Below are 144,179 nucleotides of genomic sequence, written 5' to 3'. Positions count from 1 at the left end.
AAATTTCTATAAGCATCAGATACACTAAGAGTCTGCCAAATTTCAGATTCTACTTCACTGTGAACACCCTAGCTTTAATAATTACCATGCTGCAAGATATCTTTTCCTGTTATAGATTCTGCTTATATGTAACCTGCTGTATTAGCCTAGCAAAGGCAAATAAACACACATGCAATTTACACGTTCTTGTATGCTATAGATGTGGAAAAAAAACAACAATAGATTTCAAATATCTATCTATAACCATAGTAATCTCAGTGTTCTAAAACAAACTCAATAGTCAAACAGATTATACTTTATAATAAAGTAATATTACCTATATTAATACTAACAATTAGATTACCATTGAAAAAGGAAAATCATACCCTATGGTCCTAGAAGCATGAACGTGATTCGAGTTCCTGAGAAGTATGCCATACATCTCACATAGTGTAGTTTCTTAACTTCCATTTGTACCAGGATCAAAACATGTCTTTTTATGTGGATATTTTTACAAACACTGATTTTGTAAATTGTTTTAGATATCTACAAAAAGTACCTCACCATATTTTTTTTCCACCTACCTCTTATGACAATATAAACTATTACATTGCTACTATATTAGTACTCTAGGTTTTTTTTTGCCACGTATACATTAACAATTGCCATCTAATATGTTCAAGAGCACAAAATATATAATAAGAGCCGTTCATTTTTCATAAAATAAAATTAGATTTCATAGTACTTATACCTTAACTTCTTTTGCTAATTACAATAGATATTCCAAAAAAAAACCAATTACTAACCCCTAACCTTAATTCCAATACTTCTAAAAATGCACTTAAACTGAATGTTTAAAGATCAAGCAAGCCCGTGATTCACACTAGCATTCCTACAGCAAAAACTCAAAAACCCTCTTAAATTACAAACATAATACACTTAGTCATGTATTTTCATAGCAAACATCGACGAATCTTCACTTGTTTCTTGATTAGCTTCATGATAATTGCCTGTGCCAGAGTCCAATCCGCTGTCATCATCATCGTCAGCAGAAGCAGCATCATCATTATTGTCCTCACTTATCGAATCAAATAACCCATTTGCCTTGACAGCACGTTCTTCTTCGGTTTCAGTTTCAGAATCAGAATTCGTACCGCTTTCCCTATCTTCATCAGTCTCTTCGTCTTCCTCAGACTCTTCCTTTTTTTTGCTACTCTGTATTTCCTTTTCTACTTCACCTCCTTTTTTATTAGTTTGATTTTCCCCTCTATCGCTGTCTGATTCAATTACAATAACTGGCCATTCTCCACACCCATCAACCTCAGCTTCTCTTTTCCTTTTATTGCCCTTTTCTTTTATCGTCTCAGCCTTCAATGACTCTTTTTGTAATAATTCCAGATGTTTGTTCATCTGGTCTGTAACATTTTTAGCGTAGAGCCGAAAGCTAGCGATATTTTCTGCCACTGATTTCGTTTTATTTGACCGCCAGGTTGATGGTGTAAATGATTTCCCAGAGGTAGCTGTGCTATCGGTACTCGCCATTGTTTCAAGCGGAAATTTAAGAACTCAACCTCACACAAAATTCAGCTTTGAATATATTAAAAATAGAAAACAGAAAATGCAAGGCACAACAAATCTACAAGAATAAAAACAGAACAATACACTACTCAAGAACACAATGACCACTTAGAAACGCATAAAGCAATTATGACAAACTCTTGAAAAAATAAACACCCAATGACTTTCCACATACAGATGCCACTTAAACTTTAAAATAGTCCAAATATTGAACACATCATTTTATAAATTTTCTTATATATACGATATGTATTAACTATCATTATATGGTGTTATTGTATATCATTTGCCTAATTGCACTTCGACAAGAAATCTAGGGTGTACAATTCTGAAGCGCAGTTTGTATATTTTATATTTTAGGTCGTTACTTTGTCAAAAAAAGACCACATTTCATTGACACCGATATTTACCTAGAAAAAAAAAACAAATAAAAAGACTAAATATATAGCTCATAATTAAACTATATATTATAAGATGCTCTTAATTTAGAGCCTACACATAAACTCGTATATAGCCCCAACAACAATTCGACGAGCTTTGCTTAGCTTACCGTCGGAGGGGCACGCGCAACGCGCGTGCTCCAACGACTAGTTTTATAAATATCCTAACCTATTTTTTATAGGGTTTAGTATTATGTGTCTATGTGGATGCTTGACGTGTGACAGTGTAAGTTATGACGAAGTGGGGATTTGAAAATAAAGTTGTTGATCTGATATTGTAATTGATACGGAGTAACATTGTTTTATAAAAATATCACAATGTAAAGTAGTGATGAAGTGGGATGATCTTCAAAACAGAGTTGTTGACATTATAATTGATAACATTGCTTTATAAAATCTTGACTTGATGATGAAGTTTGTTTTTCTTTTTAATGGGATAAGAATGTTTAACCCGTCTTGATTTGAATGATTGATAGTTTTGTTGGCTAAATGAAGTTGGGATAATCAACTTGTTGGACTGAACTTCATAGGAAAAAATTAAAAGAAGTTATTTCCTATTACTATAAAGTAATCTACTTCCATGTCAGTATAGATCTGGTTTTTGAAAGTAAGAAAGAGGGGACTTTCACGATTAAAATTGACTTTTTATTGTTATTGTAGTAAAATTATTTGCACTAGAAATAGAATGGTAAGGTATTGGACTTCATGATTAACGTTTGACATATTAGGTTTTTGTAACAAAATTTGAGATAGTGATTGTGGTCATGGGACATTAACAAATTCTAAATTACTCTAACCAATAAATTTAAATGGTTATTGGTTGACACTTCACGCATCTTATGGCTTTGTCACTACTGAACGAATACAACTTCAATACGTCTTCGATTGAACTTCTATCCATACACATTTTAACTATTAACTAGAAGTCTTTAGAGTATTAAATTAAGGGCCAGGTTAGGTGTTTCATATTTGGAAACTTTATAGACGTTTTTAATATCTATATTACAATTCGATATATGTTGGTTCCAGGTTCTATAAATAAAAACAACCAACAGGCTACAAATTATAAAAGTTTATTTTCAAATAAGGTATTGTCCTATTTATTAAGATCATATTTACCTATAATAAGTCATAGGTTTAAATTCCCTCAAAAAAAGTAAGTCATAGGTTTAAATCCCCCTTATTCTCATATAGTAAATTAATTTAATTTGAATGATTAACCTAGAGAAAATATTCCAATTGTAGAAAAAAAAAATGGTTCGAAATATTAATGAGGAATGAAAATTCAACATTTTCAATGTTTTTCAATAAATAAAAATATTGTATTGTACTCTTACTACCATAAGATCAATGTACTTATAAAATACTTGTAATTCTTAACCACAGATACATGGGAGATGTGTCTAACGGTGTAACCAATCTCCAATCTCTATCCAACGTTAAAGTGGGACCCGCCCATGATCTTGTGAAGGTTGTGATTGGGATCTAGACAGATTAGCATAATATTGTATGTTTATTGTTTAGTACTCCGTACTTAGGAAGTAGTATAAAACTATAAACGATCATTTGTCTAATATTAGGTGTAGTACAGTGATGGGCGAACATGAAAAATATGAGACGGTGAGTAATGTACGGAATCTCATATAGGGGTGTCAATTTGGATGATCGGATCGGATCTGATATGGTCGGGTCGGATCGAGTACATTTTTAAAGTTGAGTCATACTTAATTATTATATCCACGCAAGTCCAAATATGAATCGGAAATTTTCGGATCGGGTTAGATCCGGTTTGCTTTTGATACCTCTAATCTCATACATGTAATACATCACAATTCAAAATCTTTTTTTTTTTTTTCTTTTGTGAGTAGTTGAAAACTAGTACATACGTAGTACTTGAGTTGCTCAACTTTTGGATGGATTAAATGACAAAATAGATGAAATGACGTGGTACATATTACGGAGTATTAATAATGTATTACATAGTTTATTAATTAAGTGCTGTAATTTATTAGAGGGGCAGAGATGCTAGAAAAACTCATTTCCTAGAGTCCCAATTACTTTTGTGCTAGTCCCGGCTCCTTAAGGTCGGGACTTATTCTTTATAGAGTTTAGTACCGTACTTTGTGGATGTTCGACGTGTGACAGTGTAAGTACTTTGTGGATGTTCGACGTGTGACAGTGTAAGTTATGGTAAAGTAGGAATTTGAAATGGAGTTGTTGATATTGTAATTGATATGGAGCAATATTGTTTTATAAAAGTTTCACAATGTCAATATTAGCCTTTGTAAATGTGTAGTCTAGCCTATGTGACTTCTCATTGCTTAGCATAGTACAATATACTATCCCCGTTTCATATTATTTGTAATGATGTGACATAAAGTAGAGATGAAAAATGTCAAATCGTTGCAAATAATATAAAATGGAGGTAGTATACAAATTAAAGTACCCAGAGAATGATAGTGCAATCATAGTAAATACAGCTACACATTTACATAGGCTAGACTTAGACTACACATTTACATAGGTTAAATAGTCAAGTTGTGATGAAGTGGGATGATCTTGAAAATGGAGTTGTCGATATTGTAATTGATAACATTGCTTTATAGAATCTTGACCTAATAATGAAGTTTGTGTTTTTCTTTTTAATTGGATAAGAATGTTTAACCCATCATCTTGATTTGAATGATTGATAGCTTTGTAACCTGAATGAATTTAGGATCAACATGTTGTATTGAACTTCATAGAAAAAAAAAAAAACATTTACTATTACTATATAGTTTTCGAAAGTAAGAAAGAGGGGATTTTAACGATCAAAATTTGCTTTTTTGATATTATAGTACAATAATAAAATTATTTACGCTAGATATAAAAGGGTTAGGTATTGGATTTCATGATTAACATTTGACATTAGAGTTTTTAGCTTAGGTTTTTGTATCAAAATTTGAGATAGTGACTGAGGTCATGGGACATCAACGAATTCTAAATTACTCTAAACAATATATTTAAATGGTTATTGGTCGACACTTTATGCATCTTATATTCTTATGGCTTTGCCACTACTAAACGAATACAAATTCAATATGTCTTCAATTGAACTCCTATCCATACACATTTTAACTACTAGAAGTTTTTATTATTGAATTAAGGAGCAAGTTAGGTGTTTCATTTTTGGAAACTTTATAGACAATTTTAATATCTATTACAATTCGATATATGTTGCATGGTTTCAGGTTCTATAAATAAAACAAACAACAAACTGCAAATTACATGAAATAATTTTTATCATGGAGGCAGATGCACCATACTCCGTGCATCCGGTTTTCCTTAAAAAAGGCGGAATGAACATATAGTTTTTCAGTAAAGAACATATAGTTGTTTTGTAAAGAACATATAGTTATTTTATAAAGAACATCACATATGGTTGTTTTGTAATAAATATATAGTTGTTTTGTAAAGAACATATAACTATTTTGTTAAAAAACATCCAGCTTTATGTTCTTTGTATATATTTAAAGAACATCCTACTATTAATAAAAACCATGATAATATAATGTAATGAATATTATTTTTACTCAACAAAAAAAAAAAAAAAAAAAAAAGAAAGAACGTAATAGTATTTTTTTTTTAAAGAACATCTAGCTTTTCAATCTTTAAATGAATTATTTGTTCCATAATTGAAGAGTTTTGGTAATTATTTCCCAATCTCAATTTAGAAATTTGTATATTTCCTCACATTTAATTCACTTGTATGTTTGAATTTTTTAGAGAGAGGGACAAAAATTTTAGAGAGAGAAATAGAAAATTTATAGAGAAAAATAAATTCTTCTAATAGAAGACGATGGCTGAGCATTTAGATCGAGTTTCGTGGTGCTTTAAACAATGTTTAATAATGGAGTGATTTTTAATGAATTGAAGGTGAATATGTGGATTTTGATAGATATTATAGGATTATTATAATATTTGTCGCAGAGTAGGATATATTTGTATATATTTGTGATATAGTTTGTATTCTTATCGTACTAGGTTTCCTAACTAGATTAGGACTAGTATTGTAACACTATATATATTATTCAATGGTACACACTCCAACCCAAGGAGTTTTCCCGAAATCTAACATGGTATCACAGCCTAGATTTTTTAGGGTTCCACAAAATTAATTTTTTTTTTTTTTTCTAAAAAATCCGATCCTTTCTTTGTTTCTTCCACACACTCTAATCCTTTGTGGTATATCTCATCACCTACATTGCTACCGTTTTTTGGTTCACTTTGACTTTGCTGCAACATTAAGTTCCTTTGTTAAATCTTATTTTGGTTTCCAGTAACATACTGTTTCGGCATACTTAGCAATGGCCAAGGATGATGACCCACAACCCACACCTCCTCCTCCTCCACCATCTAACGACTACCACCCTGCTAATTCTATTAGCAATATCAAGAATGAGGTCCCGGAAATTCTTGATCGTGACAAAGGGAATTATGGTAGTTGGGTTGAACTCTTTGAGATTCATTGTCATTCCTGCAATGTTATCGACCATATAGATCCAAAATCACCTCGTCCTACGGACCTCACCTCGGCGCAGTGGAACCGCCTTGACTCAATTGTGAAAAAGTGGATTTATAATACAATTTCTGCAGACTTACGAAGCACGGTGTTGTACAAGAATGCTACGGCACAAGAAAATTGGGATAGACTCGCTAATATTTTTCAAGATAATGGTGAAATTCGTGCTATATACCTTGAAAATCAATTTAACAATCTTTTTGTTGAGAATTTTCCAGACGTGTCTTCTTATTGTCAGAAATTGAAGGAACTCAAAGACCAACTTGCTAATGTTGGTCAACCCGTATCCGAGAGAACTTTGGTTCTTCGTCTTTGTGCAGGTTTAATTGACTCGGACTATGATGGAGTGGCTCAATCCATCACTCAAATTCGCCCTCTTCCCGGATTTGATGAAGCAAGATCAAGAATTTTGTTAGAGGAGTCAAGAAAATCGGCTAAGGAAAATTCCGGGCAAGCCTTTGTAGCGCAACACAACAACACCACCACCACCACCGCGGCAGCCGCCCAACAGCAGCAACCACCGCAGCAACAGGGTAGGGGTGGTGGTGGCGGTGGGCGTGGCAGCAAGGGGAGGGGAGGCAAACCCAAAGGGAAAGGCAGGGGGCGTGGCCAAGGGCAAAACCAACAACCACAAACGGCCCAGGCCCAACATAACCCCCAAAATCAGTCCGCCCCAAGTCAGCAACAGCTCTGGGCTAGTTTTCAGCAGTGGGCCCAGCAAGCTTCTTGGGCCAAACCTCCTACTCCTTTTCCAGTCCAACAGCAGCAATCAATTCTCGGCCAGCCGAGACCCCAACAGGCGTACTCAGCCCAATACGGGCAGCCCATGACACCAACGGAATTGGCATCCTCCTTCTCCACGATGACTCTTCCAAATCCCGACAATCAGTGGTACGTGGATTCAGGTGCAACATCTCACATGACGAATAACGCTGGTAATCTCTTGCCCTTGTTTAATTTAAGCACTAAAAATCATATTTTAGTTGGTAATGGTCATCGCATTCCAGTAACAGGTTATGGTCATGGCACCCTTCCCCATACTAAAACACCTCTTGTCCTCCGTGATGTCCTTCTAGCACCTCAACTCATAAAGAACCTTATTTCAGTCCGTAAATTTACCTCTGATAATTTAGTGTCTATTGAGTTTGATCCTTTTGGTTTTTCTGTGAAGGATCTTCGTACGGGGAACATAATAACGAGATGTGATAGTTCGGGAGACCTATATCCAGTCAGAACCACTCCGTCAGCCTGTCTTGCTACTTCCCTTACTGCTGTCTCACCTTCCACTTGGCATAGTCGTCTAGGACACCCTGGAGCTCAAGTTTTTAGCTATCTTAAGTCTAAAAATCATATTTATTGTAATAAGGAGCATGACTCCACATTTTGCAATTCATGTCAATTAGGAAAACATACTCGACTTCCCTTTGATAACTCTAATAATACTACAGTTTGTGCTTTTGATATTATACATGCCGATTTATGGACATCTCCCATTCGTAGTGCTCAAGGTCACAAATATTATCTAGTTTTATTAGATGATCATACTCACTTTGTGTGGACAATTCCCTTAAAATACAAATCTCAAGCTTTTCAATCATTTATAAATTTCCGAAAATATGTTGAAACCCAATTTGAACGTCAAATTAAATGTTTTCAATGTGATCATGGTAGGGAATTTGATAATGACCCGTTTAAGCAAAAGTGTATTGACCACGGAATGCTTTTCCGCTTCTCTTGTCCACACACATCTTCCCAAAATGGCAAAGCTGAACGTATGATTCGTACCCTTAATAATATTAAGCGTACAATTCTTTTTCATGCGTCTCTTCCCCCATCGTATTGGTTTTATGCTCTTGAAACGGCCACTTATCTTCAAAATATTTTGCCAACCAAAGCCCTTAAAAACAGTACTCCCGCTCTTGCCTTGTTTGGGAAAACTCCTTCGTATGATCATATTCGTGTCTTTGGGTGTCTTTGTTTTCCTAATTTGTCTGCCACAGCTCCACATAAATTAGCTCCTAGATCAACACCATGTGTTTTCTTGGGTTATCCTATTGATCATAGAGGGTATAGGTGCCTTGATCTCACCACCAATAAAATCATCATCTCGCGTCATGTCAATTTTGATGAAACCGTCTTTCCGTTTCGGAATTTAGCACAATTCCGCAACACTGACTACGATTTTTTGGTGGATGATCCTCCATCTCCTGATTTGTTGCATCCCTTTTTACATAGCCCACAACAAACAGCCCAAACTCCCTCTCAAACCCATAATCGTGGCTCACAAACCCCAGCCCATAACCACGGCCCACCCTCTCCATCATCTACAACTCGTGGCTCACAAACCACACCTCAAAACCGAGGCCCATCTCTACCTTTAGTCAGCTCACTTCCAACCACGCCCTCCCCATCTCACCAGTCCACATCGCAGCAAGCCTGCGACAGCCCACCTTCAGCCGCGGCAAGCCCGCGAACTTCCCTGTCCAGCCCAAACACGACCAGCAGCCCAGGTTCACCAACATCAGCTTATACCCCGCCACCATTGCGTGGTGTACCGTCCATACAACCCACTCGGCCACCACCTCCCTCTCCCCGAGTTACTCGTAGCCAACGGGGAATTTTTAAGCCAAACCCGAAATATTGCAACCTCACCGTTCAACCTTCGGGTCCTCATCATCATAAATCACCCCTTCCAAAGTCTTATAAACAAGCTTTAAATGACCATAACTGGAATGCGGCGATGAATGATGAATATAGTGCTTTAATTAAGACAGGGACATGGGAATTGGTGCCTAGGCCTACGGGGGTGAATATTGTTAATTGTATGTGGCTCTTTAAGCATAAATACAAGTCTAATGGTGATCTTGAAAGGCACAAAGCTCGTCTTGTATGTGATGGCAGGTCGCAGGAAATTGGTGTGGATTGTGATGAGACTTTCAGTCCGGTAGTTAAACCGGCCACTATTCGTACTGTTCTCAGTTTAGCTATGGCTAAAAAGTGGTCGATACATCAACTAGATGTCAAAAATGCCTTTTTACATGGTGACTTGCAGGAAACTGTTTACATGCGCCAACCTCCGGGTTTTATTGATCAGAAAGCACCCACTCATGTTTGTCGACTCCGCAGGGCTCTCTATGGTTTGAAACAAGCTCCCAGAGCTTGGTACCAACGCTTTGCAAATTTTCTCATCAAATTGGGTTTTGTCATCTCTCAGAGTGACAACTCTCTGTTTGTTTTTCGAAAGGGTGATGATATGGCATATTTGCTTCTATATGTTGATGATATTATATTAACTACCTCTTCTGACAAGTTGCGTGCAGGGATCATATCTCAGTTACAAACTGAGTTCCCTATGACTGATTTGGGTCCGTTGAGTTATTTTTTAGGGATAGCGGTAACCCGTACTCCCTCTTATTTGCTACTTTCACAGGGAAAGTATGCACAGGAGATTTTAGAGCGTGCAGGTATGGGCTCATGTAAACCTGCAGCTACTCCAGTTGACACTAAGTCAAAACTTAGTGCAGATGCAGGACCACCGTTTCGGGATCCGACTTTGTATCGTAGTTTAGCAGGTGCTCTTCAGTACCTCACATTCACTAGGCCAGATATTGCCTATGCGGTACAACAGGTGTGTCTTTTTATGCATGATCCTCGGGAACCTCACTTTGAGGCATTGAAACGCATTCTGCGTTATGTTCAGGGTACCATTGATCACGGCTTACATTTATATCCGACTGTTTCGCATCGACTTATTACTTACACTGACGCTGACTGGGGAGGTTGTCCCGATACCCGACGTTCCACATCGGGCTATTGTTGTTTCCTTGGGGACAACCTCGTGTCTTGGTCATCTAAGCGTCAGCATACTTTGTCTAAGTCGAGTGCAGAAGCGGAATATCGAGGGGTCGCGAATGTTGTCTCAGAGGCATGTTGGCTTCGTAATCTTTTACTTGAGTTACATTGTCCTCTACGGCAGGCTACTATTGTTTATTGTGATAATGTCAGTGCTATCTACCTTTCTGGCAACCCGGTACAACACCAACGCACCAAACATGTGGAGATGGATATTCATTTTGTTCGAGAAAAGGTTGCTTTGGGACAAGTTCGGGTTTTGCATGTTCCTACTAGATATCAGTTTGCAGACATTTTCACCAAAGGCCTACCACGAGATTTATTTTTGGAATTTAGGTCCAGTCTTAGCGTTCGCCCTCCTCCCGCTACGACTGCGGGGGTGTGATAGATATTATAGGATTATTATAATATTTGTCGCAGAGTAGGATATATTTGTATATATTTGTGATATAGTTTGTATTCTTATCGTACTAGGTTTCCTAACTAGATTAGGACTAGTATTGTAACACTATATATATTATTCAATGGTACACACTCCAACCCAAGGAGTTTTCCCGAAATCTAACAGATTTGTTAATCAAAGATCGAAGGTAATTTTGAATGAAATTTTGTATTTATTTTTCTTTAATTGTGTTACTTTTTTAGATATGAATTAGAATATTTTGTAATCATAAAACTCATTGTTTATTTTCCTTTTTAAAATTTGTTGAATTTGGATATAGATGTTGAATTTGAGAATAATGTGACAAAGGTTGAACATGATGTTCTTTACAAGATAGTGTTATGTTCATTTCTTTAATTTTTACAATTCTATAACATGTTCTTTTCACCTTAACTAAATGTTCTTTTCATATTACTAAATGTTCTTTACATCTCTATACAATGTTCAATCTGCTTTTTTTTTTTTTTTAACGGATGCACCATGCGAATGGTACATCCGTCTCCACAAACCACTAATTGCAAATTACAAATGTTTATTTTCAAATAAGATATTATCCTAGTATTTAAGATCATGTTTGCCTAAATAAGTATAAGTTCAAATCCTCCTTATCCTCATATAGTAAATTAATTTTAATTTGAATGATAAACCTAGAGAAAATATTCCAATTGTACAAAAACGAATAATATTTGGTTAGAAATATTATTGAGGAATGATATTTCAACATTTTCAATGTTTTTCAAAAAAAAAAAAACATTGTATTGTACTCGTACAGTCGTACTACTATAAGATCGATGTACTTATACTCCGTACATAGTATTGATAGTAATAATAATTCTTAACCCACGGACACATGCGAGATGTGCCTAACCAATTTCCAATCTCTATCCAACATTAAAGAGGGACCCACCCATGATCTGGTGAAGTTGTGATTGGGATCTAGACAGATTAGCATAATATTGTATGTTTATTGTTTAGTACTCCGTACTTAGGAAGTAGTATAAACTATAAATGATCATTTGTCTAATATTGGGTTTAGTACAGTGATGGGCAACATGAAAAATATGAGATGGTAACGTACGGAATGTCATACATCATACATGTGATACATCACAGTTCAAAATCCTATTTTTTTTTGTTTTTGTGAGTAGTTGAAAACTAGCACTTGAATTGCTCAACTTTTGGATGGATTAGTGACCTTGGATTTTATAGTACTAGTATTTCAATCACGGCTTCTTAAATGACATCTTAAATGATTTAAAACATTCCTAAAAAAACAAATGATACCGTAGAAAAATTATGAATAATTTATAAAAAAAAAAAAAAAAAATCACTACATTCATTTTTTTTGCGAGAGGAAACCTATTTTCCTATTACCCTCTAATTAACATAACTAGTAATTTTTTATTTTTTAAAAAATAAACATTAATAAAATAATATGGGATTTCAACGAACATTATACATATTGGGTTAATATATATATTGTCTTGATATAGTTAACCGAGATATTATTTCATGGATCAGATATTTTTTCATAAGTGAGAATAGTACTCTTGATGTTGTCTTCCATAAATCTCACACAGATTAAATTTTGGCTAAAAAAGATTTATATCAAAAAAAAAAATACAATTAATGAAAATTAACACTAGATTTTTGGTTTCAAAAAAAAAAAAAAAAATAGATTTCTCATCAATTTTTAGGAGTAGAGGAATAAACGATCAATAATCCTTCAAATCCAAAATTAAAACATTGTCAACAAACTTTAAGAATATACCAACTTTAAGAAGGAAACCTGAGAAGTAGTTAGAATGGTAAATACTAAGGGCCTGTTCACATTTACTTAATTTCAGTTCAGTTCAGTTCAGCTCCTAATTTCCCTCTCTCATAAAATATTCATTTCAACTCAGTTCAGTTCAGCTCCAATCAGTTCAGTTCAGCTCCAATCAGTTCAGTAAATGTGAACAGGCCCTGAGTGGTTCTCACAACCAACTTGCAACTATTGGAATTCCTTGGAATAAAATGAACTAATCATTAGGAATTGAATACGATATTGAAAGAGAAACATAATGAACTTACATAAAACTGATGGGAAGAACCTTAATTGAAGACAAATTTGACTAAATTTCAACTTTAATTTTCATGAGCAAAAAATATAATTTGAAATTAAAATTGGGAGAAAAAATCACTAATTGTAAAGAGGGGGGATTTGAGGAGAAAGAGGGATATGAGTTGTAAAATATAAATATGTTTAGATGAGAGGAAAAAGATTAAAAGAAGATAGGAAAACTGCCCTCATAAAACACATGATAGTATGATACTATGATTGAGAGAACTATTTTTTTAAAGGTAAATTAGAAAAAAAAAATCAAAGGTAAAAAATGAAAAAAAAAAATGGAATGTAAATATGGCCATGTAGCACTCCAATTTATTTGCAAAAGTTCATGTTAGTATTTAGACCCGTACATTACACGGGTAAAACTTGTTAGTTAGATTTTATAGAAAACAACATATTTCATATACGAAATACCACATTGTCAACACCAAACATATTGCAAAATAAAAAGTGCCCCTACTCAATTACTCATCTCCCTTTCACCATTTAATCAAATAAAATGCATCAGACAAATTAAAAATTAGACAATATTGCTCTAATACTCCGTGCATTCGCTTGATGTTGTGAGATATGTATAGGCACACAAAAAATGGCATTATAACAGGTGGTAACCGCGGGCATACAAGGGCAACAACCAGTCAACCAACCATTGATATGGCTCACCTCAACACGGTCACCTGAATCCACCAACTCGCTTAGGAATAGTATATCGGCTACGTACTGTAGCTTAGGAACAGTATCTCGGTTAATGAAGGTCCGATGGCGGCGACAACGGGATCAAGTGTTGGTCCAATATGGAGTGTCTAAGTGTTGTATTTGTGTTTGTTACAGGTACTTTAAGTAAAGTGTAGAGTCGGGGTAGCATATATGTTGTTATTGATCCTAGAACTGGGTGTGCTATTTATGTTATAGTTTTGGTTGTTATTATTTAGTCTAGCTAAAAGCCTAAAACATTAATATAGAGAATGAGACCTTCTTGGAGTTGGAAATAAACTATTGGTATTATGTATGGAATTTTTATGCTGTAGTCCTGCATTCGAATTTTTATCAAAATGGGAGTAAACATTTGATGACAAAAATAGATTTTGAAATTTGAAGAGAAAAATGATGTCAAACAGCTGAGCAAGACCAAGTTTTCTATATGTTTGATGGACTTTAAAAATTGAAATTTCTCAGCTAGGAAATGTATGATGGTCCAGTGCTTCAGTATGATTACATTATCTGTCTTATGCTGAGCTTATATGCTGTAGAGTGCCTTGTATGTAATTGTAAACTACACTCATCTGAATGGTACGTACTTGACATTTTATTAGTTATTTACTTATGTTCATTCTTTTAAATGCGGATATAAGTGAGATGGTTCATCTTTATAGGATTATTCTTCCAAAATAAAATATATGTAATATTCAATATCTTTCTTAATTTTGATTTGATAGCGAAATGTTGCCACTGCTCCCAATGTTAGTGATAGAGTGCCTTTTGTCATAGTTAAAGCTGCCAAAGGTGGCAAGGTAACTGGTTGTCCCTTTGTTGTTTATATAGATTGTAGACCTTTGTTGAGGAGTGATTGTAACGGAGATAAGGTTTCTAGGAAAAGGGGGACTTTGAGAGATCAACATTATAGGATTGTGGAGTGCATAGGTGTGGATGTCGAAGAAAGGTTTCTAGGTTGTTATCAGGTATTCAGATTTGATTGATGTTTTTTCCGGTATGATCTCAAGTATGGCTTCATGATAATTTGTTTATGTGTTAAATTCCTTATATTTTATGTTCAAGTTAGGGATAATAAGTTGACCGAGTTGTTATTTTTTTCATCCTACATCTGCTTAAGTTTTTATTGTCTTTCCACCTTGCTCCTTTTTCGTTACTTTACACCTAGATTTGGGACAAGGCCTTGTTTGGGAGAAAGCTGAAAGCTGAAAGCTGAAAGTTGAAGCTGATTAAGTTAGCTGATTTTGACTAGCTGATTTTATTAACTGATTTGACTAACTTATTGTGTTAGCTGATTGTATAAAAGTGTTTGGTAAATAGCTGATTACTTAAAGCTGTTTGAGTTTGCAAAATGACCAATAAGGACATTAGCATATTTAACTTTGAAGAAGTAGTTATTTCATAAATGATATATGTATTTATTGTTAACAAATTTACATGGTAGATATAATTAGGCATATAATTTTATTAATGACATTATGAGATAATTTTTGTATATAATTCATTTTATGAAGTTGTGAGATCATTTTTTAAATTTTTTTTTTTTTTGGTTTTTCGAAAGAAGATCATTTTTTATATGAACATTGCAAGAATAATTTTATATTAACAATAGTGAATGCACAACATCAATGAAATCGAAAAAAAATATTACAAGCTGAACTTTGTAATGTTACAATGCAAACAACCTTTTGATATTGGAAAATGAGAATGTCTATTAAATTAAAAAAAAATCTATGTCTAAGAAATACGTCGTCGTCTTCTGGATTGTCTATTTGCCATCAAACTAGCAGTAATTTCATTTCAAATTTTTGTCATCTCGTTAGTACTCAAACGCCTAGCCTCTTGCATGGAATGACAATCACCATCCACTAAGCCTTCAGGAGGAATGAAGTTTGGATCTTTATCAATGATCACAAATGCTGGGTCAGGGATTTTGCTTAATCTAATGTAGTTATGCAAGGCACACGAAGCACAAATTATTTTGTTTTGATCTTATGGTGTATATCTTGGCAATTTAGCTAATATTTTCCACCGAGCCTTTAAAATGCCAAATGCCCTTTCAATACAACTTCTCAAAGATGAATGAGCTTGATTAAATATTTCTCGAGCCCCTCTTGGATTTGAACCACGAAATTCAGAATGATGATACCTTGTCTTATGGTAAGGTGTCAAGTACCCTTCTCTTTCAGGATAGCCTTTGTCTGCCAAGTAATATTTACCTAAACAAAATGGTATGCAATGAGTATTATGCTAATAATTTCATGTTAGTAAACTAAACTAATATATATATATATATATAATGAATAAAATTTAATTCTTACTACTGATAATAATTACCTGGAGGAGGCTTTGGAAAATTTAAGCTCGGATTACTTATTGTATCAAGGAAAATTCTGGAATCATGAGCGGATCCCTCCCAACCAGTTAGTACATACGTAAAAAGTAAATCAAAGTCACAAGCTACTAATACATTAAGGGTAGGCGTCCCTTTCCTTCCTCGGTATCGCAATTGGTCTTCCTCAGGAACAATAACATCTATATGAGTACCATCAATAGCTCCAATGCAATCCTAATGTGACCAACATCAGTACTAAATTAGTATAAACTGTAAATTTCATTGATATGAGATAAGAACAACAATATCTAAAAAAATTGTTACCTTAAAGTATGGCATATATCGCGTATCATTAGCAATTTGGTTAGGAATCTCCTTGAATTCGGGATCTCTCGGTCTTAAAATATCCCTTGACAAACCCTGTGTTGCATCTAAAACTTCTTTAAAAACTCTACTTATGGTTTCTCCGGAATGTTGGAATCGTTCTTGAGCTTCTCGATTTGATGCTCCTATACTAAGGACATATAGAAATATACCCAACTTCTCTAGTGTTGACATTCTCTCTGAAGGAAGCAACCCATACTTATTTTCCAAATCAAAGGCTAATTGTCGAAAAGTATTCTTAGTCATTCTAAACATGTTAAAACAACGTTTTTCATGTCCATTTAATATTTCATGAATCCATCTTTCTCCGGTCATATAAGAAGTGAAGCATGGCTCCTTATGTATGTATTTTACATAATAAGAGAAATATAACCCAATGCACAAGCCACCGAGTCCCAAAACAAATTATTTCTACGCCTCTTACGTATTGCATTACGTTTAACATGCGAGTCCATACCTATAAACAACCAAGAAATATATTTGTGATAAATACAACAAAATATGAACACATAAATAACTAACCCATACATATGCTATTTTCCATGTACCATCTAAAATGAGCATAATTTATACAAAAAAAATAAACCAAGCTCATGAACTACTATCCAAAAAATCATGAGACAAGCACATACATACATATGCTATTTTCCATGTACGTAGTATCTTGTACTTAAACTTACATTCCGATAACAAAAGTAGAAAATAAAACTACCTAGTTAATACTAATAATATCCTACATTTCGATAACAAAAGGCTAATACTTACTACCTAGCTATGTTCCATGATGATCACTCTTTCTTTTCACTCTTGTCATATAAGTATTTTAACCATTGGTATCTTGAGTGATCATCCGGCATACCATCAAGAATTATCCTTTTTTGGGGATCCTCAATTAAGGTGCAAGCAAAGCAAAACTCTTGACTACCGGGTATTAAACCAGGCAACGATACTAACTTGGCCAAAGAATCGGCTAGTGAAGAAGAAGAAGAGTCAAGTTTTTGAGATTCAAGGTTCATTAATTCCATGTCCTTCATGTTTCTCTCCGTAACTATCTTCACCATGGCATCTAATTTCTCGAGTAACATTCCAGAGCCCTTTTTTTTATGTTTCAGTCTTACAACTTTTAGAGCTCTTTGAAACATCATTACATTCAAGCACCCTTTTACTTCCTCTCCTAGTGAACTCATCACATGGTGGAGTAGGAGAATGAGAAGTAGGAGAAGGAGATGGAATGGAGGCATTATCATTCCAAACTTCTTGCCATTCCCTCCTAGATTGGATGTTGTTAAATGCTTCATTCTCACTCATCTCATCATCATATTGAAATGGTACATCACCAACATTAACACTCGGAGGGGAAGGAATGTAAACATCTTCTTTTTCAATTTGAACCGGAGTAAACCTATGCACCCCTTGAGCAACTGAAACTCCAAACAGTTGGTCCATCTTTAACTCCAAATCTGGATCAATCCCTTCATCTTGAAATGCCTTATGATGGGCATTTTCCTATGGAAAAAAACAAATAAAATTGTTTTCCTAACATTGGCAGAATAAAAAATTGGTAAAAGGATTGTTTTCCTAACATTGGCAGAATAATAAATAGGTGAAGGGATGTAAGCTACTAACCTCAATCTTGTTTTTCCACCACTCCTCACTAGCACTTATAGTCCCTTTTTCATGATCCCATCCCAATTCGGTTTCTTTTCCTTTCAAAGCTTTCCAAAGGCTCCATCTACTCCTCATATGATCTCACTTGTTTTTTAGTTTGTTCTTTTCATACACTAAGTTAGTCTTTTTTTGAAACTCTACCTCTAACACCTTCCATGGCATTCGTTGTGAGGTTGTGGAACCACGCTTACCCTTACTCCTCTCCGCAAATTTGATACACAAATCGCAGAACACATGTAAAGTTTCTTTAGACCAATTAGCCCGATTCACCCCACCTTCTGTTTCATCATTGACTCTTTTGTTGTTGGGTGCCATCTATTCATTATAAGACGGCAAAATTTTCATTCAATTGATTTCTACATCAATTTCAAAGATGATAAAACATAGACAAACTATAAAATATGAAATACATAAATTATTCTACCAAAGTAAAGCAATCAAAAAAGTTGAATGCAATTTCCCACTTGAATACAGAACATGTTCTAATCTCATCATAAACTACATTCGAACCTTAACATGAAAATGATCCAATTTTTATTTCCCTACTTTCACAATCAATAAAAAGCACATTAATTGTGATAAACTCTTGATCTAAACTGAAAGTAAATCAAATCAAATCACATAACTTACAAATTTTAGCAACAATATAAATAATCCCACTAAATTATCTATGCTAGAGTATAGGAACGAACCTTAATTGGCCCAATAGATAAACTTTGTCAGTAGTCTTCAATACATGATATATCTGACCAAAAAAAAAATCAGATAATTAATAAAATTCCGATGTATAATTTTTTTTTCCTGATATAATGCATATATAATTCAGATTAAAAAAAAAATAAACGTATATATAATTCAAAAGAAAAAAAAAATCACATAATTAAAAGCCAAAACAGTTAATAAGGCACATATATAGTTTAATTAAATTTTTTTAAAAAAAAAACAGAATTGTTCTGGGTAACAACTAACAAGGATTTCGAATTTTTGTTAACATGAGATAATTTTTGGGGAGGAGATAAGGATTGCTAAAATTTGGATTAAAATAGATAATTTCTTTTAACAAAAAAAATGCATGACAAATATAATAAAATAAACTGAAAAACAATAATCAAAACAAAGAAATTAAGGAAGAAAAAATACAAGTTAAGGAAAAGAAATTGATAAAACTAACCTTGATAAGTTGAGAAGCAGGTCTGCTATGGAGTGGTGGACGGCTCAGAGAAGAAGTGAGAATACTAATTTGGCTTTGCTTCATTGTATGTCATAAGGTTTACAAGAGGGTAAAATTGTAATTTCATTTCCCCAAAGCAAATCAACTCTTTGAAAACGTTGGGTTACCCAACGTTTTGGAAAACAGCTTATTGAGGTAAATAAGCTTACTACCAAACACTTGTATTAACTTATTTGACTAGTCAATCAGCTAAAATTGGTCAAATAAGCTAATATAGCCCAATAAGCTAACTACCAAACAAGGCCAATATATTCTTTTGTGCCCTCCTCTAATATACCATGGCTCTCCATATACTCAACTCTTTGAATTTTTTATTAAATAAACCAGTTATTTCTTGAGAAATTAGAATTGAATTGTTACTCAAGGAGAAAACATCTATAAGTATATGATGAACATACAAATAACGGTAAAATAATAACCAAAAGATAATACTGATAAGTTGGGGACTAGATATAATCATACTGTACAATTGAACTTATTTTTGAGGTCAAAAGATATTGACTCTTAAATATGTTTGTGAATCAACAAAATTACAAATCAACATGTTCATACTTGAAAGATTTAGCCATACGCATCCGACATCCCTATAGAATTTGTGAAAAATTATACTTAAGATATATGGTAATTCCTAAAAAGAAAATTTGATTATAATAATCCAACCTTTGCGCGGTCCTATTTTATTAATCATACCTTTCAATTATTCCACAATAATTCAAACTTTTGGGGGTTATATTATATCAGGTTAAAGTAACCTGCAACCGTTCTTCAGGTAATTTTTTTTTTTTTAATTTTCATGTTCAATTTTTAATTCATTTTCAGTTTTTTTAAATATAAAAAAAAAAAATGATTAGAAGTCTTCCCCCATGGATTCCGGCCAACCTCTCCTCCTTCCCCTTTCTTTCCACCGTTCGGCCAGCCCACTCACCAACCACCTCCTTGCCGCCCTCCCCCCAAACACCTCCTTGCTGCCCTTCTCCCCAGCCACAACCACCCTACCCCTTAACCAATCACCACCGTAACCCGTCCCGACACCCGCAAAATTGTTGCGATAACCACTCCAAACACTCGAAAACCCAAAAATCGGCGGTGGGGTAGGGTTTTTCGATGGTTTCGAGCAAGGTTTTTGAGGGAGGTTAGATTAATAGATTTAAATTTTCCTTCCTAAATCGGTGAATGAAAAATAAAAATTCCTAAAATACCAACAATAAATTAAAATTTAGGCAATGAAAAAAAAAATGATTTTTATATACGTTTATAAAATTATTTTTAAAAAAAATACAATATTTTATCAATTAATAAACGTGTGATTTTAGGATATCCATGATTGTAGGATATGATAAAAGAAAACTATAAGAAAACTGATTTTCCAAACTTAACAAACAAAAAACGAGTTTACAACAATTTTGGGCCTGATTTTTATCATATTAGGTCTCCAAGGTCGTCTATATATTTGATCAATGGAAATACAATTAGTTTGAGGAGTTAGTTTTACATAAAATTAAAGCAGAGTGTTTTTTTGGCCATCATAAGTTTGAGACAAAAGGTGCAATAATGGTGTTAGCAGAATTAGGGGGGGTGCATATCTAATGCTCTTCGGAAACTAAATAATTCAAGTGTGATCGATAAGAAGGTACTCGGTAAATGCTTGAATGAGATCACTCATGCTCTTCGCGATGCTGATGTTAACTTCGAGTTTATCAATCGCCACATAAACAATATTAAGAACAATATCAATCTTGATCATCTTTCTGAGGGTCTTAATAAGCGCAAAATTATTGAACAGGTACTATACTTCTCTACTGTATCTCTTTTTAAAATCTTGATTATTATTGTCTATTAATATCAATTACTTATAATATTGCTGGTCAATTTTTAACAGGGAACACATGGAAGACTTTGAGGAGTTCAACACCCAATCATTTGTTTTACGCCTTTTAGGTATATATATACTTCCTCTTTCTTTATTTATTTGTACATGTGTATTCCAATTTCAATTCCTGGTACGTATTATACAATCGATATGATGATTGATTTATTTGGTTGCATTTATAGGTATGAGTAACTTGCCAGGGTTTATGAAAAAGATAAATGGAGTGGTTATTAGCAAAGATGAGAAATCTAAGCAGGCTCCAGATTTATCCAAGGGGAAGTTTACATTTAGAATGATGTATGAGCAGTTGCAGAATATCCTCAACATGGGTCCTATGTCTCCGCTTTTATCAATGCTTCCTGGATTCAAATCTGATTTCATGCCCAGAACTCAAGATAAGGATGCCCAGGCTAAGATTAAGCGCTATATGACCATTTTGGATTCAATGACAAATAAAGGTAACTTGTTCTTGATTCATACCTTAAAAATACCTCCTATGTATACTTCCTATGTTTTATAACCTTGAAAACGAATCTCCTTGTGTTTGATATCCGTAATAACCTTGAGATTAGGCGGACTTACTCCCGGCATGTCTACACGAAGGTAATACCCGATTTCGATCTTCTTCATCTCGTACGCTCCTTTCAGTCCTGGATATTCATTTACTTGCAGCGGGTGTAGCTTTGGGGGTTCTTCAAATCAAGCACAAAATAATGTCACATACACGTTATTATTTTTTCAAGAAATGAAAAAATGTATGAGAAAAATTAAAGAAATGAAGCATTAAACAGAAAATAGATGATTAGAAGTAAGTCAATAATGAAATATGTCACATGCATACACATTATGTTTTGAAGAAATGAAAATATGGATTATGCATGAGAAAAATTAATGAAATGAAGCATTATTAAAGAAGAAAGTGAATGAAATATTATTACTAATGAGAAAATTAAATTGAAGAAATGTATTATTAATTAAAGAGAAGATAAATAATTGAAGAAATGAAATATACCATCAATGTTAACGCAAACAGATTGAACCATTATGATTATTGCAGTGAGCTTGAACGATTTTCTTTACACTAGCTTGGTTGTTTTTTTTTTCTGGTGATAATTAGTTTTGATTTTGTGGGTTTCTGACTTTACTAGGTTTTAGGTATATATAGACACATTATAGCCGACGTTAGCTAGGATTTTACTACCTTTTCTTTATAAAAAAAATAATAACTACTTTGTAACGGAAATGAACTCAGTTACTCCTATTTTATTTAAAGAATAAGAAAAAAAAAATAACGGCCTCCAATTCTGTTATTTCTGTTCGTTGCAAATCTCTTGGTAATTTCTTTAAACCTGGTGTTCTATGTTACACACTCTACCCTTATTTGTTTGGTAGTTTAAAGTTAATTGGTTAAGCAAGACGCATGACAGGAAATTCTAAAGCAACTACTAGTACAAGATTATTATCTAATCTTGATCTACTTGTAGTGCCTTATTTTTTTATTTTTATCTTTTTTTTTTTTAAAAAAAAAAAAAAATTCTTAATGAGATGTATCGACTATGTCAATTATTAAGAAATCGGAGAAAGTATAACAAGAAATTCTAAACCTATAATAGTTAGTATTCTAGTAATATATAACTTTATAAGCTCCATTGGTACTAAGTTAGGTTTAGATGGCACATATGAAGTACTCATATTATTTTATACCAACATATATCTTCATTAGTTAATACTTCTATATACCAATTCATAGATATGTAACTTTTTAAAAAGAAAACATGTTGGGAGAGCGAGTATAAGCGTATTAAATAAACCCGAGATATATATAGATTACTCCTTAAAATGCTTAATTATAAACGCCGAGTCCGTCTCATATATATTGCATTATTAATACTTAATAGGTTTCTTTTCTTTAAATAAGTTAGTTATTTTTTTTTTTTATCTACTTAATACAAACCAGGGCATAAATGAGATATATCATTTTTCAATATGAAAAGCTCATAGCTAACCGGAGATTCAAATATGAATCGAATCATTTATATGTCATGCAAAAACTAATTAATTAATAGCTCAGTTGTAAAACCTAGTTAGCTTTAATTCATCGTGTCTTTAAAACTTAATTACGCAATACCTTTTTACTAGCGAAACTCCTAGAAAATAAAAAGGGTTAGCTTTATTAATTAGCATGCATCTTTTCCTAAATATAGAATTGATTTTTTTTATTAGTATGTAATAAATAGCAACTAACATGATATATCAATTTTAACTAACTTTCTTAAATTAGTTTCCATATTCCAACATATAATTAAATCCATTACATATATCATAATATTTTATGTACGAGGTTGAATCACTACATGTATATTTTGTATCCAACAATTTTTTTGCAGTCCGCCATCTGTTCCTTAGAAGACTCTAATGTTCTGAAGGATGGCAAGGTAATTTTGCTACATTTGTTTCTTCTCACTCAATAATACTTCGTATTTGAAGAATGGGCAAAATATAATTACATATGTTGTCTCTACGTAGTGAGCACATTTTGATTTTTTTGGAGTTAGTGCAATAAGTTAACCAGTGTTCTCTTCACGCGAAATAAAGTGTTTTGGACTGATTTATGTTGTGTTTGTTTTAGCCTAGTTTGAATCACTCCATGTATGATTTGATTTATCTCTTGGTTTTAATTAACTTTGAATGTAATTGTATGTTGATACATATACTTCGTATATAAAATTATTATTGAGGTATTGTTTGATTTGTTTTATTGTGTATTTTCTACAATTTGAATTACTAAATGATTTCAAATAATTGGCAAATATGCAACACAAATAAGAAAAATTTCAAAATTTTTCTGATCGGATTTGATGAGATTTGAATTTTATTAAAAGTAGTTACTCTATAGTATGTAATATAATGTCATTCATAGGTAAGGTGGATGTAACACCTCAGCTATTTTGTAAGTTGTAACCTTATGCTACTTGTTCTAATGTGATGTTACTCTTACTTATAATTAATGAAGAATTACATGTTTCATGTTTGGGCATCATCATTATTATAATTGGTGAACATAGTAATGTAAATCATATGCACTTGACTGATTATGCTTTGTCATATATATCTATACATATTATGGAGTATTATTGCATGTATTGGTATAATCTTTGTAAGAAAATCCACTATTCCCCTTTCTTCTATAGTACTATTTCATCACAATCAATTTACTTGCAAATAAGCACATACATTGGTTCTTGAAACTTGTTGCTAGATTAGGAATGCAAGTATAATAAATGTGAGATAATTACCCATGAGAAGAATTTGGACAAGTAAATATATAGATCCGGGTGTACGGTACACCCAAGTGTGTTTGTTTGCTAATTTGATGATAAAATGAGCAATAACCATCGAAATGAGCAAACAATACCTTTGGGTGCACCGTGCACCATGATGTATATAACAATTTCAATGTGGCCTTGATAAGCTCTAAGGCCTAGAGAGTGCCTTGGGCCGAGGTAGGCTTAAGGACCTCAGTAGTATTCAATTATTCATGGTTTATCATGATCTGTAATTTGATGCACACTTGACAATTAATTATCATTATTTACACATAGTATAAATTTTTCTCCACGTAATAAATGTTTGATGTTCGTATGAGTGATAATATTCATTATTTTTTTCAAGTGCTACTCATATACAAATACTTGAATTTTGTTAATTATTCCCAATTCATAAAGATGTATTTACTTTTTTATTTGAATTTTTAGCATTTACTTTTTGCACACAAATTAAAACAACTAAAATGTGAATGTTAATATCACGAGTATAAAAAAAAATGCGAATAAAGTATAAGAGAGTGACTAGAGAGAGAAAAAAAATATATTTATGTAGTTCTGTCTTAGTTGTAATCATGTAATGTTTTGACTTTCACATTACCCTTTACCCACTGCATAATTTCAATCCTTTATACCTCTAATTAGAATAAATATTAAAATTTAACATCGTGAAAATATAAATTAAATAAATCTAGTAAGATTTTACATGACTTTATTTTGTCCTATATATAATTTAACAAAGGTGATCAAATAAGAAAACATGTTAAGCTAAAAGAGAAGGGAGGAAGAAATATAAACAAAACAATCAATAAAGAAGGATTGAAAAACTTTTATAGAGTGAAATCAAAAAAGAAAAACGTTAAGAACAAACAAGACAATACTTTTTTTTTTTTTTTTTTTTTTATTTGGTGTTAAATGAGAGTAGAGGGCGGGTGAAGAGAATCGATCTCATAATTTTCTAAAACAGGACGAAAGCTTTAACTAAATGATGTATCCATCTCTCAAAGTGTATACAAGTTTATATCATTGTCTCATTGACCCTTGCCAGGGGAGGATCTTTGTTTCGGCGGGCAAGGGCACACCTCCCTAAGTATTTTTGAGTCTTTGATCATAAATTTGTAAATAATATGATGTGTAATAATTGCATATAAAAATTTATTGACATACTACGGGCCTGTTCTCTTCAGATTATTTTCAGTTCAGTTCTTAATTTTCTTCTCTCATAAAATATTCAGTTCAGATCAGTTCAACTCCAATAAATTCAGTTCATTTCAGTCAATCAGAACAAGCCTATATGATTAAATATTACGGAGTTTTTTTTTTTTTTTTTTGAGCAAAAGGTTAGGATCAAATCTTCTTGACCCCAAGTTTTCGGTCCAAACAAAGTTGACAGGCCGTCAGGCAACTCAGGCCCACTAGATATTACCAAATTCAAAAAAAAAAAAAAAAAAAAAAAAAAACCAAATAAGAATAATTTTCTGTCAATCGCATCCCAGAAACACCAGTCGAAAGAGTAATTGAGTCGCGCAAAAATGCCGGGGCTTCTCGCGCCGTCCGATTACTCCAATGAACCATCTCGTCATCCTTCTCTTAAAATTAATTCCAAGGCAATTTTCTCTCTTTTATTATTGATCATGTTGTTAATTTGTTATGTATTCAGCAAGTTTGATTTTAATGATTATTTGTTATTTTACTCTGTTGAATTCTGCTGGAGTTTGAATTAATTCATTGATTTTGCATTTTATAATTTGATTTTATTTTTGTTTGAAAATCATACTGTTCTATCTAAATGCACGAATGAATAAATGATTTTCTGATTGAATTTTTGGAAAACTGTTTAGCTGACGATTTAGTGATATTTTTTATTTGATTTTACTTTGACGCAATTTGATTGATTTTTTTTTTTTTTTTTTTTTTTTTTTTTTTTGGGTGGATTTTTAGTTGTGTGCTATTTTGGGGGATTTTGTTATTGGCAATAAAACATCTAGAATTAATATGGTAATTGATTGTTTTTTTTTTTTTTTTCTTTTTTTGAGAAATGGTAATTGATTGTTAATATAAAAATATTTGTGCTGTGTTAAAAACAAAACTGTGCTATCTTAAGTAAAATTGGAGTAATTTTGGAAATTGTTGGCAATAAAGCATCTAGAATTAATATGGTAATTGATTGTTAATATAAAAATATTTGTGCTATGTTAAAAACAAAACTGTGCTAGCATAAGTAAAATTGGAGTAATTTTGGAAATTGTTTTAAGTTAGAAATATATTTTTGATGAATTAGTGATTTAACTGATCATATCATACTTGTATATAAACTAAATTCAAATGTGGCCTGATGGTAGAACCATTGATAGTACTTCTGTTTTAGCAAAGAGTAAGTTGTCTAAATAGTAGATACCGCTTGATTATGCATGTTTCGGACCAAATTAGAGTCATACGTTGTGTTAACAACCTTAGAAGTTTAGAACTATACTAAATCTTAAAAGTATTCAATGAAAGAAAATGATAGTAAAAGTACTCAGTCTATGAAATGTGGAAAACCCTTTCCTGGATTGACAGTATATTGAAGATTGTTGATTGGCCAAATTCTGGCTAGACTGTTGAAGGAAAGCAGGTTCGAGAAGACTTGTCAATAATCATATTCATATATTAAGTATCAAGGATTATGTCCTTTGGCAATGATTTTATGTAGTAGTACTCTCTACTCTCTAGATTGTTTAATGAAATTACTGTATCAATGACTTACAGAATTTTGAAAAGAATTTGGTAGTTTTGTGTGACTTGCACTTTTGGAGGTAGCTTAACACGTATTCATCTTCAAGGAATTGAGGTTCTTTGTTTTTGCTTTTAAGATGGCCTAAAATAAAGTCAATTGGGAGAGGATTAACATTCAATTTATTCCAGTGTGAAGGCTTTTTGCATGCTGCCATTAGCTCAAGAACCAGGCAATTTATTTTGGCTGTGGATGTAGTAATGTAGTATCATGTAACTAGCCTTGTTTTTATTGGCTAATAAAATTGTAGTCAACATCTTTATTACTGTGCAGGAGCCTTTTAATGCTGAACCGCATCGATCAGGCCTCATATCCTCCTATGTGACTCCAGTGGATTTGTTCTACAAAAGAAATCATGGACCTATACCTATTATTGATGACATCGAAAGGTTATCCTTACTGCTATAATCTTTGCAATACTTGGTGATACTTCTGTACTGATGCAGTTGTATATTGTCTTGTAGGTATCGACTTTCTGCTACAGGCTTGATCAGCGTCCAAAGGGAGCTCTCCATGAGAGATATCCGGTAGGTAGGGGTTTTGCAATATTTTGACTGCATTACTTTATAGAGAATATGTCATACGCGTTATACCTTCAATTTACTTGACTGGTCGCAAATTAGAAATTTTATCTTGTAGTTGAACTGACATATGTGATCTACCTGATGGTTACCCTCTCCCCTCCCCCCTCCAGTTTGTTGTCATGTGCTCACATTGTTTCTTCTGTTTTAGGGACCTGCCCAAGTATACCGTAACAGCTACATTACAGGTTGGTTTTAAAATTTCAGTAATGAGAAATTAAGTGGGCTATTGGTGTTTGCTTTTGTGACGTGCCTTATTCTCCCAGAATAACTGTAACGTTCTTTTGTTCAACAATTAAAGCTGATGAGTATATTGATCTTTCAATGCTACAGTGTGCAGGAAACCGCAGAACAGCTATGAGCAAAACGAAAAAAGTGAGAGGAGTTGGATGGGGCATTGCTGCCTTAGGAAATGGTTTGTGCTTTTCACATTGAATCAAATGAAGTATTATTAATTTCAGTAATATTGGGGCAATTTCTGTTCCTTCATTATATGCTGTAAACTATCCATGCTTTGCTGTAGGACTTCATCAATTTGTAAAATTAGAGAAAGAAGCAAACACGAGTTTGGCTATATTGGATAAGCAGGCTTTCTATAATGCTTATTTTCATGGAGTATAGTTTGCTGAATATAGTCTGCAGACTACTGTCTTTTTTATGCCTGCTGAAGAACTTGGTGTATACTTGTTAGATAATTGCTTGCATAAACTGATGCTTAGAGAGTTTTGCTCAGTCCACCTTCCTAACCTTTTATTATCTTTTAACTTTAATTCAGCTGTATGGGGTGGAGCTAAACTAGCAGATGTGCTTGAACTTCTTGGTGTTCCTAAGCTAGCGAGTTCCACAGCAAGTGGGGGAAAACATGTTGAATTTGTTAGTGTTGACAGGTGCAAGGTAATGCTTCTTTCATTCTCTGTTTTGACTTTTGAGTATACGTTTTTTTCATCATTCTTCAATAATTGGTGGGCTTTTTATTTATTTATTTCTAATTTAAAAATCTCTTGATGGAGAGTTTCACCAGATCTATTTGTTATTGAGTAGGAAGAGAATGGCGGTCCTTATAAGGCATCAATCCGTTGAGCCAGGCAACTAACCCTGAGGCCGATGTATTACTTGCCTATGAAATGAATGGAGAGGTAATTTTTCATCTAAGTTTTTACTGCCTCTTTTCTTCTTCAAAATCTGAATCTCTACCAAGCTTGCATCTAACGCAGGATTTTTCTAACACTAGTGATAGAATTCCAGCTTAATGACTTACTCATCAAAGAGAGTTTGTTGATTTGTTCATTGTATTATTTGTAGACTTTGATTATATTAGAACACAGAGTTAATCTATGTTATATTTTGCTACATATCTACTACGTATAAAGTAAACTGTCCCTGCTAGTTAATCTGCTGCTAATGGAGTCACTCTATGTTGTGCCTTCTAAGGCCCTGTTCTATCTGACTTATTTTTGGCTCAAATAAGTTCACATAAATCTGGATAGTTCAGATCAGTCCCCCCCAATGCAAAAAAGAATTTAGATAAAATAAGTCAAGTTCAAATAAGATTAGTTTAGGCAAGATGATTTGAATAGAATAAAGCTTAAATGTAGAGATGTGGGCATGTTTTGACATAGGATGTTGATCAGGGCTCATTTTATTTTTGCTTTCCCCACTCCCTTGTTCCTGTGTTAAACCAGAGAAGAAAAAGGCTGATCAACTGCAGTTGAAACCTCATAGGTATTGTGTTTGTAAAACTGATTTGAGCCTGATTTTCTTACTGTCTTCTCTTCTGTATGGAGACATCAGGCATTGATAATTTGACTGCCTAGAATTTCCATCATCTTGAGAAAAAAGATAGTGAAAAGATGAGAAAAATGGTTGTGCTATCGATTTTCCAATCAAGCTTCATTCATGATCACAACTGATCTCATGACCAGCATTAAGTGTCTTTGTGTGCAGTACCAATCTAACTTGAGTTTATCTGTTTTTGATATGACCTTAGCCTCTTAACAGGGATCATGGTTATCCATTACGTGTAATTGTCCCGGGTGTTATTGGTGCTCGTTCAGTTAAATGGCTGGATTCTGTCAATGTGATTGCTGAAGAATCTCAGGTTGGCTAATATAGAGTACTTGGTTTTTTATAAGCTGTTACATATTTTCTCTTTAGGGGACTTAGTGGCCTATTTCATGTTGCTATCAACAGGGTTTCTTTACGCAAAAGGATTATAAAATGTTCCCTCCTACAGTTGATTGGGACAATATAAATTGGTCAACGAGGAGGCCTCAAATGGATTTTCCAGTTCAGGTATATGTATTCCTGAAAGCTGATGTCCACCTTACTCTGACATAACTTGTTCAGAAATACATTTGGGCAGAATGTGATTAGATTTCTGAACTTGAATTTGTGGGCATAATGAGAATTAACTGTTGCTTCTTTTTTTGCAGTCCGCCATCTGTTCCTTAGAAGACTCTAATGTTCTGAAGGATGGCAAGGTAATTTTGCTACATTTGTTTCTTCTCACTCAATAATACTTCGTATTTGAAGAATGGGCAAAATATAATTACATATGTGCTTTGTTCAAACTACAATATCAACAATTTAGCACTTAACATTCTGGAGAGTGGAGACCCCATCCAATGGCAAAATATCTCGGAATGTTTGCACTCTTAAGATATATTTATAAATCAAATGCACAAATATAGAAAGGATTTTATGTTCTTATAAAATATCTCCTGAATTCCTCTTTGCTGAATTATGGCTTTCTTGGAATATCTCAAGATTAGCAGTATCTGGTAATGGTATCTAAAACTTCTGATTATCTGGGTTTAGGTAACAGTCAAAGGATATGCACTATCTGGTGGAGGTCGTGGGATTGAAAGAGTAGATATATCCATAGATGGAGGTAAAACATGGGTGGAAGCCTCCAGATACCAGAAACCAGGCGTGCCGTATGTTGCAGATAGTTTCAACTGTGACAAGTGGGCGTGGGTATTCTTTGAGGCCGAAGTTGAGGTACAGCATAGAGCTGAGATAGTGGCAAAAGCGGTAAGGATGTGTTATACTACGTAATTAAATTCCTTTGTCTCTTCTCTTGCAGATACTTTGGTCTTCTACTTTTTTATTTTTTATTTATTTATTTTTAATTTATAAATTTTTATACAAACTGGCTTGATGTATTATGGTCACTGAAATTTTTTTAATGAAAAAACTTTACATGGCTGTCTCATGTGTAACTTTTTGTTTCTGTTTTCTGTCTATGTAGAACACTAGAACAGCAGCTTAACTGCTATTACTTTTGTAATATAAAATCTCTTGATTAAACTCATTTCATGTTCAATTATTGTTGTGAGTTTTCTAATGGCGCTGTTTGTGCTTGATGTTTTCTTTGATTTGTGGCAGGTGGATATTGCTGCAAACGTGCAGCCGGAAAGTGTAGAAAGTATCTGGAATCTGAGAGGAATTTTGAACACATCATGGCATAGAGTTGATGTTAGAATTGGTCACTCAAGTATGTGATATCTCAAAGTCTACCTTATTGTATTTGCGTTGACAAAATTTTAACCATATGTGGCAAGACTTGCAATTCTATTTCTGGACTTGGCGAATAACCTATAAGCTACTATGTATGGTTATTGTATGTACTGTATCAGAGCTAGATTTTATGTTTTATGTGTGTAATGTTACACATTAACTGCACAAGGCTAGTCTCTGGTGAGGCTCTTTTTTCGTGGTTTGAAGCTCTTTTAATCAATCGTTTGATTTGTTTCTGTTCCTTGTCTTGAACCTGTCACATACGGAGTAACATATAAATGCTTCGTACTTAATTGATGAAAAGACATGGTAATAATTACCTTTTTTTTAAAAAAATTGTTTTTAAATTATTACTTGTATTATTTTAGGGAATGGTTTACCTAGGGGTTTCTCATTAATCTTTAAATCATTTCATAGTGAAGTAGGAGCTAGACTTGAGTGTGTTCATAACTAAAATACAGATCTAGAACTATTAAATTTAATTAGTTGGGCATCAATCAATAACATAACTAGTGTGTGCCTCGGGTTTGCTCCAGGCGTTACTTTGAACTATTTTCAATTATTTTTTTAGAAGGCTTGTTGATTTTTTTTATTTTTTTTATTTTTATTGTTAGTAACTATAATATAATGACAACAATAAATTTTTTAAGATACTTTTTGCTTTTATTCTACACTCCAATTTGTATTTATATATTTGTGTGAATTGATAGAGCATGCTTTTCTTCCAGCTAAGATGGTCATAATTCCTAAGTTAGGATTCCATTCAATGTGATTTGGTGTTCAAACCTCTATGAATGCATTTTTAGTTAGTGATGACATGGAATAAAAATTGTTGAATGATGATGTGACGCGATGCTAGTGTAAGAAGGGGCACACGAAGTAAAACATTTTTTACTTGTATAAACATTACTAAAAAAAAAGCCAATCAATATTCAATTAATAACTAATTTTAGCTTTTTTAAAAAATACACCATTCTCTTAAAATGACGAGATACGTCACCTAAGTAGATCTGCCTATATAGTTATTAGAATGAACTAGTGATGTATACAGTGGTTATTCAAGCTGTTTAGCTTTTCATTAGCGCATTAAGATTATCCCTTGTGCTCGTTAAAAAAAAGATTATACGTTGTAAAGAAAAAACTCTTCTATTTTCTCTTTTTCTTATTTATTTTCCATAGTAAAACAAGTATATTAAAAAAAAAATAAAAATAAAAAAATATAGAAACAAAATGGCTTCGCCCAGGTTCGAACTGGGGACCTTCAGTGTGTTAGACTGACGTGATAACCAACTACACCACGAAACCTCTTCTGAACAAAGTGCTCAAAATATATTAATTATTCTTAAAATCAGCAGCCATAAAAAAGAAAATAAGCGGGAAATGTGAAAATAAAATAATACAAGTACTGTAATAAAACCCTCCAAAATCAGGAAAACCTTCACAAAATCCTTCTCTTTCTTTCTCTCTCCTGAAAGTTACAGTAACAAAGGAGGTTGAAAGAGGTGCATCAATGGCGAATCAAGAGGAGAGAGAAGAAAACCAGCAAAATTGGAGGAAAGAAGTCGATAACAACATCAACCGTCTTCAATCTCTACTCTTCGGCGCTGATTTCGCTTTAGAGAATCGCGATTATTCTTCCGCACAACTTCTCAGTCTTCGTCTCCTCGGTTTTCTCGATTCTCGCTCTCAAAACGACGTCGATTCCTCATTTATTCATCCTATTCGCCGTGATGCTTTGTCTAAGCTCGACGCTTCTCGCCGTCAACTTACTCCCGTTTACGACCGGTAACACTCTCTCTCTCTCATGTTCTTCGGACTTCTTTATAATTTCTAGTTTTCCAGGTTTTTTTTTGTTGATTTTGGTGAATTTTTTGTTTGATGATGAATTTTTGATTCGAGTTGATGCTGAATTGCTGAATGATTTCGTTATTCGAAAATTTTGGTGAAAAAATTGTATACATGTGCTTAATTTTGTTCGATTTTGCTGTTCTCGAAATCGATTACTGTATTTTGATATTGAACGGAGCTGCAATTTGAGCTAATTTGCTTTTTCGCCATTTTTCAAAATTATTATTTTGCTTTTGAATTGGAGGAACTCTTTTGGTGTTAGGTTTTGTTTTAGAAGTTGAATCTCTATATTTTGATGATTGCGAACATCGTTTCATTGATTATAAGAGATGAAGCTCTAGTGAATTTCTATATTTAGGCTTTTGGAAGCAGGATTAGGACACATGTGAATTGCAATTTTGTTGATTGGATATTTTAAATTCAGTAACTAAGCCAGAAGAACTTCACAACATTGATTGGAGGAACTCTTTGTTGTTCGGGTTTTGTAAGGAAAACTAAGACATACTTTGTATGTTGTGTTGCGATTTGTTGATTGTAGGAGTTTGTTGGCCAACACATATGATACATAGCAAAATGATTTTTCTCTTAAATTGATTGCAAAGGTTATCTTACTCTTACAACCTCAAAAGAACTTAGACTGAGATATGTCTAGGCATTAGATGCTCCAACAACTAGCTATAAAAAAAAATAAAGCTTACGTCTGCCTTAAATAATTCAACATAACCCTATAGAGATGGATACTTGTGACACGTCATGCCTTGCGCTATTATTGTACTCCATATATAAGTGAAAAATACCTAGAAGGGAGATTGGAGAGTATAATCGTATCCATGAAAATGCTCATTGTATGTGGTCATAAAAGGGAAAGGATTGCATGTGAGGTCATAAAATGTTGTATTCTCTGTTTGCAGCTACAAGAGAGAAGCTATTAGTGTCAAAAAACGAGAAATGAGATTTATTAATGGCTTTCTGAATGACCTAGTCAGAGATCATATGTAGGAAACACTGGTTCCCTTAGAAGCCATTGTGTCCCAACCTACCAAGATGGTGGGGAACATATCTGCATTTCCTCTTTCTTACACATTTTCTGATGCTCTAACTGTTGACAACAGCAACAAGCTAGATGGCAATTATTTCTAATGTCCATAATGCAGACTCTACTCTTAACATATGATCCAATAAAGTGTTACGGAGATATTTCCCTTATACTTGACAATAGTTGTGATTGATATGTAGGTTTAATGCTTTCTTTTCTTGGCAGAATCAATTTCTTTGTAATTTTCTCTGTGCAGCAGTTACCTGTTATCCTGTGGAAGTTTGTGTTTCATCTCTACTGTTTCAATTTTTTATTTTATTTTATTTTATTTTTAAGTTTTACTATGTGCCATTTGTGTAACAGCCAAGCATTTGAAGCAGCAGGCATACCTCCTGGAAAAATTTTCTCCATGAATGCAGATGTTGATGTCAAGATCAAGCAGTCAAAATATTTTCGTGCCCTTATTCAGCAGTCTTCCAAAGTAAATACGAGTGGATTGGTATGTTTGATCTACGGCCTTGAAAATTTCATTTTCTAGTGACTCACATGTTTACATTACTGGTTCATTTCAATTTTCAGATCCTCACATCTTCCGATTATTCATATGAATGTCTACGATACTAATTACACCTTACGTTATCTTCATTTTGGGGAGAAGGGCAATTAATGTAGTATAAGCACTTTGATAGATCTTTAGAATCACAACTGATTGAATTTGACTAGTGCTGTTATGTGTCTTCTAATTGTGCAACTTTCCAAGGTCCCTAGTTAGTTATGTTCATTGTGTGGCTTCCTAGCCAGTAGGGAGCAATACTTTTGATATAAGTGCTCATTGCTATCTACACCTTGTGTAGGGAGGCCAAGGAGACCAATTTGAGAGACTGACTAGGAAGACCTCCAAAACCACTCTTGAGGCTGACTTGTCATTTTGGCATGGGAACAACATGATGGGTAGAAGTAATGTTGGTGTAAAAGGTCCTGTTACATCCAAAAATAATGGATCTGATGACTGCATTATTTTGGGCAAGGCATGTGCATCAAATAATCAAGTCAGAGGGCATTCTTCATTTGCACACGCTGAAGAAGAAGAAAGAATGCTTGGAAACAATTTGGGAGTAAAGCGTCCTCACATGGAATCAAGGAATCCTAGAAATGACATCGGATCAGCTTTGAGCAACAACGAAACTAACAGAGAAGTATCTGGAAATGCGTTTGTGACTGCTAGAACCAAATTGGTATTTTCAATTACGTCTAAATCTTGAAATTAGACTACAGCCTTCTTAATATATCGGAAGCCTGGGACTTGTTCCAGTTTCCAAATTATCTTATTGAAATTTATATCTTGTTTTCCTATAACAGGAAATGGAAGTAAAGCAAAAGAAAGGATTGGGTGGTTCACCAAGCTGTTCTGTCTCTCCCATTAGTGATTACAATTCCAACAGCCGGTGTTATAGTGGAAAATCATATGGAGTATCACGCCGTGGGGTCCGTGGTAATTTTATTCCCCCAATCAGATCCAATGGCAACAATACCGGGAATATGACTGCACGAATTGGTGGCAAATGTGATGATGCCGCGGAGGATTCAACCAGAAAATGGTATTTCCTATTAGCTCACAAGTGTTTTATTAAACTTGGGTTGATAACCAGCTTTTCACAGTTTTTTGCTTTCATTTTAATTTTTATTTTTGTTTTTGTGTTGTTTTTTTGTGTTTGTTTGTTTTTTTTTCCCTTTCATGCTTCGTTATAAGATTATACTAAAGTGGTAGCTCTTTTGACATTGGATTACACAGAAAGTTGTACTTTTGTAGTTGAAATTTGAGGATTTTTTTGGCTGACAAAAAACATAGGAATTGTTCCGGGAAAGTTCTGTGCACAAAATGAAGAAAATTAAATAACTTAATCCTCCCCAGTTTAGTCTATTCCTCAAGGCCCACCAAATAGTTTTTTACATGTCCTGGCATCCAGCCAAATGTCCACCAAGTAGAGCTTCCAACACTACACTTTCTGTGGTCAACTGGTAGAAGGTGATCAGATATTCATATTTGCTAACAGCTCATTTGTTTTGTGCTAGTTTGGAAATGTTATGTGGTCCTGATGGGGAGCTGCCGGAGAAGCTGAGAAATTTGGAGCCTCGTCTAATTGAACATGTTAGTAATGAGATTATGGACCGAGATCCCAATGTGCGCTGGGATGACATTGGTAATTTGCATTTGTTATATGCAATGCTCCTTTTTATGAATAAATCTAGCATTCATTGTCTTCTTGTTACAGCTGGTTTAGAGCATGCCAAGAAATGTGTGACAGAGATGGTGGTTTGGCCTCTATTGCGCCCAGACATTTTCAAAGGATGCCGTGCTCCAGGAAGAGGTCTTCTGCTCTTTGGTCCACCTGTAAGTACTGCAGCTCTTTACTTTTGAAGTGCAAGTGGCCTAAAAGGTACTGTTTCATGAATATTGTCTCATATATTTATTTCAGGGAACTGGTAAAACAATGATTGGGAAGGCTATAGCTGGAGAGGCTAAAGCGACATTTTTTTACATATCTGCCAGTTCACTGACTAGTAAGTGGGTAAGTTTAAAACCTTGGGTCCAAAGATTTTTGCATTGTTCACTCTGTTTTGTGTTTTCTGCTTGCTTGTAATTCTAAGTCACGTTCTCATAAAAAATAGGGAGTTTTTCAGTTCAATTTGCTGCAGACTATTCATTTCTCTTGCCACCTTAGAATTTTGTTGCCTTTGTCCTAGGTGTTCCTTATCTACTCTCCTTATATATAAAACTTTATTCTCTGATGAATATAAATTCATTTCATCTGATATGTAGAACTTAGTTTGTTCAAGGTTCAAGTGTGGCTTGTTAATCTGTGAGTGTTTTGAGATACCTGCTTGCTAATTGTGCATGCGATGACATATGAATCTCATGAAACATGGAAGGCATGTCCACTAATTTCTTGTTTTCCAGACTCCCTTCATTGGCACTTGACATAATGAAGAAATGACCTTTGCATTAAGTTGTTAATTGACAGTATATTACTAATATGACCGGGGGGGGGGGGGGGGGGGAGGATGCTTGGATTGGGAGTGAAGAATTAAGGGTGTTTAATAAGAGAGAATAAAGAAAAGGAAGACAGGTGTAGTTTGCAGTTGGGTGGGCCGTGGGGAATCATTACCTCTTATATATTACCGTCTAGTTTAAGCATCCCCTCCCCCCTCTCCCCGGGAAGGTTTAAACCCCCAAAATGAAGATTATAATCGCTTCATCCCTCCTTTAACCACCACCACCTGTCTCCCCCTACCAATCTTCCTTGGCTTGATTTTTTCTTATTACCCCCACTTAAATTCGTTAATTCCTAATTCAAGCTTGCCTTAAAGATTCAGATAGAGACAATCTGCTATTATCTTCTGAATTTTATGTTCAAGAAGTGCAAACTGGCGTGTGATGCATTTTTATGTTAGAGCTAAAATCTTGATGTGTTGATAAAATGCAGATCGGGGAGGGTGAAAAGCTAGTGAGGGCTCTTTTTGGAGTTGCCAGTTGCCGTCAACCAGCAGTTATATTTGTTGATGAAATTGATTCCCTTCTGTCGCAGGTAATGCTTGTCTCTGAGCTTTAGCTTTGGAGGAAGGGGATTTTATTGTTTTTATTGCTTCTATATGGACTTGACTGCAGAAGCAAATATTTGCCTCAGTGTATGACATTCTTGGGGTTTCAAATTAATAAAAAGGAGGCTTGAACAGGAAAATGTGACCACATATTTTATTATATTTTTGAAGATTAATTAATTCAGTTCCTGCATGAATCATATCTTTCTCTATTGCTGAGAAGTTTTATAAAAGTTTTTTTTTATGATAGCGCAAATCAGAAGGTGAGCATGAAGCAAGTAGGAGACTCAAGACTCAGTTTCTTATCGAGATGGAAGGCTTTGACAGTATAAGTGAACAGATTCTGCTTATAGGTGATTGTTCATATTTTTATGGCATATTATCAAACTTGACTATAAATGCTCTTTTATCGTACAACCTGCCACATTAGTTGGAGTAATCATTAGATAAACTGCTAAAGATTGCTATTATTTTAAAATTTACAGTAAATATATAGAGAGCTTTGACTTCAAGCAAAGATGTTTAACTTTATGATTATCATGTAAAATTTGGGCTTCCCTAACCTCTTATTTTATTCTTGTGAAGTCTTTGCTGATGCCAATTTGTTTTCACTTGGATGCCAAGGTCTAGGCTGTTGCATCAGTATTTTCATGGGCATGGCATAGTGGACTCTTTATGCTTAGGCATTGCACCCAATGGTCTTGTTCATTTTTTGGGTTTGGGTATCAATTAACATGTAAATTATTTGTACTATGCAGGAGCTACAAATAGGCCCCAAGAGCTTGATGAAGCAGCAAGGAGGCGGCTTACGAAACGACTGTACATACCACTCCCTTCTGCAGGTGTGTGTCTCTGCCCGTTGCTTGTTTTTCCAGCAGATATCACTGATAGGTTAATAAAAATATTTTGAATGCACAGAAGCAAGAGCCTGGATAATACGCAATCTCCTGGAAAAAGATGGGCTGTTTAGACTCTCAATAGAGGATATGGACATAACCTGCAAATTGACTGAAGGTTTTTGACTTGTCCAATATTTACCAACCTGATCACACATTTGTTGGCTTCATCTGTTTTTTTTACCAATTGTATCTCACCCCATCCCAGGTTACTCTGGATCGGATATGAAAAATCTTGTGAAGGATGCTTCCATGGGTCCACTTAGAGATGCTTTGAGGCAGGGCATAGAAATTACAAAGCTGGACAAAGAGGACATGAGGCCAGTAACTCTGCAGGTAAGCACGTCTTGCTTGAAATAGCTTATTCAATACTCATGTTACAGTTGGTAAGTTTTCTTTAGCTATCTAAGCCATGACTCTGCTATTATTTTGTAGGATTTTAAAGATGCTTTGCAGGAGGTGAGGCCGTCAGTTTCACCTAATGAACTTGGTATATATGAAAACTGGAACAAACAGTTCGGAAGCTTGGCAGTCTAGTAGTAATCAAGATTCAAGGTTAAATTCCGATATTTGGTGAATTTGGAGCTTCAGATTTTCAGTTTGATTATGAGCATTTTCCCAATTTCCTTCAAAAATTATATGAAGAGAAGAGTATAGGTTTAAAAGACAGTGAGTTGGCATATTACTAATTTTTGTTAATGTGCGCGCGTTGAATTAGTCTGCAAACGGTGAAGTGTACATATATATCATTTCTCGAAAAAAAAATTAAAATTATCTTCTCTGTTGAAGAGCTTTAGACTGAAAATCAGTAAGAGACTGAAGACCCTGAACAGCCTCTGATTGGCTTGAATTGCAAGAAGTTGCTGTTGCTTCTCTATCGAAAGTCTGGCCCTATCAGCAATATCATCAGTTTTCCCCTGAAGTCAATGCCACTCCAAGATTAGTAACCTCCTTTTCAACTTGAGATGCAATGTCCTGCTAAGATGATTCTTCTACTCTTGCAATACTTTCTTCCATTTGCTCCTTCATTAGCCCTTGTCCTTCTAGTAACTCTACTTGAGACAAGGCATTACACGAAGGAAAAGGATCCCTCCTGAAATCTCTTCGGAAACAATCGCTAAGAAGCCAGGAAAGCCTACTTTTTTCCTCTGCAGCAAAAATCTCTGAGCACGAAAACAAACAAGGATCATACGTACCATTTAAATTTGTGTTATTTAAACCCTGCACAAGTACAACAACGATTCCCCATCTCCGACTAGATGGATCAAGGTCACTAATGGCAATCCTTATGAAGAAAACAAATAATCCTGCATTTATGTTTTCATGTTTTATAAGAAGGTAAATAATGCTATATAAGATATACATATCATTTTGCTTCATATGAGAAAATTTTATTCTTATAATAAATCAAACATGGGATGTATATTGTATATATGAAAAAGAGCTACTTATTACTAATAGCGTGATATTAAAATAAAAAAAAAAACGTTTCTTGGCTGTATCTGATGACAAGAAATCTGGTCGAGTAATATCAGCATCTTTGATTCCTCGACTGAATCTCATTGCAATCCAACAAACGGCTCTCAAGAAGTTGTCAGAGTCTCTCGGAATCCCCCACCTTTGATCAACGAAAATTACAGCATTCTTGAAAGACTCAACATCCACAAAATACAAATAATGATATTGTATTATCCATTTCCGGATGAACCTAACCGGAATCCCATAATCTCGCAACAGATTAACATTGGGCACAAAAACTTTGAAGAGTGTTGCCGATCACAAGTCCACAGATATCATTTAGTGTGAAATCATAATTCAGGAATACCTGTACCTTTGGTTTAAGAGTGTTAACTTTGAACAATAAGATTTTAGGCGAATAAAATACCAACAATCGAATATGAGGCTCCCTGAATCCAACGTCGTGTTGAAGGTAGGAAACAACAGAATCTGCATTTGCGAGGAAATTGAAGTCAGCGACTGTTTTCGCACCTCGATTTCTCCAGACTTGGGGTGGTTCAGCAGCAATGGGTTTGTTACTCCTCCTTTTGTTACTCCAACAGTCAGCAAGATTCTTCTTGGAAACTAGATTATTAGCTTCTTCCCTGGAAAGCCCGAGACTAATCAAATAATTAACCAAGAACGGCCTCGTGATCGTGCTCTTGATGTCGCTCAAGGTTGAAGTCGAATAGGGTGGAATATGGCGGATTTGGAGGAGACTTTTGATACAATTGCCTGTGTTGTTGCCTATTCTCAGCATCTTCTCTTTTGTTTTACTCAATTTGGTTCCAATTGATGGTTAGGAGGCGGCAGCGGCTAATGTATTATTCATGATCAGAATATATATAGGAAATAGGATTACATGTATAATTAGGGTTACATGATAATTCTAGAAGATTTCACTTTTTTTTTTTAAAAAAAAAATAATATATTGAAAAAGTCATACGACATTTGCACATCGAGTGATTTAAATTCGACAAATACATCACAATTCAATTAAATGAAAACATGTCTAATCGTTGTTGAATATTGTACATTCTTTATACCTTCTTTTATGTGATTAATTTTTTTAGAGAGAAAGAGAGGTGGTACCAATGCTTGAACCCTGGACCTAGACTTCAGAGGTTTCATTCTCTTTTATGTGGTTAATTTACTCTACATTTATATAAAACATTACCCATAAACTATCAAAAAGTACTCATAGTGTCACAAAAGTTATTAATATTTCTTAATCGAATACAAAAGTCAAGTGATTGGATTAAATTAAGTACAAAAGTCAAGTGATTGGATTTGGTTAGTGAGAATGTTGAAATAATCGAAATGTAAAGTGTGCAACATTGAATTAATCGAGTGTTGAATTCTTGTTGTGGAAATGGTGAGAATGTTCAATTAATCGAATGTTGAATTCTTGTCGTGGAATTAGCGAGAATGTTAAATCAATCGAATGTTGAATTCTTGTTGTGGAATTAGGGCGCTTTTATCAGGTAATATTTGCACATTCAAACAAAAATACTTCATTAGAGTAAAAGTGTTGAATATTTTCTAAATGTAGATGGTACCGTTGTGCCCTTTAGTTTTTGGTTTAGAACTAATTTCTTGGACAAAAGTTATGGGTTAAATACAAAAGTCAAGTGATTAAATTAAATACAAAAGTCAAGTGATTGGATTTGGTTAGTGAGAATGTTGAAATAATCGAATTGTAAAGTGTGAATTGTTAAATTATGTATTCTTTGTTGATATTTACGAGTACTTTTTTAATCTCTTCCTCGATTTCAAATGAAACCAAACAAAAGAATTGGACAGAGTAATAGCCTGATATAGAAAACAACAAAGAATTTTCCACAAATCGCATCGCAAATTAAAAAAAAATATAACATAGAATATGAATATAATTTATCTATCCATCACGGAAAAACACAAGCTAAGTCAACAAGTTTCATCGAGTTTATATGGCAAACCAGAAGCTAGTCATCAAATTTAACTGATATTTGAATACGGTAGCGTTGTCCGTGAATTTCTTTATGGACAATGCAAGACCTGTACTTATTATCAGCTTCAAACTCTACGGTCCCACAAACAGCAACATCTTCTTGATTTGGATTTGCTACCCACAAATTTGCTTCTACAATTAGGGAGTCGTCTACAGGCATCGATAAAGCTGATTTTGACAAAGGAAGTTTAGACAACGACGTAGACGACGACTGTGTGGTTAGCTCCACCGGGTCAGCTTGTGGTTTGTCAAAGAGTCTGGTTTGATAATATTTCTTGTCATAGACACTCGAATAATTGTGGCTGCCATACCGAGCAAAAACACACCCATAGATATTGGCAGATGACCGAATATGATCATCAATGAAGATAGTCATGTCTATGAAAGGCGTACAAAATTCGGGATCACTCATGTCTCGGTCAAATACACAAAGTTTATGATCATGGTCGACTCTAACCCAGCCACAAACGGAAGGACTTTCATTAGCTTTGCTATCGATAAATATTGACAGCACCTCAATTATATAGCCTCCACAAACTGGATACAGCTTACTCTCAGATGAATGTGTGCTCCTAGCCGCATAAAAAAACCAAGTCATATATATAGTACTTCCAAGAAGCAAATTAAAAAGACATGTACCTCAAGGTATTTTCGGGTATTGGAAGTGGTTGATTAGAAAGCTCCTGAAAATGAAAATTTCACATTTTGTCAGAAACTACCTGGTAAAACCTAGATTTTGTGAGTTAAACTACCTAATACCACTTACCAGGGAGTTCATCTGTGGATCTCTATCTTTGGTCTCATCATCAGATGTGCTCCTAGCCGCATAAAGTCCAACAAAAAAAGAAGTCATATATATATAGTACATGCATGCACTCCAAGAAGCAAATTAAAAAGACATGTACCTGAAAATGAAAGTGGAAGTGGTTGATCAGAAAGCACCTGAAAATGAAAGAAATGCCAATTAATTAAGATCCCACATTTAATTTGGCAGGAAAAAAAACTGAATTGACATCTAATTAAAAAGTTGGCAGCTTCAGAGTAGACATAGAGATATAAGACAATCAGCTAGCCCAAATTATGAGTCTTTTACGTACTAAACCATCTAAGCTAAGCCAACATTTGCAAATAATGATGATTATTTTCAATTCTTTTTGTATATAGATAGGCTAGCTAGGATAGGAAAGTATAACGTAGAAAACTAAAGTTTCCTGGTCTAAATATAAAATAAGATCAAAGATTAAACGGAAACTTAGAAATTTAGGCACAAAAAATAAAGTAAAATAAAAAATAAACCCTTTACATTGTTTCTTGCATCCCTACACTATAGTTCGAGTCCATCTATGCGCATATCACCTATTATATCTCACATTGATATAATATTTGACGTACAATTTACATACTTGTTTGTATCATTAGAAAATTTTTATACCACTACAACATTTAATGATACTATTTACCTATTTGATGGTACATTATACACATGTTAATATTTACAATTTAACCATTCTATTTCAAAACAAAAATAGGTGCTATGCGCCAAAAAGTTATTCCTATAGTTTGTGTTGTTGGTTACAATTTGTGGTGAATAACTTGAAAGTTGAGGTCCTTGTTGTATTCTTTCCTTTCATATAATCATCAAAGTTTGTCTGCTTAAGTTTTGGAATAAGAATTTCACTTTTTGTAGAAATAACTTGTTTACTAGAACCACTTACCAGGGAGTTTTTCTGTGCATTATCTCTATCCTTGGTCTCATCATCAATCTCCTCATCCGTAGGTACCGCGTAGTCGTTCAGCTCTTCTGCATCATAAACACGCTTAAAAGCATTGTCCCATGTGACGGCCACAACAACAGAACCACCTTGTCCAGAAATCAACTTGTTAGAGGCACTGTAAGGAGCTGCTAAAAATAAAGGTGTTATCCATATAACACTTCTCCTTTATGTTACCCTTGGAATAGCAACATATAATGAAAAAATTATGCGGCCTGATTATATATAGTACTAGGATTACCCAAAATATGTAGATAACGCATGCATTAGATATATCATTAACACGTACACCACGCTTGAATATTAGCAAGAAATATTGACAGAAAAGGGGACTTTTAATCGAAGCATTCAAGATCTGCACCCTTTACAGGTTCCAACCATCCATTGTGTAGGTGTAGCCAACCACGTTTATGAGATTTTAGTGGCCTAACGGCGAATCATTAATTTGGGCCCTAATATAGAAGTGATGTTATTAAATTTTGAATTTAAGGATATGCTTATTAGCATCATAATTCACTAGAATAATAAATTATCTAAGTTTTAAGTAACAAAAAAAAAAAAATCACTTTTTTATTTTTTATTTTTATCTAACACAATCTGCTTCCACCATAGTGCATACAATAGTCTTCTAAAAACACACGAACAACTTAGGCCCTGTTCTTTTGAGCTTCTGGGCAGAGCAGAGCAGATTTCAGCAAAGCAGAGCAGAGCAGATTGAAACAGAGCAAAGCAGAGCCGAGCAGAGCAGATTTCATTATTATTATTATTATTATTTTTATTATCATTATTATTATTATTATTATTATTACTAATATTGTTATTATTACTATTATTATTATTATTATTACAATTATTATTACTACTACTACTAATACTATAATAATAATTGTAATGCTTTATTATTGTTATTAAATATTAAATATTATTATTATTATGATTATTATTATTATTATTATTATTATTATTATTATTATTATTATTATTACTACTACAACTACTACTACTACTACTATTATTATAATCATTAAATTTTATTATTAAAAATTAATTATTATTAATAATATTAATATTATTAAATATTAATTATATTATTATTAATATATTATTATTAAATATTAATTATATTATTATTAATATTATTATTATTAAATATTAATTATATTATTATTATTAAATATTAATTATATTATTATTAATATTATTATTATTAAATATTAATTATATTATTATTATTAAATATTAATTATATACTTCCTCCGTTTTCTTTTACTTGCAACACATCTTTTAAGCACGCAGTTTTAGGAGATGATTAGTGAGGGTAAACGAGCGATTTTATCAATATAATTTTTACACGAAAATTAGAATAGAGTTAAGTATCATTTGTAAAAATTATAATGAAAAATTTGTCCATTTACATTACATAAACCAGAGCTCAAAACACGTGCCACAAGGCTGTGTTGCAAGTAAAAGAAAACGGAGGAAGTATTATTATTAATAAATATTAATTATTATTAATAAATATTATTTATTTATTTATTATTATTAAATATTAATTATTATTATCATTAAGTATTAATTATTTATTATTATTTTTTATTAAATATACATTATTATTATAATAATTCAATATTAAGTATTAATTTTAAGTAGAGCAGGGCAGAGCAGATTGAAGCAGAGCAGAGCAGAGCAAATTTCAGCAGAGCAAAGCAGAGCAAATTTCAGCAGAGCAAAGCAGAGCAGAGCAGCTCTAAAGAACGGGGCCTTAGTCAATTAAGTCAATATAAAGTTGTTTTTACATGAATGAAGCCAATAAATATCAAAACATTCAACATGCACACCGAAAACTTATCTTTGAAACACAAAACTCACGAATTTTCCCAAATAAATTGAACCTTAGCTTCAAGCTAAGAGGAATGATGAATTCCTTAAAAGGTTTTGGATGGAAAGTTTTCCCAATTGATGGTGGCTTGTTAAGACGCTCTGATTAAATATGCCTAAGGCCTTAAAAATGCCATGACTAGCAATGTGATTAATCATTCTCTTACGGAGATATCATCTGCTGTATTATCGGATATTGATGAGTAATATGCCCTAATTATTAAGACTCGTTAACAAAATTACCCTACAACATTGATAAGGAGATCCCAACCTTGAACAAGTTAACACATCAATGCACTAAGTGTGATAAAAGGAAAAGAAAATAAAATTTTGAAAAGCTTTGAACTTGCCTTAGTCGTGGCCGCAACCTTTCTCTTGTTCGACGGCACGGTCGAAAAGGGGTAATGGGCACTAACGCAGCCGGAAGTAAAGGATGTGCACCTTATGAGATGCAGATTCGGTTGGTTATCATGAAAACAATTTCTGCGGTTGAGACAAACCAATCGAGGAGGATAAATCAAAAAGGTGGATTTTGCAATTTTTGAGACTACTCTTGCCATTGTGTTATCATCAGTGATCAGTCCGCTCGCAAATAATAATGAGGCTTTCGGCTACTGTTCAATATTAAACCTTTATTTATTTTTTAGGGAAATTCTCATTTTTATCTTTTATACTCGGTATAAACCAAGAGGGAAGGGATGACTACAAACTTAGTGTCAAACTCATAATATCTCTAAAAATCAAATAATATTCATTATTTTAATACGGCGTAATATAATCAAACTTAAGGAAGTGGTGAGTGTGCTCACTTGATTAACTATTGCCGCTCGTTATTGGTTAAGAATGATTGGGAGGTTAGGGTGGTTCATGTTTTCCGGGAAGGGAATTGTGTTGCAGACCGGCTTGTCAATCGTGGAGTGGTTCAATCAATTGGACTAATTATTCTAGGTAGTGTTCCGGTGGAGCTTCGTAGAATCGTAGGATTTTAGATGAGGATGTCCAAGGCGTGGCTTTCCCATGCTTTATTGTTCCTCCTTAATAGTCTTCTTGACCGTATTTATTTTCTGCTTTTCTTTTATCTTTGGTGCGTACCTCATTCGCATAAAAATAAAAAATCGTGTATGACTGTAGGGGGACTTATAATATGAGTATATGACCATATAGGAGTACTTGATCAGCCCGATAATACCTTGGTTCCCGAAAATTATACGATAAACGACGCATACTGCATACTATAGTCCGTAGACTCTTTGCTTTCTTCCTAATTATTCTCAACATATATGTTACTCGTATAAGAAAACATTGGTGTGACCGTGTGAGATCTTATTATTATTATTATTTGTTTGTTTTGGATTATACGTGTTTCTCAAGTTTCAATTGTTTAATTTGTATAATTTGTTTATAATGTTTAATAATTGGTTTACTTTGATTTGTATAACTAGATTAACCCCGTGCGATGTACGGTTTTAAAATAAGAATTAAATGCCTAAATGGTTTCTAGTATATGTTAAAGTTTTATATAGTTGTATACATTATTACCCAATTTATAAACACCAAGTTGAAACAATAATAAATAAAGGTGTTATCCATATAACACTAATCCTTTTATGTTACCCTTGGAATAGCAACATATAATGAGAAAATAATGCAGCCTGATTATATTTAGTACTAGGATTACCCAAAATATGTAGACAACGCATGCATTAGATATAACATTAACACGTACACCACGCTTGAATATTGATCAGCAAGAAATATTGACGGAAAAAGGGACTTTGAATCGAAGCATTCAAATTTGCATCCTTTACAACCATGCATCCAATATTCAGTGTGTAGGTTTAGCCAACCCTGTTTATGAGATTTTAATGGCCTAAGGGCAAACTATTAATTTAGGTCCTAATATAGAAGTGATGTTATAAAATTTTGAATCTAGGGTATGCTTATTAACATCATAATTCACTGAAAAAAATAAACTATTTAAGTCGTTTTAAGTTAAAAAAAAAAAAAAAAAAAAAAAAAAAAAAAAAAAAAAAAAAAAAACTTTAAGTAACCAAAAAAACAAAATACACTTTTTTTTATCTAACACAGTTGGCTTCTACCATAGTGCATAACTGCATACAATGGTCTTCTAAAAACACACGAATAACTTAGTCAATATAAAGTTGTTTTTATTGTTAAAAAACAAAAATACAGTACTCCGTAGTATATGAATAAAGCCAATAAAAATCAAAATATTGAACATGCACACCGAAAACTTATCTTTCAAACACAAAATTCACCAAAATTTTCTGGGCAAAAACTGCCACACAAAAAATTTATATGACAATTGCTTGAAAAACATCAATAACTATATCAAAATTTTCACATAAACCCCTAAGAAGTAAATTAATTGGGAACAAAGTAGCCATTGCATATTCAACGTAGTAAACTAGCAATCGTCCAGTACAATGAGGTAATCTCTTGCTTTTAGACTGACCAATATTGATGTCAATGCATTACCGTTGACTTAGCTACTTCTATCATAAGGTAATCTCATCCCTCTAAGGCCTGTTTTTTATGACTTGTTTTCATTTCGGATTAGTTTAATTTAGCGTAACTCAGTTCTGACTAGAAAAAGGTCAATTGGTACCATGTAGAATTTCCACAAACCCGGCTTACTTCTCATTCTATCACCAAGCAATATACAGTATACAGATAAATCTAGGATTTAAAAAATTAACTAAGAATTTCAATATTGCAACCTGAGAACATACACAAGCATATGATTATGAAAATAATTAACCGAGAACATGATTGAAACACATAGATGAATTCAATAAGTTTTGAACTTGCCTTAGTCGTGGCCGCATCCTTTCTCTTTTTCGACGGCGTGGTCGAAAAGGGGTAACGGGCACTGCCATAGCCGGAAGTAAAAGATGTGCGTCTTATGAGATGCAGATACGGTTGTTGGTCATCATGAAAACAACAATTTCTGCGGCTGAGACAAACCAATCGAGGTGGAAAATTCAAACAAGCTGATTTTGCAATTTTTGAGACTACTCTAATTGCGGCCATTGTGTTACCAGTCCCCTCGCAAATTTGTCGTCGTGATATTTGTGTTATCAGTTCGGTCGCAAATACAATGAGGCTTTGTGCTACGTATTGTTCAAGATTAAACCTAATTATTTTTTAGGGAAATTCTCATTTGAAACACGATTTTTCTTTACTGGTTTTGTGCCCCGTGCGATATCCGGGTTGTTTTTTTGAATTTTAAAATAAAACTTTTTATCAAAATTATATATGTTAATAATCACTTGTTCGTTTATGGGTATTTTATGGATTAATAATTACTTCACAATCTAAAAAATTAGAAGTAATAATATACAATTAAAAAAAGCGGTTCTCTAAACTGTAATTTCTTTTCATTTACGGTTATATATAATAAAATGTTTCTTTGTTATGAAATATATTTGTGGATGTCCATTATACCCTTGTATAATTCTAGAACTTTCCTAGATTTTAGGGTTATTCACTAGTATAAAAATATTGATTTGCGGCGGTTAAAAAGTATTTATTTGCTGCGTTTTTGGAGTGGCAGCAAACGCCAGGGCAGCAAATTAATCTATTAATTTGCGGCATAATGCTGCATTTTTAGTCTAAATTGCTTCTATCCAATCACAAATAACTTGCATTTGTAGAGAAATTGCACTAGAAATTGCTACACAAAGACTTATAAATATATAATCTTAAATGTTTCCATTAATAAACTTCTGAAAATTACACTTTTTTTTTAAAAAAAATAAGAATACAATTGGAAGCAAATCAACATATTGCATGTACACAAGCCGCACAAGCTCAACAAGGTAGTAACATATATCAACAACAAACCAAATTACAAACTTGGAGATCGCATGTCCAAAGAATAGGAGGCGGCAACAGAAGTGGTGTTGAGCAAGCAGCAACAAGAACAGCGTCCCATAGGCAGCAACAACAACAACAACAACATAAGCACTAGCAAAAGTAGCACGAGTAGTAGCTAGCATGGCATTATGAATGTTTACAAGTTTCGTAAGGAATACAGGTGTTAAAAGTCAGACCCCGTCATGGTGTTGTATGCTAGTTATTGTTCCCCAAGTTGTACAATTGTCCCAGCAGATATCCTGTCAAGGATAAGATAACCAAAAAATAGTTAAGAAGTTGATTACAAATAGAGATTAAATGAAATATATCACCTCAAAAAAATAGTTAAGAAGTTGATTACAAATAGAGGTTATATAGAAATCTATCGTAACCCTTCTATATATTTATGCAATGTCAATTAGTGACATGGATTACCTAAGGTGGGTTCATTTACCAGGAAATCCCAGTTTGAAGGAACTTATGGATTTAGCACTTTGGTTTAAAAGGAATAAGGTGAGAACACACTAGAAGTCAGCCTCTTTGGTCTCCTATGCCTACTTTGGTTGGAGAGGAATGACTATTTTTCGGAATAGGAAAATAGATATAAACTTGTCTTCATTTAAAATGGGAGACACGTATAAATCCTCCAACTTTATACTTCCCACACTTAATTATTCAAAATTGGTGTTCATATAAATAGATGGATTATTTTCACCAAAAATAGGAAAATAATTAAGTGTAGAAAAATTGATTTAGAAAAATAGGCATACATTCAGATCTATAGATCAGATTGTAGTGCTCATTCATGAATGAAAGCAAACAATTTAAAACAAAAGTCAATCAATACTACTTGAGCAAATACATCTAAAGAAAACATCAATTAAAGAATGCATCTCTGGTAAAAGATACTTACATCGAGGGAAATTAATACAATTTGAGCAAAGGGACAGCAAGTCCTTTTCTACAAAGGAAAACAATGATCAATATTTGCATATTAGCCTAGTAATAAGAGTGCAAAGAGCTTAGCATAAAATTTCAAATCCTCATGACATTCAATATTTCAAGCTGACACTAGTAGAAGAGCTCCAAAAAATTTAATTCTCAAGTTCCTATAGTTACCAAGGAGGAATTCCAAGTTTATCTTCATGATTGACAAACTTTGTCAATCTTAGGGTAATTTTGGTATTTCACCTTAGTTAGTTGAGGATGAGATTGTCATTTCCACTAGATGAGTAGGATCCACATATGCATACCCTTGCCTTGTTGGATTTCATGGCACATGCCCTTGTCTTGTTGGACTTCATAGCTTACAACAATCATATTCTTCCATTAGTCAAAGAAGCTTGAAAAAAATTGCCCCACAACTCTTCATTTATTGTTGCAAAATTGTTCAAAATATATTGCCCCACAAATGGCATAATATGATTTGGGAAGAAGGAGGCATTAATTCTTTGTATATTTACTTTCTTTATTTATATATATCAACATGCATGTACAATTTGCTTGTAATTCGGTAAATAGATTTTTTTTTTGAAAGTAAATAGATTTTTAATAAGATGTAAATTAATATATTTACTTTCTTTATTTGTAAATCAACATCTTTCCAAAGTATATTAACTTTCTTTATATGTATAAATCAACATGTAAAATCATATTATAATTCGGTAAAATTAATATTTGTATAAATCAACATGTAAATCAATATTGTAATTTATAAATCAACATGTAAATTAATATTGTAGTTAAATTTGTGAGTTGTTATATTTATCTGATATTTTTTTTATAAATTTGGTATTTTCTTATTTCCTTATGTTACGGTTCAACGTAATTGTAGATATGACGAAATTGAAAATGAAAAATTTATGGTTTTTGTTTTGAGTTGTTAGACATTTGGTAAGTGATAATTTAGCAAAGAAAGCAGCCCAAAGAAAGCTAAATGGTTAGGCCCAAGCTCACTAAAGACACCAATGTAGAATAAGTGTGCTAGGCATTTAACTAAAGGCCTAATGACACAAAGTGCATGTTTTTATATAATTGATAAGGGTTAAATTATGTTTTGATAGGGAAATAATTACTGTGTGTTGTCATTAATGTTTTGGATTCCCATGTAATTTATGCTTCCCTCTATCTCTCTCACACCAAATGCACACATGTACTTCCAATCATATGCTTTTTAATTTTTTCAATTATCGTAGTTCCGTCTTAAAAACCCAAACAAGCATTAAATATAAAGTAATATGATTTTTAACGACTTTCATTATGTGACGGAAAAAGTACTAATTATAAAGTAATTATTTTTAGGTCTTGTAGCAGTGTAACTTTGAACGAGAATATTAAACTCGGTCCACAATATAGTCTTTGTAATTTTGATCATATCATGTAAGTTCAATCATATACAATCACCTACTTCTTTTTAGGCCTTGTTGCACATTAATTTTCAATCAAATATTAAACTTGATCTATAATTTATGATTTATAATGCATATACCATCTACAATCAGTGGCGATTCCAGAAATTGTCCGTTATGGGTTCGGAGTTACTAAACACATATACAGACATATAATAGTAAAATCTAATACAATAGCATAATCTAACATAAAAACTACAAAAAATAATACGGTGTGCACATGTTAAAGAAAAAATTATAATTGAAGTTGTCAATCATGAAAGCTCTTCAAAATTAATAAATTCATGGACTAAAAGTTATAAATTTTAAGAATAAATTAGAGAGAGGCAGGGGGATTTTAGGAATAAATTATGTTAGAATGTTGTCAAACTTTTAAAGGGTTAATAGGTGTTTGGGTAATGGACTAATGGGTAAGGAAAAGAGAATAGGTAATTGGGCAATGGGGTATACGGGGTAAGCAAAAGGAAAAAAATAGAAACATAAAAAAATAATCGAAAAAGGAGCTTGACAGTGTTCGGACTAAGGATGGCAATTTTATATGGATATCCAGTAATCCGCTCCACCCGCTCTAATTAAATGGATGAAAACCCGACTTATACGGATGAAGGGCGGGTGGTGGATGAAACGGATGACGGATCGGGTCGAATTCGGGTGGAACTTTTAGTCATCCGTCACCCGATCCGTCACCCGTTTATCATCCACCCGTTTAATTTTTATAATAAAAAAATGCCCTGAAATTAAATAAACCCTAATCTAAATTTCAAGCAGCCACCTTCTTTCATTTTCAATCTCTCTCTACAGTCTACTCTCTCTCTCTACCTTTCATTCTTTAGGCTCCACCCTCAGTCCCTCACCGACGACTCCACCCTCACTGGCGGCGACTCAACCCTCACCGGTGGCGACTCAACCCTCACCGGCGACTCCACCTCCACCTGCGACTCCATCTCACCTTAGTCACCTACAACGTCCAGCGATTAAGGTATAATTTTATACCCTTTTTTTTTTAATTTCCCTATTTTAATTTGTTCTTTTGACACACCATCTATAAACCTATAATCCAAGAATCGATTCTATGTTTGTGTGTTTCGATTTAACCATTTTTTTATTAAAGATTGTTAGTTTTTTTATATGTATTTAATTTGTACATAGTTGCATTCAAAATTTTCAAATAAGTAGTAGCTCTGAAATTTGTTTTATTTTTTCTTCTGTATTAACGTTTCTGATGTTTTCAACTTTAGATCTAAAAACTTCAACTTTTATGCCTAATTTTAAATTTGAATAGCATTGTAAATGTTAAATATATATCGTGTAGATATTTTTGTATGTATTTTTTATACTTGGGTATTTAGGCTAGTATCACGCCTAATGAACGGCATTCTCTTGTATATATTCTGACTTGCTTATTGTGAATAATCAAGGAAAATATTCCCCAATTCTTTCAGTAAATAATAAAAGATAATTAAAAAAGTTGGTGAGATTATGCATGTTGTACTCTTGCTAAAGCTGCTAGTTTGAACTTGATATTAATCCTATTTTTTATACTTTTGTTATAGGATGATGGGTGATAATAATGATCTTGATTGTGGGTATGATTATGATAACTATGATTCTTCATGCCCCTCATCAAATCCTTCTACTGTACCTACTGCATCACCTACTCCACCACCACCTCCACCTCGTCAACCAAATACTAATCCCTCACAATCTGTACACATGTCTTCTCAACCCGATGAAAGTGAGACATCCACAAGAAAAGCAAGAAAACAGACTTCAATGGTTTGGGAACATTTTCAAAAGATTACAATAAATGGTATGCCAAAAGCAAAGTGTCTCCATTGTGATCATATCTTGTCGGCAATAACCAAAAATGGAACATCACACCTTAAGGACCACATAAATTTAAGATGTACTAGAAAGAATTCAAAGGTCGATATTCGACAAAAGCTTTTGAGTGTCAACCGCAAATCTGATGGGTCAGCTAGAGTTGAAAATGATAACTTCAGCCAAGAAGTTTCAAGGAGGGAATTAGCTAACATGGTAATTATGCATGAGTATCCGTTGTCTATAGTGGATCACATTGGTTTTAGGAGGTTTGTGACTAGTTTAAATGCCCATTTTAAGATAATATCGCGTAATACATTACGGGCTGATATAATGAAGATGTTTATGAGTGAAAAGGCGAGTCTAAAGAAAGCATTAGAGAGCAATGGGTCGAGAATAGCTATCACTACTGACATGTGGACAGCTTCAAATCAAAGAAAAGGTTACATGGCTGTAACATGTCACTATATTGATGACTTTTGGGTATTGCGCAACAAAACATTGAGGTAATTCACTCTTACTTTTGATAAGATGCTGATTTGTGTGTTTTTTTTAATGCTGAATTGCTGATTATTGTGATTAATATGGCTAGCTTGTGTTTTTATCTTGCTTAGTTTGGTGCTGTTTTTACTGTTTTATAAGGCTAATTTAGGCTTGTTTTGGGGCTTATTTATTGTGTTTTATATGGATTATTTAGGTTTGCTTATGTGCCTTGTCCACATACAAAAGACACTCTTGCTCAAGTCTTGTTGGACACTTTGAACATGTACAATATTGCTGAAAAAGTTTCATCTATTGTGGTTGATAATTGTACTACAAATGATGCTATGCTTGATGTTTTGAGCCCTCGTTTTAATGAACAATCTCTTATGTTGAAGGGTAAATTTTTGCATTTAAGGTGTAGTGCACATATATTAAATCTAATTGTACAAGATGGTCTAGATGTAATTGGTGATGGAATTAAGAGGATACGTGATTGTGTTTCCTTTTGGGCAGCAACTCCAAAACGAGTTGAAATGTTTGAGGATAAGGTGAAATCTTTTAAAGGAGAAGAGGGTAGAAAGTTGGTTTTAGATTGCAAAACAAGATGGAACTCAACTTTTTTAATGCTTACTAGTGCTTTACCTTATAAGGATGTGTTTAGTAATATCAAGCGTCAAAATCCTCGTTTAAAGTTTATACTTCCTACTGAAATGGATTGGGAATTTGCTGAAAAGGTTTGTGAAAAGTTAAAAATGTTTCACAAAATGACTGAAATTTTTTCTGGCCGAAAATATCCTACTTCTAATTTGTTCTTTCGCCAAGTTTGTGAAATTAAACTTGCATTGAGGTCTTGGTTGTTAAGTGATAGTCAACTTATCAGGGATATGACTAAAAATATGAATGATAAATTTGAAAAGTATTGGTCTAATATTAATGGGATATTGGCCATTGCTGCCATTTTAGACCCTAGGAACAAATTAGAGTGTGTAGAGTTTTATTTCAATGACATATATTATGATAAGGCTGGAGATGAAATTGATAGGGTAAAAAACTTGTTGTATGACTTGTTGTATGAGTATCAAGAGAAGGAAGCTAGGAGTATGGCAACTTCTAATCTAAATAATGTGAATGGAAAACGGCCTATTTCTTCAATTAACTCTAATGATGATGGTGGTGGAGATAAATGGAGTAAGGCTAAGAAAACCAAAACAAGGAAAGTAAATGTGAGGTCTGAGTTAGACCATTATTTAGAGGAGGATGCTTATCCGGAGAGTGAGGGTTTTGATATTTTGAAATTTTGGCATATTGAACTCAAATATCCGACATTACAAAAAATTGCCAAAGACATTCTAGCCATACCTGCATCTACCGTTGCATCTGAGAGCGCATTTAGTATGGGTGGTAGAGTAATCAGTCCTCATCGTTCAAGACTTCATGCAAACACCGTAGAGGCTTTGATGTGCTTGCAAAATTGGATTCAAGGAGAGTATTCAGGTAACAAGATGTTTAATTGTTTTTTTTTATTTTTTATTATTAATAATATTTTACTCCCATTAAAGTAGTATGTACTAAATTGTATATTTTCGATTATGAACTTATGATGAAGGTCTTGCTTTGGAAAATGCTCAAGCTTGTGCTACCATTTTAGAAGATGAAGATTCTTTAGATATGAGCAGTGGCGGTGGTGGACTTAGTGGTAGCGAGGTCGTTGACTTGGATTCGGTAATAATCAAAACTTATTAAAAAAAAATTCTGTGTTAATATTCATTATATGGTCTTAATTACATTTTTTGTACTCTTGTAGGATGATGACGATTTCATGGATATTTGAAGAAAAAAAGGGACTTGATGACAAATCTCACCTCTTTGGCTCATTGCAAATTCATTGCTAATTTGCTACTGTAATTGTGTTCTAGTCATTAGTTCATTTTTATGTTATTGACATATTTGAGTAATTTGACACCTAGTTGGTGTACTACTGTAATATTATACATTTATTGAAGGTTGTAGTGCTTTTGTTTTCCGATAATAAATTATGATTTCGGTAAATTATAATTTCATTGCAAGTTTAATAGCTTTCATCCGTTTAGCATCCGATCCACCCGTTTCACCCGCGGATGATTGGTGGATCGGATATGGATGATGGGGTAAGCGGGTGGTGGGTGGAGCGGATGGAGCGGATGGCGGGTGCGGATGGATGCGGGTGAAGGTCCATCCGATCCAAATCCGACCCGTTGCCATCCCTAGTTCGGACTCACTACCTTTGGGTTAGGTAAATATGCTTCTACCGCTGCGCTACTGCAATATATAATGCACAGTGACGTGTTTAATTTTATTTAACTAGTTTTACTGTTTTATTAATTTTAAAAACTGATCAGTTTTTCTCCAAATCCAGTATGGGTTCAGTTGAACCCACTGAACCCATACTGGAATCGCCACTGTCTACAATCATCTATTTCTTTTTTGGCCTTGTTACACGTTATTTTTCAATAAAATATTAAACTCGGTCCACAATATAGTATCATGTAAGTTCAATCATATACAATCACCTACTTCTTTTTAGGTTTTGTTGCACATTACTTTTCAAACAAAGTTTTATAAATCAAATGAAAGTCAAATAACAAAGCTAGTTGAATCATATAGTATTAAACTCAGTCCACAATATAGTATCATGAAAGTTCAATCATATACAATCACCTACTTCTTTTTAGGTTTTGTTGCACATTACTTTTCAAACAAAGTTTTTTGAATAAAATGAAAGTCAAATAACAAAGCTAGTTGAATCCAATGAAAGTCAAATGCATTAGATGAATCAAATGAATGTCAAACACATTCAAACAAAGCTTTTTGAATTAAAGGAAAGTGAAATGCATTCAACAAAGCTAATTGAAGCAAATGAAAGTAAAATGCATTCCACAAAGCAAATTGAATCAAACGGAAGTCAAATGCATTTAAACAAAGGTTTTTTAATTAATCAAATGAAATTCAAACACATTCAAACAAAGCTTTTTGAATCAAATGTAAATTTAATGCATTTAACTAAGCTAATTGAATCAAATCAAAGGCAAACATATTCAAACAAAGATTTTAGAATCAAATAAAAGTCAAATGCATTCAACAAAGCTAATTGAATCAAATGAAAGTTAAGCACATTCAAACAAAGCTTTTTTAATATAAAATTCAAATGTATTCAACAAAGCTAGTTGAATCAAATGAAAGTCAAATGCAAATCTAGTTGAATCAATTGAACGTCAAACACATTCAAACAAAGCTTTTTGAATCACATGAAAGTCAAATGCATTCAACAAAGCTAATTGAATCAAATGAAAGTCAAACACATTCAAACAAACACTATCAAACACTCAAATGAACGTCAAACACCACCAATTGATTTTCACAGCTTTGAAAAGGCATGCAAATATTTAAAAAACCTTATTATAGAGTTCCTCGTTCATTAGCATACTTGTTTCTTTTTTCTTTTTTTTGTTTTGTTTACTTTTTTCTAATTTTTTCAATTTAAGAAAAGAGAACAAATATATTTTTATTTATGTATCTTTGATATGGAAAAAAAATAAAAAAAAAATTTGAAAAAAATAACATAATGTGAGCAAAAAAAAAAATGTATTTATACTTGTTACCAATGCAAATGTATTTGGAAATGGGGATACGTATTGAAATATATTTTTAATACGTACTAGTATATTTTCAAAAGTAATTACATATTTTTTTTACAACGGGCTCAAATATATAAATATTTTTGTATTTTTGATACGAATAAAAAAAAATTAATTTGAAAAAAAATAACATAATGTCAACAAAAAATAAAAATTGGGGGGGGGGTTGGGGAGGAATCGAACCCATGCCCATTATGCTTGGTAGTGTGTTGAGAGTTGTGAAGTATGTGGAATTGTGGACCATTGGGAACAAACCCGTAATATTGCAACAAGGATAAAATTACGCATCGCATAGCACATTTTATATGCTAAATATGTATAATTGTGTAAGAGTAAATATTATAAAAAGTTTATATTGTGAAATTATTTTATGAGACAGATCTAACAAGATCGCAGATGACTATATTTTGTTTAACGCATAAATCATATTATATGGTCAAACAAGAGTGATGAATAATGCAAAAATTCCATTGTTGCAATATTAATAGAACGGAGGAAGTATTGTGTAATACACCCACTATCCCATTTACCCTATTTGATCTCAACTACACAATGAAAATTCTTAATTGTTGAGAATAAATTGTAACAGTTATTAAAACACAAATTATTTACATTTGTAATAATTTTTTTAAATTTATATTTAATATACCACAAACCACTCACTAGCTTTTGTAATACACATATAAGTTTCAAAATAAATGTGAAATCATAGTTCTTTACCTACCTACATTAGTTGGGTCATAAGTGTTTTATAAATTATTACTAACTTGTTGAGTGTTGAAAAACTTAATCTATAAATAGAGGTTAAATAGCGCAAGATTCAGTCATTACCAATTTCCTTTCCTCTGATGAAATTAATAATATATCATTCCTTTCCTAAAAGAAAATACATCATTCCCTTTTTTTTTAAAAAAAAAATACTCGTACTAGCAATGGCTAGACGTGCAAGAACTAGGAGTGGAAATGTTGGCCTCTGGTTTTTCAATCCACCGTCTGGCTTTGTCTCTAAGATGGATTTCTCATCTTTTGAATACCCTTTCAAAGATCCTTGTAATGAAAACAATTTCACAGTGATTTCCTTAGAAACAATTGTAAATCTGATTCTTAATCCTTCCAACCCAAACAACAATATACTAAACAATCTTTTCATGAGGTCGGTAGGTGCCAACGATGTACCCTGACTCACGCATTTACCCAACTATCATGACATATACCCAATTCAAGATGAATTTCATATATTTTTGAGGTGGTGTCTTGGCTACCCAAATGGCTACCCTGTAACCCCAAGTATTTTAGTTCAAGCATTGTATATTCTTGATCCAAGACCAATTATAAATATAGATATTCCTGTTTTGACAATTGATCATACTCCTATTAGGTGTTGATGGGGACATTTACACATGCATTTCAAGTTATGAAAGCCCCATCATTCCCTTATGTTCTTCATTTATGGGTTGCATTTGACATTTATACCGAGTTAGACTAAGACAATGCATGTTAGACTAAAGTAACATGGGTTCATTCAACCCTTTGGTTTTTCTGGTCTAAGACATGATGATTAGTTTTGACTAATTTTGCAAGCTACAACTATGCATTAATTAATGAAACAGATACAATAAGTGACGTCATTGACATTTTAGTTGACCATGCATGCAAAGACTACTTTCAATTCAGAAACTTGGAAAAGAAGGTAGTTTAAGTGTACGATCCGATATATATGTATACTTTGACATTTTAGTTGACCATGCATGCAAAGACATTTTTCAGAAACTTCGGCAGGAAGGTAGGTTACGTGTATGGTCAGATATGTACACTTTGACATTTTAGTTGACCATGCATGTAAAGATCCAAAGAAGGTAGGTTACGTGTATGGTTAGATAGGTATACTTTGACATTTTAGTTGCACATGCATGCAAAGACTTCTTTCGCAAATTTGGACAAGAAGGTAATTTATGTGTACGGTCAAAATGTTTACATTGTGCTAACTATATTATAATATAATCTTAAACTTACCTATTGAAAGCCAATTTTTAGGGGAAATACCTAATAAAAAAAATGTTGTAAGAAACTACCTATTAAAATGAAAATGTTGTAAAAAAAACTACCTTTTATTAGATTTTTACTATTGTCTATTTTTTTCGGCATTGACCACACACTTGCCAATCACGTGAACTTTTAAAACCTTTATTTTTTCATGGCCCCACTAACATGCCACATATCATGTGACCAGCTGAGGGTGGTCAACGGCGGAGAAATTAGTCAAAGACAAACATCCGATAAATAATAGTTTCCTTAACAACATTATTTACTTCAATAGATAGTTTCTTATAACATTTTTATTTTAAAAGGTAGTTTCTAACAACATTTTTTAATTTGTTAGTTTCTCACAAAAAAATCCTTTTAAAAGGTAGTAACTGACAAAAAGTCCTTACAGGTATGTTACCATAAAAAATTCTTGTATAAATAAAATTTACAACATTATGTGATAAAAAAAAGTTTAGATAATTATTTAAAGATAGCATTATTAATGAGGGAATAGAATTACTTTTTGTTTTGACATAGCTTAAAACTATGCATAATCTTTACTGAGACTATAATGAAATAGTAAAGGTACTCTGACAAAGCATAAAGTTTAGTGACACTCTTAAGAGATATTATAAAGGTAATAAAGATGTAAAATTGTGATTATCAACTTTTACAAAGAATGAAGAAATTAAAATTTTAAGGACACTATCCTTTAATCTCGATGAATTAACTTACTGTAATTTTATTTAAAATAAAAATAATAATAATGAACTTTGATAAATAATAGCTTTATTTACAACATTTTTTTTATTAGGTAGTTTCTCACAAAATATATGCTTTTCTAGATAGTTTCTCACAAAAAGTCCTTTTAAAAAAATATCAATCATCATTAAATAACTATGAGAAAACTCTTGGCACATAGACCCTGTGTATTAAGGATGATATGCAAATAGAATGACATTTTTGTAAATAATGGGAACCTAAGGGTGGAACATATGATGGCAAAAAGTACCACTACATGCAGTATCTATAACACATAAAAAGTAGTATTCAAACAACTTATACTTTAATGTTGGTACATTATACATGTATAGTAGTACATAAAAATGTACCAATGTACCAAAACAAAAGAGAAAGTGTACCACCAAACCCCTGATTGTCTTCCTATGTGCATGCCAAATACATAGGCCCTATGCGCCTAGATACACTCATAACTATGTACGCCTTATGTTTTCTTTTTTAATGAGGATCATGAAGGTTGATGACGATATCATTTTGGGACCTCCTTTATTGATGATTGATTTCCCAACTTAATGAAGATATTTAATATTAATAAAGAATATAATAATACTATACAATGAATATAATTTATATTTACCCAGCACGATCTAATAAAGACAAAATTCAAAGAACATACATTTTTATATAAGCGATGAACATTATGTCACAAATAAAACTACATTACACTTACAACCAAAGAACATGCATGTACATTTACAACAGTTTATCAAAAGATATAATAAAAAATCATTATCTGATATAATAGTAGACATATGAAGACACACATGGTGTTAAACTGTTAATAGTTATTTGTAGATTACAAACAAATATAGAGTATATCATGTTTTCTGATAAAAAATATTATTTAACAATGTGTTCTTTCACTCCAGGTATATGTTCATTTTATTTTAACATTATGTTCTTTTTAATAATAGCTATATGTTTATTATATTTTAACATTATGTTCTTTTTAATAATAGCTATATGTTTATTATATTTCTATAATAATATGCTCTTTTGGCATTTTGTTTTAATGGATGTACAATGCGCTTTGTGGAGGCGCCTTAAGAAACCGCCCAAAAATAGTCCTTCATGAATGCCGGAACCCACATATGTCGCTCCTCATATAGGCCAGACAACCAAACATTGTCATGCTAACAATGTCATGCTCATCATCATATTCACTTCCTTCTTCCAGTGTCTCATTTGTGTTGATGGGAGACATATATTCATCATAAAGTTGGTCATCATCATCGCCAAGATCAATAACAGTGTGATGAACATCCCCATATTCACTTCCAAGATCTATAATTTCCGACATAACTTCACAGGAAAATCTTTTGAAAAGTCATTAAAAAAATAGGTAGCTAAGCGACGAATAATTACAATGTTTTCGGAGCTCCATATACACCTGTTATTTAAAGTGAAATTATAAACCTCCGTTGATAGCTATAATTAAGGAAGCACAGACACATAATTCATAAGTTAAAAATTGAAGAACAAGACATATCATATAAGCCAGTGTTGAAATTGAGATTACATCCTATTTCATTTTGATTTACATTCTAAAGAGCAGATTTTGCACAATAAATCATGATATTAATTGATTAAAAAACAGGTTTAGTATAGGTTTTTTTATTGACCATTGCCACACATATTACAAACTTCATCGAACTCAATTTCTCAATATTGTCCATTTTAATTATAATTGATAACAAAATATTTCAAATAATCATTTAGTATAAGTTTTTTTTTTATTCATATTACATGCAATCTATGATACCTTTTTTAATAATACAAATTTAAATCATAACTTACAAGATGATCTAAATTTAAACGATTGCACCATTAGTTCGGACTGATTTTCCTCACCATCTTTCCTTTCTCAATCGCTCACACAAGTTTTTGTTAATGAATTTTTGAAATTAAGAAATGTTGCTTGGTTGGGAAGAAATATGAGTCAAAGAGCTTTATTTGCATGGTCAATATACAATTAACGCATCTAATGACTAAGCAAAAAAATAAAGTGACGAAGCCGTTAACTATGTTCATCTAAGTGTCTTCTTCTTCATGTGACTGGGCTGCTGACTTGACTGCTGACTGGGCTCCCTCAAAGCCAACACGCTGACGTGGCTGCAAAGATTGACAAAAAACGTTAATCATGAAGATTAACTGGGCAGCCCTCGTTACCAAGTACCATACAGAAAAAAAAAATCAGAATACTATTAAACATGTAGCATAATTAGAAAACACACCAGCACCAATACCATTCACAAACTAAAGAAAAAAAAAGCAGAAATTATGTTATAAACTTATAATTGTATAACATAGAAAAAACAAGAAGATTAATACCTACTATCTTCATCAATTGAGGTACAATGAAATCTCAATACCAAACAGTTTCATCAAGGGATTAGGTCCAACAATAGCACAAAAGCTTACCTGAAATAAGAAATCATAACAAAAGAGGTGACAAGCTAGTCCTCTATGATATTCCGATTCAATATAATCTTGCACAAAATATGAGATACAACCCAACAAAATTCTTAACTATAAATTCTCTATAATCATTAATCATAATACATATATTTAGCAAAAATTCAGTACAAACAACATAATTAACAACACTAAGATCAAGAATAACACAAATAAAGCTTAATAATCAAATAAAACTTCAAACATAAGAAAATTATAAATCAATTAGCAACACTAAGATCAAGAATGACACCAGATCTACTATTAATGATAATGAACAATCAATTATTAATCAAATAGCTTTAGTTAGAATTATTAATTAACCTTAGAATCTCAAACATAAGCAAATCTAACTGAATCGTTAGCAAGCGAGAGAAAAAGAGGTTACTTGGACCAGAACCTTAGAGAAGGGCTTTACAAATGAAGGATTTGAAGGAGGAAGTGACATGAGGCCATGACTCCATGAGGGTGACCAACGCGACGGTGAAAAACGACGATGGTGGTGGAGAAAAAGTGAAGCATCGGTGGTGGGGATGATGGTGAGTGACATCCTCAAAGCAGCGCTGTGAGGGTAAGCAAAACGCCGGTGAGGGTAATCGAAACGCCGGTGAGAGCGAGTGACGGATCTGATGAAAGAGGACGGTGAGGTTGAGAGAAGTGTTAGAGAATTGAATTTTTTGGGTAAGGGTCTAAGGAATGAGGGTTTAGATGTAAAGGGGAGATGATTGATTTGCTGCGGTTTTACAAGTTTAACCCCTGCAAATTAATAGTTCTAGTTAAAAGAAGATGTTAAAAGGAAAATTTGTCAATTATTTTGCAGCGAATTACAATAAATGCAGCAAATAAATATTTTTCTTGTAGTGTATTATCCTCCAAGCAAACCCTATCAATTATTGTACTATATATATATATATAGATATGTATATGTATATATATACATATACATATATATATGTATATACATACACATATATATATGTATATACATATATATATAAAGATTTATGGCGGCTAGTAAATCCTCAACTTTCTTCTTCATGTTCTAATAAGAAATGTCAATAACTTTTCATTTATTAATTTTTTTTTATTTTTATTCACATATTATGTTATTTTATCATGTATGATATTAATTTAATTTATTGTATACAATAATATTTTGATTTACCTAGCATGTTATTTTGATTCATATATCATGTTATTTTGTTCACAAACAGGTTATTTTGATTCATATACTTTGTTAATTTCATTCACAAACAAGAAGTGTTATTTTGATTCATATACTATGTTATTTCAATTCACGTATTATGTTATTTTAATTTGTATACTATGTTACTTTGATTTATATGTTATGTTATTTTGGTTTATAGATTGTGTTATTTTCGCATATCGTGTTATAAGCTAAGAGAAATCGAGTGAATGCACAAATCAATTACAAAACATAAAAAAAAAAAAAAAATAAAAAAATAGAGAGGAAGCAGATTTAGTAGATCATGAGAGCAATAAAAGAGGGGAAAACACGGGAGACTAATGTTTTTATACCTAATTGTAATGCAAATACAAGAAGCAGCGTCATATTTTTTTTTTACTATTGGAGTACCATGCTCATGGTACTCCAGGACTATAATAGAAATTGCGAATGCCTGGACGCATAAAAGGGTGGAAAATAAAATTCTATCAAAGATATCTTGCTTTAATCTATATAAGCAACTAGATTAGTAGCAAAAAAAAAAAAAGACTAAGACATATACCACTTTTATTTACAATCAACTAATAATACCGAATCACACAAGCTAACAATTGTAATACAAAGAACACCATCGCATTCTCCCTCATTCCTTTTTCGCATTAAGTAAGGCGATCACGGAAGAAACTTTTGAGTACTCCAATCCCAATTCTTTTATCACTTCATCATTGTTAAAATCTTCTTCTGTTATTGTATTGCTAGCAACTTTTTGAATAAGTTCGGATATGTTCCCCCAATTATGGATCAAATATATATGACGATCGAGTAATTCTTCTTCTTGACACTTATTTAGAGTTGCGTAAATGTAGTCTTCAATCTCCTTATACCGATAAGATTCAATTAGGTGAACACAAACAGTCGTAAGATGCTTTTGGAAAGAATTATGGTACGTTTTATCAACCAAATGTTGATAATAAACTTCTAGCAAAGAAACGTTTAGCGCATCGGCACCAATTTTTATTGGACCTCGCTTGAAGTCGTACTTCACATTCAGGAATGGTTGCCAATTGTCTTTGTCTGAAATTCTTGCGGCAATGACATACCCATTAACTTTCTGCACCTTCAACATAAACTCCACTTTTTTTCTTTTGGAGTTGCACGTCTCAAGGATTAAGTTGATTTCTTGACCAAAGTTTTTTTGAGTGAGTGAAGGTATGTCGTTATACATATCGGTCCCTCTGAAAGCATTTCTAAAGTGATGAACAAATGTTTGAAGCCTATTTTCTATTGGTTGAATCTTCGAATTTGGATCAACTAGAGTTTGAGTATCTGCTAACAAGTGATGTAAAAACCTTCTTCTTCATGTTTTTATGAATTTTTAAGAGAATTAGGTTTAGGAAAAATGTTTAGTTTAGAGAGAATTTAGAGAATTTTGGTTTAGAACAAATGTCTCAAAAGCGTGTTAATGATCGAGCTTCTTGAACTTCAAGTTAGTTATATTTAACCGTTATAAATATCTACTAACCAAATCAAGAAAGCCTTTCATTCTTTGTTTCTTGATAACCGACTAACTGCCTCAACTAACATGATATTTACCTAAAAAACCGTTATAGATATTACTAGCCCATACCATATTTTCGATATTTCTGTTTTACAAAATTAGTACATTTTTCGTACAACAATTATTCGTCATTTCTCTTAAAGTGACCCTATTCATTCTGCTTTTATAAAAAAGTGAATACATCTCATGTATTTTGTTAATTATCTCTTTGTTTTGTAATTCCAATCAACTAACTTCTTTTAGCAATTGTCTTTGAATCCAATCTTCTTTTTTGGAATAAAATTTACTTTATAATTATATAAAAAATTACTCATAAATTATCAAAAATTACTCATACTATCACAAAAGTTATTTATATTTCTTAATCGAATACAAAAGTCAAGTGATTGGATTAAATTAAATACAAAAGTCCAGTGATTGGATTTGGTCAGTGAGAATGTTGAAATAATCGAATTGTAAAGTGTGCAACCTTGAATTAATCGAGTGTTGAATTCTTGTTGTGGAAATGGCGAGAATGTTAAATTAATCGAATGTTGAATTCTTGTTGTGGAATTAGCGAAAATGTTAAATCAAACGAATGTTGAATTCTTGTTGTGAAATTAGGGCGCTTTTATCAGGTCGTAATATTTGCACATTCAAACAAAAATACTTCATTAGAGTAAAAGTGTTTATACTTAATTAGAGTAAAAGTGTTGAATATTTACTAAATGTGGATGGTACAGTTGTGCCTTTTAGTTTTTGGTTTAGAACTAATTTCTTTGACAAAAGTTATAGGTAAATACATCAAATGAGAAATATTAGGATGAGGATGTTCTTATTTTCATTGATGTTTTTTTTTTAAAAAAAAAAAATACTAAAACATTTACTATCTTTAAGGTGCAACAATTGAAATGTTTGATAGTGAAGCCACTGACCAATGTACTATATTGTTGGAATTTACAAAGAATGAAAGCAAAGCGTAGATTTCTATAGTTAATAGTATAGTGTTGGATATCTAAATCATACCATGAAGTACGCTCATGTCACTGATGTCAGTCTTCTTGTAATTGTGATCCAAGCATTTCGTCATATTCATTTGGATTTTTTGACAATTACCACATACAATTGTTGTTATGTTAGCAATTATCACCTATAATTATTGTTGTTTTAGCAATTATCACCCACATTTTTTTTACCACCTACTAATTTTTAAAATATTAAAACTTCCCACCTACTAGTTATGAACTGAAGTGTGATGTCATGTAGGACCCACTAAAATAGCAACAATTGTAGGTAGTAATTGTCAAGTTGTACTCAAAATGTTTGGAAATGAAGCTACAAAATAAGAAGGATGTTCAAGGCTAGGGGAAAAGTATACAAACACGTTTCTTGGGTTTGGTCTGGCCCGAGAAGTCTAATTTTCTCGTCAATTTAACTTATCTTCCAAGAAAAGTATGTATGTTTGAGGAATTTGTCAGTTGTGAAAATGATCAAGTTTTTAGTGTATTTAGAGCATTCACTTTAACCCCCATAATAGGACCAATTAAGGAATCACCATATAACCTATCTAAAGCTTAAGTGACTAGGTAATAATAAAGTTAATTTATTTTAATAAATCGTGTAAAAGTTAGCTGACTTCTGACAATTTTTCCTTTTTTATTTTTTCACTATATCACCCGATTCACCGTTTGAGCCAATTTATATTCGAGATTCAATTTTGAGTGGTTAGGTTTCAGTCCCATCCCAATTATTGTTGTGGGGATCAAACACTCAATTCTCCTTACCAAGTGCAGCCCCAATCACCGAAAGCTAATATTTCTCTCGTTAAATGTATTCTTTGTTGATATTTACGAGTACTTTTTTAATCTCTTCCTTGATCTCAAACGAAACCAAACTAAAGGATTGGATAGAGTAATAGCCAGTTATATATAGAAAATTAAACAATAAAGGATTTACTACAAATTGCAAATTAAAAAAATAAATATAACATAGAATATATATGCATATAATTATATCGACTTATCTATCTATCACGGCAAACCACAAGCTAAGTCAACAAGTTTCATCGAGATTATATGGCAAACTAGAAGCTAGCTATCAAATTCAATCGATATTTGAATGCGGTAGCGTTGTCCGTGAATTTCTTTATGGATAATGCAAGACTTGTACTTATTATCAGCTTCAAACTCTACGGTCCCACAAATAGCAATAGCTTCTTCTTGATTTTGTTGCCCACAAATTTGCTTCTACTATTAGGGAGTCGTCTACAGGCACCGATACAGCTGATTTTGACAAAGGAAGTTTAGACGACGACGATTGTGTGGTTATCTTCACTGGGTGAGCTTGTGGTTTGTCAAAGAGTCTAGTTTGATAATATTTCTTGTCATAGACACTCGAATAATCGTGGCTGCCATACCGAGCAAAAACACACCATATACATTGGTAGATGACCGAATAGGATCATCAATGAAGATGGTCATGTCTATGAAAGCCGTACATGCATCGCTAAAGATAATGTAGTGCACCGCTGCATATCCATGCGCACCTTCAATCACTGAACATATGCGCTTGTCATACCATTCAAACAAGGGTGACATGCCGATCCACCCGTTGCTGATTTCAAGATCCTTAATCGGATCCTTAAGGTATAATCTAATGCCCAAATGCAAGGAAAAATAGATAGTCCACCCAACTCCTAAAGATAGCATGCACTTACCAGGTGAACAAAATTCGAGATCACTCATGTCTTGGTCAAACACACAAACTTTTTTTACAATTGTTGTAACTAACCCAACCACAAACGGAAGGACTTTCATTAGCTTTGCTATCGATAAATATACAAAAGGTTTTGACTGTATTTTAGATATTGAACTCTAAGTGAGTATTGAAGATACATAAATTACTATATTTACTCACTCCATAAGTAAATGATAGTTCATGTGATTGAAAGGATTTCATTATGTTTCCGTGATTACAATTCATTGAAAAGCTCAATTAGAATTGCAAAGATGATTACATATCAACTATTGGACCAAGAAATAATGTTTTTAAGTTTATAAATTGCAACATGACATTGTGAGAAACTTTACATAATCAACGTTTTATTATGCCCATAAATATAAGAGGTCTCGTTTTTTTTAAGATGAATGTAATTGGGTATGAGGAACATGATTAAGTGTTATATAATTATAATTTTATCTAAGCATGATTTTGCTAAAAGGAACACGTTACTTGATACATGACATTGCCAAAAGAATTTATGGCTTAAAAGTTGCAAAGATTTTAAAGGTTGTTGGATTGATTCATTCCATACCCCCATATGCAAGGATTAGGGGGAGATCGTATGTAATCCTTGCATATAAATAATAAAATATATTGACGGTCAGTTTGATACATACATTAACTTAAATATCAACGATTGATTTAATAGAAGTGGCCACACGTTAATTAAATATTTTGAATGATACCATCCTGAAGATAGATATAAACAAATGACATTTATCATATACTAGTTGTAAATGCTCTAATTTAAAATTGATGTCCTAGAAGTACAACATCAATTGTTGATGAACCTATAGCATGCCTGAAGCGTGATAAATCAATAGGTTCTAAAGATAATTAAGTATCTTTGAAAAGGAAAGGAGTCACTATTAACAATGACAAATTTGAGGAAGTGGTAAATCCCATTACATTTCTAGAAGAATTCACTTTTAGTAAAATTCATATGTTTCATGATTATATAAAAGACTCCAGAAGAGTATGAAATATCCAACAAGATTAACATGTATCAAGTTTATAGTTAAAACTCCAGCAGAGTATTAGTAATTATTGGATACAATATTAATTGATTGTCTTGTTATAATATCACATCATATTCATGGTCATGCTAGAGTTCAAATTTAGAAAAGTGACTGGATGTGATAATTAAATTAGGCCATCCGGGTTTAAGAATTACCTGTTATGGAAACCTGAAGTTTCATTTGATACCGTGTTGACGCTCTCTCAATGTTAGATATATGAAATGAATTGAATGGCAAGACATAACATTGAGATTGAGCTATATTTGGATTGTGATTCATAAAAATTTGTATTGATGAAAATTTCAAGAGTTAATAGGTTTTGATTTCTTATATAAAAGAGAGTAATGGGTGACCAGAAGTTTCACCAAAATAACTTATATATTATTGTCAACTATCAGGGGACCAGAAGCTCACCAAATACATTATTTAAATCTTTAAAGATCTAAAAGATCACCACCTAGTAGAATTACAAGCAAGTGATCTATGCTTGTATAACAATTCTTTTGATTGGGGCTATTATATGTCAGCACATAAGAAATTGGAAAAGAAGGGAAAACGTACAACTGCACAACACATGTCTCCCCATTGACATTGTTTTCTAGAAGATATTATGAAAAGGGTAATATAAAATAAATACACATGCAATGTAAAATTAATGAAGAAATGATTCTTCATTGAAGTTGTTCTCCAGAAGAGATGAAACTTGTTTAATACAAATCTTCTGAGAAATAAATTTTGATTGTGATCCTCCTAATGAAGTAAATTTTAATGCAAATTTGTCTACTAAGTTGGTATATGATGAGCGTCGTTTATGGCGCTCAAAAGAATAAGATTTAGGTTCATTTTCTTGATTTTCTTTCATCATTTTCATATAATTCTTTTAGTTTTATTTGATTTTCCATTTTTTATAATTCACTTTAGTTCTCGATTGGTTTTTACGAGTTTTTCATATTTTTTAGTTGATAATTCATAATTTTAGTTTTAGTTTTACCTTGCTACGCTTCCTCTCTTTGTTTTATTTGTGTTTTGTAGGTGAATAATCAAGTCAATTTGCTCATTTTGGGACTGCCATGTTCGCGGGCATCACTCGAGTGCACTGATGATGGGGATGCTCGGGAGCGCGGAGTTTGATCAAGCAAGCGAAGGAGCCAAAGCATATGCATCGCACAGGGGTGCGCGCGCGGCACAGGGGTGCGTGCGCGCAGACCCAGCTGAGCGCACGCGCGGCTGGGCTGTGTGTGCGCACGGCCTGTGCGGCCCTCTTCGCTCGATTTTTCTTATTTATAGCTTTTGACTTTCATTTTGGAGGACGACTTAACTTTGTACTAGAGAAAGAATTTTTCCAGAAATAGTAGAGATAGAAAGTAGAGAGAGAAGCTTAAGATTTACTTGTTTGTACTTGAATTTGATCTTAGATTTCAATTTGATCTTGAAATTCCTTCTTCAATTCAATGAATGTTTGTAAGATTTCTTTCCCTTGATTTACTTTTAATGCAATTCCTTCTAGTTTCTTGGATTTGATTGAGATTACATTCCTTGTTTTAGAATTTGTTGATTGATTGATTTTCTTTGATTTAGCTTTAAATGAATATGAATTTGATTGAATTTGTTTTGTTTCTTAATTTTACCATGTTTAGTGAGTAGATTAGTTGCTAGGGAGAAGGGGAAGCATGCTTGATTGATGATTTTTGCTTGTTGATGATGCTAAATTGATTTGAATGGTGCAATTAAATTGGTTGACATAGTTGTGCATGTGATTAATTAGATTAGGAGTTATTAACCTATAAGATTAATCTAGATTGCATTGCAAATTTCAATGTCATGAACCCTTGATTTGAGAATTGCTTTAATTGATTGAATTTGATTGTGATTTTCCTAGCTAGCCATTCATAGTGAACCCTAGCTAGGCTTATAGGAGATAGCCCTTGAATTCCTTTGATTGCAACTATTGTTTGTCCTTTGCAATGTTTGAATTGATTGAGTGATCCTTCAATTAGCATAATCATTAAGCTTACATGTGGAACCTATATATATCCCTAGTGTTTAGTATATTGAATTTCTCGATTCATCTAGATTTCTTGATACCTTAGTTACCAACCGCATCTTCCCACAAACTTCGAAGTAGCTTGACCTAGGCTATAGCTTACACCTATTCATTCCCTTGGGTTCGACCCTTGACTTACCATATACTCGTATTAGGTTGGTCGAGTGTTTATAAATTTTCTTTGGCTCTAGGAAAGGGTAGAGAACGACCTACATTTTCCTCGTGTCAGTATATAATAAGACGCCCCTATAAATGAGATATTTTACCAACTTAGGGGGGAGAAGAACGAATTAGCAAAAGTTGAAAAAATTAATTAAATAAATAAATAATAAATATGATCCCTATAATGGTAGTTTGAAAAGTTATATGCAAAGTTTTGTATATATATTATCAAGATATGTTGAACATTTATGATTTGATTTGTATTCAGTTATGACTCATGTTGCATAGCGTTGAAGATATATTTTGGTCATATTAATTATGTGTATACATTGAGATAAAATCTTGTCAATTATACTTGAATCACTACACCTGAAGTGTAGGTTGTATGATCGGTTCCAAAAATAAAGATAAGTCTAATAGATATGATATTTGGCAAGATAGTGCAATTGACACTAATAGTGTAATAGTATATAAATACCATATTGTATGAAATACCCTAAAAGTGATATAGATATCTAAATTATTATGATAGATGGCCTATGATGTAAGAAACGTTATGATGGTACCAATGAGAAATGTATTCAGATATCATAGTAAAATGGCATGCGGAATGTACGTTAAAGGAATTTTATGATATCGGTACACAATGGAACCGTGAATAATATGCATATGCATAATGGAATGGACTAATGAGTAAGGGATCTGAAATATATGTACGTTTTGATGTCGACATAATGATAATGATCATAAGTTTATCATGGACCCGAAGTCCAATGAAATATGGATTTTTAAATCCACACTGTACAGTGTCTTGCATCATTTTGAGTCGTATGTTCATGTGCATGTGAGTCATAGGTTAATTGTTTATTGCATATGTAGGAAGTTAGATGCATTACTAATTGTATATTTTGTTTAATATGTTATCATGTTTTCTATATCTCATATTGCATGGATTAATTTCTTACAATGACTGTGGTGTATGTGAATGTTCATTCAAAGTATAGTAAGACATATTTACAACTTTGATGAAAAATTAGAAAGAGATATTTATATTCCAATGGGCTTATAATTGTAATGAAATTATTGATGACACTGATTTAATTGCACGTTATGAATCATGTAAGAAGACTTCGTGAAGAACTTATATACGATGTATTTAAATATCCAGCCCTACAAAGTTTATCTTTTGAATATTGCAATTACTATCAAACTCTTGAAAAGTCTATGTAATTACATCAGTGACATCTCAACCTAAAGTTTGAGCATATGAGAGTTAATGAGATTTACTATTTGTATTTGCAAGAGACCTATCGTGTCAATTATGAAACGTCTAAAGAATATCAATGGAATACTTATGCGTGAGAATGTTTTCTTATGGTCTAGAAGAACCACGATAAGCGTATATAATTACATGTGTTATATTATAATTCATATGAGATTGAAAAATGACATTAATAATATCAGGTTTTGTCATCAAATAAATATTAATGAATGTTTAATCAAATAATGATCATCACCTTTAAATTAACTGTTAAACAGAGATTTGAAATATTGATATTAGAGATAAACACATGTATGGTGAAATGAAGACACTTCACATGTTAACGTGAAGACTTGAAGATGCAATTTCAGTTTAGGAGGATCGAAGATCATATCAATGAGTGATATTTTACTACATATGAGAAGATATCCAACATATTGGATTCATTGTTGCGGCCCTAAAAGATCTCAAGTTATGTATTCATTAGGGGGAGAAAATACGCGCTGCACTTTTTTTCCCTTGACCATGGTTTTGTCCCACATTGGGTTTTTCTGGTAAGGTTTTTAACGATGCAGCATTTCGTGCGTATTACGAAGAATGTTGTACTCTTTTTCCTTCATTAGGTTTTTATCCCACAGGGTTTTTCCTAATAAGGTTTTAACGAGGCACAGTCTTCGACAATGAACATCCAAGGGGGAGTGTTATGAAATATATTTGTGGATGTCCATTATACCCTTGTATCATTTCGGAACTTTCTAGATTTTAGAGTTATTATCCTCCAAGCAAACCCTATCAATTATTGTACTATATATATATGTATACCTCCATCATATGAAATACAAGTAGAATACAGATTAATTCTCTCTCAAGTTTCTCCTTGTTTCACAACACTCTTTGATTTTTTTTTTATTTTTTTCATTTGTACCTTTATGGATCCACCATTTTGTATAAAAATGTTGGTATTTTATTGAAAATAAAATTCTAAATCAAATTTTTTTTTGAAAATAAAACTTCAAAATTAATTTTTTATTCTACTAAATCTATTCAAAATTTATTGTAAATAAAATTCTAAAATAACTTTTTTTTTTATTCTATTCTACAAAAAAAAAATGTTCAAATAAATCCTACGTGTCATATAAACAAATAGTTGTCGCCCACGTGATGCGACACTTGGCGAAAAGTTGGAATGCCAAGTGCCGTTGTCTCGTGACTTAGCTAAAAGTTTAGCTTTATATATTAGTTATATGATGATATGATATGATGATTATATAAATTAAGAGGGAAGGGATGACTAAAAAAATTAGTGTCCAATTCATAATATATCTCCAAAATCAAATAATATTAATTATTCAAGCTTAAATAAAGGTAACTTTTAATTTGTATATTTAATTTATTTTAATGTGTATTTTCAAATGATTACAAGTTATAAAAACTAATATGATTAATTTAATATATTTTAGAGTGTTTGTTCTGATTCTATGATTAATTAATACGAGAGCCTCTAATTAATTGGAATATTGATTGTTAATCGTCATGTTTTATCTTGGGATATTAATTATTGGTGAACCTATACCCTTTCTTGATAATTTAAAGTATAAGGAGAAATAATTAATTAAGAATAGAAAAATATTATTTTTTTGTGAATTTAATCCACTTCCTTGACTACTTGTTAAAAGGGAATTTAAAGAATAACCTGCTATATACTAACCCCCTAATACCATAATTAAGGGTCTGTTTATATTTACAGAATTGTGCTGAACTAACTAAACTGAGCTGAACTGAACTGAACTAAACTGATCTGAGCTGAATTGAATTGTTTATGAAAGAAGGAAATTAGGAACTAAATTAAATTGAATAGAACTGAAATTAAGCTGAACTAAACAGGACCTAAAAGGGAATTTAAAGAATGAATGTATTCAATATACTAACCTGTAGAACTTCTTGTTGAGGTAAATTTAGTTAATATCCCGTAATTCTTGAAGAATTTTGGTGAATCTTTCTTTGAATTCTTTCCGCACAAGTATATAGTATGATTAGTTGGGGCGCCTAATCCATATGTACTAGCCCTTCTAATTTTAATCCCAACTTTTGAGAGTGAGGGATAGATCAATTGGTTAGAGCTTTCCTCCCGATCTCAGAAAATCTTGGGATCGATTTTCATCACATGCCCTTGTGGCTCTAAAAAAAAAAAATAGCCCCAGCTTTTTAGTATCAAGTTTATCGACTACTCGTAATAAGTACAGATTACTAAATAGAACATTCGTTCCTAATTGTTTTCTTCACACAAAGAAATAGTGACGTCGGACGGTCAGAGCTTATAAATTTTATTTTGGTATGTACAACATATATTTTCCAAATATCAAATTTTTGTAACTTTATAATATGAAATTATGTAAATGGTTAGTATTAATAAATATCAACATATTTAAGGAATGAAGGTGGCATCAATTTTGATGGGTTAGAAAGATTCGACTGTTTATGCTAGTATAAAAATGATCCTTGTGTGGTCATTGAATTGAAGAACTCAAAGTCAAAATGATATATAATTTAACCAAATTAAAATTAACTTGATCAAATTGATTGATTTTTATAATGGACTTAAAAATGATAATCTAGGTCAATTTAAACAATGTCAAATACTTAGAAACATTCTTAACCAAATCAATCCAATTCAAACCCGACTCAAACACTTTATTTGTCACCTCTTACGTACTAATACCCGGAATTACAAATAACGGAATAAGAATAAAGAGAATTGATTTTACAAAGTAAAATCCACAAGAACCCTGGTAAATTGGTCACTCAGAAAAGTTGCGAGCAAAATGGCATTGCGAGGGCAATGGCAGCTCCAGAAATTGATCGTAAGCTACTGTGATTGGGGTGGAAGCAGCCGTGGTATCAGGTTTCTCTCTCCTTCTTCCTCATTTTCGGAAGGAATTCTGCTTGAATTTCTACTGTTTTTTATCATCATGATTTCAGAAGTTAGTTATAATTGAATCAATTATATAATTCCTGGCTGAATTCCCTCTCGATTTCGTAATCTTTTCAAGATTTTATTGCACCAATTTGTTAGGCTATAATGTATTTTGATTGAACAGCAACATTTGTCAGTAATTTGGTGGTTTTCATGGTGTTGTGATGTTATTTATGATTGATTAGTAATATTTGAGAATTTTCTTTGGTTTTGTCTGTAAATTTGCGCCATTAATTGATGCCGCCTTCGGTTATGCGGAATTTACATTTTTAAAATTAAACTTTGGAAATTCTGATTTGAAATTAACAACTGTAATTTCTTGGTTAATTTGTTTTTTTTGGCAGTATTGATTTTTAGGTTAGTACAAGTTTTTATTTATTTACTGCACTTACAACAGTATGCATTGAAATTTTACAAATAGCAAATTAGAAATTTGGGGAAAACATTTTTTGTTGATTGCCTCTTAATTACCTTTGTTGTGGACTCGTGAGAAGTTCGATGGGAAGATTGTGCTTTAATTAAGTTGCTTGGGCAAGGTCAATGTTTTATTATGATCTTTGCATTGTCATGATTTTGCTAAGGTTACGATTTGTGAGGGATTGGACCAATATTATGCTATGTAGACAACTAATGGTGTAGGTTCTGGTCTGTATGAATTGGACTTGAGTTCTCATGTTTTATCCAACTGCTGGACTTTTGTCCTATATGAATTGGTAAGTGAACATAGCCAGTCCATGTCAGAGGTTTGAGGATCTTACACAAGTTATTGACATAAATTATAGTCTGATTAATGTAGGTTTTAATTGAGGATGCAAACATTTAGCACTGTGGTGTATCAAATACACATTTAATCAGATGTCAAATGAGAAAATTTTGGGATTTTATGTTTTCTTTCAAACAGTGTCTTGGTTTCCACGGAGTCAATAGCAAATAATTAGGTGAAAGAACTGTGTAAAATTTCCTATAAATTGGCCGATTAGGTTCGGACACTAGACAACATCAATTCTTTCTAAATGAAGATTTCTTGTTGGTTATGTTGGTTATGTTACTGTTCCCACTTCTGCACCCATTTTTCATTAACCACGGTGTGGAAAGGACTGAAGCATATTGATATGAAATTCTTGGGCTCAAAAGCTATTTAGTCCACAGCTTCCAGATTAGTAACTCACTGTTTTGATAAATGTCCTGGAGTATTATCTTTGGCATATGCAATGAAGTTCATTCAATGAACTGTCTATCAAAAATGCAGGTCATTTATGGAAAATATTTTACCAGGCTTTAAAGAAAGCAATCCCCAGCTTGAGGTTGTTACTGAGCTCATCCGTGGTCAGCATCCGCATTTGAAAGGGTTTTACAGTAATGATACTTACTCCCTCTAAATAACATCTTATTTTCCAATTTTTTCCCTTTTTTCTTTTCATAGTTTGGGCAGGAGAGGGAGGGGGGGAGTCTGGGTGGGTTTGAGCCTGGATTTGTGGTGGAAGATACAAGGAAAACTTGTCAATGAAATACAGAGGTCAGAAGGCATGCCTTCACTGATCCACATATAGGCCATTGAGCTAATTCATTATATAGTTCTATCTTTCAGAGATGAATGGTACAGTTATTGCCTCCTAGACTCGTATTTTGCTTCTTTGAAATACACCTTCAGTAGAAGTTAGTTATGAATGAATTGATACCTCTTTCATATTATTAAATAAGAGCCTTATCATTGGCATTGGATACTGCTATTATAGGGTAAACACTAGAAGGAAAAACTTATGAAGAAAATTATCCTGAGTTTTTGGTAAAAGGTGCACTCTATGTCGATGGTTGACACTTAGTAATAACTTTCAATGTTTTAGGCATATGCACAGGAAAGAAATTAACTTTGAATTGTATAAAGTATTGATGTATATATGGATTTGTGTGATATCAATGTCCAGCATTCTAATAGATTTATTGATCTTGTTTCTTGAAACAAAGTTAACAAAACTTCCTACTCCATTACTACTTAAAGGCTAGAAATTTATCTGTTGATGACTCAACTGGTTTTCCCCTCTTCTATCTTTTTCTCTCCTTGTCCTTTCTGATGGAGAAAATTCTCTTCTGCTTATATTTATTTTGTCCATTTTCTTTTATTAATCAGAGAACAAAAATGAGCGTGTGATTTGTGTGAAGAACATGACTCCAGAAGACATACAATTGCATGCAACCAGATTAAGAAACGCATTGGGAAGGAAGGTGCTGAAGTTGAAGACAAGGCATGTTACGAAACATCCTAGTGTCCAGGGTACATGGACAACTGATCTCAAATTATGAAGGAAAAGTATTGTGCTACTTAAGTCCCTCTCACGCCTGTCCAGGTAATGCTATCAGTCTACTCCTGCTATCTGAAACTCTGTTTTTGAATGCTGTATAATTGCTGGCTGGAGAAGAGTAAGAAAGAGGTTGATTATGTATTATCTCCATTCCTCTTGCTTCAGGGTCAGTTACTTTTGTGTTCTTTTTTTAAATGTAAAATTGCAACAAATGTTATGTTTGGAGTTAGACAGTTTAGGTAATTTTTAAACCATATGAGTATGAAGAGACCAACATCAATATATTTTGATGCTTCTGATGGGGCTTTCAGCATGGCATGCTAAGAGGGAGAGGGGTAGACAGTCTTTGATTATTGATGCCAGTTGACCCTTGATCCTTAATGCAATGTTTGTCTGTTGCTTCACAATAAGAAATACATGCAAACAGTTCTATGAACCATTTTGATTTAGTCTATTAAAGTAAAAAGTCTCTGAGTAATGAACCTTATAGATTCATTGAACATGTAATTTTTTATAGACAACAGTCTATAAACAGGTATCTGTCTAACAATCTTTTGGCTGTATATATCTGGGGGCCGGTTAATTTTCTTATATACTCATAGAGTATTCTTTTGGATTTCATCTAGAAGCAATTTTCTTTCATGATCCCTTTTTCTGTCACAGACAACATCATTTGGTGCTTCCATAACAAAAGTACTATGTAATCCCAAGTTCTTAACCTTCCTGCTTCCATAACTGAGAAGTTCCGATTGCATAGGCACAACATTGGGATTATAGTTGCTGACATATAGATGTACTACCGGAGTGTACCGAGTGTGAGGGTCAGTAGTCGTCCTAGGATTTTGTCCCTATGAGCAGCTTATATCAATCAAAGCCTTAATCCCATAACTGGAGTCGGCCCTATGAGCAGCTTATCAGTCCTAGAATTCCAGATGTTTGACAAAGGATGTATTTGTAGAATTGTAACATATGGGCCTCTACATTATAGGTTTTTACTAACCTGATGTATACATGTCTGGCTTCTTAAAAAATTATAAAAATATATAATAAACAGGTTTCTAATATTTTGTGCTCTATTTTAATCACAGATATTATTGTGGATTTCGTTGCCCGGAACTTGGGAAGCTTGTTTACGTTTAGGTGTGCGAATATTTGCTGTTAGACTAGATAGAAGTTGAATAACTTCTTATATTGGTTTTGGCTGTGTATAGACCATTATTTATATAATTTGGTTACTTAAAATTATCTGGCGGACTTGACTGCACCGTCATGTGCATAATTGAATCCTTATCTCATTATGTGAAGAAGTCCTCTGGTAGAACTGCTGCAAATGCCTTTGGCACTTGTGAATTATGCCCACCCTTTACTGGCTTGCTGCCATCGCTTGGATAACTGAAAACATAGTGCTTTCTCATCTAGATAGTCATTATGAAAATTTAAGATGGAAAATTAAAAGATGATCATTATAATGAGAAAGCTTAATTTTCAATTTGAAGTTGATTGTGAAGTTAAGGCTGTGACCGCCTGATTGAGTATATCAGGATTTGGGAGGTTAGGGCCCCGGGGGTTGGGATAATGCTTTAGAACAGGCATATAATGAAAAAGGGTCTTAGAAATGAAGAAAGACATCATAAGATTCACACCCTAGCAGTTGAATAGAAAGAAAGAGGTGTTTTGATCTTTAGAGGAAGAGAAAGCTAAGTTTAGAGTATCTGTATCGGCGTATTACCGTGCATCGCCTGATATAGTGACATGGTCACATGTTATTCAATTCCATTTATTGGGGATCAGATATCAAAAAAAAAAAAACTATAATAGTGCTATATCTACATAGATATGATGTTGAGAGTTGAATTTTAAGCTATATTAGCACATCAGAAAGTATTATAGGTATGTTTATATGTCTAAAGTTGGTTCAAATGCACTTGCAACTTTGCAAGTGTGTATACGTAGTATAACATATAATTGTGCATTTAGCATTATGTGAATATTACTCAATTTCAGTGACTGTATGTCTGATTTTTCTACTGTGTTTCATTTCCCACTTTTTTGACTGCGCTGTTTAAAATATATTTTTTCTTAGATTATCTTTGTGCACAGGAAAAGTTTGATTTACAATCTGTTTATTTGCATGGTAGGTGGTCCTGCTCAATAATGCCCTGAAGACTTGATGATTCGACTATGATGTAGGTTAAATTGTGTTTGGCTTACAAGATTTATACTAATTGCTGTGAAGTGGAAGAGGATGTTTGTTGATATTTCTGAAGTAAAAACTGTCATGGTGACTCTTTTTGGTCCAAACTGAATACGTACCTAATTGTTTATTGTCAATAAAATTTTAGTTTACAATTTAATTAGATATTCCTCTGTTTTTTCACTCTAGCAGTACATAAAAAGTTCAGTCTTTTTGTACCCTTGTTTGATGATTAGCTTAATTTTGTTCAAGTTTCTTTACTGCTTTAACAGACAAATGTTCATTGATAAATGACTCTAAATGGCTTACTTGTGAACGTTTCTTGACAACTAGTGATATATTCTTTATTGAGTTTTGACAATTTTGCCAAAAATTTATATTTTTTGTGTATAAAAAGGCAATGAAACTAGATAAATTTGCATGCAAAACAGCTAATTAAACAACTTATTTAACCAGATAAGTGAACTAATAATTGATTTGCATTCAATAATTCCTTTGGCGTGGTGGTGGTGTACTGGTGCTTATAACTTTCATGTATTCAATCTGAGTTCATGTCTGGTGGAGTCATTTTAAGTGTATAGCAAGTTTATTATGCTCAACACTTTTATTGGTATTGATTTGAGGGTTGTATCGATGAGATGTTATGTCGAGTTTTTCTCCAGTTTCGGATACAATTCGAGTCCATATAGTACAGTCATTTTGACTCAAATAAGTTTTGTTTTGTTTTTTTTTTTTTTTTTACATTAAATGTTTTTTAAGCACACAAAAGAAAATCAATTTATTATCATGCACTCCTAATGGGAGAATTTTGATTACAATCTTATGACCATATAATATAAGAAAAGGAACATACATAAAATTCAAAACATAAAGGAAAATTTGTCAAGAAAAACCTTTTAAAGTAACCTATTTATTTAGAAAAACCTTTTAAAAAATTTTTTGCCAAGAGAAACCTGTTTTAATTTTTTTTTTGTTCAAGACAGCCAACACCCACTTTCCGACGTTGATTGAACATTTCCCGGCTTTGACCACGTGTTTTCCCACATGTGCCACGCACATGACTTCTAATTTCCTAATGACACCCCATTTTTCCGAATTTCATACTCTTGTCCCTCCAATTAAACACTCTCTCTCCTACTCTCTCTCTCTCTCTCTCTCTCCTTCTCTTTATTCTATTTCATCTCTTTCTCTACTCTGTGTTCTCAAATTCTCACGCCATTGCTAGAGTGCAGCCAATTCGAAGCAATAGAAGGCTTTCCCATCAATTTTCGACTAGAGGTAAGTGTTTAATTTGTCCATCTCTGTGTTTTTCAATTCTTGATTGGAAATTAGGGTTTTTCCTCCTTTTTAAATTTTCTCAATTATGCAGCAAATATGGATCGAATAGGTGTTATGAGGTGTGGTTGTGGTTTTCTTGTTGCGAAGAGGACTTCATGGACCTATGATAATCCTGGGAGGAAATTCATTGCATGCAAATTTTATGACCATGAAATTGGGCAGAGGGGTTGTGACAAATTTGAGTGGGTTGATGAGGGTTCTAGACTGGCAAAGAGATGTGACAAATTCGATTGGGTTGATGAGGGTATTCACAAAGAGATTAGAGAGAAGGAGAGAGAGAGAGAGAGAGTAGGAGAGAGAGTGTTTAATTGGAAGGAAAAGAGTGTGAAATTAGTAAAAATGGGGTGTCACTAGGAAATTAGAAGTCATGTGCCATGCACATGTGGGAAAACACGTGGTCAACGCTGGGAAATGTTAAGTCAACGTCGGAAAGTGGGTGTTGGCTGTCTTGAACAAAAAAAAAATTAAAACAGGTTTCTCTTGATAAAAAAAATTTTAAAAGGTTTTACTGAACAAAAAGGTCACTTTAAAAGGTTTTTCCTGACAAATTTTCCGAACATAAAACCAAACATAGCACTTATTAGAGATTTAGAGGTAATTAACGGCGTTAGTTGAAAAACCAAACTACTGACATTTGCCATCCCAATGATCTGAACAAGTATATGGGTCACAGCAACTCGCAAAACCTTGTCGATAGATTCCACAAGCGTATCCTAATGGCAAGCATTCTAGGTCTGCCAATTTTTAAAACAAACATAACAATGATAACATTGTAAGTAAAGCAGGGTAGTAAGACTGAAGGAATTTCTCTGTACTAGTTGTACGCTGTAATTAATTTATTCTTTTGGTCATGTGTTTTGAGCATAAACAAAGAAACAATCATTGTTTTCTTAAAAAAAATAATAATAATAAAATAAAATCATGGAGAGCATGTTATGTACACCCGGGTGTAATATAACAAAATTCTAAATAATCATTGTTGTACCACACACAATTAAAATTAACAATTTTTTTATTGAGATGATTCTAACAAGTACCGCAAACTGACAAACTACAAGATTATATTTTTTTTCTTATGTATAAATCACAAACATTAGTTAAAGTACGACAAATGAATATTGCAAAAAGTAAAAATGGAACAAGTACTTAAAAACGGAGGGAATATTAATTTTGTTTAGCATACTATAATAAATACGTAGTGTAATTAAAAAGTCTATTATTTAACAAAAATATATCTTAAACTGAGTTAATGTGTCTTGTCCTCTTAAGAATGAAGATATTACTAGTAGTTTGAACTGATTTACTGTTTACTGATTACATGTCTATATGATAGTCCTTGCAAATCACTTTTTATGTTTTTTGTCCAAAATTGAAATGTTGAATATTAAATGGAAAATGATCCTTTATATTGCCATGACTTACTTTTGGTACATCCACGGACCAAATCAACACAATGATAGCCATCACAACACCAGTTAAAAGGATTGCAACTCTGGCCTTCACATCCCAACACTTTCCCTCCAGACATTACTTGAACAGTTTATGAATACAATTAACGATATAAGTGCAAAGAAATCTAAACATTCAAATTGATAGTTGAACATAAAAAAAAAAAAAAAAAAAAATTCTATGTACAATCAATTTTACGGACATCTTAATTGAATATTGAAATACAAGACATTTGTATGGGATGATATCTGGGCATGACCGATATCTTGTGAAAACACACGACCAGGTTTTAATAATTATAAGAAGATGCTGATATGTTGCAGAAAGAAGACATGTCGGCCTGCCGAAATTCAACACGTGGCAACAGAAGCTCAACACTTGGCACAAAAGGCTCTGCATGGATGAGAGCCACCTGTCAAGGTAAACTATAATAAATAGTAGGTAAGACCTCATTAATGAGGGCATTAATTACTCTCTCTTTCTCTACTTTCTCTCTCTTACTTATCTTCTTTTCTCAAACACTTTCTGACTTTATCATCGGAGTGGTTATCCCCGGATCACCCCGGGGTTAGCTAACTTCTTCTCATTGTGTAGGTTCTCAGCTTGCCGATAGGAGTATCAGAATCTCAAGTCCGAGTTCTTGGAGAAGTTAGGATCAGACAGAAACAATTTGGCGCTAGAAGGAGGGGTCAGTTGATCACTTCTATCGCCTAAGAACCTCACACAAAATATATATACAACAACAATAATCATGGCCGGAAACAATGGAATACCAGTAGGACAACCCCAGGTGGAGATAGTAGATGAAACCCATACCCTAGAGGGTAATCAGTTCCATATGCCGATAACCCCCCCTGCAGGAGGAGGAGAGGCAGAGGATCCTATGGCGGCATTCACTCCAGACGAGTTGGAAACAGCCGCAAGAGTGATGAGTGCAATGAGTAGGAAGAGGAAGGAGGCCGAGGCAGCACGGGCTGAAAGAGAAGCTGCTCAAGCAGATAGAGGAACATTGCACCGTAACCAGGAAGAACAGTATAATCAGTTTGAGAACTCGTCGAGAAGACCCCGACATGAGTCGTCAGTAAGGACGCATACAACATCACGGCAGGATGAGCAATCCTCGAGTCATGTTGCGAGTACCAGAACTCAGCAGCAAAGAAGCTCGCAAGTAGAGGGTCAAGCAGTACGCACGGTAGTGCAGTTAAGGGCATCCCCATTTGCCCAGCACATCTTAGATCAGCCAATGGAGAAGGTGAAAATGCCGACTTGTAGGTATGATGGAAGGGGGGATCCGGCAAGATTCATAACGTCTTATGAGGGACACATGATGCTGTACACTAACTCGGACGCAGTTTGGTGTAAAGTCTTTCCGACAACTCTGATTGGGGCTGCTGCCGATTGGTTTAACAACCTTGAAGTTGGATCAGTAGATAGCTTTGAAAGACTGACTGAGATGTTTGTAGGTCAGTATGTCAGTAACAGCGTAAGGCAGAGAACCTCTGGAGAATTGATGGCTGTGGAGCAGAAACCGGATAAATCATTGAGGGATTACATCAGGAGATTTAACAATGAAGCAAACACCATTCCGAAATTGCAACAGGAAATAGCTGTGATGGCTTTGATGAATGGGTTGGTTGATTCGGATTTTAAAAGATATCTTACAAGGAAGAGCCTGCCGACATTGGCAGCGGCGTTCAGTAAAGCTCATGATTACATAAAGAGCGAAGAGCTGATGAAGACGAGTAGCAGGCATGTGGTTGCCGGAAAGGGGCAAAGTCAGTATGGGGGGACCTCATCTGGAGGAAGCAGGCCGAGAGCTCCTGCCCCAGGAAGGGGAGGAGGAAGTCGGCAAGATACCAGACCGGCAAGGCTGCCGATGAGATACAGCACTTACACCCCCTTGAATACACCAAGGGCAGCAATCTACTCAGTAAACCAGAACAGAGAAGATTGGTCAAGACCGATTCCCATGAAGGCAAGGCCAAGGGATGTAAAGAAATATTGTATGTTCCATAGGGATGTGGGACATTATACGGAGGAGTGTACACAGTTGAAGGACAACATTGAAGAGTTGATCAGGAAAGGGCACCTAACACAATACCGGTTGAATGCTGGCAGAAACCAGCAACCAGCACAAGCAGTTGAGAGGCAACAGATAGAAGCAAGGCCCGAAAGGACACAAGGAAGGATAGTCCGACAAGGGGATGCAGGAATACCGCTGTTATCTACAGGAAGGGTAGATGTGATAACGGGGGGACCGATTCATGGAGGAACGATTAGTGGGGCAAGGAAGCATTTGGCGGAGCACCGTCATTTGGTTTATGCTTTGGATGTAGATAACCGTCCTCGGCCGGCATCAATACCCCAAGTTGTGTTCACAGAAGAGGATGCACGAGGTGTGGTGTTCCCGCACGATGATCCATTAGTTCTGATAACCAAGATCAATGGGGCAGACATTAAAAGAGTGCTGGTGGATGAAGGCAGTTCAGCGAATGTGTTGTTTATGCAAGCATTTAGTGAAATGAATATAGGAAGGCAATACCTGAAGCCGGTATCATACCCTGTGATTGGGTTTAATGGGTCAACAGTGAGGCCAGAAGGGAGTATTGTGTTGCCGTTAAGGATGGGTGATGGGCCACAGGCTAGAGATGTGATGGCAGAGTTTCTGGTGGTGGATGTCAAATCGGCCTACAACACAATTATCGGCAGACCGATAATTCATGACATGCAGGCTGTTGTGTCAACTTAACACCTAGCCAAATTCGAAGTTGTCTTCGCCCTAGACGTGAAAGGTTTATAATTTCTGAGGGTTTGGTCCCAAATCCCTATTTCAATTATTTAATTTAATCGTTTTATTATTTTCCTTGAAGTTACTAACGCGTGTATTTTGTTATTAGAAAGAGATACGAGACATCCAAGTAAGTAATTTAATTACTTTGTTATTCTTTTGATATAGAAAGCATGCTTTGATTATTTTTATTCCTAGTATCATGTTAGGATATTTTATTGATTCCTAGTATCATGTTTAGGGTAATAACTAATATTTCTAATATCATGTATGTTTCTATGATGCTTCCTATTCTTTCCTTCTATCTTGTTAGTATCATGTTAGGGTTAAAGATTTGATCTTTAATGTTTAGTGACATGCTAGGGTTTGTTATTAATCATGTTGGTATCATGTCTACGATCTTGCTAATATTATCATATTATTTTGATGATGATTTGTTGTCAATGTTATTATGTTGCTTGATATATTATTTTTATTGCTTGATCACGCCTTTTAAAGGGAATTTGTACTTGTAATCACGCTTAATAAGATAATTAATGATCTTGTTTAGGTTAATTTGATTATAATTCAAGTTATCGCCAATAATAGATTTGTTTGTGCATTAATATTCAACCAACATAGATAAACAGGTTTAGGGTTAATCTATTGATTGTATGTTAGTCAGAAAGCGTACATGAATATGAGAAGAATAAAGTAAAGGCCTATTTTTAAGGCAGGTTCAATCTCTTTTAGTTTGGATTTGTACCTTCATCCCCGAATATCCAGTCATGGTTCCAGACCACTATAGAGTTAGCGATCTCATGGATCGTGAAGGGGTGTAACCTTCACCCTGTGAACGGTTTACAAGTTCCTAAAACTTGTTGGCGACTCTTTTACTCTAGCTTCCTTCCCTTTGGACGCCACCATGCTTAAGTGTATGATCACAGTGGGGCTCAAGTGTGGGATGCTTGAAATATTCCCTACAGTTATAATTTTTTCAAACAAGATAATGATCACATGCATATAAATTAAAGATCACTTTAAATTTATTGTGCATAAATCTTTAAAAAAAAATGAAAATTCTACCTCATAACCCTTAAGTATTGACTTTTTCAAGCTATGCCCCCTCTTTTTGAAAATTACATGCCGTAACCTTCAACTTACAATTATATCTCAATAGTGACATTGGTGTTATCCTACCATTAACGGTCACCGTTAGTGGGACCCATTTTGAACTTCTTTATATTTTTTCTCAATTTGCGTAATAAAAAATATCACATTAAAGGTTTTAGGTTTTTTTTTTTTTTTTTTGACGGAAAACGAGCCGAAAAAAAAATAAAATTAAATGTGATCAAAGTTTACATAAGCCTGAATAGGAAAATTTTCAAGCCAAACACGAAAATCGCTAAAAGTACTACTCAATCGTGCCATGTAGTGTACCACCTGATTTGCAGTTCTTCTAACCCAAGAGAAAGAGCAGTGAGAGCAGCTAGCAGCAAGGTGAAGGATGTCCTTGATGATTTCACCCAAGTAGGAAGGTTCAGCATTTTTTTCCTTCAGAGCATGAAAAACTCTCTGGCAGTCAGCTTCAAGGATTAAAGAGGTGTACCCGGCTTCCATAGCCACCTTCATAGAGTGCCGTAGAGCTAACCCTTCAGCAATATCAACTTCATTGCTGCCACTAACCTGCAAACAAGTAGCCAGAACAACTTCCCCATCCTTATCCCTTACCACCCCCCCTAAACCAACCATGCCATTCTCAAAGATGGAGGCATCACAATTGACCTTATAAAAGCCTAAATCAGGCTTTCTCCATTTCGAGCAGTCCTCTGAGTCACTTTTTTCACTTCCCTCCCCAACTTGAATATTAAGGTTCCAATTTAGACTCGGATATGACACCAAAAAAAAAAAAAAAAAAAAAAAAAAAAACCCCTTTTTGTGAATTCTAATTTTAACTGCGGAAATCCGAATTCACAAAACAGGGCTTTTATATTATTTTTTTTGTTAAATTCGAGCTCAATTTGATCCTTAAAATTTAAAATGACCCATAAAACCTCTAATGGAACATTTCTTAGCATGTAAATCGAGAAAAAAATTAATTGGTGTAAAGTAGGCCCCACTAACGGAAGGTTAACACCAAGATTACAGCGTAATCACTTAATGTACCTTAAGGCTACAGTTTGGAAGTTTGAAAAGAGGAGGGCACAGTTTGAAAAAATGGGTTGTGTTTTTTAAATATCTCATTTACAACATAGGATCCATGGGCTTTTAGGGATTAAATTACAAATCACATGCATGTATCAGTTTTATCTGAAAATTATAATACTACGTAAATTAATTGCACATAGATGGGTATGGACGTATGGTATGACCGTATGAGTGTTGAGAATTAAGCTTTCAAAACCACTACATATCCGCTACCCATGTTGAATATGAGTTGCAATCGATGTTTTTTTTTTTTTTTTTTTTTTTTAACCTTGTTTAATTTTAATTGATTTGGAATTAATGTATGTACTTTACTTTTATTTGAAATATACCATATAATGCAAAATAAATTCTCATCGGTGACATTTTACGGCCGCAAATTCTCATCGTCAAATCGAGGTGCTGCTAACTGGAAGCCTCCTTGCACTGGACGATTGAAGGTGAATGTTGATGGGCCAATGGCGAGAACGGAGTAGGGATGGGAGTAATTTGCATATGTATATGGATGACTTGCTAAAATCTTCCGATGGTACTTTTACAGTCCATTTGGTATGCAGTAATAAATATAATTTCATGAAGAATTCCTATGTTATTATCCAATAATGTCTACTAGTTCGTAAGTGCTTGAGTAAAGAGCGAAAAATATGAATATACAAAAATAATAACCAGAGAACCAAACATAAAGGACCTGCATTAGTGAAGATGCAGCACATCAGCATGTCATCAGCCATGTTATAGGAGGGAAAAAAAAGTAAATAAAATATAACTAGGAAATGATCTAAACGAGTGGCTAAGCAAACTGACTTTGGCGCGTATGCAAACACCAAAGCATCATGCTAAGATTGCTAACAAGCGCGTATCACAGGTAATGAATCAACAAAGCTCGTTTAACTAGTGGTAACATATCCAGGGACCTAAAATGGCACCCAAAACAACCTATTCTACTTATAATTAATTGCATTTGCAGGCACATAAGTTCTATTTACACTGTAAGCCACCTTGAACGGCTATATACCACAATCATAGGCTGAAGCCATAATCCATACTTTGTTTGGTGATTACTAGTCAGGCATATGCAAGGAAACAACGCACAAAACTAAAACTACACCCCCTTCTGGGAGAGTGTGGAAATAACATCCCTTCACAAGTAATAGCTCAATTTTAGATATGCACCAGATAGGCAAAGAAGCAAATTGTGATCTTGCAGTTATTATAGCATTAAGATACATCAGATGATTATACAATGAAGAAGCATGAAAACAAGCTTTGACCTTCCAGTGGTAAATGAAGAGAGGCTAATTCCTACAGCTCATTCAGCAACCACCTTGTTTACGTGCTCCCAGGACCATCAGGTGCATTGGCTGGCTTGCGCGTCAAGTAGCGAATAACAGCGTCCTCAACCCTGTTGTAGGAGTATCACAATATCACATTAAAATATGTTCAGTGAATATGCATCAATAACATGCAACTATTCTATTGCTTACAAAATACTACAATAAAGCTACATACCATGGTTGGTTGAAGAACTCTGATCTACGTTCTCTTTCTGCACTACGACTAGCTTCCCCAGACACAGCTTTGAGATCTCTGCTTTGGGATTCTATTAACGCATTAATGAATTCTACAGGTGACTGACTAAAACCAAGAAAGAACGCTCTCCTTCTGCGATGCTCATGGATCTTCCTAATAGCTGCACAAATTGCTTCATCACAAACCTCTATTTCCTTTGTTTTTTCAGTGTTTGCCAACAGCATGGAGAGCTCTCTCTGTATAGGGAAAGGTATGTCCACCAATATATCATAACAAGCATTTCCCGCAGGGCTATTCCCTGAAAGCTTGATTTGATGGTCCACCTGTATCGGTGGAGGAGGAGTCAGATGCTGCGATATCTTCTGAGAGACCATGGTGAATTTCATCTTTTCTTCTCCAAATACCTTCTGAAGCTGTGGATCACAATTGAAGAAGGTTGGGTCATTGGGGTTCTGCAACTTTCTGGCTTTAACATAGTGCCAGATTGCAGCTATAATCCTAGGGCGAGTCTCAGCTTCTATACCAAGAAGTTCTGTCAAAGGTGGTGAAAGCTTAAATTTTTCAGGCATATAGTTCATATCAAATCGAATATTGACCATAAATTCCTTGTCTCCTTTCCTTTTCACCTCAAAACCCTCAGTGGGTGCAGATGCCCGAGAATTTTCCCATACTATTAAATGGTTCTCCGGGTACAGTCTCTGATCCAATGCAATGGTAACCCTCTTAAAGAAATTAGAGAACTTTGGGTACATTGGATTTGGTTTCATGGCAGCAAGCTGCTCGGGATCCACCCCATCCTCCAATATCCTCCCTATCACCTTCAACGTCCAAGTAGGTGGCTCTGCATTTGGCTTATTCGGAGCAGATTGATTCTGATTAGCAAATGTATTAAACACATAGATCCGAAGTGTTTTTTGAACAGAGGGTGGGTTTTTCAAAGCCTCCTGAATATCAATCTTCTTTCTTGTCAATGCAGAATCAACGCGAGACTCAAACTCAAGAAGCTGAGTATACAAAGCAGATTCAGGCAATATAGGAGCTACCCTATCACTCAAATGCTTCTCCTGAGGTTTCTGCTTCTTCCTCCGAGCAGCAGCAGCGGGTGTAAGGTCCATCATATTCCTCATAGGGGACATTAAATTAATCCCACCAGAGGGCCCTGGAGGGCGAACGGGTGGTTTTTGAGGGACCCTTTTAATACCCGAATTCCCCGGTCCTGACATCGAAGGAGATGAATTACCCCCTAAATTACCCATCCCTATAGCTTGTGACTGATTAAGGGACATACCCTGAGCCTGCAAAAGATGAGCATGGGCAGCAGCAGCCGCTTTCGACTGCGCTTGAGCCAGGGCATGAGCTTGTGCTTGGGCTAATTGAAACTGATTCTGAAACCCAAACCCTAACTGATGAGGCTGATTTTGACCTTGAGGTTGGGAAGATGATGATGATGGGTTAAAATTTGGGGGCAAGTTAGGGTTTACCATTCCAGCATTTCCAAATGGGGATGACATTGATCCCCCAATATTCTTAGGTTGATTATTGTTAGTATTTGCAGACATTTCCAAAATCCCACTAACAAAACAAAACTCAAATCAACAAATTCTCTAACCCTAACAACTTATTCTATGTTCTTGAGTTCCCCAAACTTCAAATTCAACATCAATAAACAAAAATTCGAAATTAAAAAGGGGGAAATTCGAAGCTTTACCTCATCTCACGCACACTGTTACAAACTACAGAATTCAAAACCCTGAATTGAATTCTCCTCAGCATTAAATTACCAGCGAAATGCGATCAACAACCCAGGAATGCGAAAATCACAAAGAAGCAAGATTTAAAATTGGGAATAAAATTAGCAGTGATTTTCAGATCTAGGGTTTAAACAGAAAAACCCTAGATTAGGAAATTATGGCATCGGTTGATAATCAAAAAAGGGGGGGAAAAAGATGAGAAATAATAGGGTTCTCTTTGATGAATGCGATTGCAGTAGAAGTGAAATGTAGAGTGGAGAAGAGAGAGAAGGAAGAAGCAGAGAAGTTCGGGAAGAAAGGCAGGGCGTTTCAGCTGCCTTCTACTACTTTGTTTTCTTTCTTTTCTTTTTTTTTTTTTTTTTTTTTTTTTTTTTTTTTTTCTCTTCTTTTTGGTAACTATTGCCGTTTGAAAGTTTATGCTCTTTACTCGTATTACTCCGTATCCTTTTGCGTTTAATATATAACTTTCACTAATAATATACGGAGTATTCTGTATTTTTTTTCTATTTGTCTAATCTGTAGATTTTAATTTGTAAAACTTATAGTAATATTAAAAAAAAAAAAAATTCTAAATAAAACAAAATCTTAAAGAGTATACAGAAAATCTTGCGTGAACCTGGTCCACAATAATATTATTGTGAACTTAAGATTGGCATTATATTCAACATAGTGACCCTTAATTTTAATATAGTAACCTTATTTTTAACATAGTAATCTTTTTAAAAACTTGTGCGACCTTTAATGTTATTATGAACTTAAAGTACGACATTAAGTTGAATAGTGACTTAATTTTAACATGGTGGTGTTTATTATTTATATTGACCATTGTATTAAAAATTTCATTAAAAAAATTAATTAACCTCTTATAGCTTATGACACAATACCTTTTATTTTAACATAATAACCTTTATTTTAATACGGTGACTTTTTTTATTAACAAAACAATCATATTGTCTCTAATACTGGTGGTCCACAATAAATTAATGTGAACCGGGTCAGTTTAAGAATTTGTAAAGAGCACATTAATCTATCAATCACTAAGAAATAAATTACTCCCTCCGTCCCCTATTGATAGTTCCTTATGGACATTTTTCACGAGAATTAATAAACACAAATTAGAATAGTAAAAGTACATTAAAAAAAAGTACTCCCTCCGTCCCTAAATTACATTCCTCTTTGGAAATTTACACGGGAATTAAGAAGGAATGATTAAGACAAATAACAATGATTAGATAATACTATGGGAAGTACAAAGATAGATTAGTTATTACTCATGACATGTCATCAATCCTTTGCAAAAAAAGGACCAATCACATGATCCTAATTGAAAATTTTTAACCAATCATATTCATTGTAATTTGGCACAAGGATTATGAGTGAGATTAGGTAAGGATGAGTGAGAAAGCATTAAATATAAAACAAAAAAAGAGAGTTGATTTACTAAAAAAACTTACCAAAAATCGAAAGGAGGAATGTAATTTTGAAATGCCAAAAATAGAAAGGAGGAATGTAATTTAGGGACGGAGGGAGTAAATTGACATTGGGTATGCAAAAAAGTAGAAAAAGAAAGTAATAAAAGTACATGGGAAAACAAAATTTACATTAGGAAATTTAGGGCCTGTTCACATTTACTGTACTGAGCTGAAGTGAACTGAACTGAATTGATTGGAGTTGAACTGAACTGAACTGATTGGAGCCGAACTGGACTGAATTGAACTGAAATGAGTTGAAATGAATATTTTATGAGATAGGGAAATTAGGAGCTGAACTGAACTTATTGGAGCTGAACTGAACTGAATTGAACTGAAATGAGCCGAAATTAAGTAAATGTGAACAAGCCCTTAAATTTGCACAAATATTGTTGCAAATTGGAGGGAATTTTGGTAAAAAATTAATATTAATGGTTGTTAGAAAAAGCAAATGAGGTGAACATTTTGGGACTAAAATTTGCCCATAAGGGACTATCATTTGGAGACAGAGGGAGTACTATTTAGTTTCATAGTTATTAATACTTATTGATATTGTAAGTAAAGCCCGGTGTATTGCACGGGTCACACACTAATTGAAAATTAAATTTATGTTCAAATTATTTTTGATACTCCCTCCGTCCCTTTTTTACATTCCTGTTTATAAAATTACACTGGAATTAAGGAACTAAGAATAAAACAGATAACAATAAAACAAAACACAATGGGAAGTACAAAACATTAAATGATGTCTTTGAGTAAAACAAAGATATATTAATATTTAATGATGTCATGTCATCAATTCTTTGCAAAAAAACAAGGACCAATAACATGCTCCTAATAGAAAATTAAGAATCAATCATATTCATCTAAATTTAGGAGTGAGAATAGGAAAGTAAGAGTGAGAAAATAAGAGTGAGCATTAATTACATAACAGAAAAAGATGAATAATTTGGGATATTTGAAAAAAAAATACTTACTAAAAAAAGGAAAGGAAGAATGTAATTTTGGAATACCCAAAAAGAAAAGAAGAAATGTAAAAAAGGGATGGAGGGAGTAAGATTTTTAAAAAATATTTTATTTTAATGATTAAAACTTATTTTTATATTGATTCTTTAATACATACGACCTTTAAATACCGAGCAATAGTTTTGCAAATAAATGCGGAGGTTACTCAATTTACCTCAAATCAAGCTAATAAAATCAGCAAAAATCACCTTTTAGGGCCTGTTCTCTTACGTTGAAATTCAGTTCAGTTCAGTTCAGCTGAGTTCAGTTCAGTTCAGTTCAGTTCAGTTCAGTTCAGCTCAATTCAGTTCAGTTCAGTTCAGTTCAGTTCAGCTCCTAATTTCCTTCTCTTATAAAATATTCAGTTCAGTTCAGCTGAGTTCAGTTCAGTTCAGTTCAGTTCAGCTGAGTTCAGTCAATGAGAACAGGCCCTTAGTATATATTCTTTCATGCCTTACTAAAAGTCTAAAAATATCTCTAGCTATAACTTATGAGCTTTACTCAAAAGCCAAAACAACTACTCCCATATACGTGTCTAACACAAGTATCCAAGATCAAGTAACATAAAGACGCTCGTATTTTTGAGGCTTGCAATCTCTTCTTTTTACAAAAGTTGATTATCAGATTCTAACAGTTTTCAAAGCTCCAAACTCTAGCTCAACTCATATATGCAATCTTTTTTACATTATATGTGCAGATACTGCGCCATACAATCTACAAGCTACTTTTTACAACTTTCACAATCTTCAAAAGCTTTTGATATTGATATTGATATTGATATTGTTTCCCTATGCATTGTTTAATGCCTAATTTCCCAGGAACCTATAATAAGTTAACTACAACAAAGGACTTCAAAATGGTCGCCCTGATCAAATGGAATGGTACAGGGTAGCAGATCTAGATGGACACTTATTAGCATATACACACTCAAGTATTCAACAGTTCATAGCATTAGCTTGTCATGGAGGAGAATTACGAGTCATTCGTGATGAATGAAACAGTCTAACAGAACCCAAAAGTGAATAAAATCTGCTGTAATAATACAGATCCCGAATTCTGTAGAAGAATAAGCCACCACTAGAATATGTATAAGAATTGTACACTTGTATGAATACAGGAAAGTGAAATGATGAAAATGATCATACTGGAGTTCATGAGACTGTGGCAGATTGGCAGCAGACAGGAAGACATGGAAGATGTGCATTATTCAAGGAATTTTATGCAATTTCGCAAGAAAAATTTCGAATAACACAAGTACATGCTAGTTGAGCTTTCTTTTTAGGGAACTGAATTCAAATACCTCAAAGGTAATATGAAGCACAACCCAACCACGATATGAATACAAGTCACTCGAATCACATTAGCTGAGAGCCTTAAACAAGGCACAAAAAACTTAAACAAAGACATATAATACAGGTTAATTGCCTAAATTACTGGCATATAACCTTATTAGTTATTTTATAAATTACTGCCCAAGAAAGAAGGTTAAGATATTTCATCCCATCACTCATTGCTCAAGTAGCTTTGAGCCTTCAAGTGATCCTTCAAGCAACCATAACAGTGCAGTTCATTATAAAATGGCTTCGTCTATTGCCACCACCATCATCAAGGAGCTTCCAGTTCAAGGTTTCAGCACTCGGGTAAGGACAGCAAGTATAAATAGTCATACCACGGCCTGAGAGAGATATAGTCGATCCACCTATGACCAGCAACTCGTTACCAAGAGACTTGAAGGCCACACCCCAACCTTTGTTTATATCAGCTCGAATAGGAATAGGTCCCAAATCCCTCCAAGAATTGCTGTTTTTCAGATACACCATCAAGCTGTTTGTTGAAGTTTCGATAGTGTATAGCTCATTGTTAACAACAGCAACTAGAGGTGGAGACGGGGTAGACTGAGAAGAGGGTAGTGTTAAACCATTCAAAATCCCTGGTATTTCCACCCAAATATTTTTGTTCTCATCAAAAACCTCAGCACAGGTTAGAACTTCATTATTTTGGCTTTGTCCTCCGATGACAAAGAATTTGTCATCCATGTAAACGCCAGAGCACATCTTCCTTTTTACTTTCATCCTTGGGAGCGGCTCCCACGATCTGGTCATAGGATCATACTTCTCAGCCGAGTTCAAAATCCCTCCACTCTCCAGACCAATGCCTCCTGCTACATAGGCTAAGCCACCAGATGATGCAGAGGCAAACAAACACCTAGGCTGAATCATGGAAATACCCTTGAACCATTTGTTCATGATCACATCATAAGTCCATATGACAGGTCCATCCAACTCATTCCCACAAACAAGAAGATGAGTCCCGGCACAAAGAGACTCTTTATCGCCGAGTCTAAAGACACCATCACATGGTAATACAGGAAGCGCCTTATGGAATGTAAACTGCTGATCAAATGCCCACCAATTATCCTCCCCACTGGCAAGCATGAACACTGATGCTTCTCTTACACCAATCATTCTCCTTTCTCTCAACAAATCCCCATTTTTAATTTGTGCTAAGAACTTTTTGTTCAACAAGCACAATTTTCTGAATTCCAAAAGCGGAATTCTTGCAACTATCATATTCTCCAACTCATCACTGAGTTGAGGAACATGACAGTGTAAATAATCTGCATCCTGAGAATCAAGTCCAAAATGAACATAGGAAGCGTTACTCTTCCTAACTTTATCAGGCCGCGGCTCATCCGAAACAATCCAAGCAGAGGAATTCAAATCAATAGCATGAATGATTTCCTCTTCATCGGATTCAAAGTTGTAGAAATTATCTCCAACTTCTTCATACTCTTGTTCATCGAATTCGTTGCCTTCCATATCAACTTGTTTTTCCTCAATTTCTTTGCCTTTGGACATCAAAGAACTTTAACCTTCGAAAACCTGGAAAATCACAGCAATCTAGTATGTAAGACATTATTACAGTATCATACTTCAGAATAACTCTCTTCAAAAACCTCAACATCACATAAACCACAAATCAAACAACATTCTAACCAATCTATACTAATATATTAAAAGGCGTTTATAAAAACGTCTCTACGCCACGTAGAACCCCTCACTATGCCACGTCACTAACTCAACTCCTTATTATGCCACGTCAGCTACCCCAATCCTCAATATGCCACATCACCGCACTACCAAAAATACTCCATGTTGTCTCAACTATATTTAAAAAAAAACATATGGATGACAATGTTTGAACACTAGACCTCTTGGAAGAGATATTATTGTCTAACCATCTAGGCATATAGCTAATTACTCCCTCCGTCCCCAAATGATAGTCCCTTATGGCCTATTTTAAGTCCCAAATTGATAGTCTCATTTGATTTTTTCAAGTACCATTAATATCAATTTTTTTATCAAAATTTCCTCCAATTACAATAATATTTGTGCAAATTTAACTTTCCCATGTAAATTTTGTTTTTCAATGTACTTTTATTACTTTCTCTCTCTACTATTTTACATACCCAATGTAAATTTATCTTTTCAATGTAATTTTACTACTTTTATTTAAGTTTCTTAATTCCCGTGATTTTTGCCCATAAGGGACTATCATTTGGGGACGGAGGGAGTATGTTTTAATGTTGCACACTAAATAATATAATACTATAAAAGTATTGAAGGTGCACAACTATAAAAGTAGTAGCCCGGGCCCGGAGCAACGCCCGGGCTACTCACTAGTTACAAGATTAAATTGAGAGTGATAAACAGCTAAAAAGGCAATTACGCTGAAGATAATCCAAACAAGAAACAAACAACCACAGATTGCCTGAGAAATCAGACATATATATTACACTCTAACAAAATATTCAATTCTATTACCCAATTTAATTTCATACAAGCTAGGGTTATAAAACATTAGATCAAATATTTTCTAATGTGCTAACAGATTAAAAATAAAAATTATACAACTAAACTATAGGATTAAAGACTAATGAAGTACATATAATATAATAATCATTATTACAGCTAATTAGAAGGATATTAGACCATACCCAAATCAGAAAAAAGGAGATTAAGAAGCAAATGATGATTAGTGATTCCTAATTAGCTTAATTATTTCCATCAAATCCCAAAGACCCACATACTAAAATAAAGTTTAGACTAGTAAGACTACTATTTATATATGTTTATATAAATAAATGTTAAGAATCAACAAAGATTGAAAGACAAGATACCCACCAATACAAAACAGTCAAAGATATTACTTAGGAAATGTTGAAAATAATTAATTACCCATTCATTACCCTTAATTAAAAACATCAAAAATTAGAGAGAGAAAGAGAGAAGCGTACCAAATAAGTCAACAGAAGAAAAATGGAGTAAAGGGGGAATTTTTATTTAATTTTTGATTAATTTATTTAGGAAGAAATTAATTGCAGAGAAACAAACAGGGCTTTAGAGAAGAAAGAAATCATCAATGGAGGTTGAGATGCCATGAAAAAGAAGATTGAGAGTAAAACAAGAAAATTTAAAGAGTTTAAGTATTTGTGAAAAAGGGGAATTATAATTAGTGGGAATGGTGGCTATTAATTTTTAAGTGAATCTATAAAATTCAACCCATTAATAGTAAATTAGTGAAAAAGTTTTCAATTAAATTTAAATTTTTTTGGGTTATTTTAATGGGGGTTTAGGTTGGTCCAAAATTCTGCAAAAACTTTGGCCATGTTTGGTAGTAAGCTTATTGGGGGTAAATTAGCTTATTTGACTAACTTTAGCTGATTGACTAGTCAAACAAGCTAATACAAGTGTTAGGTAGTAAGCTTATTGAAAGAGCTTATTCCACTAAATAAGCTCTTTTTGAAAAAGCTCATTTTAGGAGTTTTTTCAATTAGCTTATTCATTAATTATTGTGAAATGACACTTATAACCTCATTTAATTTAAAATCTTATCTAAACTACCTACCCCACAATTAGCTTATTGGTCATTTCACATACTCAATCACCTTTAAGCTATTAGCTATTTACCAAACACTTTTAGGGGGCGTTTGGTTGGGGGGTTTCAAGAAACGGAATGGGAATCAACAGCTATGATTCCCTTTCATGTTGTTTGTTTGTCTAATTTAATCATTCCCTTTCCCCTCTAATTACCCAATTTCCTTCCATCATGATTCCCCAGCCCCCCCAAGGGAATCATCCATTACCCCAAAATCCTCTACACCCAACAACCATAACCAACTTTGACCACCATTAAAACATACACCACCACCTGACTTGGTCTACCGGAAACCTCCCACTACTACAACCGTCCCCACCGACGACCCCACCGTAGCCGTCACCATCACCGACGACCCCACCTTCGAACGCCCCTACAATTCCAACGCTCTACGAAACCACTTTGAAACTACCATGATACAACCACAACCATTAATCAAAACCACCACAACCACCCCGAAGCCTCACCACCACCAAAAAAACCACATACAACCTCCCAATTACTACTAATTTTAAAATTAAAAATAAATTATAAGTGAAAAAATTACCTTGTTATATCATCAAATATGGCTTTAGATGGTCAAATACACCCATAAAAACTCCAGATCTAGAGTTTTTAAGGGTGAATTTGACCTTCAAAACCTTTAATTTTACAAGTATATATATTTCATGGTGGAGGTACTAGAATAAGATGAGAGAGAAAATGTCGGTTATGGGGCCTTAGAGGGACAGCGACGTGAAGGTGGCGGTGTGAACAAGTGGCGGTGAGAATAGGGCTGGGAAGGGATCAAGGCTGGAGGTGTGGATGGTGCTCCATTAATATGAGGGATGAGAAGACTGGAAGTTTTTTTCAGAAGTGGTGGAAGACAACTTATTACTTATGTAACCAAACAACATACTACATCAAAGGGTATCATTTCCTTTCCCCCTCAATCCCTTTCTTGATTCCATTCCGTTTACCCCGTCTGAACCAAACAGCCCCTTATAAAATCAGTTAATACAATAAATTAGTCAAATCAGTTAGTCAAAATCAGCTAACTCAATCAGTTTCAGCTTTCAGCTTTCTCCCAAACAGGGCCTTTGGCTTTTTCACCATTAAAATAGTCTGTAATTTATGAGACATGAGAACGGCAATTTCCGTCGAATTAGAATATTTTAGTGGAGAAAAACACAGCCAACTATTTATGGGCAGTGAACAGTGATGGATTCCATTTTTATTTGGAAGAAAAAGGGTTAAAAGTGACAAACCGTTTATTTTGATTTTTTAATACCATCCCCAAAATTTTTATATTTTAATATCATCCCCAACTTTTTAAAAAAAATTAAAATAAAAAAAATTAAGTTTCTTAATTGATATCGAGCTAAGCCAGCTCCACCGTACAAGTATTGCAAATTTAGTGAAATAGAGGAATTGTTAGCTTTCGAGCATATACTTTTTAGTAATATGATTATGATAAAATAAATGCTACTCCCTCCGTTTTTTTTAAATGTATCACTTAGATTTTTGCACTATTCACATACCATGATTGACTTAAATTTTTCACCTTTATAAAATAAATAATTGTTATTATATAATATATCATTAGATTTGTCATAATGTCTAGTTTCATAATATAATTTTGTTGTAATTTTTACTAATTAACAATTAAAGATGTTAATGATCAAAGTTGCGTCTCGATAAATGTGCCGGTCAAATTGATGCAAATAAAAAAAATAAAGGGAGTATTATAATTATAACGAATTTAAGAAACAATAAATTTAACGATGTGCTATTTGCATTTTGTTGAAGAATAAACCTCCCAATTATAAGTTTATAACCACATATAAGTGTCTCAAATTGGTTGAAAAAAGCGAGGGGTAATCACTTTATAAGGCTAAGGAGTTAATCCTCCTATTGCCATATGATTTTGAAATGGAACTTCTTTTGGACTTGTAAAGTAAACTATTTTTCTTAATTGAGAATACGATTTAGGCCTGTATTTAACATGGTATCAGAATCAGACCCACTATGAGACCCTAAATAGCTTATTAAAGTTCACCGGGCCAAATTGAGTAGATATATGTGAGGGGGGAGTGTGTGGCCCGAACCCGTATTTTACACATTCACAGATGACATACAAGAGCAACTTTTTTTTATTGATCTTGAGAAACTACAAATTACAAGTAAGATAGACAAGACCATTAAAAGTTTGTATAGTAAGGAATGCTCACAAAACAAAAATACAATAGACACTATAAATAGGAGCCTTTAGTTGTGAATTGTGATGGGTTTGAATTAGTCTAAATTGAAGTGAAATTATGAACAAAATTAACTTAACTGAATTGAAAAATAAGTTCAAAAGAACGACGCCTATGTCACTTTCAAAGGCCTTAAATTTTTTTTTTATTTTTTATTTTTTATTTTTTTACTATTTGGGTTATTTTGTAAATATTTTTCCTCTTTGAGTGTTGATTTAAATTAAATACATTTTCTGAAAATATTCCATAAAAGTTGGTGGCCGCAATTTAACTAAATTCAATCTTAGGAGGGAAACTCCCAAACTTTTTTTTCAAGCATGAGATGATTATGATGATTGGTGAATTATGAATAGGAATTTAGTCAAATTTGGAGGGGTTTTCAAGTATTGGAGGATGAAAGAGATTCAATGGAGAAAAGGTCCCCAATGCTTAGTCAGCTTTACTATGAGCCTTTGGACCACTTAATTAATTAATTACAAACTTTACTTAATTTTGACACTTAATTATTTGTCAACAATGCAAAAAAGAACAAATTTTAGAAATTTATAATTATACTCCATAAACGACCATAATCATCAAACCTTTGTGATAAACACTTTATGTGTGGCAAGGAATATAACAACTATACTAGGTAATTTTAGTGATTTCTTTGCTTTTTTAGATTTGCTTTGTATATAAATAGTAATTTTTTTTATTTATTATTTATTTATTTATTTATTTTCATTTATCGTTTGAATGAATTATAGAAATATATATGTATATATGAACTTATCTAAACAACATGATACTATCTATCGAATTTGCATGGATAGATAAGCTTATTGCATGCACCCATTCATCCTAAAAACTTATTGTAGGAGAGTGAAGTATAAGTCCATGAAATATCAATTTTGTTCCATTAATTAAATCGCTACCTTTGTTCAACAAAATTAAAACATTAACTTTGGTCTAAATAAATTCATTGACACCCATTTAACACGCATATGATCGAAGCCACCCCAAACTTGATGTTTTAGTAGGAGAAAGTTGATATAGGAATAGTTGTTCTATAATATATACGAAGTACATATAAGTTCTAGATCAAGCATGATGGTTAAACTGATTTCATTATTAATTGCAAGTAAGCCAATTTTATATCACTAAATAATTAAATACTAAATATATGACTTGGTACACATTATTCTCCTTAATATATTGCGTAACTGAATATTTTATTATCTTCCTTTATCTTCTTCCGATCCATATAACTATCAAGTATCAACACTATCAAGTATCAACACTTAAATTTTTCCATGCTCATTTAAAGAGTAACACGAAGAAGTAGAACTCAAGTAGGAAACTATACAAACACAATTACACGACACATGATGACACAACTTATCAAAAAACAAAAAAAGTTAACGCACCCAACAACTTTGTTTTAAATTATATTAGCAAGAATTAAACCGCCACTTCCACAATTTATAATCAACCAATAAATAAATTTCAAGGCAAGAAAAAGTCGAATATCCTTGGGCACTTTTGTAAGAACTACATGAACATACCATCTTTGAGTTATTTCTCTATATTCCATTATCTATATTATACTCTTTAATTAGTTCACATCAAAATAAATTATCTATGTATAATAATTAATAATAAGTTCTTTATGCTATATTATTAAAAAATATGGTTCTTCATAGTAGTTGTGATATCTTTCTGATTCGTGAGAGAGAAAATAAAGGAGGGTTGTAATAACAAGTGACGATATAAGTTGGTATATGGCATCATGGTGTACGTAATTGATCAAATCGACCAATGCATCATACTTAGTGTACTATTAGGATGCATATATTCAACTAATACTTCATATATAGTTTTTCCATGTAATATTTGCAAATTAGTACGAGCAATAAATATGTCATATACCTCATATATATATCATATAGCTTAGGTATACAATTATTACGAAAATTTATTCTAGAGTACGTATGTATTACAAAAGTTATAAAAATTACATACATGGATAGAAATTGTAAAGATTACTAATTCACTAGCTAATTAGCTGGTTTATTATGTTCTTATAACTTTTTTTTTATATACTTCTCTCTCCTTTATTTATTCTAGTAATTATATCATTGCTCACTATTTTGAACTTGAGAAGCACCTATTCTGATCGAGCTTAAATTGATTTTTACATTGCTCGAAAATCTTAAATAATTAATTATATATTAAAATTAAAGCGTTTCTAAGAACATGTATGTGTCACCTGGAATTCCGGAACTCCCCCTAATCACTAGAACCATGCCAGTATAACAAGGTTCGAATATGAATTTTTTTTTTACATATACATATTTGATTGAGGAAGCTTCTGGTTTAGCATAAATTCCTTAATGGTATAAATATGAAAAAATCAGATACGCAACCTCTATAATTCTCTAGTGTAGTGGTAGCTTCTAATCCAATCATTGTAACATAAGCCCATAATAACATTTAATATCATATCAAATCCAAGTATATGTAGAAAGGCATGCATGTACGATATAATTAAAGTAATTTGGCTGGCTAATTAACTTAATTAATCAAGATCATTAGCAACGATATCGACACGTCCCAAACTCAAAAATGGGAGTTGATTGGATAAGGCTTCTTTTTTTAACTGCCTTTATCTCTAATTATTTTAATTAAGAGGCTTCCATAGCTAATATGCGGCGGATTAGTGTAAGTCGTGGATTATTTGGCTTTTTATCATGTATACGTATATAATCTAAGCACATAATTTTCGGCTTTATACTAATTAAAACAATAATAATACGGTCGTTGTCTTAGTTGTGTCAACATTTTATAGGTAGATTGTTGCCACTGCACCTTAAGTTAATTTCTACTAATTAAGAATTAAGCATGATAGGATGGATAAAGTTGTATGAAACCTAATTTTGTTGATGCCAACAATTTTGAAAAAAAATTGTAGAAATTGAATTGAGAAGATGATTTGATCAAATTAAAAAAGCGCCTTGTTTGGTAAGTAGTTGTGTACAATAAGACTCTTGATTGGGTTTTTTTAATGATTTTTGGCTTATAATTTTTTGCCATGGACAAAAATCAAATCTTGATAAAGGGCTTTCAGCCAAATAAAAAAGGCTAATGGGAGCAATTAATTGGTTAATTGTTCCAATTAATATGATAAAGTTAGTCCCTTTTATTTAATAATAAAATACACCGATTATCAGTATTAGTTAGCAACTTAGAGTCAATTAATATCTCATTTATTGTACATATCTAAAAACAAATAATGCTAACAACACAATGCCTAACTAAAAACATACATACACAAACAACTATTATGAATTATATCAACCAGCTACTCAGCCAATTCAAGTAAACGAGCTAACATTTGATTGGCAAACAAGATCATACAATACTCACCTAGCTACCTTAACTAACTTACTCCAGACTTTTCTATAAACATTTTATAACTACGATGAAAAGAAGGATTTTGCTACCTTCGTAGGAATATTCTTTTATATTGTACTCCACTTTCATTATTATGCAAGTATTAATTAATGGGTAAATACAAATCTCTTTAAGAAAGTTAGTATGAAATTAAACCACAAAACATGAGCTAAGAACATTTGTCGTAGAAGAAGAATACGCCAAAGGGCAAATTCGCAAGGGTTGTAAAACTTGTAAGGTAGCGCAAAAGAACTACTTGAACTTGCTTTGACAATAATTTTTTTTAGATAATAATTAAACTAAAAGTAATGTTATACGTAGCTTTACGGCTACATATAAGGTGATCAACATCGGCTCGATCCGATCCTGCTCGAAAATAGGGCGGATTTGGAAAAGCCTAAAAACGCAATTTTAGTAAAAAAGTCCGAACCCAACCCGAAAAGCCCGTTTTGGCCTGACAAGGCTGTTATTTTTCTGCGGATTTGGGCACGAGAAATTATGGTAAGGCCCGGTCCGGCCCGATTTTTAAGTATACTGTATAAAATTAGAAATTTAGATAGAAACACACGTAAAAATCATTACATGTACTCCCTCCGTTTTTAAATAATTACTTTACTTTTTATTTGCGGCCGTTTTTAAATACTTGCTCCATTTCCTTATTTGGAAAACTTTTACAATATTTGATTAATTTTCCTTACCTAGTGAACCCAACATATATTCTCTCTCCTCCAATTTTTCCATCAACCCCAATACCCGAAATGGAAAATGGAGGGAGTATTAAATTATTTCCATTCTCATTTTTACAGCCCACTTCCAAACATAATCTTTCGTCTTCCCAGCTCCAACCCTCCGACTAATTTATACCGCCGTACACGAAGGAATCCGGCAGTGTTTTGGAGATGATCGTCTGTGTAGCAGTCGTCGGTCACCAGGTCTCATTCTCTCTCTTTCATTATCAAATTTGATCAACTTAATTAACTATATTTCTGGCTTTTTATTAATTTCTGGGCAAATTAAATTGAATATTAGGGTGATTTTGGCAGAATAATCCTCTCTACATTCAAAGTTTTACTGGGGGTGATGATAATGATGCACTCAAGCTTCATCACATTGTTCACTGCTCACTTGATTCTATTGACGAACGAGGTCCCTTTTGTCTTTACGATTTTCTTTATTCGATTTCTTAATTTGGATGATTTTTAGCTCATAATTTGCTTATTTATTTATCTGGGTTGTGTTGAATGTTATTATGTTACTTGGACTCTTCAATTTAGATGTAGTACCCCTTGCCGGATTGATCTAATCCGACGAGGGTTTTGAATATGGACAGTTGGACACTTCATTTAGGGTCAAACTCATGGAAATTTTTTGACAGAGTACTCAAGCCGGACCCGAGTATGAGTAACATAGGTTGCAAGTAGGAAAATTTTAAGGTTTTGGGTTTCATTTATGGATTGAACATAAAAGGTTGGATTTTAGAGTTGAGATTTGATTTGGTGGTTAGTTCTTTGCTGTAGCTGGAAAAACCATTACCCTAGATTTGATAGGCATTTCCGAATGTAGGGACTTTAGGTTTCAGGTTTGGATTGCCTGATTGGAGCCAAGGTTATGTATGGTTTGTTGAAATTTGGATTTCAATCACAGATTTTGTTGTTGAATTTAGCCTTTTCCGCGCCCTTTTAGTGTGTGAAACATTGCTGCTTGAATGTAGGAATTAGATGTACGAGGTAATCATTATTTTTGTAGGAGATTCCAACATGAGACCCATCAGAATTTACAGTATATCTCTTGCTCTCTTGTTCTTTTAAAATTTCGTGACTGAACATCTAACTATTCACTACATATTGCTTCCAACTACTATATGTTGGATTTGTTTTTATTTGATTACAAGTGAGAGCTACATTTCATAGAACAATACAAAGAAGGAAATAAAGAAGCCTTGGTTACTTCCATTGTCTGCCAAACAACAAAAACATAGAGGATTAGAATCTCGTAAATTATCATAGCATGGATATATATAACTATATTGAATTTACCTTTTTTAGTTTCAAAAGTCACCCCTTTAAGTATGGATTATCATTTTATCATCCCACTCACGTTTAAAGAGTAACCAATATTAGCCTAAATTATTAACACCATAAATCGGAATTAGATTGTTGTCCTTTCAGTGTTATTGCAAATTGCACTCATATATTGGAAAGGTCACTTATGAAGTTATGATAACCTTGAAAAGTTGCCCTTTGAATCGATGGATTAGTTGGATTTTGAAGAAATGATGAGAGAGAGTACATGAATAAAGTAGAGGCACTGACAATGTGTATTATGTTACGCATTTAAATTAGATAAGTTACAAGTCATTGGTCACATAGTATGATACTCTATTACTTAGTATTGTCTTTTGTAAGAACAACCCTAATGCTTTTCTTTTGGTCGTCTAATATTCAGATGCACCTTTGGTTTCAATTTTTTGGTCTTTTGTCATGTTTATTCAATTAGTGTTTAATCCTAAATTTCTTGTTCAAGTTGATTGAAGTTTTAATTGTGCTGATAAAATGCAGATAGCTTGATATTCACATTTATCCAGGTGTTCTGATGTCTTAGTGTATGAATAGAAGGATGGATTTTTTTTTAATTTTTATATTCTTACTGTGGTTGACAGTACCATAACCATTTGATGTATGGAGATAATTTAATCATGTTTCTGCCACTAATTGTGGAATTCATGCTTGACTAATTTATTGAGTTTATGTTATCTGACTTACTATTACATCTCAGTGAACAATCCCAAGAAATCTGGGCCTGTGCTGAATGAATCATTTTTAGGTCTGCTTTACCCAACTGAGAATTACAAAGTGTAGGCATCTTTCCTCTTGAGTTATGCCAAGATGGACTGTCAATTTGCTTATAGTGTGGTTTTGGCAGCCGAAATAATGATACTGATGAAGTCAACCTTTTGTTGCTTGTAGGTATGGCTATTTGGCTAACACTAAGGTGAAGTTCATTTTGGTGACAACTGATTTAGAGGTCAGAGATGCTGATGTGAGAATTGTAAGTATTAAGTATATACAATAAGCTTGGAAACTTTGCCAAATAAAAGCCGTGCTTGAAGTTGCTTTACATTGTGCCTTTTGTCCATCATGTGGTGCATTATATAAAGTCTCCTTTTTTCACTAGGTGTTCATTCGTAATTTTGTTGCACTTGGTAATAACTCTACTTGGTATAGGAAAAAATGTGGGTTAGCATTGTAGAATAGTGGATATCGCTAGCTTTGAGGATTTCTGGTGTGTGCGGCTGAGTTAAGGTTAATCAATTTGGTGCTTGTGCATCTAGGAGTCATTGTTTCATTTATCTACCCAAGGAAGCTGTGCTCTGTGATCTGTTATTGATTGTCAAGCTCAAGCTGTGTAGTTTCATTATGAAACAAAATCAAATGACTGGTTTAGTAGGTGGTGCCTGAGTTTTCAGCTTGTCTGCTCTCTATTCCATTTAAATCATCTCCTTGGATGACAAGCTACTATGATGATTTCATTGTGTATTAAATGAGAGTATTTGTCCAATAAACTCAGTATGACTTTGTTTGGAGCTTTATAATGGATTTTGGTGCTTTCTCATTACAAAGGATCCTGGTGGATTCATTCAGAGAGTTGCACACTCGGCCACTTGCACATATTATGTTTGTGTTTCCTGTTTTGATTTTTTTTGAAACCATTTGTGTTTCCTGTTAACTGAATGAAGGGTTTTTTAGCTGATCGTGTGTATTTTGGTTGAAAACAGTTCTTCAGGAAATTTCATGAAGCTTATGTGGATGCAGTTTCAAATCCTTTCCACGTACCCGGTAAAAAGATAACCTCTCGAACATTTGCTGAAAGTGTCAGCAATGTTGTCAAGTCCTTTGGGTTAGGTTCAACTGGGTGAACATCTGCTCACTATTTTGGGAATGACTTGCATTTAGCAAAATATGAGATGGTTTAGTTTTGTTATTAAAGGACTGTAGCAATAAGGTACACACCATCATGCTGATAGCTTGAATTAGTGAGTGTTTATGTGAAGAAAGGCTAAGAGATAATCTTTGAGCATGTACTACGTATTCAGTTACAAGATCAATATCGATGTCATGTAGCATGTCGTATAACTTGATTAGCTTACTGGCTGTCTGGCTGGTCTTCCTCTGCAGCTGAATTGAGACTTGTGCTGTTTGTACTTTGTATCTTCATATTCTAAGCTTCATTTTACCCTAAGATAAAATCAGTTCAATTTTCATGGTGGAACTACAGATATTTCTGTGACTTATGCTAATTGGTTTCAAGTATCGGAGGAGCTTTTTGTATAGACTTATGCTACTTGGTCTCAAGATTTAGGTTACTATCCATTGCATAAAATCGTAAAGTTTTCTTTATTTTATTTTGAGACATATTCATGATAAACATAGTGTCCCAAACAATTGGCTCAATGCAACTGTAGTCTGTAGTCCAAGAAATGTCAGCTTGAGCCCTAGCCAAATTAGACTGTAAACTAAACTACAGGCTACTTTAACTTCTAAATATATATTGATTCTGACTTATTAGTTATTGCCCTTATTGGTCCGTACCATAGTTTTTTTAGTAAGTATTTTTTTTTTTTTAAAACATCATCCAAATAATCTCATTTATTTATATTTTATAATTTATACACGGAGAAAAAATCAACCTAGTATGCGACTAAATACATTTTAAAAAGCTGACCCAACCATTCGAGTTGAGAAGCCACAATTTTATTGGAAAAACAAGTCTTATTTCGGATCCTTAGGTTGGACCGTGGTCGGTCACCTTCTACCTTAGTTCTCACTGCCGCACTGGGTTTGAACTATTTAAAGCAACTAGGGGTGGCAATTCGGGTCAGCAAGTTGGCTTCGGGTTAGATTTCGGGTTAGCTTAGAAACTATTAAAAATAGTGTAAAACTTAATATTATTATGAAATATGAAATTTGGGTCAAATCAGATCGAATTCGAGTTGGTTGGGTCGGGTTCGGGTTTCTCTCAATAACTTCGGGTCGGGTCGGATCAGGGATTGTCAGCCCTAAAGCAACCCATATCTGTTATCCATACTGGCCCGGCCCGTCCCGGCCCAACCCAAATGACTTAAAATACAATACTATCCATTTATCCTCCAAGAATTCTATCCAACAATATAAAAACCATGAACCTTCCTCTTCTTTCCTCTTTCTGTGACTCACTAATCAGTATAGCCTGTTAGTTATCCATGGCTTCGTCCTCATCTCTTCTCAATTTTCTCTCTCCTCTTTTTCAATCAATCACCTCACATCCTCCTCCTTCCAACCCCAAATTCCCCAACCTAAATCCTCTCTCCTCCCAATTGAATTCTCTTTCTCTCTCCTCCCCTAAAAAACATGAAAATGGAGCAATTTCAAAGAATGAAGAAAACCCAGGTGATGTAATGGCGGTTGTATGCCCATCTCTTGCGTATTCAAACACCCTTTACTTCAGATCAGCTTATAATGTTCAGGTTTTGGTGGATGATAATGAACCTGAAGAAAGGCTTCTTAATCGATTTAGGAGAGAGGTTATGCGAGCTGGGGTTATTCAGGAGTGTAAACGACGTCGTTTCTTTGAGAATAAGCAGGATAAGGAGAAGCGTAAGCATCGTGAAGCTGCTAAGCGTAACAGTCGTCGAAGGTCCTTTCCTATTTTCTATTTATTTATGTTTATATAATATGATATTTTTATAATTTGGTTGTGGTTTTTATAAGCTGCTAAGTGTTATGTTGGTTGATATTGATTGGCTAAGATAAGCATATGGTAGGGAGTCGCAATGAGTTGTAATGTAGACGGAATTTGATCTCGGGTATTTGTGTACACTTTCCATCCTTGTACCAATGACTTTAATTGACTAAGCTAGTGAACAATCCTTAGGTGAATTGAGTAACAGACTAACAGGATAGTAGGTCAATAGCTGATTCAGGAATTTTGTATTGTCTAATACTCTCATCTAATTACAAATTGGATAAACAGAGGAAACTCTTAGAAGCTTTCAAGCAAAATATTGTCAAGTACGGAGTACTCCATGACTAAAGCCAATGTCTTCATGTTCACTGTTTAATTGTGAATTTGCAGTGGCTGGAGCGCGTTTACTGATTTGTTTAACTTGTCTATCCATTCCATGGGTGTGTTTAGCATCAATATTTAGCCACGAATCGTTGGGCTTGTGCTTGTAGTGTGCTTATGATAGCTGGTTGTTAATTTGTTTGTGTATTTTCTCTACATTGAATGCAAGTATAGGAAAATCTTATTCTCCATTACTTCACATTTACCATGCTGGATGTAAACTGGTTATCTACAGACTACAGATTACATATTTTGCCAGAGTTGCAAATATCACAAATACTTTCGTTGAGCATCTCCTTAGAATTTAGAACTAAATAGTTGTTTGCATGATGGTTCTGATTACTCAAGGGCTGGTGAATATATTTAAAATGCATATCATGAGGAGCTTTTTGGATTAAGGCTTTGATTGATTGATTGATCGATCATGAGGAACTTAGGAACTGATAGAGAGGCATTTTAGGGCTCTGGAGGACTAATGAGGGGCAATTCTGTGTGATTTCAGATTTTGCATATTGTGATTACTCTGATTAGTAACTTGAACTTCATCAAGCTTACTGATTGAATTGTTGTAAAGGTTTGAAGTTTCCTGGGGTGTTTCTTCTTGTCTCTGCTTCTTGTGTATATATATGTGGTTCACTTATTCACTCAAAATCGTCTGGTAACAGGCGTGGTCCATTCCGTGCCCCATTCCAAGGCAAGGAAGAGGTGGGGAAAGTTGAGAAAAAAGAGGATGATGAAGATAACTGGGACATGCCGGAAGGAGATGCTCCTTTTTAAGAACATCTTGCATTTTGCTCACTTTCAGTAGCCATATTTTCAATGTGTTTATAAAGGATTTATTGACTAAATTGTTGTATTATTCTGTAGATCCTTGTGTTTTGGTGGCATATACTTCATTTACAATTGTATCAGAGAATTTGATGAGACCTCAGAACAGTTTTGGCTACAGCAGCCTGTAATTTTTACGAGTACTTATTAGTTGACCTGTTGTTTTGTAAGTGCAAGCAGTTGCAGGACTTGCTGACCGAATTGGGGAAGGTAGAATGAAGGGTTTACACTTTACAATCCACCATGTTTTCCTGTAGAGCTTTATTTGGCAATTGTTTTGTACTCTGTAATGAATTATTTGATAAATTTACTAATTAAGGCTCAGAGCTTGCAGTATAATCCAGATCATACCGCCCTTGGTAGTATTTTGTAATTTTGTTTACTAAAATGCATAAATTAACTATAACAAATCACCAGCTCAGACCAAACCCCTGTTTTCTCGAGGTACTTTCTCCTGAATTGATAAAGGTTAGGGAGGGTTTTGATATTTTTTCCCCCCAGTTGGGGCTGGATTCAATATCTTCTCGTTTTGGTTGCTTGATATATACATTAACTAATCAAAACCACATAGTGGACAGGGTCATGTAGAACTGAGTTTAGTATTAAAGATGAGGTAAAGCAATGCCAATCAATAAAATTGAATGTTATACATGTAATCAAACAAATATGTTGTGGGATGAAGAGGGCAAAAATAGATGAGAAAAAAAATAATAACAATAACAAACATACATACATGAGAGGCAATCAAAATTGCCTAGGGCACCTTCTATGTGGTTTAATGGTTAAACCTCTGATACAAGATTACAGAATAGCATTTGTTGGAGCCAACTTCTTTTTTGTATTGGCAATTTGGCACTGGGATAATGCCTTGCACACTCCTTGATATGTACCTCTTGCTATATAACCCAAGAATTCTGACGAGAATTGTATATCTTTAAATGGCATCTATCAACCAAATTCTAAAAGCTTCTTCAACAAATTCCTACAGGTTGAAGTCAAAGCAAAATTCCCAATTTACTGTAATGCATTCCTTCCTTTAGTGCTCAGACTGCTCACTACTCACCCTTACTAGGCTGATTATCTTCTTCTTCTGAATCATAAACATCATCATTTCCACCAATTGTCGCATCCTGCCCTTGCTTTACCAAACTGATATCACCCCCAGATTTCCCTTTAGTTAGTGATTGTACTTCCTCGTCATTAAATTCCTCTCCAACTCCATCTGAATAAGCATACCTGTAAAGAGAAAAGCACGATTTAGTGCTGTAGGCTAGTAACAAAATTGCTAATGACCAAGAGCACAAGTTATTCTTGATTCAATGTCAAAAACAAATATTCACAAATTCAGCTCAGCCGGCAGTTTCCAGATGAGGAGAGGTGCTTCACAAGATTACACCTTAATAAATACAGTTCATCTTACCTTTGAGAACTCTGAGATGGAGCCCATAAATAGCAAATAATGCATAACACTGCAAAACCCAGAATGTCCCAGAAAGCAGTGATGATCCAAGCACTCTGCCACCGCTCATTAAAAGGATCTGTAGCCTTAAAATACACCTGTAAGAGTCAAATTACCAGAATAAGTATATTTGCAACAGGGCAGTAGCCACATCCCAAAAATCAACTAAGCAGAGAAATGATGTTATAAAAGCACTGATCTGTTAATTGTAAGGTCATACCTTTTATGACCCAAACTAAAACATGATCAATACTAACCTCTTTATTTTCTTTTCCGGTGATACTTAAATGCAAAAGACATCCAGAAAGCATCATTTCACTTTTCTTTAGAGAGATCTACTTCTAACGCATACGAGTCATATCTAATGTTTTCCTTTTCTAGCCCTTGTCAGAAGGTATATTTTTTACATATCCAATACATTATTTGCCCTACAATGGCCATGATAGATCTACAAACAAAACACAATTAGATAAGACTATTGCATCAGAATAGTGTTCTTTCAATATTATTGCATTGCTACTTGTAATCTTGTACTACGTCTGAAAAAAAAAAAAAAAAAAAAAAAAAAAAAAAAACTAGTAGTTCTACATTACTCTTTAAGCAAGTGCTCATATTCCCTGAAGTTGAAAAAGTTACTCGGAATAGATCTCTCACAGACTTCTTCTATCTCCCTAGACTAGATACGTGCATCTTTATCTCCCTAGAGGCCTAAATTCCACATAAATAGATTTCAGAGGCCATAATATCATGCAGGCACCAGAAAATCTTCCTCATTTTATACACTAATCAAGATACAGAACTTTATTGACCATATACCTTTTTATGTCTATTATTATAAACTTAAAACATACCTCGTATACTATCCATGCAACAGAAGCAATCACTGAAACGGCCAATGCATTCGAGAATTTCCTGTAGATATCCAACTTCACAGAGCTTCGTTTCACCTGAAAACAAATTTCTAGTCTAATAAGAAACCATCACTTCCAGCAAGGCTTATTCTGACTAACCTAGAAAAATAAGGCAAAAAACCACAATTTACTGGAAGCAACACATAAAAGGAGGGAAATTTTTTAGCTGCATTTAGAGCTTCTATGCAGATTGTATGACAAGGGTAGCAAGAGTCTTGAGAAAGCATCAATTTAGGAGGGAAGAGGGGGGCAGGTGTGGGCCATAGGAATGCAATATTGGTCCCTAATCTCAATCCAATGGAAATGAAATTGAGTCTATGCAATAGTTATGAGCTCACTCACCATATTAATCTTCCCTACTACTAACATAACAAACCAGATACAAGCTTTATCCCACTAGAAGAAGCTGGCTACATGGATTCATAAACAAAAACCGAGCAACCAAAAAAAAATCATGCAAAAAACTGCAACAAACCTGTAGCTGTTCCAGAGTCTTTGAAAGAGAAGTAAAAATCCACAAGATTAGAAAAGCATCCAGGAATGAATCAGGAAGGACAAGAAGTATTCTTGCTCTTCCTGATACATCATTAACAGTGCCCACATACTCTGTAATGTTTAGCAGTTCAGTTGCCAGGAAGTAAGTTGCCCCAATAACCAGCACCTTGTAGGTAAGACCACCAAGAGTAGGCCGCACCACACCATAACCCATTGATAATGAAAGAATAAGTAGACGTGAAAGTGTTCTTCTTGCAGCTCCAAGAGTTACAACCCAAGTTGTAAGTACAACAGGTCTAATGCCTGTGCTGTTGAAATTAGCATAATCAAGATACCAAAAGAACATTTCCAACAATCCAAGGACAACAACTGCTGTGATGCAGTGTTGAAGTTGAAGTACTTCATTCCAGAATCTGTGATACTGAAAAAACCATATTGAGCTGAGCACCAGGTAGGCCAGAGACATGAAAACATAGAATTTCATGGATGGGGCCATTCTACCAGGTAAGTAGCCATCAGGATTTTTCCAAACGGTCTTCCCATTCATAACTAGTCCTTTCAACTCTGGGTCACAAGAAATGAAGAACAAGTTGTACATTCCTGTCTTTGTAACGTACACCTCTTGCCGACGCATCCTAGTTTTTAAAGAACGCCCTTTAAACTTCACATTTAAAATCACAGGCCAATTTTTATCTGTAGATGATCGTATTTTTATGACTTCCCCTTGCTTACATCCTTCAAGTTTAGCAAGATCAGGGGTGCAGCAAATAGACCTCTGCCCACCATAAGCAGAACCACCAATATCATCACGATCAGCTGCTTCAAAAATCACAATTTGCACAAGTCCAGAGCCATGTTCCGTGTTTGATAGTTTTTTAGCAGCTTCCTTACTTCTCCAGAATGTGATATTCTCAAATCTAGACAAAATGACTAATATCAGATGATTGTATAATTGTATTACACTGCTACTAGCCAGGGAGAAGCTTCTTTATGCTTTTACAAAGAGACAAGGAATAAGCATAATAACTTTTTTTTGGAGATGGCAACAAAGATCAAATCATGCAAAAGGCAAACAATATAAGTTCTGAAGCTCTTCATATTGGTGCAACATACATTGACACATACTCAAAGTTCTTCCCAAGCATGGTAACTTCAAATTATAGCTTGATTTAAATTATTTATCAAGCATCACTCTCCGAACTCCTAAAGATAATAGAATTAAAAACTTTTAAGGGGTTATGGCTCTTGTGGGAACTCTACCTTGGATAACTTGGTAGCCTGAATGACAAGCAAAAAGTTTCTAATTGTCATTCTTCTTTCAGTAGCATGGATATAAATCAATACTATTCAAATCTTCCTTCCTCTAGATTGTAATTCCATCACATTTCTTTCATGGAAGGAGGAAGATAAGTCTTCTCCCTTTCGCTTGGCAGGAAGGAATTGATCAAATAAGAAGGAATAAAAAGTATCCCTTTCCTTTGATTTGGTTTAAGTTTACGTATAGAAATACATTGACAGGAAAGGCTTCATTATAATATTTACGTTACATTTCCTTCCTCTATTAATAAACCAAATCCTTCAAATGCTTGAGAAACTTTTCCAAACAAGGACAGTCTACTCCTCCTCCTCTCCCCTTCCCTCCATCCATGTTTTCCGAACACACGATAATTTCCAATTCTTTTATACTCCGTATTAGCTAATCGAAAGAAGGATTCCACTCAAATCACTATCAAATCCTACAACAGGAAAGTTAACTCATTTCCTGCCTATGATTCCCTACCCATTCCAATCAACATAAATAACCAAACAATCTCCACTCTTTAGCTAACCTCATTGTCTATGTTCCTCCCATATAAAATAAAATAGCTTCATCTAGACGGAAAGATTCGATTTAATAGATTTATCCCCCCCCCCCCCCTCTTTCAATACACAATACAATTTCACATTGACATTTACACATTATACATTTCTCAAATTATCGCAATAACATCACAATTATGCAACCAATAAGAAATAGATTCAAACAGCATAAACATAAACCAAGATCCAAACTTTAACCCCTAAAAATCAATCACAAACAAACACAGTTCACAAAATCAAAAATTTAGGACAAACAAACAAATGGGTATCCACAGATCGATCAAGGGAGAGAGAACAATACCGAATAAATGAGGAACCATCATTAAGAGAGTGAGAAACGATACGCGTTGAAATGGGAGAAGAAAAGGAAGAACGAGAAGCACGAATAGCTTCACTGCCACCAGCAAGAAGGTAAGAATTGCCGACTTCACTGAAAATTTGTCGGTCATAAGTGTGAATTGAAGCATTTGAGAATTGAAAATGTGAAGAAAATAGTATAGTTATTGTTAGTAGTAGTATGAAATTTGGGAGTTTTAGGAGAGAGAAAGAAAGGGGATGTTTAAGATCATGGATCCCGATTTCCATGGCGAAAGCTTGATGTGGGTTTGGTATGGTTTGATTTGCCCACCAAACTAAAAAATAAATTAGTTGTTCAGTGAGTGACTTGAGAAGTGAGGTTGAGTAAGAAGTCAGGAACATATGTCTAGTGTCAATTTGTTAATTGGTGGTGGTTTGATGGATCTAGAAGGGAATTTATTTTAAGGGTGTGATTGCGAGCGTGCAATTTCTTGGGTGCACCCGAGATTATATAATTCATAAGTAATTGATTTGATGTTATACAAAACTTATAACAAGTATTTATTATAACATGATAATGAGCACAACATAAATATAAATATAAACATAAATTAGATTTGTATCATCTTATTAGATGAGAGATGAGAGATTATCTAAATTCTTTATACATAATTGTTAAACATGAACGGTTTAATTGAACATTTGGTGAGAATGGAGCTTTTAGTGAAGGAAAAAAGTGTTAATAAAACTTGTTAAAGAATTACCAATGTGAGATTGATTTTTGTTAGAATAGAATTAACTTCAAATTTCTAGCAATGAATTGACACTAAAAAAAAATCCCTCAAAAAAAAAAAAAAAAAAAAAAAAAACTAATTTCAATGTACAGCAAGATTAGAAGAGCTAATATTAGATTTTACTATCCTAGTGCAAGAATAAGGGAATAAAAATATTTGTGTTTATGACGTCTCGGAAGATTTTGCCTTTTCATTGTGGTGTAGGAGTGTATTATATAAGTGGTGCATAATTTTAATGGATGTTTTGGTCAACTTGAATGGAAAGAGATCCTTATGACATTGTGTATACTTCTGATTCACTTATAGTGTGTACACTATATATTTGATTCACTTCCATTTTTAGTATACTGTAATCGATTTATGTTATTTTATGGTATTAGTTACATAAACTAAATATTATTAGTTCGTTGTTATATTACTTGTTAAAATTCAATTATCTCATAGTGAAAGCAATGAAAAAAAAAAAACTATCAATATCCCGTGTATTATCAAAGGCACATTAGGGGGTTTGTTCTTTTCAGCTTAATTTCAGTTCAGTTCAACTCAATTCACTTTAGTTCAATTCGGTCCAATTCAATTCCTAATTTTCTTCTCTCAAAAACAATTCAGTTCAGTTTAGTTCAATTCAACTCAGTTCATTAAATGAGAACAAGCCCTAGGTATGGTCGATAATCTCATTTTGACTTTTAGAAACCGGGATGGATATCACTCATACGGACCATCCACCAAAACGCCCCGTTACTTTGGAGAATCAAATAGAACAAAGAAAAAAAAGTAACGGTTGAAGAAGAGGCAAGCAAAGCAATGCAAATGCAAAGCCTATTATACCGCCAAACCACCAACTTCCTTCGTCATCCCTCTTCTTCCGCCATGACTGCACCTTCCTCATTTTCTCTCTCCTCTCTCTACACCTCTCACTCTCCCCCTTTTCTCTCCTCCCCACATTCCAATTTCAACCCTAACCCTAAATTTCACAAACCCCAAAATATCAACATTTCCAAATCCCTCAATCTTCTTCGCACTTTCAAATCTTCCCCAATTTGTTCCAATTCCAATCAATCTCCGATCGAAACTGACGAAGACCCACCACCGGAACCGCCATTACAGCAACCAGACGAAGGTGGAGGAGGAGAAAACGATCTTCTGTCTTTCCCATCGAAACGGTCATTTGGGGTTGCTACTGGAGAGATTTTTCTGGGGATTGCTTCTCGTTTGATTAATTTTAGTGGGAAAATTAAGAGTTTGGGGGAGAATACGACGGTTTTGATGGATGAAGAATCGACGATTTTGAGGGAAGTTTCCGGTGAGAAGTCGGAAAGTGGAGAGAGAATTGTGAAGGTGATTGAGGATTCATTGGAGCCTGAGGTTGTTTGGGAACAGAGAGAGAAGGATGTTGAGGAGGAAAAGCGACGGAATTTGGTGACTAGTCCTGGGTTTAGCTTCTCTGCTGCTGGGCTTTTGTTTCCTTATCATCTTGGAGTTGCTCAATTCCTTATTGAAAAGGGTTATATCAAGGTATTTTGTTGAATTCTTTCTCTTTCTATTTATCGTGTTTATTAATTTTTTGTTTTTGTTTGATTTGGTTATTTTCGAGGATGGTTCTTTATACCGATTCATGTTAGCCGACCCCAAATTGTTTTGGCTTTGTTTTTGTTTGATTTCTTATCTACTGACTAAACAATTGTTGGGCAGTGTCTCTGTTTGATGTTTGATTGGAATAATTGGATATGGAGGAAGTTGAATAATGTGAATTTATAGCTAGGTCATTTGCAAAGGTACCTTTTCGGTGATGTCATTAATGTGTTGTTGGAATGTCATTGTTGATAAAATTAGTATCTGACAGTGACTCGAGCTCTCGAGGAGATTGCTCAGGAAAATAGATATGATGGAATTGAAGGGTTTTATTTGCCTATAACTTGTATAGGCGTCTATGGTCGGTTTGATATAGGGAGGGAGGGGAGGGAGTAATGGTGTGAACAAATTCATGAAGATGTCAAGCATTGTTTTTCCGTTAGGCAGTTACATGATAAATGATTGGTGGGCTGTTGAACACCTACGAATTTAGAGGATTGTTCATCATGGAGGTTTGGGGTAGCAAGTCCACAGTATATATCTCAACATGTTAGACATTAGCGTCGTTGTGATAAAATAGAATTATATGTGCTGAAGCTTTCAAATGAGTTGCTATTGCTTAAATGCTTTTAAGCTTAGGTTGGGTACATGATTGTGTTTTAGAGATAAAAACAGTATCAAGTTTATGCATGCATTGAATGTTTCTGTAATTGAAGCCTGGGATTCATGTTCTAGAAGATATAAAAGGGGTCTGTTTTCTTCATGAAAAGCATGTAGATTAATGAGCTTATTGTGTTTCTTTGTCAGTGCTTGTCACTAGGTGCTTTAGCTTATGTGTTCTAGGGGAAGTTTCTGTGATGTAATATATTGATATATTCCTCTTTCTACTATGTTCTACTTATTAGAGTGGAGCAATGAACACCCTCCTCGACTTGGATTAGAAAGAAAAAAAAAACCACTACTGTCTAAGAACTCTGCTAGTTTGAACTTATACTGTTATTTGATAGCTTTTGTGAAGAGTGTAAATATAATTAGGGTAGGATTACTAGTTAAAGATCAGTAACTGTTTGGTGAAAGATACTGAGATTTCAGTCATTTCACTCTATAAGATTGACTCTCCTAACTACTTTTTGGAATAGAGGATTATGGAATGTGGATGTCTTCCCCATATCTCGATTTGAAGAAACAGCTTATCATTTAAGGTATTGAAAACAGCATAACCTTTCCTCTTTTTACACCAAAACACCATTTAACACCTTTTATCTATGTTGATTGAGAAATTGTTCTGGTAACAACTGGTGAAAGAAATGTGCAGAATTTTGGATTGTTGAATTCAATAATATTATTTGAAACAATGCATCATTCATCAATCATATTAAATGGTCAATTACTTAAAAATCATAGAAGTCTGGACGTCTGGTTACCTGGTGTGCATATTTACTGAAGCAGTATTTATTTCTTGATTTGGAAATTCTGCCCCCTTTTTAAATTAGTTTACCACATATGATTTTGTTCATAATAGCTGACTAATTTAGACCAGAACTAAGTCAAATTATTTTTTGATTTATAATATCAAATTAACATCTGTAGATATATCTGAAAAGCATTTTCATTTTGTTTACATTATTTAGTATTATATATTTATGCAAACAATGGTCAAAGCTAAATTTTGATTTTAAAATTGGAGTACAATTTGTCCTCAGTCTAACATCGTCTTTATAAAGATTGAGGTTCATAATGTATCAAAGCATGGTGTCTGTCAACTACTGTCCCTCCACTATATGCTTTTGGTTTTAAGTCTCTGAAATTGTGATTTACTTCTGTGGTTCTGGGCAGGCCCTAGTATATGCTCATTTTTGGGCAGTTGCATTGTAGGACGGGAATATCTGTGTGTATTAACGGCTTTCTGTCATTACTCATTATGTGTAACTTTGTACATCAATCTGATCAAATCATCTTTTGGAAATTGCTGCTTTGACTTGAAAATTGCTGCTTTGACTTCTATTTTTATTCAATAACTAGATGCTTTTTCCTTTATATTTGCTTAGAACAGGAAACAACACCTTTAGCTGGTTCGTCAGCTGGTGCCATTGTTTGTGCAGTGATTGCCTCTGGAAGCAGCATGCAGGATGCTTTACTGGCTACCAAAATTTTGGCTGAAGATTGCCGGACAAATGGAACAGCATTTCGACTTGGGGTATACACACTTCCTAAAATAAATGTATTAGGAGTATATTTTTAGTTCATCACAGGTTAAGTATTTTGTCCTATTACTGTTTCATTCCTTTTGAAGATGATTTGTATTCAAACAAATAAATTTTGATAACTAGGTTCTCGATAAAAAAAAAGGGGACTGTATATTGTGAAATTGAACTCAAATTGTTTGTGTTTTTAATTTCTGCTGGTTCAAAGTCATTGATAGATTATCATTAATTGCAGTTGAAGATTTTAATTATTTTATTGAAATTTTCTGTTCAGGCTGTTCTTAGAGATGTATTACAAAAGGTTCTTCCAGAAGATGCTTTTACCAGGTGCAATGGGCGAGTGCGAGGTAAGAATGTACCTCCTGTCTATAGTTGTAAATTTTTACTTGGTTTTGTTTGTTTAGGCTGTGATTTGGTGAGGCAGTGTTGCCTCCTTTACTTTACTCACTCTTGTCAAGTAGGGATTGCACCTTGGCCTTGATTTTCTTTTATCACCCCCTCGTTTCTCGATCAAGTTCCTGGGGCCCTGGGCTTGTGATAACCTATTAAAAATAGTTGACTGATTGGAAAACATAAAATTATTATGTAGGCATGTAGCTAGACTTGTGTCAGTAAGGTTGTAAGACTTATGATAAAATTGAAGTTTCACTCCAGCCTTGAAAAGTTGAACTAGGGAACTTGGTCCATGTAGTGGAGTAGATATGCACACTGTTCTAGATTTCTCTTATCTATTCCGAGCAGAAAACATCTTGTAGTGTAGCCTTAGGATGCTGATGGTTTCCCCATCTCGGTGAAAATCTTGCTGTTTGTTAAGTTTGTTTGACTGCTTACAAAATGGTTGTTTACCTCTATAATCAATGATGTTTCTTTGTAATCCACAGTGGCTATAACACAAATTGTATGGAGACCTAGGGGGCTGCTGATAGATCAGTTTGACTCCAATGAAGATCTCATCAATGCATTGTTCACCTCTTCCTTTATTCCTGGGTAAGTAACATATGACATTTTCTCATAATCCTGATTCTCTGTCGGTTGGAATGCTAAACCGATCTGATATGGTTTCAGCTATCTTGCTCCAAGACCAGCAACTATGTTTAGGAACCGGCTTTGCATAGATGGAGGTTTGACACTATTCATGCCACCAACATCTGCACCTCAGACGGTATGCTTTTATGTGCTCTTTTTTCTGCTTGGTGTTTTGATGTCCATGTGGTGATACTATTATTGCATGGCTATTGCTTGTCATATTGTTGGGTAAATTTCCTTGGAAATGTAGTAGCAGAATCATGGATTGAGGACTGTTAGAATAATATATTGAAAATTCTGAATTGATGTATACTTGACAGTCAGTAGGGGCTGCTTTGAAGGAGTAACAATAATAGTGTTATTATGATTTTATGATAGGGGGTATCAGTTATTATCTTTGGAATGTTAAGGAATAGAAGGATAGGAAAGCTGTTATGTGGGAATTTTAGGATGTAGGTGATTGTATGGGTGACTAGGAAATATGCTAATATATTGGCAACAAACTTTTGACCCCTTAACTACAGTCAAGGATTTTCTTGATTGGAATAGGTTCATTGGAATTGCACTATAGCTAAGGAATTGTGTAGAATTGTTCTCCTGGCTCTCAAATTGAAGGATCTCTCTGTAAGGTTTTGGAACTGAGAGAACATAGTTTTTGCCTTGGGGATTTTGAGTACATGCTACATTGTCACTGAGCCATGGCTAAACCACGCAGGCTCCAATGCTACTTTGTCAATGTGCCCCTAGTTGAACTAGCATTGTTGGGTCTTATTCTACGGTTTCTGCCTATTTAAGAATTGGGCGTGTTGTTCTGAATCATACAAGGATATCGCTTAGTCTATAGGAGTTTTATCTTCTAATTTTAAGGTTGGGGGGTCAATCCCCACTAGGGGCACTATGAGGGTGGGGATGCCTTACCCGTTTCAATAGAGAAATTCTGACCTTTTAAAAAAATATATATTGATTTGCTTAAATATAATTAATCAGGTTCCCCTTTTTTATTTATTGGGTGACTGGCAGGTTCGTGTTTGTGCCTTCCCTGCTAGTAGTATACGAATGAAAGGCATTGGGATTAGTCCAGACTTAAACCCCGAGAGTAGACTTACTATTCGACAGGTAAGCTTTTAAAGTTGTATACTTCTATGCTATTGTTAAGAGAAATGTCGAGCAAGGTACTTTATTGATAGAAAGAGAAGATCAACTGCATCTTTATTGTGATTAGGTGTAAGTTCTAATTACAGTAGTTAGTAGGAGAACTGATTCAGTTAATGGTAATTGTTTGTAGCTTTTTAATTGGGCGCTTGAGCCAGCAGATGATTATGTGCTTGACAAGCTCTTTGAGTTTGGATACTCAGATGCCGCTGTTTGGGCAGAGGAGAACCCAGTGAATATGATACTTCAGGAAGAGAAACCCTGAGCGTAGTAGTTTTTTTTTTTTTTTTTGACAACCCACAATTTTTTAACATGCTGCAACATGTATATCAATTGTAGGAGCATGATCCTCTATGTTCTCACCTGCTTAGTTGAAGAGAATTATTATAACAATTGTACACACACATCAGACTTTTTAAATGTATATAATAGAAAATTACAGCCAATTTTATTTGAAGTGATGTATCATTACTAGTCTGTTTAGTAGCATGATTGCAGTTTAACTACGGGAAAGTTTAAATTTATAGTAGCTGTTATATAAATTAGAGCTTTGTTGGTGACATTTATAACTTCAATATCCTAATAAAAAAACCTCCAAATAATTTCATGCACCTGGGGGTCCCGAGGATGGCTCACACAGTTGCATGTTTAATTCACATGTGATGTGTCATGGCATTGAGTCATGCACAAGTCAATGTGTGTGCATGCGTGATGACACCCACCGGTTAGGGAGCACCATTGATCGGTAAAGTCTTGACTTGTTATAATTGAAGGGATTATATCAGAGTTTGTAATTTCAAAAATTAACCTATGAGCATGTTATAAATTGAGGACTATTTTTCTACCTCACTTTATCCCCAATTAAGCGCAGGGCTGTGCACATCACTTTCAACCCGAAAATCGATATATAGGGCTCTGCATCTCTCTCTTTTTTCCCTAGAAATCAAAATGTAGGGTTCATGACTGTGATTATTCAAACAATGACATGGTTATTCACAGTATCATTTTAGAGATGTGAAGGTGAATAATGGACTTAACGTTGATGAATCAATGAGAAAGGTACTGGTATGTTTTGTCAAATTCTGACCAAATAGTAGAAAGAGTGGAGGGAATAAAGTTGTGTTTGAAAATTGACTACTTAAAGTTTATCTTAGGATGATAATTTTTTTTTGAAAGAATATCTTAGGATGATTATTATTTGTACTCGTACTAATTATCAGTTTTACTGCTGTCTTGAAATTGTGTAAAAGTTAAACATGAATTGGGTTTTATCGTTATCGAGTAATTAATATGGTTTAGTGTTAAGAATTTGTGTTCATGATCTCAAGGTTATATAATCAAATTTATGACCAATACACTTTACGGATGTGTTCCATTATTTATTGTATTTTTGATAAGCTTTAATTTGTTGAACACTTGAACTTGATTTATTTTGTTGGAATATTGGTTGAACATTTTTTTAATGACACCTGTTTTTGTTGAGTACATTTATTTTTTTAACCTATATACCTATTATTTTATATTTATAAATATTTTAGTAAGGGGTAAGGCTATATTTTTGTTGAATTTTGTGGTAATTATTTGTTAGGGAATTAGGCCTCCTTTAATCTTAAAAAACAGGACTTTCTTTTTTGGAGTGGGGAAATTGGGACATTTAATTGTGGAAAAAAGGGTTATTAATTACGACGTAATTAATTGATTTCATAATAGACCCATGACTTCATTAGATCAATTCTAGCAAGTAGCAAATCTATCTATACTTCATATATAAAAACTTAAACCGGGAAAGACAATGTCACTATCCTATTACACTTTTTTATCTTCTTTTCCAACTCAATGTGTCACACGTCGTCTTATGTTTTTCATTTTTTATTACCTTATCTTTCATAAATCTTTTGCTAAACACTTCATCTTCTCCCCTCTTCAATTCAACCTTTTCTTCTTCTCTTTAATTTTAGCCTCTCCATTTTTTTTTTCCAAGCCTTGTGATGAATTAAAATCCCAAATATTTAATTTCTTTAATAATGTTTTCGGTTACGCATTTCAACTTTTAATAATTTAGTAGTTTTGCCTCACTCATCTCTCAATGCAATTTTATATGAACAACTCGTACATTGCACGGGCCAGCAAAGTAGTTATGATTTTTATAGTAGAGTATAATTATACTATAAGTTCACTACTTCACTCGAGTTTATTTATCTCGTTATCTTAATATTATTCTAATTTTATTTATTTTATTAAATTTTTAATAATAAATAAAAAAAAAAAAAAACTTTACAGCATTGACAGTCCATTAAACTTGGTTAGTGAAGCTAAAAGAAAGGTTGGACCAATAAGTGGCATCATCACCCCCTCTAATTTCCAATTCCACAAGCCACATTTACTCATTGATATTTTTCCTCATGAATCATGGACCCACCTTCCTTTTCAATTTTTTTTTTAAAGTAATGTATTTCACTTTGTTAATTGCCTATTAATCTACAAATTCTACTTTAAATTATTATTGAAATATTATGTACTGCGTATATGTTTAGGATTAATTTTGATTCTCTCCACCCCTAAAATTCATTATTGGGTCCCAAATCACACTTATGTTCAACTTTTAATTATAGTTTTTCTCTCTCCAAAGTGATGAAAGTCTATTGGATTAGCTCGTGGACAATTTTAATTTTGTTATAAGTATTTGTTTTATTTGTTTGTTTTTATACTATTTTCATATTATGGGAACTGTTAAGATTTCCTTTGAAAAGGGCTAATCTTGCCATATCTATTTACATTCACATGCAAAAGTGATATAATTACACACTTGTGTTTGAATTATTTAAGTATTTGGCCCCAAAACTATTATTCTTAGATCCTCATATGTTCTACACTACTAGTCTCAGTCATTTTTATTTTTAAATAACTAAATATACTGAAATCGTAAAGATTTACTGAAAATACTAGTTAGTTTAGCTGGTAAAATTAAGGATACATAAGATTATATCAAACTCGAAAGCCGAAACTTCTTCTAATGAAGAGGACCTCAATAACAATGACCAAGTTAGGTCCCTTGGTCACCGTATTTTCATTCCCTTTCGAAATTATGCAAGCTAAGGAGAGATGAAGGGAGAGAAAGAACATAATTGAAGAAAGAATTTAATTAGACTACTAAATTATGATCTAAACCCTTGGTTATTGAGAGGTTTAATCTCTACACAAATTATTAAGTATTTCTTTCATTTACAAATAATCTTTCTGTATTCCAATGTTAAAAAAATATCAAAAAAAAGGAAAAAAAAAAAAAAAAAAAAAAAAAACTTCCCATTACTAAAAATGAATAAGTTTTACATTCAACTCATGTGATGTGGACCATTCAACTTTTCTTTTCTCACATTTTTACCACATTTATTTCTTTAATATGCATATTTAAATCTTATCGAAAAAAGAAGGATTACTTTTCTCACTTATTAGTGGATCTTCTTAGATAAAGAGAATCCATTCCAATTTGTATGCACTTGATTTTATTTAGTGAATAATTACCTAGTCAGAGGCACCGTTAATTTTTTTTTTTCATGAGAATGTGACTTGCAAAGTTGCAACAGTACTAAATTAAGTGCTACGAAGTATTATACTTTTGAATGTATAAGATGCTACCTATCTAAATGACTACATTTCACCTTTTGAAAAATTTGCCATAATATAGATTTTGTCTGTGGATCATATTCCTCAACTAATTTGATATTATCCACCATAAAATTGACCAAGTTAACATAAAACTTTAAACCTTTGATGATGAGATTTTAACCTATGGTCAAGCATTCAAATGATCACGCCTAAGAAAATGTGGCCCTCCAAATTATGAGCACAACTATTTTCACTCATTCCATACATAGTAGAAGTATAACATCATTCATTTATCACATTTTATACTATCATTACTTATATTGTACGAGTACCTTGAATTTGCTCACACTATCTAAAAGTATAATACCCAAGAAAGCAAACACAAAAACATTCCTCCCCCTGTTTTCTGACAGTGACAGACAAGTCCCATCTTTTAGATCCCTTTACACCCATTCATGTTTATACCTATAACCGAATCAAAAGTAGAGATACGTTCAATAGTGCATACACGGGTGTATTGTATACAATATATGTAGTCAAGTCATATAATACAGTTTGTAATAAAAGTCGACTTTGTAAAGAGGTGCGTAACTTAAATATGTGTATAAACTATTTATACATTTTGTTGTATGTGAGATTTGTTATAAACAGATGAATTGTATATGACATACTTCATATTACTTGTATATAAGAGTCTAACTTATAAAGGGGTGACTTTATTGTGATTTAACATGAATAAACCATTCATACGTATGTTGTGTGTGAGATCTGGTAGCGAAAAAGAAAGAATGTCTTGCTTATAAAAATGACACATTTTTCATGAAATTAGAAATACAAAAAGGCGCCGTTTTTGGATAGACTTTGTCGGAGGGTCCTCGGTGAAGCTTTTGACCCACCAAAAGATCTCCCCAGAAATTGATCTTTGACAACTTTGAAATAGTGCTTAGTTTCCTAATTTCCCTCAAAATTTGGCACTTTGTATTTTTGTATAAATAATATATATAAATCTATTATACTTAATCTTGAAATTATGGTGTAAAGTAAGTCTACTCTATAGTCGGCTTACTATTAAATTTACTAGTCATATTATAGCATGTCACTATGCTTCAATTAGCTTTTGCTTAGACTCAGCTTTTTCTTATTCCTCTTCACGTTACTCCCTTTTTGGTTTAGTTTATGTTTTTTATTTTTTAATTTTCTTTGGTTAATATGATAATTCAGATGAAGGCATGAAGTCACTATTTGGATGATTTAAATAATTAAAAAAACCTTAATTTTTTGATAATATTCATACCAATTAGAGGGTGAATTTACTTACCTAATCCTTTACGAGGTAGTAAGATTTCTTGCAAGAGTTTATACTTTTTTGTAGTCAACTATGAGAAGTATTTAATGTTTTGAGTAGTAGTAATATAATACTGGATCATGGATATGAATTTTTGAAATTACGCCTGGTTTATAATTTGTAACCAACTAAATTATTCCGTACATGTTTGTGCATCCTTAATTTTAGATGTTACGACGATATAATTGATCTCTTCATAACCGAGAATACATTTGTAGAGTGATACATTTTTATTTTAAAGAGATTGTTAAATACAGTATTTTTTAATTGTTGTACTTGTTAATTTGTTATACATCTGAATATCTGATATACTGATGCATTCAAGAACTTCCTGTGCAACTTAATTCTCTTGTTTTAGTGAATTATAATACTGTAATTATCAAATTTATTCACTAAAAATCAGATACAAATTGTAAAAAGAATGTTGTTGCAGAGAAAAAGAAGGCAGCTTTTTTGAAAAAGCCTTTCAAATTCACCACCAAAATGCTCCTTTTGCTTTGGCATAATAACATATGGAATTGTCATCATATTAACCACTCTCTCTCTCTTTCTCTTTCTCTTTCTCTTTCTCATTCTCATTCTCTCTCCTCCCACGCTCAAGGCCCCTCTTTCAATCACGCCCACAACTAAATATTATTCTCACTTACCATTTTTCTACTCATATTAATCTTCTTCTTCACTCTACCAAAATTCCTAAACTAAATATTCTTCTTCTTCTTTCAAACATGAAAATACCCTCCTTGTACTTTTTCAATTTCTCTATTCTATGTATTACATTATCATTTACATTTACTTGTCGATCATCTCTTGCGAGTACTCCATTAACCGACGCCGAATCGTTGTTAGCCTTTAAGAAATCCATAGACAATGATCCTAGTAAAGTCTTTGAAACTTGGCAAATGAGCAAGAAAACTCCTCTTTGTACTTGGCAAGGTGTTAACTGCTCATCTGACGGTCGAGTTTCGCAACTCGACCTCAGTTGGCGTTTCCTTGAAGGGAATATCACATTTGATGCTTTAACATCTTTAGACATGTTGGTGTCTTTAGACTTGTCTGGGAATTCTTTTGTTATTAACTCCTCTTCCCTCCTTCATCTTCCGCCTTCGATCGAGCAGCTCCTGCTGTCGTCGTCTGGCCTGCGGGGAGCTCTTCCTGTCAATTTACTCACGCTGTACCCAAATCTAAATATGGTCGATCTTTCGGGAAATAATCTGACTGGTTTACTGTCAAAAGATTTTCTGAGTTCAACTTCTAGCAGTAGTATTAGTAAACTGCAGGTTCTTGACCTGTCTGCTAACAGAATTTCAGGGCCGCTTCCATTTTTCGAGGCCATTTCTGCTAATTCCTGCACTAATCTTCAGACTCTGAATCTGTCCATGAATCAGTTCAGTGGAAAAATTTCTCCCTTTTTAGGTAGTCTGCCAAGTATACAGGTCATCGACCTGTCTCATAACTATCTTGCAGATTCAATTCCTGCAGAAGTATGGCAGGCCTGTGGGTCCCTTACTGAGCTGCATATTGCCTACAACAATCTATCAGGTGCTGTTCCTGCTGGTTCTCTGTCATCCTGTAAGTGGCTTCAGATTCTTGACCTGTCAAACAACAACCTGTCAGGGCCGTTCCCGGGACAGGCGTTGTCAGGACTGCAGTCTCTGGACACACTGGTGATGAGCAACAACGTGATTTCGGGTTCTTTTCCGGGGACTATATCGTCGTGTGCAGCGCTGAGGGTAGTGGACTTTAGCTCTAACAGGCTGTCTGGAGCGATCCCGCCTGATTTGTGTGCAGGAAATTCTTCTCTGGAGGAGCTTAGGCTGCCTGATAATCTTATAGGCGGCAGAATACCGCCAGAGTTGGCTAAATGCTCGAGTCTGAAGACGTTGGATTTTAGCTTGAATTATCTGAATGGGACTATTCCTGGGGAGATTAGTAAGATGGGAAATCTTGAGCAGTTTTTTGCGTGGTATAATGGTTTGGAAGGCGAAATCCCACCAGAAATCGGGCAATGTAGTAAGCTGAAGGATCTTATACTGAATAATAATCGTCTAAGCGGAGAGATTCCGAAGGAGCTGTTCAACATTACTAACTTGGAGTGGATTTCTCTGACTTCAAATCAACTCACAGGGCATATCCCAAAAGAGTTTGGGCTGTTGCAGAGGCTTGCTGTTTTGCAACTTGGAAACAATTTCTTTACAGGTGAAATTCCTACAGAATTGGCAAACTGTAGGACTTTAGTTTGGCTTGATTTGAATAGCAATAATCTCACTGGTGAAATCCCACCTAGGCTAGGAAGACAGCCAGGAAGTCCCAAATTATATGGGATTTTATCAGGAAACACTTTGGTGTTTGTGAGGAATGTTGGCAATACTTGCAAAGGTGTTGGTGGGTTGCTCGAGTTTGCGGGGATTCGACCTGAGAGGCTGCTTCAAGTACCTTCCCTGAAGAACTGTGATTTTACTAGATTGTACTCAGGGGCGATCCTGAGTTTGTTTACTCAGTATCAAACTTTGGAGTATCTTGATCTTTCTTATAATCAACTTCATGGGAAAATTCCTGATGAGTTAGGTGATATGGTGGCATTACAAGTGCTTGAGATTTCCCACAATCAGTTGTCAGGGGAAATTCCTGCAAGTCTTGGGAATCTGAAGAATATGGGTGTTTTTGATGCATCTTATAATAGGCTGCAGGGTGAAATTCCTGATTCATTTTCCAATCTGTCATTTTTGGTGCAAATCGATTTGTCGAATAATCAGTTAACAGGACAAATTCCGCAGAGAGGGCAGCTTAGTACACTTCCAGCTACTCAGTATGCAAATAATCCTGGCCTTTGTGGGGTACCTTTGCCTGAATGCAAGGATGTAAATGCAGGGAGTACACCGGTGGAGGATGATACTGGAAGAGATAAAGGGCGGTCATCTAAATCGTCGTTGACTAACAGCATTGTGATAGGATTGTTGATTGCGATTGCAACTGTGTGCATTTTGATTGTGTCAGCTATTGCAATACGTGTGAAGAAGAAAGAAAAAGAGGATGCAAAGATGCTGCATAGTTTGCAGGCAGCACATGCTGCAACAACATGGAAGATAGAAAAAGAGAGGGAACCATTGAGCATCAATGTGGCTACTTTTCAGAGGCAGCTAAGGAAGCTCAAGTTCTCTCAGCTAATTGAGGCTACTAATGGCTTTTCAGCCGCGAGTATGATAGGGCATGGAGGTTTTGGGGAGGTCTTTAAGGCAACGTTGAAGGATGGATCAAGTGTTGCAATCAAGAAGTTAATTAGGCTTAGTCATCAAGGAGATAGAGAGTTTATGGCCGAGATGGAAACTCTAGGGAAGATCAAGCATAAGAATCTAGTCCCACTCTTAGGATACTGTAAGGTTGGAGAAGAGAGACTTCTTGTGTATGAATTTATGGAGTATGGTAGTTTGGAAGACATGCTTCATGGTAGAGAAAGAGGGAAAGATCGGAGGATCCTTACATGGGAAGAGAGGAAGAAGATAGCGCGAGGAGCAGCCAAGGGACTTTGCTTTCTTCACCACAACTGCATTCCACATATTATACACCGTGATATGAAGTCTAGCAATGTCCTGCTAGACCATGAAATGGAGTCTAGAGTGTCTGATTTTGGGATGGCAAGGCTCATAAGTGCCCTGGATACTCACTTGAGTGTTAGTTCATTGGCCGGGACTCCAGGGTATGTTCCACCCGAGTACTACCAGAGCTTCAGATGCACTGCAAAAGGTGATGTCTATTCGTTTGGAGTTGTCTTGCTAGAGCTCCTAACAGGGAAGAGGCCAACCGATAAGGAGGATTTCGGAGACACCAATTTGGTAGGATGGGTGAAGATGAAAGTCAGAGAAGGCAAAGGACCTGAAGTAATTGATTCAGAGTTACTGTCAGTTACTAAAAAATCAATAGAGGCAGATGCAGAGGAAATGAAGGAGATGGTGAGGTACCTCGACATCACGATGAGATGTGTCGACGATTTCCCTTCCAGAAGGCCTAATATGTTGCAGGTCGTCGCCTTGTTGAGGGAACTGGTGCCTGGTTCATCTAGTTCCAGCAATAGTAGTTAATAAAATTTTCATATTTCAGCATAAAAATTCTTCTGTTTGTTTTGAAGAGTGTTTTTTGTATTCATATACTTGTATAAGCTTGCAAAATTCTCTCTAAGATGATATAAGCCTGATGATTAGAAGCTTGAGTATTAAATGTGTTTGAATTGCTAGACTTAGATGATATAAGTCTGTAAATCAAGCACTTGATTTGAAGGTGCGAAATCTGACAATGTACATATAATGTAAGGTCAACAGATGATGTTGTATAAAGAATGTCAATTACTCGATTAATTTTAACTCTTTTTGCTCCGGTGCAGGAAACATTGGCGTGCAAAGGAGGCATGGTGTAGCTTGAGATGATGATTCGCCTTGGGTTAGGCTGCTAGGCACATTGCTGTTATTTGGTTTTCAAATTAAAAGACGCGACTTTCCAAAGTGGTGCTCAAAACATCATCATGGAAAGCTCGAGTAACTTCATACGTAGGAAAGATTGTTAGACAATCTGATTCACTTTATTAAAAAAAGGTACAATATCCGCATCCCTTATAATGTTACTCATAAGAATTTCCTAGAATTTTACGCACTAATATATATTTGGACATTTCATGAAAAGAATTGAAATTAGAAGTACATTTGAGCTTAGTTAATAATGTCTAAAGGAACTTTAAATTGATAGAGAGCATTGTGATAGGAGCATAGTGATAGTGATTAGTGAAACATAATGGGTTGAAGGCGTGGAGAACCAAAGGGTCAAAATAAATCTATAAAAGATTAAAAAGTTGATATGAAAAATCATTAAGGTGGGGTCCATACCCTAGTTTTATCATTTTGATTGACAGCTTAACATCTTCACCAAGATTAATCTTTTTACCTGGCTTCATTATTGGCCAAGTCAATAGCTACTTAAATAATTATGTTACTAATCATGTAATTAACTAATTTTCTTTTTACTCACATTCTTCGTTACTGTAAAGTGTAAATTGTAGTAGTACAATTCTGTCTCTAGGCAAAAGATGTTAATGCTACTCCCCATACTATATACAAAGTTAACTAAAATTAATATTTGTTCCATTTTTTAGCATTTTACTTCATCACAAATTCACCATACAATTTGACACAGAGTTGCTACTTGCTAGTACAACAGATGAGATAATGTAACTTTTTATGGAATATAAAATAGAGAGGGTGTAGGTCAAATATGTGTAATAATTTACTCCTATAAATTACAGAGATATTGCAAATTTGTCCCTAGATTAGAAATATTGCAAATTTGCAAAGCCAGTAGATATTTTTAAAATTTAGCGATTGTGATTAAGCACAAATTCTTATATATGAGTGCCGAACAACATAGGGATTGCTTCATAAGTGTTATAGGGGTTACTCGATTAGTATTAGAGGGGTTACTTCTTTAATATGGGGGATACTCAATCAGTGTTATAGAGGTTACTTAGTTAGGATTACAAAGGTTACACGGTCAGTATTACAGGGGAAACTTTGTTCATTGACAAGTGACCATGCATATGGTATCCTTATTTGTAAAAAGATGGTTTCATATTTCAGTTAATTTGGTTTTTTGAACCTAAACAAGGTTAATCCGATTCAATTCGAAAGTCCAAATTTTCAAAAAATTTCAATCTGATCCTATTTAAAGTTTGGATCCCATCCGAATTAATAATTTGATTTGAATTTGATTGGATTTCGGTTTTTATTCGAATAATGGATACCTCTAGGTGGCACATGTTTGTCAAGGAAAAAAAAAAAAAAAAAAAAGGATAAATTGGGCCAATGGATCCATTATGAATGGCTAATAAAAGTGTAAACATTAATACACTAAGCAACCCAATTATGTATGTACTACGGACTACATATTTTGGGCTTATCTTAACCTATGCATTTATATTTAACAGATTAAAGCCTTATTGAACTGGAACTTTCAAGTCCCAATTCGACTCGGATTAGCTCGCGAAACCTATTACTCGATCAATTTCGAGCCAATTTAATCCCGTAAAGGATAACATTGACCCCAAAAATCTTACCCGATTAATTTTCATGTTAATAAATAACGCCACATTAATCGGGATATTTTTTGACACACAAAACGGGTAATTTACGTTATTTTTTTACCAATTTCGAGCTTAATGTGATTCCATAAAGGGTCAAAATGTCCCCCAAAACTTTACCCGAGCAATATTCGTTATGAAAATCGAGAAAAAAAATGTTATTTTTATTAATTAAAATAAATAATTAAAATGAACCAATCATATCATGACATGTGTCATGATTTAGGGTTTGTTCCAATTCACTGAACTGAGCTGAACTGAATTGAATTGATTGGAGTTGAAATGAACTAAAATGAACTGAATTGAAATGAATTGGTTATGAGAGAAGGAAATTAGGAACTTAATTGAACTGTACTGATTAGAGCTGAACTGAAATTAAGCTGGAAAGAACAGACCCTTAATCCTAATGACTAATAGAGTTAACGACCGTTAGTCATTAATGACATTAGGTGAATTTTTTAAAGTCCAGTGGTATTTTGTGAATTTGTGAAAACTTCATGGTATTTGGTGAATTTTTTAAAAAACTCGGTAGCATTATTTGGTGAAATTGCCAAAAAAAAAAAAAAAAAAAAAAGCTCCTTTCTCTTCCTCCTGAAAACCTTAAAAACCCAATCTCCTTTAATGGGAGTTCGGGGTTTAGTCTTTTTCTCTTCCCTCGTGGGAGATTAGATATTGATAATTATAAATTTTGTTGAAAGGTTCAATTCGTAGGTATTTCATCTTATTACCTTACAATCGGTGTTGAAATTCAAGATGCGATCTTTATTCTAAAAAATATGTATGAGTGAACTCTCTCACAAAATGTTGCATCCTGCATGATCCAGCATACACGAGAGATGGGTTGTATTGTAAGACCTAGTTCACCATCATCATAGTATGTTTGCCGAAGAATCACTAGTAGAAAAAACATCAGATGCTATTTTCAGGTCGAGTTCTGATTAGGTTAGCTTTAGCTATAGCCGAGAAATTGATTCCCTTGTGACTCGTTAACCAACCCGCTAATTAACAAAACCAATTTTCACCTAAATTGACTCGCCAAGGAAACGAATTCATTTCAACCCGAAACTGAATTATACTCGTATTATGTATTTGTTAGAAAGAAGTCGTCACATGGTTATTTCACACACCAAACTCATTTACGTACGTCAATTATTTCACACACCAAACTCATTTACGTATGTCAATTATCACACATTTTTAAATCGATCCAAATTTAAAAATGCATTAAAAAGGGTTGCAATGTTACCTTAACAATCAGTACGTAACAATAACAGTGATAATACTGAATGATCGTAAATAAATTTATTATCATGCACTCCCAAATTCCATTGGGAGTTACAATTTGACCAGTCATAGCTGGGATCAAAATGGAAATTAAATAAAAGTGAAATACATTATGCAACAAATTAAACATGGCATATCAAGTTCAATTCGGAATTAAACACACACATGACACATATTTTATAAATGAAAATTTATTTTATTTATAATATTTATTTGTATTTTTCCGGATTTTATTTTAAAAAGTTTCAAATTATTAATTTGGGTCGAAAATTATTTTAGTACAAATTATTTTATGAGCTTTCATTCTACAATCTATGCCATACAAACAAAGCCTAGTCCATTTCATTTACCTAATTGGCCCATTAATTTTATGAGGCCCAATACTCCTACTTACCCTACAATTGTCTCCCCTATAAATACCCTATACATCCCCAAAATTTTCCCCACACAAAAGGTTAGTCTTATTTTCTCCTTTGTTTTATTAATTTGTGTAATTATAATTATTGATTTATGGGTTTTGATTTTATTGTTTGAAATTAATTTAATTAGTATCAAATTGTATTTTGATGATTAAACTTTATAATTTCAGATTTTATAAATGTCATAATTTTTCAGATTTTGTAAATTTTATAATCTAGGGTTTTTAATTATTGAAAATCACGATTTTAGGGTTTTTATGAAAAATTGATTTAGGGCTTTTATAGTAATGATGTTTGAAATTTTGGTGATTATAAATACTGATTAGTTTAACTTAATCCCAGAATATTTTGAACACGTAAATTCGTGTTTTAATTCTTAGATTTCCATTCGTTAATATTAATCCCGTTTTAATCCCGATTAGGTTCTGAACTCATCCGATTTTGATAAAAAAAAAAAAAAAGTAGTGTTTTTCATGTGGAAACAATGTTTTAAGAAAGACTCACCACCTTCTCGTGGCCAAATTCAGCCTCTAAATATGATTTTCGGGCAGTTTTTGATTTTTGACGAAGTTTTTTTTTATGCTTTAAATTTTATCCTTGAGTTTTAAAGGGTTTTTGATTAGTTTAAAATGCTGGAATTTTATTTAAAGTAATATAATTGTGATTTTAATGAAAGGGTGTGATTACCCATTAAAAAGGAGTTTAATTAGGGGTTTTAAAATAATTTTCAGCTTTTTTTTAAGTAGTCTAAAGTAAATTTAAGTTGCTGGAAATTTAGTTGAGTATTAATTTATTTGTTCTCTAGGAAGTGATTATTCCCTAGGAGACTTTTAAGTGATTAAAAGTGGCACAAAGGATTGTTTATACGAGGTACGTACATGTCTACTTCGTTGTAAGTAGTATCATGTTTAGGTACCAAAAAGAAAGAACTTAGTTTCATGTTTAGAGAACACTTGGATGGAAATTGTTTGATTATACATTTAATTAATTCATGTGCTTATGTTTATGAGACATGTTTTGGTGAATTGATTATGTTTGTATGGAATTATGGATGCAAGCATGTTGAACTATATTGGATTAATTGTTTGTATGGAATATTGATACAAGCATATTTTTTTATTGGATTGGTTTATTAACCACATTTGGATTATTGAAGGATTGGAATTGAATGATTTAAGTGGAATAAATTCATTAATTATTTCACAAGGATATTATTATTTTATTTATTACTCAAGCATGACTTGTTAGTATGTTGAGTAAAAGTGGATCAAGCCGAAATGGCTAGGTGGGTTGACTATGTTCAACAATTTTGGATAATTTGGAAGTTTAAAGGAATTAAAGGTCAATTTGTGATGTGATCACCATTGTCCTAAATAAGATTAAAAGTGAATTGATGTATGATTGTTATGTATGGTCTACTTGAATGAGTCGGCTATTAATTAAAATTGTAATCACGTAAAGTGAAACAAGGATGAGCAATAAAACTCTGGAAAGGGTGCACTTCTAGAGTATTGACAATTATGGGTTGGGGTACACGGTGGTAGCCCGTGGCTTTTCGAGGCTTGTTTGATCAACATGTCCTCTTCTCTTTTGGTATTTACATTTTTATTTTATAATGAAAGTTAGATGGGATCCTAGACTAACTTTGTGATAATGGAGTCGCGCTCATTCTTGCATTGCGCTAAACTTTTATTTTAAATGGTCATTTGGGACCAAAATGATTTGGTGGGTTGGACAACCTCGTCTATTGCTTACTCCAAATTAAATTAATCAAACTAAATATAAAGAGTCAAGTGTTTGGAATTGGTTACTAAGTATGTTGAGTCAATTGAATTGTTTAAGTGTGGAGTCTTGATTAATAAATTCGTTTTGTATGTTTATTTACTTTAATTAATTGAGCATATTAGGTTTTGTACGTTTAGCTTGTATGTACTCAGCTTTGCTGATTGCGTGTTTTTTTGTGCGTTTTCTTTTGGTCATGGCTTTCGCCTTTCAATGACCCTGTGATGATCCAATTATTACACTTGTATTATTGGGGAGCAGTATTGCACAGGTTAGCTTGATGATGTGAGGTTCGGGGATTTGACATACGCATTGTCAAGGGATTGGTGTGATTGAGAGTATTCGTTCTTTGTGTTGAACTTATCTATGTTTTACTATTTCAATTATGTTTTGGGATTTTAAATATTAGTTTGGTTTAATAAGGGCCTTTATGGTTCCAATTTGTAAGCTTTGACTTATTGGTTTTCTAAATTATATTATTTTAAGATTTAAGTTGAATTTCCGCTGCAATACTTTGATAAAGCCTTAACGTTTTAACACGTGGCGGTAACATGCCAATGGTTCTCCACTATTTTATTTAAATTAAGTGGTTTGGAAAAAGGGAGAATTATTGGGGTGTTACACCTTAACAATCAGTACGTAACAATAACAGTGATAATACTGAATGATCGTAAATAAATTTATTATCATGCACTCCCAAATTTCATTGGGAGAATTACAATTTGACCAGTCATAGCTGGGATCAAAATGGAAATTAAATAAAAGTGAAATACATTATGCAACAAATTAAACATGGCATATCAAGTTCAATTCGGAATTAAACACACACATGACACATATATATAATGCTGAAATAATACTTATTAAAAGTAGATATATGATCCCATATACGATGATTAATTAAGATATTGTTGAAGATTTTCATGGGGCTGAGCAAGTACCACCCGAAAGGGTGGCTGAACAAACCCTTTTTTCCACAGCATTGAGCATCAAAAAATCCACAACTTTCCCCAGTTCCCTTGCAACCTGAGAGAGGCTCTGCAAAAATAAACTTGTTTCAATATCGATCTTATATATATACACAACCGTATGTGACACAAGTAATAATTGGTACGTACGTGCGGTGGTGTAACAAATTAATCTCATCAGATCAACCAATTACTTATCATATATACGACGTAAAAAAAAAAAAAATACTAGAACTCAGTTTCTTATCTAGGCTGATTATATATACCTGTATTTTAAAGGGTTGTGACTTGTGAATATAACATGGGACTGATGATAAGCGCAAGTTACCAATTTACCTTGTACGGAATCTCTCATAATTCAAATTATTATGTATTATCTCTGATTTTTATTAGTTGTAACTTTGGGGTATTATTTGTGAGATATAAAATAATCCAAAGTTGCAACTAAAAAAATCGGAGGTAGTATGTAATGATATATGTTATAGGATTAGATCCAGTATATAATCAAATAATTAATAGGGGATTTGTTAAAGGCTTACCATATTGACATACACCTCCACCCAAGGTATTTGAACATAAACCTCCCTCACAACACCAATTAAAAGCCCCACAACCTTCTCCAACATCAGCACATCCTAGTACTTTTCCACCCAACATCAATTGCAGTACTGCAAGGTAAAGTTTTAAAATTAAACACAAAATACTTACCAAAATGAAAATATATAAAAGTAGACATTTAATAACAAACATATAATAACATTAGATTATCGTAACATAAATTTTTCAAATAAAGTATACAAATAATCCGCGCATGCAAGATCCAGACTAATAACTTTACGAATTATAGTTACTGTATTATACGGTATTACCTAATGCACGAACTAGGAATATTGTTAACACATTCTTCTTGTTGGAAATAATTTGCCTGCCCTCCATTTTTCGAATAATAATAATAATAATAATAATAATAATAATAATAATAATAATACTGTACTCCTAGTATTTAGAAGATTACCAAGCAAATTAATTTGATAGCCTTTTTTGAATAGCTGATGCCTCTTACCCTACAACCCGAACCCTATTTATAGTAAGTTTTATGTTCATGCAAGTATGCAACTTAATATTATAAAGTACAAAGTATTATTTGTTATTAGACGGCAGCTTATATTTTAATGAAATACTATACGATTATACAGATGTGGATCGGATTCTTTATTTTGACATTTTCAATTGGGAATTTGGTTTCCACACGCAATTCTATTTCTAAATTTTTAATTCAAAAATGCTTTTTTTTTTTTTTTTTTTTTTTTTTTTTTTTTTTTTGAGAAGTAAGATACAATGAGGTGTTTAGGTATGTCTACTCTTAAGACCGTGACTTAAACTATCTAGGAGTAAAAAATAAGAAAATTTACTATCTAAAAAATGGTATATATCTTGATGAATCGAAGTCGAGTAGTCAAGGCAACATAGTTTGCTGCCCGGTTTCCTTCTTGATAGATGTATCTTGCCTGAAAGCTCGAAAAAGAATCCAAGATAGCCTTGACATCCACCATAAGAAGCTGAAGTTTCCGTGGACAACTGAAATGACCTTGCAAAATATTAGTAACAGTTAGGTTATCGCTTTCAATAAACATAACAAAAATATTAATTAAAATCCCTACCAAGAAAGAAACCACTTCGAAGGGCAATAGCTTCGACAAGGAAGGTCGACTGGTAGGAGCCTAAAATATAAGTACGGCTGGCCATATGATTACCCAGGTGATCCTGAATTACAACACTTGCGATAGCATAATTCTGAGTAGCATAACCATCAAAATGCATCTATTATTAATTAATATGATGAAGTACTAACTTAATTTTAAAATAATTAACTTGGCATACGGAGTATTTGTTAGTGCACTAGATTGACTTTAATTTACTTGTAGATAATTAAATAACAGTAAAAAAAAAGGTGATATGATGAAACTTACGAACACATATTTAATAAAATTTCGCACGATAATATATATATATATATATATTTAATAATTTAGTTAAACATTACAGTTAAAGTTAATATACACCTAATTAATAATAATACAGAGTTGAAAAAATTAAAAATAAAACGTGTCAATTATTACAAAATGGGTGAATTTAAAAAATATTACTTTAATTTAAAATCCACCCCTACCTACTCCCTTTCTCCACAAATCTATAGCGTTTACAAAAAATATTACTTCAAATAAAAAATTAACTAATTCTGTGGGAATTGTAAATTCATAGCTTAGGCTCCATTTCACCAAATATTTGTCAACAAACAACACGTGTTGTATTCTTAGATAGTCTCACAACCCCCCCCCCCCCCTTACATATATATTCCATATTTTTATGTCAATCAAACAAGTCCCAAGTTTGGTAGCTAGGGTCTCCGTAGAGTTGTATGTATTTGTATCATGGGAGGTGTCGATGTATTCCATGTTAGCTACTAGCTAGCTTATATACTACCTTGTGGGCATTGTGCGTGGCTTTGTTCTACCATTATTGCACCATTTTGATTCTTATCACTATTCACTTGTCTTAATTTCTATGATTGCCGGATATGAATGTTGAAAAAAAGAGTAATCTAAAGTCACAAAATCGATCATAATAGTCATGGTACTAACTACGTACAATACTTCTTCCGTTTAATATTAATTAGTCGGTTTGTTTTGACTTTGGACAATATCGTAAATTTTTTTTATTGACTTTATTTTGTGAGTTATACTTCGTATTTTGGAGTAAACCTATTCGAAATACTCTATAATCAAGTGAAATCAGATTTTTTTTCAATGTATACAAGTACTCCGTATTTTCCAAAGAAATACAAAGTATAAAAAGAAAACCTTACCAAATCATCGTGCAGGAGAGTAGTATAAGGAGTATGTCAGACTGTCAGAGTAGGTTACGTACAAATAAAGTTAGTATAAATGTATGATTGAGCATTAAAATATATATATACAAATTATTTATATGCGAAGTACAATATACATATACGATACAGTATGTATTAAGGAGCTGAAAAAGTATTGATTATTTGGATGTATGATCTGTGAGATAATCAGAAAATATATCGCTTGTCTTGCACCAGATTTTGTTTATGGGGAATTATACACCTGCGATGGTGATTCATCAATTGAAACCTGATTTAACAGTATGTAAAGCTAAGGGTGATTTTTATGCTAGCTAACGCGTATTTCCTCCTTTTCATATTATTTACGAGTTGTTTTGATTCATTAAATCATATTCACAAAAAATATGCGAGATCTTGTTAAATTTGTTTTTGATGTAAAATTTCCAAATTACTTCATACTACATTACTACGTATAAATTCTTTTCAAAAAAAAAACATTACTACGTATAAATGGAAGTATGGCATGAGTAAACAACGTGCAAATAAAGCTAGATGATTGAGCATTATTATATACATGTATTAAGGAGCTGATAATAAATGTATTGATTATCTGATTGTATGATGTGTGAAGATAATATACTGCTTGTCTTGCGTCAGATTTGATGGATGACGGTTGTGAATGCTGATTCTGTTTATGGGGCATGATTAGCAGTGGCAATTATTGTTATGGGCAGCACTCGCTTTATACCCATGTTGTTGGCTGCACTCAAGTCATAATCGGATAATCTCATACTTTGTATTTTGTTTTTTCCTTATTATTTATAGAATGATAAGGCCAAATTATTGGGCCTGGCCCTTTAGAAATGAAAGGCCCTTTGCACCCCACTCTAGTGTAATGGCTTAAAGGCTTGCTCATTCATGTTTACTCATCAATTACCATATACAAAGTACTTTTCAAACATCATATACATATATAGCCAATATAGCTAGGGTTAGTAATCAAATACTCCTTGTGTTATTTTGTACAGAGTACTTCCTCATTTTTTTTAATCGCACTATTTAGTGTTCATGTGTTACAAAGTTACAAACAAATTAAAAAGAGTAAAGATAGGATAATAATAATAATAATAATAATAATAATAATAATAATAATAATAATAATAATAATAATAATCACATAGATATAAAGATAGTTAGGGTATTTTATGTATGAGAACACAAGCAAAAGTAAATTCCAATTTGATAGGCACATTTAATTTCAATTATGCACGGTCTTTAAAAATCTATACTCTATATTAAAAGGCGTTCCTGATCAAGAATACACGCCACGTATCACCCCTCTCGTCCACCAAGAAGATGCCACATCACCAAGGAGAATCGATACATGTCAATTAAAAAATGTTTATGTCAAGAATTGAACTCGGATTCATTAGAAAATACAAGTAGATAAGTAGCCGAACCATCTTTGCTACCTAATACTTTTGCTTATTTATTCTTCCTAAGTATAGTTATTGTAGGGCTCGAGTTTATTTTTATTTTTATTTTTATTTTTACAAATTATTTTCTTCAACTAATTCTATAATAAAAGTATTTAAAATTACTATAAGGCCTCGTTCACTTCACCTTATTTTTGCTGAACTGAAATTATTTTTAATGAATTTAAATTATTTTTACTGAACTAAAATTAGTTTTGCTGAACTGAAATTATTTTTTACTGAATCTCTATTATATTTCTTCTATACATTTACTGATTTTGACTGAACTGAAATTATTTTGACTGAAATGAAATTATTTTTGCTGAACTGAACTTATTTTTACTGAAATAACATTATTTTTGCTGAACTGAACTTATTTTTACTGAAATGCAATTATTTTTACTGAACTGAAATTAATTTTGAATATTATTTTTTTTAAGGTGAATGAATAGGGCCTAATTCATGAAAACTATAATACAAAGTAAATATTTATCTTCAAAAAAGTAAAGAATATATTTAACGTATAGAAGCGGGGTATCGTTTGGACTAAACACTAGTTTGATATTATAAAGAACGGAATGATCTTGATATTTAAAAAAAATGACCGTTTTAGAC

General features: G+C 33.6%; 11 protein-coding genes, 1 non-coding gene and 2 pseudogenes across 15 annotated transcripts; 8 read left to right on the top strand and 6 right to left on the bottom strand.

The window, feature by feature from the left end:
• Window positions 1–15,473: 15,473 nt before the first annotated feature.
• Window positions 15,474–17,453, bottom strand: LOC145564656 (uncharacterized). Its single transcript, XM_081624908.1, has 6 exons — window positions 17,252–17,453; window positions 16,747–16,849; window positions 16,333–16,639; window positions 16,011–16,242; window positions 15,706–15,892; window positions 15,474–15,615 (listed from the first exon to the last, which is right to left on the bottom strand). Exons 1-6 carry the CDS (start codon window positions 17,451–17,453, stop codon window positions 15,474–15,476), a joined length of 1,173 nt encoding a protein of 390 aa, XP_081481034.1.
• Window positions 17,454–25,950: 8,497 nt separating this feature from the next.
• On the top strand, window positions 25,951–31,593 carry LOC145563315 (sulfite oxidase-like; annotated as a pseudogene). The gene is made up of 12 exons (XR_014094525.1): window positions 25,951–26,091; window positions 27,531–27,646; window positions 27,722–27,784; window positions 27,990–28,026; window positions 28,172–28,253; window positions 28,614–28,732; window positions 28,880–28,974; window positions 29,826–29,936; window positions 30,029–30,130; window positions 30,271–30,318; window positions 30,656–30,871; window positions 31,226–31,593. The product of XR_014094525.1 is annotated as a sulfite oxidase-like (transcript).
• A 995-nt stretch (window positions 31,594–32,588) lies between these two features.
• Window positions 32,589–32,662, bottom strand: TRNAV-AAC (transfer RNA valine (anticodon AAC)). The gene has a single exon. It is a non-coding gene; the product is annotated as a tRNA-Val (tRNA).
• Window positions 32,663–32,833: 171 nt separating this feature from the next.
• Window positions 32,834–40,787, top strand: LOC145563313 (ATPase family AAA domain-containing protein FIGL1-like). The gene is made up of 13 exons (XM_081623756.1): window positions 32,834–33,142; window positions 34,605–34,740; window positions 35,096–35,476; window positions 35,601–35,839; window positions 36,315–36,442; window positions 36,515–36,633; window positions 36,719–36,811; window positions 37,727–37,828; window positions 38,092–38,194; window positions 38,600–38,683; window positions 38,760–38,855; window positions 38,946–39,073; window positions 39,173–40,787. The coding sequence occupies exons 1-13, from the start codon at window positions 32,868–32,870 to the stop codon at window positions 39,272–39,274; spliced, it is 1,986 nt and encodes a 661-aa protein (XP_081479882.1). The 5' UTR covers window positions 32,834–32,867; the 3' UTR covers window positions 39,275–40,787.
• A 35,396-nt stretch (window positions 40,788–76,183) lies between these two features.
• On the top strand, window positions 76,184–81,172 carry LOC145563312 (large ribosomal subunit protein mL43-like). The gene is made up of 4 exons (XM_081623755.1): window positions 76,184–76,311; window positions 77,633–77,739; window positions 78,512–78,728; window positions 80,822–81,172. Exons 1-3 carry the CDS (start codon window positions 76,232–76,234, stop codon window positions 78,682–78,684), a joined length of 360 nt encoding a protein of 119 aa, XP_081479881.1. The 5' UTR covers window positions 76,184–76,231; the 3' UTR covers window positions 78,685–78,728; window positions 80,822–81,172.
• A 3,375-nt stretch (window positions 81,173–84,547) lies between these two features.
• LOC145564655 (uncharacterized) lies at window positions 84,548–86,413 on the top strand. The gene is made up of 2 exons (XM_081624907.1): window positions 84,548–84,932; window positions 85,017–86,413. The coding sequence occupies exons 1-2, from the start codon at window positions 84,548–84,550 to the stop codon at window positions 86,411–86,413; spliced, it is 1,782 nt and encodes a 593-aa protein (XP_081481033.1).
• Window positions 86,414–87,772: 1,359 nt separating this feature from the next.
• Window positions 87,773–89,367, bottom strand: LOC145564654 (uncharacterized). Its single transcript, XM_081624906.1, has 2 exons — window positions 89,325–89,367; window positions 87,773–88,290 (listed from the first exon to the last, which is right to left on the bottom strand). The coding sequence occupies exons 1-2, from the start codon at window positions 89,365–89,367 to the stop codon at window positions 87,773–87,775; spliced, it is 561 nt and encodes a 186-aa protein (XP_081481032.1).
• A 245-nt stretch (window positions 89,368–89,612) lies between these two features.
• On the bottom strand, window positions 89,613–92,281 carry LOC145562073 (SWI/SNF complex component SNF12 homolog). The gene is made up of 2 exons (XM_081622244.1): window positions 90,146–92,281; window positions 89,613–90,038 (listed from the first exon to the last, which is right to left on the bottom strand). The coding sequence occupies exons 1-2, from the start codon at window positions 91,723–91,725 to the stop codon at window positions 89,966–89,968; spliced, it is 1,653 nt and encodes a 550-aa protein (XP_081478370.1). The 5' UTR covers window positions 91,726–92,281; the 3' UTR covers window positions 89,613–89,965.
• Window positions 92,282–95,558: 3,277 nt separating this feature from the next.
• LOC145563311 (F-box/kelch-repeat protein At3g27150 pseudogene) lies at window positions 95,559–99,993 on the bottom strand (annotated as a pseudogene). 2 transcript variants are annotated; one of them, XR_014094524.1, is made up of 2 exons: window positions 99,877–99,993; window positions 95,559–97,273 (listed from the first exon to the last, which is right to left on the bottom strand). The product of XR_014094524.1 is annotated as an F-box/kelch-repeat protein At3g27150 pseudogene, transcript variant X2 (transcript). The 2 variants fall into 2 exon arrangements; XR_014094523.1 differs by lacking the exon at window positions 99,877–99,993 and adding an exon at window positions 98,689–99,051.
• A 5,796-nt stretch (window positions 99,994–105,789) lies between these two features.
• LOC145563310 (uncharacterized) lies at window positions 105,790–109,267 on the top strand. The gene is made up of 5 exons (XM_081623754.1): window positions 105,790–105,930; window positions 106,042–106,144; window positions 107,774–107,852; window positions 107,965–108,046; window positions 108,774–109,267. The coding sequence occupies exons 1-5, from the start codon at window positions 105,898–105,900 to the stop codon at window positions 108,912–108,914; spliced, it is 438 nt and encodes a 145-aa protein (XP_081479880.1). The 5' UTR covers window positions 105,790–105,897; the 3' UTR covers window positions 108,915–109,267.
• Window positions 109,268–110,175: 908 nt separating this feature from the next.
• LOC145562071 (small ribosomal subunit protein bS21c-like) lies at window positions 110,176–112,089 on the top strand. The gene is made up of 2 exons (XM_081622243.1): window positions 110,176–110,671; window positions 111,766–112,089. The coding sequence occupies exons 1-2, from the start codon at window positions 110,238–110,240 to the stop codon at window positions 111,875–111,877; spliced, it is 546 nt and encodes a 181-aa protein (XP_081478369.1). The 5' UTR covers window positions 110,176–110,237; the 3' UTR covers window positions 111,878–112,089.
• A 457-nt stretch (window positions 112,090–112,546) lies between these two features.
• Window positions 112,547–117,410, bottom strand: LOC145563309 (uncharacterized). The gene is made up of 5 exons (XM_081623753.1): window positions 116,955–117,410; window positions 114,774–115,710; window positions 114,239–114,334; window positions 113,349–113,485; window positions 112,547–113,164 (listed from the first exon to the last, which is right to left on the bottom strand). Exons 1-5 carry the CDS (start codon window positions 117,350–117,352, stop codon window positions 112,984–112,986), a joined length of 1,749 nt encoding a protein of 582 aa, XP_081479879.1. The 5' UTR covers window positions 117,353–117,410; the 3' UTR covers window positions 112,547–112,983.
• Window positions 117,411–118,495: 1,085 nt separating this feature from the next.
• Window positions 118,496–124,236, top strand: LOC145563308 (uncharacterized). The gene is made up of 7 exons (XM_081623752.1): window positions 118,496–119,259; window positions 121,370–121,513; window positions 121,795–121,867; window positions 122,402–122,507; window positions 122,586–122,682; window positions 123,567–123,662; window positions 123,832–124,236. Exons 1-7 carry the CDS (start codon window positions 118,549–118,551, stop codon window positions 123,961–123,963), a joined length of 1,359 nt encoding a protein of 452 aa, XP_081479878.1. The 5' UTR covers window positions 118,496–118,548; the 3' UTR covers window positions 123,964–124,236.
• A 4,956-nt stretch (window positions 124,237–129,192) lies between these two features.
• LOC145562070 (serine/threonine-protein kinase BRI1-like 2) lies at window positions 129,193–132,983 on the top strand. Its single transcript, XM_081622242.1, has one exon. The coding sequence runs from the start codon at window positions 129,375–129,377 to the stop codon at window positions 132,723–132,725; it is 3,351 nt and encodes a 1,116-aa protein (XP_081478368.1). The 5' UTR covers window positions 129,193–129,374; the 3' UTR covers window positions 132,726–132,983.
• The last annotated feature ends 11,196 nt before the right edge of the window (window positions 132,984–144,179 follow it).

This window comes from Chenopodium album, chromosome 10, assembly GCF_948465745.1.
Source record: "Chenopodium album chromosome 10, dcCheAlbu1.1, whole genome shotgun sequence".
NCBI classification, from domain to species: Eukaryota; Viridiplantae; Streptophyta; class Magnoliopsida; order Caryophyllales; family Amaranthaceae; genus Chenopodium; species Chenopodium album.
Note: the sequence above shows the minus strand (reverse complement) of the source record. Positions and strands in the feature narration are given on the sequence as shown.

Coding starts and splice junctions, on each gene's coding strand:
- LOC145564656 (XM_081624908.1), bottom strand. CDS start 17,453: ATGGTGAAGATAGTTACGGAGAGAAACATGAAGGACATGGAATTAATG. Junction 16,640..16,746: donor GGTTATATTTCTCTTATTAT/GTAAAATACATA, acceptor TAACATGTTTAG/AATGACTAAGAATACTTTTC. Junction 16,243..16,332: donor GATATATGCCATACTTTAAG/GTAACAATTTTT, acceptor TGGTCACATTAG/GATTGCATTGGAGCTATTGA.
- LOC145563313 (XM_081623756.1), top strand. CDS start 32,868: ATGGCGAATCAAGAGGAGAGAGAAGAAAACCAGCAAAATTGGAGGAAA. Junction 34,741..35,095: donor AAGTAAATACGAGTGGATTG/GTATGTTTGATC, acceptor CACCTTGTGTAG/GGAGGCCAAGGAGACCAATT. Junction 37,829..38,091: donor TTGATTCCCTTCTGTCGCAG/GTAATGCTTGTC, acceptor TTTTTATGATAG/CGCAAATCAGAAGGTGAGCA.
- LOC145563312 (XM_081623755.1), top strand. CDS start 76,232: ATGGCATTGCGAGGGCAATGGCAGCTCCAGAAATTGATCGTAAGCTAC. Junction 76,312..77,632: donor GGAAGCAGCCGTGGTATCAG/GTTTCTCTCTCC, acceptor TCAAAAATGCAG/GTCATTTATGGAAAATATTT. Junction 77,740..78,511: donor GCATTTGAAAGGGTTTTACA/GTAATGATACTT, acceptor TTTATTAATCAG/AGAACAAAAATGAGCGTGTG.
- LOC145564655 (XM_081624907.1), top strand. CDS start 84,548: ATGGCGGCATTCACTCCAGACGAGTTGGAAACAGCCGCAAGAGTGATG. Junction 84,933..85,016: donor GAAGGTGAAAATGCCGACTT/GTAGGTATGATG, acceptor ACTCGGACGCAG/TTTGGTGTAAAGTCTTTCCG.
- LOC145564654 (XM_081624906.1), bottom strand. CDS start 89,367: ATGGCTGATGACATGCTGATGTGCTGCATCTTCACTAATGCAG. Junction 88,291..89,324: donor CTGCATCTTCACTAATGCAG/GTCCTTTATGTT, acceptor TTAATATTCAAG/TTGGGGAGGGAAGTGAAAAA.
- LOC145562073 (XM_081622244.1), bottom strand. CDS start 91,725: ATGTCTGCAAATACTAACAATAATCAACCTAAGAATATTGGGGGATCA. Junction 90,039..90,145: donor GAGTTCTTCAACCAACCATG/GTATGTAGCTTT, acceptor CTCCTACAACAG/GGTTGAGGACGCTGTTATTC.
- LOC145563310 (XM_081623754.1), top strand. CDS start 105,898: ATGATCGTCTGTGTAGCAGTCGTCGGTCACCAG. Junction 107,853..107,964: donor CCAACTGAGAATTACAAAGT/GTAGGCATCTTT, acceptor TGTTGCTTGTAG/GTATGGCTATTTGGCTAACA. Junction 108,047..108,773: donor GAGATGCTGATGTGAGAATT/GTAAGTATTAAG, acceptor GGTTGAAAACAG/TTCTTCAGGAAATTTCATGA.
- LOC145562071 (XM_081622243.1), top strand. CDS start 110,238: ATGGCTTCGTCCTCATCTCTTCTCAATTTTCTCTCTCCTCTTTTTCAA. Junction 110,672..111,765: donor AAGCGTAACAGTCGTCGAAG/GTCCTTTCCTAT, acceptor GTCTGGTAACAG/GCGTGGTCCATTCCGTGCCC.
- LOC145563309 (XM_081623753.1), bottom strand. CDS start 117,352: ATGTTCCTGACTTCTTACTCAACCTCACTTCTCAAGTCACTCACTGAA. Junction 114,335..114,773: donor AGACTCTGGAACAGCTACAG/GTTTGTTGCAGT, acceptor ATTTGTTTTCAG/GTGAAACGAAGCTCTGTGAA. Junction 113,486..114,238: donor TTGCATGGATAGTATACGAG/GTATGTTTTAAG, acceptor TGACTCTTACAG/GTGTATTTTAAGGCTACAGA.
- LOC145563308 (XM_081623752.1), top strand. CDS start 118,549: ATGCAAATGCAAAGCCTATTATACCGCCAAACCACCAACTTCCTTCGT. Junction 121,514..121,794: donor GAACAGCATTTCGACTTGGG/GTATACACACTT, acceptor TTTTCTGTTCAG/GCTGTTCTTAGAGATGTATT. Junction 122,683..123,566: donor CAACATCTGCACCTCAGACG/GTATGCTTTTAT, acceptor GGTGACTGGCAG/GTTCGTGTTTGTGCCTTCCC.
- LOC145562070 (XM_081622242.1), top strand. CDS start 129,375: ATGAAAATACCCTCCTTGTACTTTTTCAATTTCTCTATTCTATGTATT.